At 32.0% G+C, this 135713-nt stretch overlaps 9 protein-coding genes and 1 long non-coding RNA gene across 14 annotated transcripts; 4 read left to right on the top strand and 6 right to left on the bottom strand.

The window, feature by feature from the left end:
• Positions 1–10185: 10185 nt before the first annotated feature.
• Positions 10186–11721, bottom strand: LOC145332221 (uncharacterized). The gene is made up of 2 exons (XM_080177176.1): positions 11558–11721; positions 10186–11276 (listed from the first exon to the last, which is right to left on the bottom strand). The coding sequence occupies exons 1-2, from the start codon at positions 11666–11668 to the stop codon at positions 10983–10985; spliced, it is 405 nt and encodes a 134-aa protein (XP_080033302.1). The 5' UTR covers positions 11669–11721; the 3' UTR covers positions 10186–10982.
• Positions 11722–36689: 24968 nt separating this feature from the next.
• LOC145331632 (uncharacterized) lies at positions 36690–41781 on the bottom strand. Of its 2 annotated transcripts, none has more exons than XM_080176407.1 (9): positions 41444–41781; positions 40969–41046; positions 40721–40780; positions 40051–40152; positions 39220–39264; positions 38787–38898; positions 38276–38331; positions 37162–37282; positions 36690–36949 (listed from the first exon to the last, which is right to left on the bottom strand). In XM_080176407.1, the coding sequence occupies exons 1-8, from the start codon at positions 41528–41530 to the stop codon at positions 37190–37192; spliced, it is 633 nt and encodes a 210-aa protein (XP_080032533.1). In that variant the 5' UTR covers positions 41531–41781; the 3' UTR covers positions 36690–36949; positions 37162–37189. The 2 variants fall into 2 exon arrangements, with proteins under 2 accessions (XP_080032533.1, XP_080032534.1); XM_080176408.1 differs by having other exon boundaries at positions 36690–36983; positions 41444–41602.
• A 188-nt stretch (positions 41782–41969) lies between these two features.
• On the bottom strand, positions 41970–113055 carry LOC145331630 (uncharacterized). 4 transcript variants are annotated; one of them, XM_080176403.1, is made up of 32 exons: positions 113027–113055; positions 112874–112914; positions 112002–112068; positions 111667–111782; positions 110531–110624; positions 109977–110096; positions 109340–109445; positions 108948–109025; positions 108276–108354; positions 107009–107069; positions 102819–102887; positions 99981–100071; positions 99458–99483; positions 98846–98944; positions 98248–98295; positions 97599–97636; positions 96470–96527; positions 95418–95465; positions 53295–53386; positions 51964–52023; positions 51118–51169; positions 49612–49681; positions 49026–49081; positions 48585–48637; positions 47181–47258; positions 46213–46324; positions 45236–45372; positions 44849–45002; positions 44401–44527; positions 43574–43634; positions 42888–42946; positions 41970–42698 (listed from the first exon to the last, which is right to left on the bottom strand). In XM_080176403.1, the coding sequence occupies exons 2-32, from the start codon at positions 112909–112911 to the stop codon at positions 42661–42663; spliced, it is 2385 nt and encodes a 794-aa protein (XP_080032529.1). In that variant the 5' UTR covers positions 112912–112914; positions 113027–113055; the 3' UTR covers positions 41970–42660. The 4 variants fall into 4 exon arrangements, with proteins under 4 accessions (XP_080032529.1, XP_080032527.1, XP_080032530.1 ...); XM_080176401.1 differs by having other exon boundaries at positions 113033–113055; XM_080176404.1 differs by having other exon boundaries at positions 112002–112051; positions 112874–113049.
• On the bottom strand, positions 54488–56487 carry LOC145331650 (retinoid isomerohydrolase-like). Its single transcript, XM_080176427.1, has one exon. It carries the CDS (start codon positions 56228–56230, stop codon positions 54662–54664), a length of 1569 nt encoding a protein of 522 aa, XP_080032553.1. The 5' UTR covers positions 56231–56487; the 3' UTR covers positions 54488–54661.
• LOC145332839 (uncharacterized) lies at positions 62351–73448 on the top strand. The gene is made up of 3 exons (XR_013884342.1): positions 62351–62408; positions 62966–63019; positions 73377–73448. It is a non-coding gene; the product is annotated as an uncharacterized LOC145332839 (long non-coding RNA).
• Positions 74269–82480, top strand: LOC145331631 (pickpocket protein 28-like). Its single transcript, XM_080176406.1, has 18 exons — positions 74269–74412; positions 74575–74647; positions 75334–75407; positions 75513–75567; positions 75870–76044; positions 76150–76255; positions 76403–76537; positions 76616–76722; positions 77585–77681; positions 77751–77832; positions 78351–78446; positions 78792–78852; positions 79079–79115; positions 79172–79207; positions 81248–81408; positions 81653–81704; positions 81777–81834; positions 82099–82480. Exons 1-18 carry the CDS (start codon positions 74404–74406, stop codon positions 82200–82202), a joined length of 1518 nt encoding a protein of 505 aa, XP_080032532.1. The 5' UTR covers positions 74269–74403; the 3' UTR covers positions 82203–82480.
• On the top strand, positions 85592–92865 carry LOC145331656 (pickpocket protein 28-like). Its single transcript, XM_080176436.1, has 24 exons — positions 85592–85686; positions 85838–85891; positions 85995–86090; positions 87657–87751; positions 87816–87849; positions 88033–88083; positions 88301–88414; positions 88474–88546; positions 88611–88684; positions 88774–88801; positions 88869–88992; positions 89083–89191; positions 89681–89815; positions 89894–90000; positions 90163–90274; positions 90349–90430; positions 90650–90745; positions 90921–90981; positions 91164–91200; positions 91584–91619; positions 91864–92024; positions 92138–92189; positions 92261–92318; positions 92689–92865. Exons 1-24 carry the CDS (start codon positions 85627–85629, stop codon positions 92790–92792), a joined length of 1953 nt encoding a protein of 650 aa, XP_080032562.1. The 5' UTR covers positions 85592–85626; the 3' UTR covers positions 92793–92865.
• LOC145331491 (retinoid isomerohydrolase-like) lies at positions 103759–105563 on the top strand. Its single transcript, XM_080176182.1, has one exon. The coding sequence runs from the start codon at positions 103816–103818 to the stop codon at positions 105388–105390; it is 1575 nt and encodes a 524-aa protein (XP_080032308.1). The 5' UTR covers positions 103759–103815; the 3' UTR covers positions 105391–105563.
• LOC145331635 (uncharacterized) lies at positions 113053–121270 on the bottom strand. The gene is made up of 6 exons (XM_080176411.1): positions 121127–121270; positions 120523–120565; positions 117086–117145; positions 116425–116495; positions 114200–114263; positions 113053–113707 (listed from the first exon to the last, which is right to left on the bottom strand). The coding sequence occupies exons 1-6, from the start codon at positions 121207–121209 to the stop codon at positions 113624–113626; spliced, it is 405 nt and encodes a 134-aa protein (XP_080032537.1). The 5' UTR covers positions 121210–121270; the 3' UTR covers positions 113053–113623.
• A 744-nt stretch (positions 121271–122014) lies between these two features.
• Positions 122015–135307, bottom strand: LOC145331636 (LYR motif-containing protein 1-like). The gene is made up of 7 exons (XM_080176412.1): positions 135231–135307; positions 132627–132745; positions 132074–132165; positions 131042–131113; positions 125904–125994; positions 122955–123019; positions 122015–122376 (listed from the first exon to the last, which is right to left on the bottom strand). Exons 2-7 carry the CDS (start codon positions 132651–132653, stop codon positions 122343–122345), a joined length of 381 nt encoding a protein of 126 aa, XP_080032538.1. The 5' UTR covers positions 132654–132745; positions 135231–135307; the 3' UTR covers positions 122015–122342.
• Between the last annotated feature and the right edge of the window lie 406 nt (positions 135308–135713).

Raw genomic sequence — 135713 nt, 5'->3', positions numbered from 1 at the left:
TAGGACTTATATTCTTAATGCAATTCTGATTTATATGCGGATGTATCAAAATAACTATCGCCTCTAAAATTTTGAGTTAAACAAAGTATTTCAAAGTCTCAAAGATATTCTCAACATCGATCGGTTGGAATGATATAAGTGTAGACAAATTGCTGTATGCAATCAGAGAAATAACTCCAGAGACTTCCTGAGACTCTGAGCAAAATATTCCACTTTTGGACTTAGCACCGTTTCTATTTCTTTTGTTACAGAGAGAATCTCGAATTTCTGGACTTATAGTAATTTTTATGAAATTGTGAACTTGGTTGGAAATTTACCAAAATTCGGACTTGTAATAATTACGATTTTTCCAACTAGATTAGCAAATTTCATTTTCCACACTTAAAAGAAAATTTTGTCTTAGAGTATTTTTGTCTTAGCCAAAATATTCCAATTATGGACTTAGAGAGATTCTATTTCTTTTGGTGAAGGATAATTCTAACACTCTAATACTTTATAATTTTAAAATCCTTAACTTAGCGAGATTTGCATTTAGTCAAAATATTCCAACAGTGGACTTAGAGTGATTCTATTTCTTTTGACTTATAGGCAATCTCTAAAGTAGCATTGTGAATGAACTGTTAGGAAATTTCATCTCGGACAAAATATTCCACGTCTGGACTTAGAGTAATTCTATTTCTTTTGTCTCAAGAAAAATTCACTATTTTTGTACTTAGCATAATTTCATTGAAAGGTTTTGGACTTAGTCAAAATTCACTAATCTTGTACTTAGCATAATTTCATTGAAAGGTTCTGGACTTAGTCAAAATTCACTAATTTTGTACTTAGCATAATTTCAATAAGAAAATTTTTTTGACTTAGTCAACATTTGCTAACTTTTAGTACTTAAGATAATTTTAGATTTTTTCTCCCTAAGCCAAAATTTATTGATTTTGTACTTAGAATAATTTCATTAGAAACTTTTTGGACTTAGTCAAAATTTTCCAACTTTGGACTTAGAGTGATTCTATTTTATTTTGACTTAGAAAGTTTTTAATTCAATCTTAACTTAGAAAATCTTTTTGTTTGTATGTTCCTTACAAACACATACATAAATACAATAAACAGTTCACTCAACAATAAGTAGGACATGAAAACTAAATTTTTACTTGCTTTGCTAATGCTAACATTTCTATTTCATGTACCACCAGGATTCAGCAGTGAAAGTGAAGACAAGTTAATTACTAGTGATAGTGACCATTAGTGATATAAAAGTATAGTCAACAATATAGGCCCTATATGTACTGAATAGCACACTTTAAGAGACAAAGTTCTATACACCAAACGCAGCAGGAGGTTGCAGCAGCCTACCTTGGGAGAGTAGGACGTCTCTAAAAGAAGTAGCAGAAGTACTACGGAAAAGTACCCTACTGTCTTTAAATATCCGGAATCATAAAATTTTATATCGAGAAACGTATGTTTACTTAGGCTTACTAGCACATAGACTATAACCAAGTAACATAAAAGTGTGTCTACATATAGCCCAGAATTTTTATAACCTAACAAATTACTTTTAGATAAGCTAAGAAAAAAAAGTGCACTTAAATCAGTCAGATTAGTTTTCAGAAAAAAAAAAAAGTATAAGTATTGCTTAATTCAAAGTTGATAGGCTCCTTTGAAGTTTGATTGACAACCTCCACATTATAGGTTGGCCACCTAGTGTAGGATCTCACACTTCCTCAGAGTAAACTTGCACTTGAATACTGTATTACTACTAATTATAATTAGATTACATCCGGTCAGATAATTTTGAAAACAATCTTTACATATATAAATATAGGTATATCTAAATTGTATATCCCACTATAGTTATAAGAATTGAAGTCATAAGTGAAGCCCCAATTTTGCGCAAATTACGTTATAGGATTGGAAGGAAACCCCTAATACAACTATAAGTAAGAGGTGGCGAGATCTTTGACATTCAGGCAAAATTGTTGCAATATTATTAGAATATAGACGATCCTTTGGGAGTGAACCTTAGTAAGTTATATTCATAATAGCCTTACAGGAATAAGTAGATCGTAGGCTATAAACACATATCCTTAGAGTGAAGTAAGAGTTCAACAAGGATTATAAATTGCTGTTTTCTTTTCTCGACAACCATAATTTGCTAGGAAAGTCGACTCCTGAGCAAACTAAAAGTTAATTTGTGATAGTATATAAGCATACCCAAATTAACTCCGCTGCAAACATTACTTAACTTAATAACCAATTTGAATAGCTAACTAGCTCAAATTGACTCCATAAATAAAACTATATAAAAGTTAAGTAGGAGTGTTTCTACAGTTGAGCCTAATTAAGGATAAGGGTGCATTAGCGCACATCTTTAGAATATCAATCAACAGCTCACACGTACGTATATACGACGTAGAAACAACTATAGGTGAAGCATACATCATACCCATCTATAGCTAAACACAATTTAAAGCAAAGAATTGTTAACTTAAACAGATTCTTGATTGTTTTAAACTATACCCATTATTTGTAATCCTCTCGAACTTCCGCTATTTTTATCATAAAAATAGTACAACATTCCACTGGCATCTAAAAGAACTTACAATTAGTTCTGAGACTTTACAACTATTATCATGTCATCTGCCCGCAAGCAAGGCCAGCAGGATGATGAAGCTGGTAAGGAAAACATTCCTTGTCGGGGACGCTCGACAACACCTGGTATAAACACCCCTTCAGCTAATACAGACATTAGAGACTCCGATGCTTATGAGGAAATACAAATATCCAATTTAGAAGAATCAGAACAAATTGACAAGAGGAATATGAGCCCTGAGGTGAATGCGATATCTCTGGCCTCACTATCAACACAAGCTAACTTATCAGACTCATGGAAAACTGTTTCCCACAGGCGGACAAAAGTAGCAGAACCAGCAGAAGAACTTCTACTCTCGCAGAAACTGAACACAATACAACTTGGTAGACCTAATACGAGTGGCTCACTTGAAGTTGGAAGGCATCTCTGCACAAACTGTACAACGAGTATAGAACACAAGAGAATCCACACCACCAACACTTCGAAATCTAAAGAGAGAAGAGCTAACTACAGAGACAGACAAATTGCCAAAATAGAGGCCATCTCAAATTATCATAGAAGAAAATCCACCGTTAAAGAAATGGCTACAAAGTCACCCAATCCCAAACCTCATCACAGGGATAACAGGGACAGGCATTTTCAGAGGAATACCAAACGGGACTATCAGGCTTCTTATAGGTTATCACCTGGACGCTACTGTGTAGCATGTGGACAATATTCTCACGACATATCTGATGGATGTAGATTATTATGTGATGATACAGGGCGATTATACCCAACTGTATTGACATCAGCTTTCTGTACAAACTGTTATAAGACATATGGTAAAGAGTTATACCATTCTCGACACTTATGTCCTGGAAGGCCAGCCATGATGGAATTATACCATAGTGGTAAGGTGAAACCTAGTGGTGTCTTCAGGCAAACATATGAAGACTGGGCTAAAGCCAATGCTGAGGAATCATCTAGAGATTGTAACCTCAGTGGAATCACAGCTGCCACAGCAGAAATAGTTCCCCATGAGCCTAAAGATCAAGTAGGAGATAACATTACACCAGCAAAAGAGGAAGAAAGAAAATTGTATCTTCATTGCTCTGGTTGTATGCCAGAAGAAATAGATTGTAAATATGACTATGATGTACGCATGACAGCTTTACTTGACTCAGCAACAGATAAAAACATCATATCAGCCAGGTACTATAGCAAGTTGTTCGGCATAGTAATGAACGATGATGCAAATCAGCTGGAAGAAAGTCATGATCTACCAGTTACACGCACAGATCACAAGATCCCCGAACCCAGAGAAGTAACTCTCATGATTCGCCCCACATCATTCTCAAGCCGTCATTACCCAATTCCCTTCTCAATTGTAGCTGAAAACCATGAGGATGTCGCACCTATGATAATTGGACTAAATGGTATTAGAGGCCTACAGCTAACATGGACGCCTGTCACAGACAAATACCGGTTAGCACCGTGTTTGTATTCTATTCTTCACCCTGAAGGACCGCTGAGCAGTATCTTCTGTTCTGAACTTGAGCTCCAGCTCTGTACAGGAGTAGTTAAAAAGATCAAAGCTAAAGAAACCCAAGTGATAGTAATGAATATCAACCACTTTTTCAACCTAGCACCTGGAACACAAGTAATCCTCAGCGACGATCATATTTCAAACGAAAATGCAGGCATCAAAATCTTACCTGGACAAACACAACTCATTATCAATGATGATGGACAACTCAGTGGCAGAGCTTTAATAATCAACAACTCCGATCACACTATCACCAACACAGTTATCACTGGTTACATAGAGTCCAGCGACCAATCTATTGTCAGAGAGGTAGTCGTTGATTTTGACTTCTCAGGATCATTCATATATGGACTACCTATGCTACCAGAAGTAGACGAATCTGATGACGAATTGGATCAACTTGCCATAGCACGAAACACGCCAGCTATTAATTAGATCACTCTAGTTACTAGTAGCCAACCCAATAATACTCTTATACCAATCTGAAACACAAAATCAATTACTACATTGATTAACCTATTAAGCTGATAGATACACTTTAATTCATACAGCTATCAAACAGGGCACTCACATATCATGAGTGATCTTAATCTGATTATCATCTTAATGCTAAATAAAAACTCCAGTCTCATCTACTCCTGAATACAGTAAATTCATTGAACATATAGATGATGATGTGGAAATTAGGTTAAGGTGTATGGTCAAGATTAAAAATTTCACACACTACTATTTCAAAAAAAAAAAAATGAGAGAGAAACTTGAATAGTAATATAGCTAATATTTTATGGCATAATTCTAAAATCTTCATACATTTACGTGTAGACAAAAGAAAAGGTCCTGAACAATCAACAGTGCCAAAATACCACTGGGACTTTGTCTAAAAGACTATCATTACTTGTGAAGCAAACTTTACACTAAGACTCACCCTAAGACAGACAAGACAAAATTGTAAAACAAAAATATATATTAAGGACATGACCTAGATAGTACACTCCACCCCAAGAGCCCAGTATACTTAGGGAGTATCATTAAATTGACTGAACTATCTAAAAAAAAAACGAAGTCAGAATTACTGAACATATATTTTGAATATTCTGAAGAAAGTTGTGGAGAATACGCACATAAAAAATTTAGTTTGAGAAAATTTCACTTACCTTGAAAAGTTGTAACTTTTCCTTGGTTCTAGATTTACATGTCTATTGCAGTATAAATTGAAAACAAGCATAGCAGTTTTCAAAAGATATATGGACTTACAGATTTTACAAAAAATTTTTTTATGCGCATATTCACAACAATAGGCATAAATGAACCAATAGCACATTCGATCTCACTTATACCTTCGGGTTGGATGAACTTTTGTCTCAATCCTAGCACAACGGTGAAACTTAGAGGACACTATGAAAATTTGGCAATTGGACCAATTTTGATAGAATTAACTAGCACATTGACATGTAAAATAACCCTGTCAAATAAAGCTAGTACCACCTCTAGCTTTTATGTAATAGTCTTATTATAAACTGCATTATTAGAACTCACAGACCACTTTTACCACCTGATCTAATCTTTATATAAGCATACAATACTATATCACTCCTGGTGATAAGATACCAAGCTTATCGTTGCATTTGCAAGCAAGGGAAAACAGTATTGAATCACTTGAATTTAAATTTTGATTATCTCGAAAACCCTATGAATTATAATTCCCAAGTAACCTTGCAGTTAACATTAAGTCTAAGAAACACATCTCGGATACTTAACCCATCAGCCTTTAATAATGCCTGAAACATGTACCCAAAACCATGCTGTGGCAAAAGTGCATCTAATTTGTATATAATTGGGATACAGACAAAAACTATCGATTAGGATCTGTACGAACAAAACTATATCTTTAATGCTCTTATTTAAGAACACAGCAACAGTATACATTGTGATATGCCACAATTTCACCCATCAATGATTTTATTTAAAAATCTAGTAATTAGGCAAAAACCATTGCCTACCCTCAAAGAAAATTTCAATCAAACAAGCTTAAGCTTTCTTTCTTGCATATTGTACTCAGACTTCTTTAAAACTTTAAACTTCAGAACTATAATATAACCCAAATACCAATGCATCTTGTCAACAAATGATTAACAAGTATGTTACAGTTCTAACCAAATTATATTTGAACTGCTACAACAACAACACAACTAATAATGATGCCATAAAATATTTAAGTTATAAACCATATGAACTAATTATAGCTCATACTATAAGAAGGGAACACTATTGCTCTTCTTTCCTTACGCAATATTATATGCTGTACGCAATTTTTGATGAAACAGGGATATTTAAAAGTTTAAATAATAAAACTCCCCTATATCTATTTTAAAAGATGCAAAACCTGTTTTAATTGCTAATTAAAGATAAGATTACAACTAAAAATCACATATAAAAAAAAATATAAAGGTAAACTTACAGAAAATTCATGGAATTAACTAAATACTTTCCACGTGAGACCAATCCTAATATCACACATACCCTCTCACAGTATTAATAAATTGCAAGTGTTCAAAATAAACATGGTTGAAAGGAGATCTGATATAAATACAGACAAGTTAAATACCCTTTCAAAATCAAAGAATTTCAAACCAATTGGCTAATATTTTGACACTTTCATAGAGAATACAAAAAGTAATTATAAAGTCTTACAATAAAGTCATGGACTAAAAGATAATTAACTAAACGAGACGCTTCCGCTTATAAGTTCGGCCAAAGCAAAATCTGCGACTAAAAATATGTGCACAGTCATCCCTTTATGCACAAAAAAAAAAAAAAAGCAACATAATGACTATCATTATAACAAAATACAAATTTAATTAATACAAAGCCTATAAATCTGCACACGTACAGAATTCATATCTATAAAACATTAAACATAAATTATAATATCAAATTTGGAGAGATGTAATTCAAATCCAATAACAATTACTTGCATTTCCGTTTACCCTGTAAACTCGGGAACAATATAATAGTATGTTATTCTAATCTGATAACAGAGATATCATAATTTATGTAGAATTTTCCCACTCAAAGTTATATATCCAGTGGTAAAATTTACGTCTTCTCTCTTGACAGGGGGAGACCAACCATATACAATACATGTCGACTAAATAAGTCGATCCCTTCAAAAATATTTATACACAAAAATATATAAAAGGAAAATTGTATATGTATAAGTTTTGAATCTGTATAATCTAAACAGAGTCAAACGAGTAATACAAACTGTACAAATATACGCATGTCACTGCGTAACCCAATATATACAAAATTGAGTTAAAAGTTAAAATATCTAATACTTCTATGTAAATCACGCAAGCATAAAAACATTATTAGACAACCTATATATAAATGCCTTGAATTGAGATGAACTTGATTAGTTATTAAAGCTTATAACCAATCTACATACAAAAAAAATATGTCAAAAACTTTAATTATAGTTAGAAACCGGAAACGCCCACTCAGGATCTAGCAGTAGCGAAAGTGGGATAATAAATAGATTTTGGAAAAATAAGTTAGTTTATCATAGAACTCCAAGCAGTGAAGACCTTAACTATTAGTGTAAGTGTACCAGTCAGAAAAGTAACTTTTGATTGTGGATATAAGCATCTATTAAATAAACTTAACTGTTTAACAATGTATTCTAAGATAATATTAATAATACTAAGTACGTACTACTATAGTACAACAGCAGACACAATGACAGACTTGATACCCACTCACTATCAAAGTGGAGAATATATAGGCTACACGGCTGTAGCAATTCGATCCATTCAAGTTGATATATCTGTAGACAATACAGCGCCTGAAATAGCAATCTATGATGGCCTGAAGACTCAATTAGACATTAGCTACGATGGACGCACATTCACTTCAGCACAAACTAAACTTATAGGCAAGTTATATACCAAAAAGATTAAGGACTTGCTTAATGAAGTAATAAAACTTATCCGCAACATCAAGGAAGCTATTGAAACAGTAACTCCTTTAATAAGTTCTAACCGCATTGAAGTGACTAATAACGTAAATAAACTTTCTTATAAGCTAGATCATGATAAGTTTGACTTTACACAGTTATTGCTTGCGGAGATAGTACCACAAATTGTAAGTGGTATAATCCTTCATGCCAAAGCAGCTAACTTTGTGCAAACAGCAGAATACTCGTATGTTGATAGCTTGAGCAACTTAGCCATCACGAACTTAGAAGATCTTAAAGCAGACTTGAACTTCAGACTTACTCTAATTCAAGATCTTGCAAAGACAGACATCACAGACTCTATTAAAACTTTTGTAAGGCAAGAACTTAACTTGGACTATACTCATAATCTTGGATTGGAAGTCCAAAGTCGTTTAAGTGGTGGTACCACATCATTCACCACTATCCTATCCATGGAATTAAGTTCTGAGCCAATAAAAATCTACAGATACGCACCAATTCCTTTTGATGAGTGCTATATCGATTCCATTTATTACTTGGATAAAACCAAAAGAGTTTACAGACAATCTTATTATAACGCTTATCTACCGGTTGAAGCTGACCAGTGCCTTAAGGGACTACTTAGCGTTAATGAAACATTGATAACCAAGCACTGCCCTTTGGCAAAACAGACTTATCCCTACGCTCATGTGCAAGATGGAATTGTCTTTACTAGCTTGAGCGAGAATACTAATCGCAGTTTAGAGAATGCATCAATAACTATTACATCCACTCCTTTTATTATAACAGGAGGATCATATAATCTCACATTGGGAGATACGATCGCACAGTTCGCATTAGGATATGACCGACAGACCATGGCACGAACTTTACCATTTGCGTCAGAAGCACTGTGCCCACCAAAACCTAAAGAACCATTGACCATTAGAACTATCTTCGCTCATATAGAAGAAATAGCTATATACGTGTCAATAACAATTATCATGGTTATAATATTAGATAGGATCACTACATTCCTAGTCAGACTCTTGAAAAGAATATTAAGAGTATTTCAGAGGAGCTTGCATATACGCGGTAGAACGCTTGTCCCTCAACGACCAGATGCACATCATCATAACCTAACGGTAATCTACGGCAGGAGAGGTCACCCCGCCGCGACTACCGCTAGTTATCGACCTAGAAACTCAAACAGAATAGTTAGATAAATATACAAGTTAACATGATTCCTATGACTTAACCTCTAATGCATCCAGATGGAAAGACTAACGGACATTCCCAATGATATAAAAGACCTTGCCAAACGGAAAATATAATACTCTCGTAGTTACCTATACAATATTGTACTTGTATTCTTGTACGTTTCTTATAAAAATCTCCACGTTATTATTATATGAGTTATCTAAAAGGGTAATGATAGAAACGGTAAGAAAATAAACCACATATATAGTAACTATGATACCAAAAGAACATAGTAGGTAATATTATTACTCATTTTAATTGTTATAAAATAAGCAAACTTTCAAACTAGGCTAAACGCTTCATAAAGGTAACAATTTAATTCAATTATTATCACTACTAACGTGACAAACAAACAAGTAACGCTTATAGAGTACGCTACGTAATTTTACACAACATATGTTAAACCAATAATTAACAAAGTATGTATGTTACTTAAAAATCTCTATATTTATTTTTTTTTACAAAAGTAGATAATCTTTAGAAAAGGTATAAAAATTTGACAAATATTTCTCTTTGGTGAAAATTATAAAGTTAAGACAATTTCGAAAACAGAATATAAACTTTCATTTAACAAAAATCGTTGGAAAACAAAATTGTGATAATAAGAAAGATTTCTGACAAGTTTTAACAAATTTAGTTAATAATTTTTTTTTGGACTTAAGCTGTATATTGGCACATAAGAAAAAAAATTCCGAGATCATTAAAAATAATTGAGCAATAAATGCAAAAACTTATATATATATATAGGCACACAGCCTATCAACAACTCTACTTGAATTAGGAAAATTCTATTTGATGGAAATAAAAATTTAGATTTAACTTTAATGACAGGCCTAAGAAAATTTTACCCCGAAACTTAAGTTTTACGGCTATTGTAGTAAGAATTAAAGGGATGTAAAGTTCCATAGTTTTGAAGAGGAATGATATATATTCTAAACCTTAATAAGTTAAATAATCTTCCTTAATAAAATTACCCGATCAATGAAACTACTTTAATCGCTCAAATATTAAAATTTACAAACAGTCTTTACATATCTCTCTTATAAGTACTTGAATAAGCATATTTGAATAGCTTTGTCTAATGTCAGTCCTTCAGTCTACTTAGATATTGGTTACAAAAAAAATATATGCTATTTACAGGTCCTCTATATATATCACAGCACAATTAAAATTCACGATTAATGCACAGGGATGGATATAAATGAAAAGATCAGAGAAAAGGTACTGAGGCGCAAGTTCGATTAAATATCTATATACATAACCCTTAAAGCTAACAAGAATGAATAAATTGTGATATAAGGCTGAAATTAAAATTGTAAGTATAATATTGAGGAAAGAAATTTAGTTCAACTATGACGAAGGTGATTGAGATTACACGAAGTTTTAAATTAGGGGAAAGAAAATACAACCTTATACCATTATTTCCTTACATACTAGGTTCCTTACAAGCTAACATGTAATGGTATAACAAAATAACAATGGTGTAAATTATTTGGTCTTGTACAGTATGAAAGTCATAACGTCTAATATTTTACTGAATAGTAATCACTATTTTGACTAGTTACATAGATTAAGAATTTTGTCACACGTGTCTGAGCAGTCTTTGTCTAATAAAATTTACAATGTCTATGACCAAGCTAACATTCGCCACTTCAACGCGTACGCTTAGGGCCGGCAGAACCCCGTCGCCGAGGGACACCTTCAGCATCGGACTCATCTCTGCTGTTATCCGACGAACGCGCAACTGAGGTCAGGCTAGCAGTCTCTGAGGCAGTCTCTGGTGGAAGAGATGGGGTGGGAGTCTCGACTGTAAGACGCAGCCGCTCTAAACCTCCAACCATTCTCTCTGGCAATGGGAACCGAATCTCACTACCCATGGAACCGAACTGGCTGGATGGTATATCGATCTCGAACACGTTCACCAGAGGAAGGGTATTTTCCGCTTCCTAAAATAGGGAAGTAAATATTAGTGAAAATAGAAAATCTTAACAAATAATCAGGGAGAAATATAATAATGCTTACCCATATAGATAATTGAGCAACCTTGATACTTTTAGAAAATTTTTATTAACTCCGCTAAAGTCATGATGCTAACCAATGGAACGGGAATAGCACCATGATTAAAATAACTTATTGTATATACGCATGGCTAAAATCACCAAATTCTTTACCTCAAGTCACGTAGTTTTTGGCGACTAATAATATTAAACGAATGTAGCAAACTTACCGCTGAAAGGTCCGCTGCAGATGGGGAATCAATTCGACTCAAGCATAGGGATGAACTATAGCTGGATCCTTCTGCAGACCCTCCAGAACTGGGTGGGCTAAACCTTAGCATGTTTGTATAGTGTTCCTCCAGATTGACTGAGTTGGTCGCCTAAAATATAATAAATCTTACTAGTTTAATCGCAATGCCAACAAAAGAATCTAGGAAAATCAGGAAATGAGAATGCCTAAAATCCTGTAAAGCTATATGATTAGGTAGCAATTCAACCCACTTTATACTAGAATTAAAATCTTAGATCGGTTCAAAAATGCTTATGCAACCATACATTTTAAGATTAGTATTCTACCAATAAAAGAATTTTAGTTGCAAATACCTCTAGATACGTGTACAAATATACAGCCTCTTTCTGAAAATTAATAGAAAACTAAAGCATGGATACTTACATGTAAACGCTCTGCTTGATCAACAATCAACGGACGGAAGCCAGGACTTCCCATCGAGGTTTCCAAGCCCGCAGGCACATTTCTTCCAGTAACCCGATCCTCAGTGGCAGACAAACAGTGTACGGCAAACAGGCCAATTCTGGACCTTACTTCTGCTGGAGTCGATGGACTAGCAGAGGGAGCCTAAAACAAAAGGAAAACATTAAAGTCTTGATCTAACATTTAAACCCCCAATGAGAAACGTACGGCACGAGCAAGCTCTTAACCTTCCCAGAGGGAAATAATATTAGGTTGCTACTTAAGATTTTAGTAAATGTTAACTGGTATCTCAACTTAATTGCGGTAACCGAGCGGATTTCTCTGGCGACATAAAACGACGACAAACGGTGAGCGATATATATGGAAGAGCCGAAAGTCAACGTTGAGGAAGTGAGAATAGGACAGAACAACCCTGCACCAACATGATGCTTTATTAGACAAAACGGGTGGCTAGAAAAAAATTATACAAAACAAAAAAAAAAAGAAATATACAACAGAAGAAAACTCACCTGTGTATCCGACAGAATATCATCAATCTCAGAGGACGCGGCTTCATACATGGTATCCGACGGCTCCACAGTTGGCGACGTAGCCCCAGCTCTAGTCCTGTTGGTCCTGTTACTGCAGTGGAGAAGCTCAATGGTCCTGACGCCTATGTTTCGGAGGCGCGTACATACATCTCTTATCCAGCGAGCCAGCGACCTGTCTGAGGTGTTGTCAATACGTGTAAGAGTCTCAAGCCCTACAGCGCCGAAGAAGACCACTATAAGAGCACATGAAAACAAGCCTAAACCCAACAACATGTTAATTAAGCCATCCATGTTGAAGGTGTCCAGACTCGTCTTCTGGTCTCTCCCCAACTCGGCAGACCCAGAATCACCTCCGGCAACATCGTCACCAATGTCACCGCAGGAGTTCTGCATCACCGAATTGAGGAGAGACCAGATGATTTGTATCGTTCTACTAAGCATCAGTGAGAGATGCTCGTTGCCGAACATCTCCCCTTGATCCCTTTCGGACTCTACAGTACTTGTACCCCCATAGTCATCGACATCAGCAAGGCTTGGCATCCCAGACTGGTCGCTGTACACTGAACTCGAGTCGTCTAAGGAGTTTTCAAGAAACGAGGAATTGGCAAGAGTGGCCGCAGCCGCCCTCATTGATTCCTCGAATCTTTCCTTAATATTCTGATGCGCGTCCAGGCTGTCAGGCACATACATTATGAGCGAATGTAAATTTAAAATAGAGGACTAGTGATTCTGAAAGGCAATATAGTAAAGTTGATTTTATGAAAAAGACTGTACACACGAATGTTTTTTTTTATTTTAAGCAACTATGGTTGAACCTCCTAACCATTAAACTTTGACTTATCATCTAAAAGTAAAATTCTTTAAGTTAAAGAATATGTAATTAATTTTACATGATTCAACGCTTGAAAATAGCTATCGTTAAGCTATTTCAAACATTAAACCTTTGTTTTATTAGATTCAATTAAGTTAAAGAATATGTAATTAATTTTACATGATTCAACGCTTAAAAATAGCTATCGCTGAGCTATCAAAAACATATTCATTATGATGTATCAAGCAATAAAAAAAAAAAACTTATGTACTAGCTAAATCTGAATATCTTCAATGATGTTTAAAAACACTCTCGATAAAGCTAGCTAAATATAATTTCTATAAGCGACCATTTTTTTTTTAAAAAAATATGGTTGAGTTACTCGTAACGTAAATAATCTATCAATTAGCGTCATTATAATTGAATTAAGTAAAAAGAAAATCTTATTTTAAAACCTATAGTAAAATTGTTTTAGAAGATTTGAATCAGGACTCAAATAAGTTTTGATTATAAAAAGGGAACGCTGTAATCAAAAGTTAAAACGAATAGAATGATGGAACATATCTGTGTCAATATAAGTTTTGTTTACGATGAACGAATTTAACTTTTGCAGACGGAAAACGTAAACAAAACAAGGTACGTCAATTTGCCTGCTGACTCAGATATGTCCTATCAAAACTACAAATATTATATAGAATAAAATTGTCATATATTGAAGATGTACCCATATTGCTTCTAACCCACTTTCGTTTAAAAATACAGTGATAAAGGTCTTATCGACGAAGAAAATAAGATTCTTGAGTCTTAAATAGTGGCTAACGAATGCAATAATGGGCATATCAACAATCTATAACATAAAAACATCCATATAAAACAGACGGGTTACTATATTTTATCACTTTTATATAAATTCTCTTGGAATTTAGCGGTAAAATTAAACACTCGAACGCAAGCTCCGCTCGCAAAGACAATTATTATATAAATGAGCATAATTACTGGGCCGCCAGCTTTTTATAACCTCGCTCAAATCCAACCCCTATCACTTTTGACCGCCCAAACATAAACAAAGGGTTGACAACTTATTGTTACGTAAAATTTAATTACGGACATCGAACGATATATTTTATAGATATTAAGTTTAAAAGGTACACTTGATAGCGACGTAATGTAAGATATTAGTCTTTAAAATGATTAAAATTTATTCATGTTAAAAATAACATAAATACAGCTAATACCAACAATGGTATAAACCATATGTACATATACAAAATATACAAACAAAGGGTTACCAACTATTGTTAGTAAAATCTTATATTTTTACATACATACGAGTAATGTAACCAAAGAAAATAATACGATATGTAAATACTAATTGTACTTATACATTTTTATATAAAATATTGTTTATATTCAGGAAACAGTTATATTTAACAGAAATAGAGATAACTAACCAATCCATTATAGGTCTATCTGTAACGAAAGAATTCCTAGAATATCCCAGGGATAAAAGGATTAATAAAAGATTATTAAAACTTCTTTTGTTTAGATTACCATAGCCAGGATACCCCAAGGAACCGGTTGGAGCACGCGCACTAACTCTTTTTAGGATCTACCATGGACCAGCCTGGAGATAACCTAGATGATCATGGAGTATTGGAGCCCTACCACCACCCTACCTTGGACGGATTGCGGTTGTGTTCCTGTCAACACCTTGACACTATAGACGAGAACAACAACATCATCACCACACCAGAGTACGATGGATTCTCAGAGAACCTATCCATCACCATCAGGAATTTCTTGTTAAATACAGCCCTGACTACCAGAGAAGATAGTAGAGTGGAGACCGATAGTGACACCAGCTCCAGCAGCACACTGTCCCTCTCTACCGATGACCTCAACCAACTCTACTATGACCTGGAAAATCACTCAATCACCTTGGACGAGAATGGAAACGAGGTAGCACAAGTGGACGCCCTTGGCTATATATCTACCTCACCCCCAACCTCAACCTACACTTCGAACGAGAGCACTTCACCCCCTAGTTCATCATCAGAAGAAGCTGAACTATCCAGAACAACCAACGCAAAAACATTTATTGATGTGACAATGTTAGATAAAACTAAACCCCTCAAGAAAAGAATGTATTCTATTTGGGAGGTTTATCATCTTGTATACCCAGCTATGAAAATACGCAAATCATACTTTCTTAATGGAAAGCGTATTTAACTTAGCTTGGAATACATTTATAGTTTATTATATATGCCTATATACTGGGACTACTAAACTTTTTCTTTTTCTCTTTTTTCTTTTTTAACAACTTACCCCCATTGGAGATGCGATCCTCATTTTTCAAATTCTTTGAACGTACATATGAGACTTTTACAGAAATGCTTCGCATCCACAACTATCTATCTATGCTTGATATAGAATCAACACTTTATAGATCATATTATGAACCTTTGATTGACACGTGCCCTGCAATTAACTAGTAGCACTCAGGGGCAAGACACAATTACTTTAGCTAGGCCCAAGGCATTATTTGTATCAATTTATGCATTCATAGGCCTGTCTCTACCTATATGACACCAAATACGGGTAACGACAGCCTATTCATGGTAATCTGTATGTGATTTGCTAATAGTATATGTTTATTAAAGATATTATGTTTATAGTTAATGTAATAGTATAAACAACCAGTACATATATGTATGCCTACAACCATGCCTGATTTACGTCACATATTAACACACAGATATTTAATTGCACAGACAAACACTAAAATCCTGGTCCAGAGCTAATGTTATAGCATGTACCTCTTGAATTTATTCAGTTATTTACTAACTCTCCTACCATCAACTTCTCTTTCTGGCTTTAAAAGGTAATGACTTAGTTGTTTGGCATGCATTGTAGTTTAAATTTAGGCCCCTTGGTACTTAGCATGAATTGAGCTCAGGCCTTATGTTAGAACTCTAACACTTAGCACAATTCACTGCTTGGGACTTAGGGCACATTTCTGTCCTACTCTACTTATAATTTTAACACTTATCCTGTAAATATTTCCATACTTAACTTATGCACTTGTGATATAAATACACTTTATAAAAACATTTTCCTTCCTTAATACTTGATATACTTATATGATTCTGATCGAATATCAAAACCAACCATTTATTCTTAGGTTAAAGCAACATAATACTTCGCGTGGGTCTTTTGTTGAGCTTCCACCAGCTCAACCAAATTCGTATTATACTTGTGGGAATAGAGGGTTAAGCATTCTAAACAAGCGAACCGACGATGAGAATGTCTATGTGTATTGCATTAAAATTAGGTTTTAGTAGTACTCATAGAAGAGCGGTCTCCATACCTAAATATGGACAAACGCCCCATTCGCACACACATTTTAGAAGGGAGAAAAAAGAACAAGGACGTCCAAGCTTTTTTTTTATCTCAATAGTCAGATAATTAAAGGGGGAACAGGTGGTTAATTTGTTTTATGGGGAAGTGAAAATTCTAATATATTTTAAACACCTCCCCCTTACCCCAAGCCACCCTTTCGATGTTTTATGAAGAGGTATCTAGGGGCGTAGCCGATAGTGTAGGATATAAAATGATGACGTTTAATATAGACAAGGTAATTTTATACTTAATTTTATACAAAGAGTAATAGAACAAAGCAGACAAATAATTTAAAATAGAATAAATAGTAAATAACCAACATTTTTTTTATTATAGATTCCCAAACTTTATTAATTAATAATATTCTTAGTTTGTTAGATAATGTTAGGTTGTTAAATTGTTGCTATGATTATCCTTTTAATCAACTAGAGGCTGCGCCTTTAACACCCATGTACTTAAAGAAGGAGAAAGGGTTGTAGAAGATATCAAAATAGCCTAAAACCATCCTGTGAATTTTTTGAAGCTTACCATAAAAGTAAAGAACTCCGTTTTAGTTTTTTATAAGATCTTAACGACCAAGCAAAAAACCTTACTACTTCATATAACAGGATAAATGTCAGTTCTAAAATAAACAACTCCTAGGTTTTCTTTTGAATCTTAAAATATAATTTCTCGATGAGTCATACTGCCCTTTTCTAGAGACTTGAAATTTTAGCAGATTAATTGCTCATTTTCTGTGGTACATGTTTATGCCGTTGTTTTAGCAACATAAGAAAAGTCTTAGAATTAATATTATAATAGTTATTTGGATTAAGCTTAACGCTGGCAATAATATAAGTAACAGGATGTCTTTCTGTTAACTGCTGAATCGATATGGTTCTCCTTTACAATGTAGCTTCTCATAAGTCTCAAGAATGTTTATAACTATTTTGGGGGAGGGTATCACCACCCTCAGATGATAAATCACTCCTATGACCCTCCCCACCCCAAAAAACAAACAATTACTTACTTTTTAATTTTTTAAACTAAAATTAAAGTTTCTAAATTATTGGGATGGTTTTATGCTATTATCTGTTCTCTCTCCCCCCCACCACTTACAAAGTCACAAATTGCTAGATGCGCAGTCACTTTAAATCCAAAATGCCATTTTTTAATACTTTTCTTCTCCCATTTGACCTAAAAAAGCCTATAATCAATCGGGCAACAAAATTTTTGGGTCAATGGTCTTGATACTTTAAAAATTGTAACCGTCTTTTCTAAACCAAAGGTTGTATTGTATATGTGAGTTTAACATTTAACAAGTATAATTAAACATACAGGAAGGGAGGGGTCATTGAATTGTAAATTATTATGGTACCCAATGTTTTAAAGTCATTCGATTGCTTAGAACACGTTACTTTTATTTACCATTGTCTTATCCATCAAATATTAAGAAGCGTAGCAACAACAAACCAATTAAAAATCTCTAAAAATTATCATACTTTTTAGTAAGACTAAAATTTTCAACAAATATAGAAGGCTTTGACAATTGTTTATGAGTAGTTTTTGGTATACGTACTTAAACCTACTACTTTATATAATAGTTGCTGTGCTACTAAAAAGCTGTAAACTACTAGAAAATGATGACCTATACCTAGTGGTCTGAGATTGTATACAAGTTTTAAAAGTACAAAGGGGAAATAGCCTAAAACATACTGCTTAATTAATATTTGGTTTGCTTGAAAAATCTCTATTTTGTATAGTTTAGAAAATCAAACTATCTAAGAATTTTTGTACAACTCAAGAAGACCCACGTACTGAATATACATTGTACAAAATAGGAATCTGATTTGTCTGTCATCCTGAAAAAGGTGTAAAATGTACCAAGAAAGAAAGGATAAAGGAAGTATTAGAAGAGGTTAAAGCCAGGGAAAAAAGGGAAAAGTCCCGTTTATTTTATCTTATTTATTCCCTTGATTTTTATAAGTTTATACAAACTACCAAAGTTAAAATTTTACTCATTAGATTGAGGGAGATTTTTATTGTCCATTGTCCAATCACTGAGTCCCTGGTTTTAAGTAGGACAAGGTAAGGGTTGAAATAAGATCTTAACTAAAGAAAGGTGGTAGAAAAGAAAAATGGTTGTACTTTGAAGGTTGGGGCTAATCAAGCAATGGATATAAAATTACTTGGATCTTGCACCATATTTTCATGTTCTCTTATATTGTAAAACTTGTAGCGTACTAAAATAACGAATCCCATCCCCTTCCCGCCTACAGGATGAAAAATGTGACCAATAAACGAGTTCCATGTCAGCAAGATAAACTGACGACAATTTTTCCCCTGTCATAATATCCACCTATATTTTACATCCATTAATTTAGCTCTTGAAGATTTTAGAAAAAGATCTTCATTGGTTATTTGTCTTTTTTCAGTTAAGTGTTATTATTTTTTTTAGTTATTAGTCGATTTTCAGATTAAGGTTGTTTTTTTTCTTTCGATAATTATTTCATTTGAATTTGCCTGTCAAAGCATTTTGTAGACCAACAATGTTAATGATGATATCGCGACCATAAAATTAAATAGTATGGCCAATAAATAATATTTTCTTTTTAAATTAACGTTGTCATTTCCAAATTAATATTTGCCTAAGCCTTTTCGGTTGTAAAAGATAAATATTAATGATTTAGAAATGATAATAGGTAAATTATTGGTTTGTGTTGAATAGTCGAGAATTTCTGCCGCCTATAGTAATCATTATTCAGGGAGTCAAAGGAAATACTTTTCAAATACTGAAATACCATGTATCGCATCATAATGTAGACAATTTTCAGCTAACATAGAGGTATTAGTTATTCATTTTAATATCCGCGGAAAGATTTCTATAATACTATGCGATAAATAACTATTAAACAAACTTTATATATCCAGATTTTTCTTAAGCTCAATAACTACTAAACCGATTAGTTCTCTATTCTTAGTAAGCATTACGTAATGTAAATTGATCATGTGATGGTTTTAGGCTTTTCTATAATCAGATTTAAATCTTGGGATGGAACACAGTAATAGTGTCTGACTGATTATGACTTAACAAAAAAAATTAGCCAATAAGAGGCCGTTATTGACCAATGGTAAAATTTATAGTGGCCTCTCATTGGCTAATTTTTTTTGTTACGCCATAATCAGTCAGACACTATTACTGTGTTCCTTGGGATGGTTTTAAGCTATTTTTCTGTACCCGCTAGCCAGATATTAAAGTAGAAAGAAATCTGTAGTACATCAAAACCACAAAAACTTCTTTTAAAAATCTATTTATAACATAATTATGTTTAAAAATAGGTAATACTGCACGAAACTTAAATCTATCAATTAATTTTATTTTGAATTTGTTTGATGCTATATCCCTAACTTGTTGCTGAGAAGTGGTATTAAAGAAATTGCATATCATTCGTGCATTCTATGTTGCTATACCTTAGCTTTATCATAGAGAAATATCAAAAAGAGGAATCATTCGTGCATTCTACGTTGCTACAGCTTATAAGCTGCTTTGTCATAGAGGAATATCATAAGGAGGAATCATTCGTGAATTCTTAGGGATATTATAAAAATTAACAAAAGATTATCTTTTAAAGAAAATTTTATTGAGTCTTCTGTTATTAATACAATAAACTTATAGTATAGATGAATAACCAGACAACCATTTGGATCCCCCTGGTAAGGACCTTTTTGGTCTGATAGCAGATTGCTTCTGCTCTTTTGTAGCGACTTGGCTTTGTTAAAAACGCTATTTGTTGATTTATAAAGACCCAATTGAGATTTTGTGCAGATTCCTTGGAAAGGGGACATACAGTTACTTAACCCCCTCCACTTATATTGTTTTTCTCTAGTATTGATAAAAATGTTTTTTTCTCAAAGCGTTTAATCTCTTGGGACAGTTGATAACAATTGTAGGCCGAGGCCTTGAAGAGTAGGCCACAGACACTATTAACCCCTCTTTTCTGGTTGCTCATGTATGTAAGCCAGAGAACAAGAAAACCAATTATACAATATTTATAGTGATACAAATTATCTACATTTACATTTAATACTGAGTTTAAAATATAATTTTTGGAATGACATTACGCATGGCTTCGAAACCGATTAATATCCGCTGGATTAGAACTGCCACACTGAAAATTTATGTATCGTATTGTATTATACAACGAAATTAGACAACAAAACTGAAATTAATCTTATGATTTTCAATTTTGCTATCGGCGGAAAGCTGTCTATATTACAATGTGATAAATATAAATTATTTATGATAATACATAATAAATAAAGGCTTATAATAAAGGAGCGGAAAAAGGTGTTACGCTGTCCTGCTAATTATCTATCAACTCAGGGATATTAAGGGATAAGACAAGGGATGATAAATTGATCTACACACCCAACGATTAACTGAATTACCACTTCTGTAGATATTAATTCTAGGTTGAAAATTTTAATCACAGATAGTTTGAATAATTCAATAAAAGTACCCAAAGTGTGAGAAATTATCTTTAAAAAACTTGGGTACCAGTATAATTTACAATGCCATAGCACATTCCTCCCTGAAGACAACTAGTTTCATTTATCATGACGGCTAAAAGTGTTATCTGGTAGATTTTTTGTCGTATCAGTAAATGAAAAGGATGTACGTTTCCGCAATTTTGCTAAAACTAAAGAATATAAAATTTTCTCCATTAATATCTTGATAATAACTAAAGTTTATTGAGATCTCTATTTTAGGAAAGTTTTATAAAGGTCTGGTTTTAGGCTATTTTGAAATGAAAGTCTATGCATGGTCTATTTTTTTCTGACTCTTCTTCCCACTTACACACGCACAACGGTAAGAATGATACACTGTTCTGTTTCTGCTTTTTAGAATTATGGTTTGGCGTATCTTTTTAGGTAATTTAGTAAAAATGAAAGGGGATGGGAGTGGGTCCCCCCAAAAACAATAAATTTAGGGGTTGGGGGAGTTGGGGGCAGAAGCCCTAAGAGAAAGAGAAAAGAACAAAATATAGCTCGGAACCAATTTTAATTAAGAGGAAATAAATGGAATTCCGAGCCGTACAGAAGATTAATTTTAGCTAATTTTATTTATTTCCTGTTTTTTAAAAACTCGTACAGGATGAAATTAAAAGGTTTACGGCTGACTAGACCAAAATTCTTCTGCTAGCTGTGGTTTAAACTTGAAAATAACATTTTTTGCCCGCCAATTTTATTCACTAGATTTGTTTAGAAAATTAAACCAGTTGTTTTCTGTTTGTTTTTTCATTAACCAAATGATCTTGCTTTTTTCCTATTGTTTTATATAAAGTAGTAAGGTTTTTTGTCTGAGGCTTAAGATCTCAATAACTACTATACTGATTGGGTTGTCTACTTTAGGTAGGCTTCATATAGGTCCTGTGATGATTTTTATGCTATTTTAATTATAGAATTAAGTCTTAGGATGGTTTTAAGATAGCCTCTCTGTCCTTTAGAGTCCCTAGATGCTACGGGCGTAGCTACTAGTTTTATTTTTGATCGCTAAGATCTCGCAAACCACTGCACCAATAAAGGGAAAAGTAGGTTGCGGGTAAAATCCGTAAAAGTGTGTGTTTTAAGGCTTAAAGATAGTAGTAGAACGATAATATTCACTAAATAAGTGTATTTCTTATTAAAAAGAACTATAGACAACAAATTTTTTTTTAGTTAACATAAATTTTTATCGTTCTACTACTGTTTTTAACTTAAAACACACAACCTTTACGGATTTTACCCGCAACCTACCTTTCCCTTTCTCCTTTTTAAGACAAATTTCACATAGGTCCTAGGATGGTTTTATGGGGCTAAGTCTCTATCCTTTAATACAAAGTTATTTTGAATGCCTGTATGCTTTTCTTTTAAGATTATGCCTTATCGTTACGAGAATTACTGTATAACTCTTGCAATAAACTATGGGTAGCCTTAAATTTGAATTTAAAAGATGAGTTTTAAGAAATAGCTATACACGTATACGTAACGAATATTAGAGTTACAGGAAATATGAATTGATAGATTTTTTTCTTTGAATTTATGTTTATCTTTAATATTTTTAATAATCATTGTTCAATTGATACATATAAAGCACAAGGTTGAGGCTTTGTTTTTATAGTTTAACATCTGAAGAAAAAAGTACAGTAACCTTTTTATGGGTCACTACATTTCCCTGACATATTCTATTTTTTGTTCAAAATATAAAGAACAAAGCAAAAGAAATGATTCCAAGCGTATTCTTAATTTAAGCCAAGCTATTTTTTGTTGGGGAACCGGGGGGGGGGGCGTTGTGATTCCCCCGCCTACCCCCCCCCCCCCCCCTCTGTTTTGAATTAACTCTGAAAAAACATCTATTGAAGTACAAAATTCCAGCTACTATGTTGGTTATACCGTATTCCTGAAAAAAAATCACATATTTTTATATTTTGAAAAAATTCAATTTATAAACACGTTGAAGCTAAATCTTATAATAATAACTCTAATGTGAATCTGACAGTTACAAGATGCTTCCCTGTTCATTAAAATCACAAAAGCCATTTAATTTCAAAATGTGTAAATCATTATTATAGCTTCTATAATAGATTTATTACTTTAGATGATTAATCAGACAGAACAATCCTTCTGACTTCCTATGCAAAGCTATTCTAATCTAACTTACTATGTAAATAAAAAGCTAAAAAAAACTGCCCTTTTTTTTACCAAATAAGTACAGTTTCTAAAATATAATGTGGTCTAATTGTTCCTTTACGTGTTTATGAATTATGTGATTGATTATCTAGACTATAGTGTATAAAAAATGACGTCACGCAATCCAAATGACCAAAGATAGGACAGTATACATTAATCAATGGTAAAATGTATACTGGCCTATCATTGGTCATTTGGGTTGTATGACGTCATTTTTATTAGGCACTATAATTAAATAATAAGGACAACATTGAGATTAGAAATATTGAGATTGTATTTTTCTAATATTTTTTTTATTCTATGCCCATTCGTCTTGTTGATTTGAGACGTGACTCTATAACAGGAGTATGTCCGTCCCTATGTTATACCGTAGACAAACTTTAGCTTAAAGGGTTTCGTTATTTTTTAGTATATTAATTTCAGTATTCTTATTTTAATAAATTTTCAAGCTTTTGTTTACCTCTAATACTGTGCACATAATTTTCCTTGTTTTAGCAAAAATAGATTCATTAGTTTATAGGTGTAATATTTGATGACTTCATAAAAGTTTAAGGAAATGCCTATCCTGTGAAACACAGAATAACAAGGATGACAACATCTATATAAAGGCGAAGCTTTACAAGTATATCAAACAGTAAGACAAACAAACATCATTAAAACAAGAATGACAACATCCATAAAAGCGAAGCACTGAAACAGTAGGACAAACGGACATTAACACTTATATAGTGTCAGAAATAAATAATCAGAATATAAATGTATATGTTGAAAAACTGCTTTATACAGGATTATGTTTATGGACGTACTTTTTTATGACTTGATTATAGAGTTGCTTCGCTAATAACATTATACTTTGTTGTCCCAGGAATCAATATACCAAAAATCAGATCAATCGGATGATTATATCACATAAAAATTTGTTGTTAAAAAAGTAAAAAAGATCAACATGTTTAAAATGGATGTACGGACATTTTGGTAATGATTATAGAGTTGCTACGCTTTCTAAATTGTACCCAATTACTAAAGGAATCACCATGCAAAATTTGAAATCGATAGGACATTTCTAACATGCCTAAATTAACGAAAAAAGCTATCCGTTACGGACGGACGGACGTACGGACGGACCGACCCTAATTATAGAAAAGCAACTACGCATTTTTAGTGCAGTACCGGAATATTATTAAATAGTCAGACCAGAAATTTTGTCAAACAATTGCTTTAAAACATGATAGTAATTAGCTGGTTGAAAATGGATGTTCCAATTTATTTAATCTGAGAAAGTGTGCTTTTTGTTTGTCTTAAAGAGAAAAGGGTTAATTCTATCAAAGTTAGAATGATATAATTGATGTAACACCTCGGATATTACAGAGATGCTACGCATTAAAAAAGAAACAAAGAAAATGCTATTTCCCCCAACGGCCTATATATTAATGTAACATGAAATTTTGTTTACTACTTAGGGAATAATGTATGATGTCGTAAGAGGACGCACAAGCTTTTCTAAGCCCTTATTTTTGTGATGGATTTTTAAAAATATATTTTTTTGCCAGGGTGGACAATTATCTTTTTGGGGAAAAATTACTCCTCATTTAATTGGTGTGATAGATGAAATATTTTTTAAAAAGTTAATAATGATCAGTCTGTAACGTAACATGATTAACAATGGTAATGCCTGGGATAATTGATATTACTGACTTATTAAAAAACAAGGATGACAAAATCCATAGAAGCAAAGCACTGAAACGGTAGGACAAACGGACATTAACACTTGTATAGTGTCAGAACTTAATAATCATAATATAAATGTATAAGAGTCAAAGTAAAATTGTAAGTAAATTTGTTGAAAAACTGCTTGATTCAGGATAATGTTTATGGACATACTTACATTTTAAGGACTTGATTATAGAGTTGCTTCGTTTATTACATTATACTTTGTTGTCCCAGGAATCAATATACCAAAAATCAGATCAATCGGATTATTAGATCACATAAAAATTTGTTGTTAAAAAAGTAAAAAAAATCAACATGTTTAAAATGGACGTAAGGACATTTTGGTGATGATTATAGAGTTGCTACGCTTTCTAAATCGTACCTAACTATTAAAGGAATCACCATGCAAAATTTGAAATCGATAGGACAATTCTAACATGCCTAAATTAACGAAAAAAGCTATCCGTTACGGACGTACCGACGGACCGACCCTAATTATAGAAAAGCTTCGCTTTTAAAAATTAAAAACATGAGGAAAGTTTCTAGAATATATTTGAAAATAACTTCCTTCATACAAATATTTCAATGCAAAAATGCGTATAAAATGCATTTTGTAAAATAAAAATAATGAAAAGAAAGATAAAATTCAGAAATAAATACATACACAAATATTATGCAGAGGGTTTTATTTATAGTGTAGATATTCTACTATTAGTATTAGTTAGTTAGCTAGTTTGTTGGACATTTAGCAATATATCTAATACACTAGCGGCTACGCTAGTGTATTAGAAAAATAATACTAAAAAATGATACTTTTTAAAAAATAAATAATACTATACCTTGCAATGTTTCGAAGGAGTCTCTATCAATATTCTACGATACTATGCATTGTTACGTAGGAGTCTCTATTCGAGAGAAAAAAATTTTGATTTATTGTGATTTCTCTTGGGAGGGTGGTGGTACCCTCCCCCAAAATAGCTAAAAACCTTCCCGGGAACTATGAGAAGGTACTCTGTTAAGGAGAACCCGATCGGTTCAGCAGTTAGCGAAATCCTTCGATACAAACACACAGACATCCTGTTACTTTAGTGTAAGGATACTCTGGAATTTGTCAATATTGAAGCTACTCTGCAATTTGAAACGATCGTCTGTCTTAAAAATTTTATCAGTTCCTATTTAGGATGGATGGCTGAAAAATTTTCGCAGATTTCCTATACCACTAAGCATCCAGTATATAATTTACTTGTTTGTCAGTCATACTACAAACACATAAATATATATAAATTTCTAACTGACACATGATCATAACTCATTTTGCCGTTTGTCCCTTCATGATTTTTGTGCCTTTTATTTTATACTTATGGATGTTGTCATCCTTGTTGATTGATATGATAACAGCACAAAAGTTTAATCCTTTTCATTCCTGATAACAATTCTAAGTGAGATATATGAAATTTGATCTGACAATGCATGAAAATATTTCACCTTTTTTTGTAGCGAAGCAACTCTGATCTACTGACTTGTAAGAGGTCCGTATCAACTTGACAAGGCATTAAATATCTTATTTCTTCAGAAAAGCTATTCCTCAATTGTAAATAAATTTAGGCTGCATGTTTATTGTTTGATGCTACTCTATAAATATTAATTTGTTACCAATTCTCAATTCTACACTTCTTAATTTACATGTTTGGTCTTTTAGAATCTTTCATAGGTTTTCTTTTAATGTTCTTTTCAAAAACACTAGCGGCTACACCCCCTAGAGGCCTCTAGGGGCACTAAAGGAGGGGGGAGTTGAATCCTAAAACCCATTTTTTAAAATTTAGTTTACATAAAAAAGTAAAAAAAAATTATTTTTTTGGAAAGGGGGGCCGATTTTATTCTAGGGGCGATTACTCTTGAGAGGGTGGTTGTAATCCTCCCCCAAAATAGTTATAAACCTTCCCGGGAACTATGAGAAGCTACCTAGTTGTAAGAACTGGAAGAACTTTACTCCAAACAGAGAGGGGGTGGTATATGACAGAGAAAAAAAATATAAAATCTAAATTCAATATATTCCTCATTTTTATAATTAATCATAAATAAGGTGGTTTAGTAGGTCCCTAATCCTACAGGGCCTATACCTATAGACAAACGTATTTTCATTATTTAACAGTTATAAATCTATTACAACCCCACAACATTTAAATTAGTAACTACTGCTGCTTCATAACGAAATATATTTATTAGAAAAAATCTTATTAATTTAATCTGTAATAGAAAATAACAACATAAATTAAACAAAGCAAAACAGTCATCTTATTGAAATATATATATTTTCAATTCAATTTATTTTAAAACTAAAAGTAAGGGGGGGGGGCGGTGTATCTTTGCTGAAATATGATGCGAAAATGACACTCTCTGGGTATGTGACAATATGCGGAAATGTAGGCACACCATGTATTAATGGCCTTTTTGATTAAAATAGGAAATAATCTTTTCCACTTGTCATTTTGTCCTACATGGGGCGGTTCGTAAAAATATTTTTATGATAAGAAGCACAGTTTCTCTATAATTAGGATATATCTGTACGTCCATTTAACGCATAAACATTGTTATATTAATTGACTTAACTTTAGGATAACTTTTTTTTATCTCCACCCTCCCTACAGAATTCGAACCTAGAAAAAATTACCTCAACCCCCAAAAAACTAAAAAAGAAAAATTGATCGACTCCACCCTTTAGAGGCCTCTAGAGGTATATCCGCAAGAACATAATTAAAATAATAAGGATGATAAAATCCAAAATTAGTGAAGCCAAAAGACTTTTCTTGGGATCAGTTAGAGGTAAATATAATAGAATAGGTAAAAGTAAGCTTCAGAGTATTTTTGCAGTCAGCAGAATTTTAAACAAAATTTTAACATCTTGGAAACAAGATAAATTTTCAGAGGAATCTAGTTATATAAAACTTGGGAACTAATTAATTTAATTTCTCGTATTCATTCGAATCCTGTGGATAGGAACCGGTTCTCATCCATACGAAAACTTATGTCTAGCATCATATTATATCCAGCTTTCTACGAATATAAAAATGTACAATCATAAGATTAAAACCAGTTTATTTAGCCCGTCCCTTCGGCACCTCGGGGCTAAAAAAACTGGTTTTAATCATATAATTGTACATTCTATATCCGCGGAAAGCTGTTTATAATACGATGCGAGAAATAACTATTAAAAACTAAGCCAGGCTAATTGTATTCTTGCTATATTTATGTTATCTATTTTATTTTTCTTTATGTCATTTCCTCGTTTCAATGTATAACTCGAGGATGGGGATATGCGTTTTAATAACAAGGATGATAACATCCATAAAAACCAATGTTTTAAAATAGGCGTGTCGAAACTTAATAAAGATGATATTGATTTATAAGTCTAATAAAAAAGGTACATAGTTTTGTTGCATATTAAATATAAGATAAATTATTTAATTTTGAAATAAATGCTATCACCCTTGTTTTTGATAATCCTTGTTCCTATTATACCTTTAACCTAAGTCGACCTTTGCTTCTATTTTTTATAGGATATTAAACAATTTTGTTATCTACATGATGCCGCTATTAATTCACGTCTTTATGATAGGTTTAAGCACCAGAGAAAAACGGGATCTTGGCAAGAAAACAAAGTAGCGGGTTTCGTCGTATTTTCACAGTAGCTTTTCTCCTATTTCTAGCCCCTGCAGGGCCAAATTACAAACCCTGTTGGGCAATCATTAACATTTACCTAACCTAACCTAACCTAAAATCACCTATAAAAAGCTACTGTGAAAATGCGACGAAACCCGCGACTTCGTTTTCTTCCCATGATCCGAAAAGCGTTATAAAACCTTCTCCTAATGATAAGGTCCAGTTGGATTAAAGATCTAAAAGACATAAAAAAAATAAACAAACTGAAGACTAAAAAAGGATGAATACGAAATTAATAGACAGACAAGACAAACAGACCAATAAACTAAATAACATACAGACGGACAAATAAATAGACAACCTTACTGACAAACAAAAAGCAATACAGACAAGGTGACATATAATCATGCAAACATAATTCTAATCTAACAAACAAGCTGATTGACAAACAAACAAACAAAAAATGTCAGACACGAACAAATCTTAATTTTGTTTTCAATTATAGACCTGCTTGTATTTGAGCATGTGAAAAAATATTAAACTCAAAGTAAAATTTAGTTCAGTGATAATTTTGCTTCTAGCTCACGTAATTTTATTTTGAGTCACAGGTTAATAATATAAACAAAAAAAAATTTTCTGCAAGAAATTCCTCTTTAAATTGGACGAATTATTGTGTCTTATTTACCATTTAGGAAAACATGTCTATTGATGAAATCTTCCTGTTACCAGAGAAAGATGGGACAATTGGCTGTTCATTACGCTAGTCCCCAAAGTTTTATAATAACGTTTCTTATTTGTTGCCTTAACAACTTTAGGGACTTGTACTACATTGTGATCTGTTGGTTTATTAAGTTGACTGTTCAAACGACTCAACCACTCATTTTACGCTACAGAAGGTGTAATTTTGTGTATCATCATTGGGGATGCATGTATATCAATTAATCGGCCATTTTCTTATCCCTTTAGATCCCTATTCTATTACAGAATTACAAAGGTCAAAATTAATTATGTTTTTGCTTCAGTCAGATCTCATTTAAATTATGAAGAACACATCTTCCCAAATAATTAAAGGATAAATTCATCAATAAAATCTATTCCTTATAAAGTACCAGGATCTCTGTCTGTCTATTTGTATGTGTACCGAAGGACCTCGCTAACTGATATGGTTCTCCTTTATAGAGTAGCCTCTCGTAGATCTTGGGAAGGTTTATAACTATTTTGGGGGATCGTACCAACACCCTCCCGAGAGAAATCGCCCCTAGAAAAACTATCCCCCAATTTTTTTAAAATGTTCAATGTCTTCCGAGTCCCTGAAAATTTCAGACCAATTAACTCTCTTTCATTCATTTATACAAAAAAATATCAGTAAGAAAGGATTTACAACCTTAGAGTTCACCTTATATTTCTTTTTTTGACATAATAAGCCAAATCCAATATAATTTCGTAGGCTAACCTCTGTATTAAGTCTTACATAGTTCTTTATATGTCCTAGGCCAGCATGTGAAACATGAAATGTTGTTCTAATGATTTGTCAATCATTTATTTATTAAAATACCATAAATAGGAGGGACATTAGGCTGTTTATTACACTAGCGCCAAAGTTTTATAACGTTTTATAGCTCAACAACTTTGAGGAAAATTATTGAATTTTGATGAGTTGATTCATTTATTGAGTGTCCAAACATTTCAACTACTAGTTGTAATCTACAGAAGGGGAAATTATCACTGGGGATGTACATCAATTTATCGGCCATTGTCTTATTCCTTTGTTAGTAAATTAGATAAGTAAATTTGAACAATGGCTTGTCGATAACGTTTCAGCAATTATCTCTTTTACATGCACATAATGCAAAATAATCGACTTGTACATATATCAACACAACAGACATAATGACAAAGCCAAGATTCAGCCATGTCTCTCAAAGTGCATAGTTGAACATAGGATAAATTGAAAATAGGGGAAATGGATAGTATTTTTTCATGTGACAATCCCTGGTCACTGATAAATACACATTAAATGGATATATAATACGTGGATATATTGACAGTGGAAAATCTGTCGTCAATTTTGGTTGATATTTCCCCTACCATTGATTGGTAAGTTATGTTCATCCAGTAGGACGGAAAGGGGATGGGGTAAAGGTGGTGAATTGGCGGTATCGTTATTTTAGCAAGCTGCAAGCATCAATTTATTAGAGTAAATGCAAATATGGTGCAACATCCAAGTAATGATACATCGACTACCCATTAAATCATGGAGGGAAAAGTTTTTCTTCATATCTTATGCAAAACATATTTTAATGTATGGGATTAATTGATATTGTATAAGGGTTAATTACAAAGGTTTCTTATGCTTTGAAATTTCATATTTTAGAAATATTTTAGCAATTAACTCTATCTCAATTCAAGTCGACGATATGGCATTATTAAAAGTGTTAAATAGCTATATAACAATCGATATATTATTACTTGGATGTTGCACCACATTTTCCTGTAATCTGATAAAGGGATGCTAAAATAACGATACCCAAATCGCCTCCCCTCATACTGGACGGGAAAACTGACCAATAAATGAGTTTCATATTAGCAATCAAAATTGACGACAAATTTTCCCATGTCATTAGATCCACGTATATTCTATATCCATTGATATAAAGTTAGCAAATAAAATTAATTTGATAAATACTACCTTTTTTGATAAATATAATAAAAACATAGGTTTCGTGACTTAATTACACTGCTTTAATTCTATTTTTTCATAATAATTTTACTTCTAAATCACTAGGTATTATAATGTAGCACATTTACTTTATCTGAAATCTAAATCCGTCACTGAAAATATAAAAAAATAAATATATATTCGCTTACAATAATATGTGATTTTTAAGTATCTTTATTTGTAGTCAATAGAAATAGATTTAAATTTTATTTTAAAAAATAACAGTTTACTGTTCTTAATATTAAGCTACTAATGCTTCTTTACACATGGACAAAATTATCTTTGAAGAAAAAAGAAGTTTAAACTCAAGAATAAGTTTTTGCTTTGTGTATTTGTTTATAGCGGAAATACTCTGTAATAAAAATGAACAACTGACCAACACCTAAAGAGCAAAATAACTATAAGCTGTGCCACTAGCACATGGGCTGTGTATTCTAATGGTGAGAGCAGAAATAGTTATTTCTCGCATCGTATTATAAACGGCTTTCCGCGGATATAGAATGTACAATTATAAGATTAAAACTAGTTTTTTTAGCCCCGTGGTGCCGAAGGCACCGGCTAAAAAAACTGGTTTTAATCTTATGATTGTACATTTCTATATTCGTAGAAAACTGGATATAATACGATGCTAGACATAGTTTTTTCGTATGGATGAGAACCGGTTCCTATCCACCGGATTCGAATGAATACGAGAAAATATCCTAAAATCATCCTGAGACTCTACCCTTGTGAAGCTTCATTACATGAAGAACTCAATCAGTTCCGTTTTTAGCGAGATCTTGATGGAAAAAAAAATTCTTACTACTTTATATAGTGCTAGCGGTTGCACCTCTAGCATCTAGGGACGCTGTATTAAAAGGGGTAAGTAAGAAAGAGTCAGATCAATAAAACCTAACACTGTCTTTAAATATCAAGGCACGGCAGCTGCAACTTTTATTTAAAAAGAGGGATTTTCCATTTTTTTTGGTCAGGATTAGGCTTATCGGTTGAAATTTGTAAAAGGTTGATTGCCTTGTGACTTACATTCTAACATTATCAGTTTACTATTTCTATTTTGGGACCTACATTAATGGATAAGACAAAGGCCAATAAATTGATGTACATTCCCAATCATGATACACAAAATTACCCCTTCTGAAGATTACAGTTCGTGGTTAAAACGTTTGGAACCTCACCTAAATGAACCAACCAATCAGAATTCAATAAAAGTCTTCAACGTTATTATAAAACTTTTGGGAGTAGTGTAATAAACAGCCCAATGTTCCCTGCCTTCTTTTGCATATTAATTACTTTTGCCTTGCATGTATCTGCGCTACTTATGAACATGAAGGTCCTTGTTGTATCTGTAGGCCTAGGAAACTTAGTCAAAACTTTGAACTGGTTTCAAAATGAAAGTGCAAATTTTCTCTTGCAAAAGAAGAAAATTGTTTCTGATTGGGAAGTAGCAAAAAGTAGCTCTTTTAAAAGAAGCAAAGGTTTTATACTTCAGTAATCAGGGACGATTGAATAGAAGAAAAAATGGTAATAGTCCCTTTTATGCCAACGCATTTGATATGCCTTTGATAGGTTATTTTAGGTTAGGTTATATTGGGTTAGGTGATTGCCCTACATTCTTATTTTTCATGATTCGGGGGGGGGGGGGGGCAACACTTCGTTTTTTCGTCTGCCAACAAGTATTATATTAGATTTAGTTCACTTGTTGGTTATACCTTATTCCTGTTATAGTATTAAAATAATTACAGGCTAGATTAATTCCATTTTCATTGGCTCAGAGGAACTACAGGCCCGAAAGGGGATCATTAAATATTTGTTGTATTGGTGGTATTATCAGTTCATTGTCTTATCCCCTAGGATCCCTGATAAAGGTGCAACTGTAAACTTTTATTTTCAATCAAGAATTTTAGGAAAAAGGTTTAGTATATTCTATAGATTTATAACATCCCTATAACGATTACGTACAATCTTTAAAGAGTAGCACCTTAATAGACAATGTCTGAAGACAATAAGTTGCCTTTGACTTTCGGATTCTCAAGCTATTTTTGGCAGCGATTATTATTTTAATTTTACTTTTGTAATGACAAATCCCAGAACTATTTAGGTGGTACAATGGTTCAAGCGCAGCATCTCTATAATCTTTCCTTTTCCCTGACAACTAACTAATTTTAAGTTTTCATCTTCATAGTTTACAAATCCAGCGCTAAGAGTTTTTCTCCCTCCATTTGCGCTTCAAAACTTCATTTAAATGTAAAGCTTCTCTAAAAGCATTCCAGTAAAAGGGCTATCCCATCACATTATATGAAGTAGAAAGCTGTTTTTGTCTGTTATGAATGATCTCACTAACAGCTGAACCGATATGGTTCTTCTTTACAGTGAAGCTTCTTATAGTTCCTGAGATGGTTTTAGGATATTTTATTTTTATAAATAAGTCTGGAAATTTTTTTCGGCTACTTTTCATCCCTTCCATTTCTCTTGGAATATATAGCCCCGAGATGCTAGAGGCGCATAGGCTATTACTTATTTAAGTTCATGACAGGATTGCTTAAAATTGGCCATAAATAATATGATGGTTTGTTATAATGGAAAATTTAAATTATGTTTAAGGATAATAGTAATACATTGGAAAAGTGATTGATATACAACCCCAATGAGGTTAACTTTAAGATGTTCTTCCTGTAGATTGAAACTATTAGTTAAAACGTTTAGACACTACTAATAACTAAAATTCAGTAAATAAATCCAAAGTTTTTATGTCATCGTCAACATGGTTTTAAGACTTTAGGTATCAGTAAAATTTACCGTCCAATGTCCCCTCCCTCCCTTGCATGACAACAATCAAACCAAAAACTGAAAGTTGACTATAGAGCAACACAATAAAAGTGGCCATAGCTGACATATCAACAATATAATACCACTCAATTCATTACAAAATTATAATGTGATAAATATTTTTGCCAACCCTGACTTTACTTAAAAGTAAAGTAATTTATATTTGGCAACTGTATTTAAATTGAAATACTGAAATTGGTGGCAGGAGAATTTATTTTCTCAGATTTTATGTTTCTGTTGGGATTTGAAATGTAGCTACGGCTTCATCTTAAGGATCTAAAGGGATAAGACAATGGCAGATAAATTGATGATACACAAAATTAACCCTTCTCTCAATTACAATCAATGTTTGAAATTGTTAGGACACTCAACTTAACAAAATTTAATAAAAGTCCCCAAAGTTTTAAGCTAAATAATTAGAAAACGTTATTATAATACTTTGAGGACAAGTGTAATGATATAGGGTGTCCCATAGAGTAGTGGTTAGCGCACTACGCTGTGGTTGGGAAAATCCGAGTTCAAGCCCCCTCATAGATATTGTACTTGGACGACAAATGCTGTTGCAATTTGTCAGTATATAATCACGCAACCTTCCCTGTGATGCCCTTAGGTTGTAAGAAGGGAGATTTGTAGGAAGTTAGGATCCTACCTATCAAGCAACTGTAATCGTGCTTTCCCTCGTCCATGCTCCTCATTCATATGAGAGTGCCATTAATTAGGGTGGCTTAATATGGAACACCTGCCAAAACTCTAGGCCAGGGTGATGTAATAATTGAGTAGCTTCCACGAGAATTGCGGGTCAGCTTGTAATGTAACATAGAATACACTCAGCTGTGCGCGAAGCTTACCAATCTATGATTGGTCAAAGGATTCTCACCTCCAATCTCCTCGTGCATCTGAATCCTAACTTCAGAGAATCAAGGCTACATACATACATACATGATCAGCCCAATGTCCCCTCCCGCCCTGTCTTTGAATACTAAAATTGAGGGATTAGACAACAGTTAGTAAATCAATCATCACTCAAACTGTTTTGTGTGTTTGGTGGGGGGATGTGGTTGTTACTATTGTAAATTGAAAAGGACATAATTAAATATTATCTGAAGGAAGATATAGGTTCTAAGGTTTTGTGGGATTATATGTATTTATTACATAATTTCAATATAGTAAAATGATAGATATATATAGGATTCTTCAAGTAATGCTACTTAGTATAATGAAATAATCTAACATACAAATTTTTTTTACTTTTTTTGCTGCTCTTCATATAATCTCTAAAAAATAGCTGCTCTTGATTTATTACATAGATGAGGTCTCAGGAGGGAACTGTATGGTTTTTGGGTTGGAAATAGACCCACAACTTGGGTTTCTTGAAGAAAAATCTTTGTTTTATTGGAGTGCTTTTTGCAGGGGCAATTGCTCTTGGGAGGCTGGAGTTACCCGTCTAAACCAGTAAAGAAAATATCACACTTTATCTGGAAATTGTGGCATCTTAAAACTGCTGGATGCTGCCAAATTAATAGTGGTTTCTAAAGATAATTTCCTACAGGCATGCACCGGACCATTTATTCTATTATATAAAGTTGTGAGCATTTTTGTTTGTCCATTAAGATCTCGCTAACCATTTAACCGTATGAGATCTCCATTTCAGAAAAATCTCGCATATTTTTCAAGTTGGTTTTAGGATATTTTATTTTAAGACTTATGTCTATGTGATATTTTCTACTCTTTTCACCTCTTTCAACTACAGGGCTAAAAGATCATCTGCTAGGAAGACAAGATTTACTCAGCTGCTGTAAGAGGTAAGTTTCTGAAACTTCTTGGCAAAATTATACTTACAATTATAGTATCTATTCTATACCGGATTCATTCGCCAGTCGTGCTTCTCTTGTGTAATCTTTTGTTAGAAAGATAAAGTAATCAGAGAGAAAGGTGACAATGGGATATTATTTACACAAGTCTCCAAAGTTTTATTAGAAAGTTTTCTTATTCGTTGGCTTAACAACTTTGGGGACTTTGGTTGGTTTATTGAAATGAGTGTCCAAACGTTTCAACCACAAATTGTAATCGTAATCTACAGAAGGGGTAATTCATTAAGATTGGAGGTGTACATTAATTTATCGGCCTTTGTCTAGTCCCTTTAGATCCCTATAAAATAATAGTAATTTTAAAGAAACTTCTTGTCCTTGGAAACAGCCCTAAAGATTAATGGAGTCTGGGCATAAAAATTGAAAATAAGTCTAAATGTTTTATCAAGAAAATAAAGGATAAAAAAACCTAGGTAATATTCTTTATAAACAATTTATTATAAAATCTAAAAGAATACAAACATTCAATATAAATGAATTAATACATAAAATAATGGATTAAAGGAGTCAAGATTTGTTTTGTATAAAACATCATAGGTATATTCATTTAATGAAAATAGACAAATAAATAGAAAAGAAGATTAAAAATTCTTAAATAATGACAGATATATACCAAAGCAAATAATATAAGATACTTGGACTTCAAAGCAAGGGCGTCCAAAAGACAATTTAGACAACACTTTTATTGGGTATAGTCCCATTCATGGCAACGGCTTTAAATGGGCGTTTTGTCGTGTTTTCACAGAAGCGTTTCCCCAATTTCTAGCCAATGCTAGGGGGATCTACCCCTGCGGGGCAATCACCTAACCTAACCTAAAATAACGTATAAAACCTAATGTGAAAATACGACAAAACGCCCCTTAAGAGACGTTGCCACTAAAGGGACTATACCCATTTATAATAACTGAATATAAAAAAGCTAGGGAAAGGTAGAGTAATAATCACAAGTATCACAAGATGCTAAGATACAGTTGGTCTCAATCAAACTAAAGCACAGGCAATGATCACAATCCTAAATTAAACAAGATTAGTTTTCATGAAAACTTATGCCTTTTCAAAAATAAACATAAAACATCCATAAAAGCCAACTCTAAAATAAAAAGGAAGGACAAACGAATATCAATACTGTCAGAACTTGAATAAGCAGAATATAAATGTTTAAGTATAAACAAAATTGTAAGTAGATTTGTTACAAAATTACTCAAATACTGTATACTGTTAAGGACATACTTACTTTATAGTACTCGATTATAGAGATACTTCGCTTATAACATTGTACTTTGTTGTCCTAGGAATCAGTATTCCAAAAATCAGATGAATAGGTTAATTACATCACATTAAAATGTTGTCAAAAAAGTAAAACATTAACATATTCTAAATGAAATCAAAGTTTGAAAACAATAGGACAATTTTAACCTGTCCAAATTAACGAAAAGAGCAAACCATTCCGGACGGTTGGACCGACCATAATTATAGAAAAGCCTCGCTTTAAAAAAAGATACTCTCACTTTGTTTACAGACTCATATTTACACTAGGAGATATTATGCATAAATTTAATTAAGACAGACAAACATACATCCTTCTACGGTTACCGTTAGACAGCTCATACCAATAACGAAATTAATTCGGAAGAAAATCACGAAACCTATACGTGTTTTTCAGCTGTCGTTGGGGGGCAACACATCGTAAAATTGACGACCTCTCCATTTGCCCCCCAAATATTATTTTAGATTTATTTTGCATGTTGGTTATACCTTATTCCTGACCGTTAGATATCCAATCCTGTATCTGGTATATAAAGCAGTTAGGTTTTTTGTTACCATAACTACTGAACTGATTAATAGTGGCTTCATCCCAAGACTCTAGTTGAGGGCGAGGAAGGTCAGAAAAATAGACTGAAATCACCTCAAGATTATTACAACGCTTCCCTGAATAGTAAACCACTTCGAACCAGCAATTTCCGTGATCTTAAGCTTCAAACAAAAAAAAAACAAGTAAATGTACCTTGGCGTGCTGGTCACATTGGGTCTCAATGGCTTTGGATAGATCAGTCATGCCTCCTGTAACATTTAAAATATTTTTTTCTTCAGGAAAATAGTCCCTTACATATGTCAAGTGGAATTAAAAGGAAATGTTTAAAAAAATTTAGTCTTAAATTTGGCGAATGATAACAAAATGTGTACATATTCTGACCAATAATACAACCGGATTGTTTTCGCTTGTCGTTGAGGTGATAGATTTAAATCTTGGCTTAACACATCTTGACTACTGCTGCTATATCAGGTACGCGACATAAATAGTTAGAGTAGGGGGAATGCCTTGACCAAAATTAGATGCAACTTTTTACAATGCACAGTTAGGACTTCTAAGACAAAGGTCGTGCAATTAAAGGGTTGGTTGTCTATGGCGCAAATGGACACTTTACGCCGCAATTAAAGTGTTTCAGGGTTCGTGGAGAGTTCTAGAATCCGAAGCGACACCAAGCCCTCTAGAGGTCATTTACTATGTATATTACCTTGCATCACCATGAGTGTTCCACATTCCTTAGAACATGATATTGTAGTAATTCCAACAGAGGATTTTATTGAGTTTAGTGGATTTTTCATACAAAGAGGACAAACTTCATTCTAAATCAAATATTAAAGATGATCCAAAGAGTATAACAATTAAACAAACTACACCCTTTCATAAAAGTTACAGGATGTCCGCATGTCTCTGTTTGTAGCGCATAGTCTCCTACCGCTGACCCGATATTCTTTACAGTGATGCTTATTGCAGAAGAAGTGAAGAGAAATAACCCTGAATTTAAAGAGACGTAGCTCTAGTTCTAGATAAAGCAATAAGATTATCACAATTACAAAAATAAAAATTTATCCATAAAACAGTCGAAATAAATACATATAGCTCTTTTAAATATTCAAGTAAAAATGTGTGAATAAAATTCTTACCAAGTCGTCCTCAGAAAGGATTTCAGCTATTTGAAGCAACTCAACCTAAGAATAAAAAAAAACAATGATATGGTAAGATTATGTAGCAATTTTTTTTTTTTGGGGGGGGGGATGTCCAGCCAGACCTAACCAGGTAAACGGTTGCAGATACTCACAAATTTTAATATGTCATGTACACATGTAAACATGTAAAAAATGTCGGTGTCTAAAATTTTGAAGACTCCCACTTAAAATCGGCTAATTTTGTTTTGTACTATTAGAGGATTGCTTTATTTAAGCAACAAAATGTTCCAGGATAACATAACATAACATTTATTTAACTTTAGCATAGTTAAATAAAAATATAAATTATTAATTGTAATACAAAAATAAGGAATCACATAGTCAACTAGGACCGTACAAATGCGTAATCCCTAATTTGTTTATAAGATTTTGTTAATACTTGGAGATGTAGATATTTGTTGGTAAAGGTTTTTAGATAATATTTTCTTTACAAAAATTAAAAAACAAATAAAAATAAAAAAATTATTAGATAAGGGATTTTTTTTGATTAGTTATTAATGAAATTAAAGAGAAAAAGAATATAGTAGTGGGTCTAACTTAATTGTTTAACCCTAGAAGATTTAAGGGGTGTAAATATTTCATTGGATGACCCTGTTAGGTTTTGTCCTAAAGAAAGTTTTACATTTGAATGAAAAGTCACTTGTAAAAATAAGAGGGCTTAGTCAAACTTTTCTTTTGTTAATCAAAATGTTAATGGGCATTTATCAAAGAGTTATTCAATAGTCATCAAGTGTATAAAGCAAAATTGCTACCATGAATAGTTTATACCTCAATATCTTGAATATCCTGCAGAGCCTGATCAACCTCCTCGTTTGTAAATCCAAATGTCAGTGTTCGTCTACCCCTTCCTCGGATAGAAGCCAGTTCTTCCTAAAACAGAAATTATACCTGTCAATTACCTTGTAAAGGAAGGCTGCTTTCCATGACAGTTTAACGTAATGTCGAACAACCAAGGATAACACACAATATATAACCAAATCTTTTATTGCACGACCCTTGTAAGAAAGTCCTAACTGTGCATGTTAATGAGTTGTGTCTGTTTTATGCATTCCCCCAAACAAAAAATACATCTGACATAGAGTGATGATTATATTACTTCATATAGTATTCTTAACCATTCCGAATTTTATTTACATGATTTTAAAAAACTTTCAACAAAATTCATTTTGATTTTGTTACTTTTGTATAGAAGTGGTTAAAAACAATTTTTCTGTTCATTAAATTGTGTATATTTATTAGAATCCTATTTTAACAAATAAAAAAATTGTTACATCACTGCTGTTGGTGTGCTTAACATCTATAGCTCTCGATTGTGTAAAGCCTCCTTGAAAGGGAATCCAGGAATAACAAATAAATAAGTATAATAAAGTAGATAAAAAAAAAATATAGATATCTTTAATCTTTATAATGATCATAAATTTGTTCAAACATAGCCTACCTTGATCATAGATTGAATACCATGCTCAATAAACTCAGACCCTCTAAAACCAGCAACAACCTAAACAATATTATCTTTCGGTGCTTTCCCGCAAAACTAGTATTAATTTCATGATTTTTATTTCATAATCGTGAAAAATTGTTTATGATACGAGACGGAACATGATTTTTTAAAGTATGGCTCAGGACGGGTGTTAATCCAGTGGTACATAATCTATTTTTAAGTCATAGTTGAAAATATATAGATACCTTGTCCCTATTATTCTTCATTCTATCAGCACATCTCTTCTTTAGAACATCTCTCAGTGGTGATCTTACGGGAGATTTCTAAATCAATTAATTAAATTTTTCTAGCGGCTGCACCCCTAGAATCTAGGGGCTATATTTTCTAAAGGGTAAGGAGGGACAGAAAAATATCATAAAACAACCCCGAGACTTAAATCTAAAGATAAAATAGCCTAACACCATCCCGGGACCTATGTGCAGCATCCTTAGAATGGAGAACTCAATCTGTTCTTAAGTTAGGAATATCTTAAGTTGCAATCAAAAAAAAACCTTGCTACTTTATGCAATAGATATAGTAATGTCTTGAAAAGTCTTAAAAATAAAAATCTTCAAAAAAATAATAAAAGCACAATGTTATTTTTCTTTTCCCAACATTAGCGGAGGGGACTCAAACCCGCTACTTAACCTAACCTAATCTAAAATAAGTATAACAATTTACCTTTGCAACTTCTTGCCTGATCTTGGCCATCTTGGGTGACATGGGCAGAGGTTTGGCCAGAGGGGATGGAGGGGGTGCAGTCGACATTGTTAAGGCAGCCTCAGGGAGGGGATAGTCAATGGGATAGAATAAATATGATCCGAAGGGTGCTCATTCGAGTTTACTACAAAACAAACTATCTTTTCCCATTATATAAAGTAGTAAAGTAGCGAAGGATCTCGCTAAGCGCTGAAACGATATGGTTCTCCTTTAAACTAAAGCTTCTTATAGGTAAAGAGAAGGTTTTAAAATATTTTCTGGGAGGGTGTCTCCACCCTCCCGAAAAAAAATTACTAACTCTCCCAAAAGATATTTTTTCTTTTTCTTTATAAATCTTAAATTAAAAATGGTGGGTTGATGATCAACTTATCCCCCTCCCCTAAGTGACTCTAGAATCTTTTAGGGGCGTAACCACTAGTTAAATCTTTAAATTGCTAAACAAACACCCAAACTCGTATTTTATCTTTCCCATTGGCTTATCCATCCCTTTTTATTCTGAAATAAAATCACAAATATACATTTATTTATTATTTTTTATAAAATCATAATTACATATGAGGTAGATTTTTTTTGTAGGAATTTATCTTTATATAAATAATTTTATAACTAAATCACAATTAAACATGAATACCTAGTAAGCAATGTTTTAAATAAATTATATAGGTAGAGGAAAAGTTCTTTTAAAATCACAGAAATTGTTTTCCCATTTTTTAACTAGAGGGGACTATCTATGAACGTGAAATGCACAATTTTTTTAGCAACATAATAATAGATAAAATATAGTTTAACTAAAAAAGGAAAATAAAGTATTGAATCAAACGCTTTGTTGAAATCAAGGTAGCATTATTACCTCAAAACATTTTTTAATTCGAAGTGTAAATAGCAATTTTAACATTTATAATATATTTGATTTTTATATACATACATAAAGCGACATTTAAGTATTATTTTTACATGCCTTTAGGTATATCTTTTTATTTACCAAAATCAAAATAAAACCTATTTAATATGAAGCAATGCATTTATTTGGTAAAATAAAGAAATAAAAAATAAAAACCCTTAAAAATTTACTGCTGAACATTGCCTTCATTAGTACTTCTCTATTAATAATTAAATTATAAATTATCTTAATTATGATTGTGATAGGCATTTTAAATAAAAGGTAAATAGTACAAACTTTAAATAGTCTCACAATTATCAGAGGACATTTCACTTCCTAAAATTAAATAATAAAATCATTGATTCTGTTTTAAACATGATTTTGAAAATTTGTTGATTTTTGTTTAAACTTGTTCACATTAAAATAAAGCTTTAAGTCAATTAAGGAAAAATTAATCCTTCATAAATAAAATTTTGTAAAATACAAAATTCTGAATTTGTAAGAGCTGAAGAAAAATTACTCTACCTGAAAATGTAAACTCTGAAGCACTCAGAATAGATTTGACATCAACTGGTTGGCTTGATCTAAATGAATAATAAAATCAAAACGAATAATTTGAACCTAGTAATAGTGTCTAACTTTTTATCTTTGTGACGTAACAAAAATCCATCTCTTTTTTAGGGGTTTCCTTTCCTACCTCCCCTCTCATCCTTCGATTTTTGTTACGTCACAAAGATAAAAAGTTAGACGCTATTACTAGGTTCAATAATTTCTATATTTTAGGTGGGTCACTTCATCAGTAACGGATAGCTTTGAACGTACTTTTTTATTACAATTGTTTATATATGAGTTTATATAGATATTAAACTTTGTACAAAGGTTTCTGGAAGTCTGCTTTTATAATAAAATTATCAACTTTAATTAAAATAATGATGAAACATCTCTAGGTATATTTACATCTCGGGGGGGGGGGGGTGCAACCCCCCTCCCCAAATAGCTTAAACCCTAATTGAGCTAATAAAAACATCCATGGGAATTGTGGGATGATTTTTTCTAATGTTTCCTAGATCTTAAAGGACATACATACTTACTATAAAAATAGAGAAACAGACATCATGTTACTTAAAACTACATGTCTCTCATACCAAGCTCCAATTTGTGGAGGGTCCTCCTTGTTTGTAAAACTACTTTAAAATGTTTTACCATCATACCTGTAATCAATATTATTGCTCATGCTACTTGTTTTCAGAAGATTTCTCTCAGCAGATCCTGATTCAGGATTCCTTTCATTTATTATAACATTTAGGTAATCTAATAATTAGATCAACCCATGGCCTAGAGGGGTTGGATTTGGGGTTGACTGCAAATTAGGGTAGCTGAAAAAAATATTTACTGCTTTTGAGATTGGCTGAAATTTTAATTGTATCTTATTTGAATCTTTATAGTTTGGATTTCGTTTTTTTCAGATTTATTATTATTTAATCAGTCTTTAATTTCTTTTCTCGTATTCATTCGAATCCGGTGGATAGGAACCGGTTCTCATCAATACGAAAAAACTATGTCTAGCATTGTATTATATCCAGTTTTCTACGAATATAGAAATGTACAATCATAAGATTAAAACCAGTTTTTTTAGCCCGTGCCTTCGGCATCTCGGGGCTAAAAAAAGAGTTTTAATCTTATAATTGTACATTCTATATCCGCGGAAAGCCGTTTATAATACGATGAAAGAAATAACTATTACAAACTTTTTTTCCAATGTATTAACTCCCAGCTTTTGTTTGCTAGAGGCAAAGCTATTGTATCCCTATTTTTACCTGATGGTTATGGGATCATTACTATGGGCCTAACCCGAAAAAAATCGAGATTGAAAACAAAAAATCCACGGCTAAAGTTAATGATAGAATATAACTTCCTATTTAGTTAGATCCTGACAATGTCCATGGATGGAGTATATTTTTCCAACCCCTTATGTACAGATGGAATTACTAAAGTTGCCCAATTGTCCTACTATTAATAAATGGAAAGTACAATCCTGGATTTCTTTTCTTAAGCGTTGATTTAATATCAACAATGGATTTACTTTCAATAGCAGTTTCATAAACAGATTTAGTAGTAGCTTGACTAGCTGTAGATGTACAATCCTCGTCTTTTGTCTCAATTTCCTAAACAGTAAAAGTTATTTTTCAGTGTAGCTGAGAACCGGTTCTATTTCAGCGGCTAATTATCAGTTTTGAAGCCATTCTGATAAGTATTGTAATAAAGGATTGTCTTTTCTACCAACAGTATTTTGTTAATTTTCTTGCTATGTTTGACATGCAAAGTGTGTTATATAAAGCTTATGATCTTTTAAACTGTCTATCTGTCTGTTAAATCTATTAGGAATTATACTTTAATGCTATTAGAGTGCTCTTAGAGTCAAAGCTACATGTCAAATAACCCCTTTTCATTATCTTAATTGTAAAAGTTTTCAATATTCTACAAACCTGTTTTCTATAAGAGGACACGCTTTCACCAGCTAGCTTGAAAACCGGTTCCTTAACAGCTGATCTGACCACAAATGATTGCTGTACATCAGCTGATATTTTGGCAGTTGCTGGCACAAATTTGACAACTGTTGTTGGTTCTTCAGTAGATTCTATTTAGAATTAATCAAAATCAAGAAATAAGACATTTGGGACTATTTGGTACAACCAATAAAAAAACAAATTGTAATACAGTAAGATACAACCGACGGACATTTTCATAAAGTATTTACTTGAATACTTTAATGAATGAAAAGATAAAATAAAATAACAAGCTGCTTAGGTATTTAGGTAATTAAATATTTTTGTACTGTTAAACTTTTTTTCTATGCTATTAATTCCATTCCTCTAATTAACTCTATTTCTTTAGTGTCGTCGAATGCTTGTTTTTGTGTAGATTGGAAAAGAGGATTTTTGATGGCTGTTCTTCTGTCAAAAGCTTCTATCAGTTCACTAGCAAAATCACTACCCTCAGATTTCAGCCTAGTGAAGGTTTATGTATTGATAGAAAGAATTTTATTGTATGTGTGGTATGGCGGCATCATACGGACAAGCCTTTCATAGAGTTGCTATGCTTCGGCTTATCAAATCACAACCCAGCGCTAATTCTAGTTTATCACCATTTCACCCGGCCCCTTTGGGGCCTTGCCGACACCTCACAAGCAGCGGTCAAATTGGACATCTCTGATAGTGGGAGGGGCGCGGCCCCTCTACAACCCCAAGCCCCAGTCACCTGCCTTGCCGGGAGACGTCTACCTCCCCCTTGCCGCAGCCGGACCTTCCCCTTTCTCTGCCATCACCTGCCTACCCCAAGGAGGCAGCCTTCCCTCCTACCTTTGCGCCTGTGGACACAGCCCCCAGCTCAAAGGAACCCATCACCAGCTACCCCTCATAATCTATTATTATACTTCTATTTGCTATATAAACCTGTATATCTTTTGTAATGGATCAGTTCAAAATATATCCTTTAATCAGTAACTCCTTGTAGTTATTTATAGGTAGAATCTTTAAGGCTAGGGGCTCGTTTGAATCGAACTCGCTCAGTAGGGTTGAACTGCTTCACCTTACCACAGTATGAAATGCACAGGGAGGAAAGGAAAACTTGGAATGTAAATTATTTTAGTGCCCAAAGTTTTGTAAACACATTATAAGCAAGATTAGGTTAGGTTATCCCTACAGGATTAGGAAAACCTACAGAGGTTATACATAGAAACCTGCCCCCTCCCTCCTATTTTCAATTCATTTAAAAGATAAGAAGTGTGGTTCTCAGTGCTCAACCAGCACTTTGTGTTAAAGCGCCTGTATCCTAAATTCTTTCTATTCCTTGGAGGTTTTTCAATAGAGTTACAGCTCTCAATTCTGGTCCTTAGCTTGGTTAAAGTTGTGTGGGACAGCTTGGGTTTCACAGGTGGCGTTGGCTTAGCTGGGTCATCATTCCTGAAATATACTAGTTAAGTGTTCGTTTCATAGTAATTTTGCATTGAACATGGGCCTTTTCTAGATTAACATAAACTGTAAGATAAATCATATAAATAAAATACATGTTTAATATGATATAGCTGGAAGAAGTATTCTTATGGTGTAAACCATTGGTGATAGCTTAAATTTGATAAATTCTTTAATATGAAAGAATTTGCATTTAAACTTGAAGTTGAATTTAGTGAACCGCCTATTTTTTCCTGTCCAATGGTTTAAACTACATCTATAAGGCATAGGTATTATATATTTGAAAGAATTTCAATTTTCTACCACGTAGTTTTAAAAATACCAAGAAAGGAAAATCATATTCTTGTGATATATGCAAATTATACAGCTGACTTATTTTCACCAAAAAAAAGCATGACGACTATTTTAGTGGTGCCTAATTGTTTGGAATTTATTGTACTTAGTATTGTAGGAAAATTTAAGGTTCACTACTCCAAGTACCCAAACTCGTTAGATGAACTCTGTGCAACTCTCCCTTTGTAAGTTCCTTACTGACAAACAGCTGGCTTTACAGCCTAGATTTCCACATAATTAAACCTGACAAAATATTGCCTGTAGGTCTAGTAGCAAGCAAGCAGCCTTTAAAGCAACAATTAAAAATAATAATACCTTCCTTTGTTTACCCGACTTAATCCTTTACAAGAGCCATTAATTTGACTCAACTTAGAGGCTTATAATGGTAGTTGGAAAAAAGAGAAATTAGATAATGGTTTTTAAAATTTTACATGAATCAAGACTAAAATATTTGAAGAAGGGAAAGATATCACATACCAAAACTATCCCATGATATAATTAAAAAAACAATTACTTATTATCATCTTGACTGAAGATTCTAAATCTTCCCTCAACTACATGGGTTTCATCCATAGGATTATTGTTGTTCAAACTAAAAATATAAAATTAATTGGGGTGTTCCCCAGGGGTCAATTTTGTAGACCACCGAAATTCAAACCCGGCCCCTCTCGTCACAACCTCTTTTATAAAAGCGAAGCTTTTCTATAATTAGGGTCCGTCAGTCTGTAACGGTTAGGTCCTATTTTTCCAAACTTTGCATGGTGATTCCTATAGTAGTTAGGTAGTTTTTAGAAAGCATAGCAACTCTAAAACAGTTACCAGAATGTCCGTACGTTCATTTTGAACATGTTGAATTTAAACTTATTTAAAACAACAAATTTTTATGTAACATAAATATTCGATTGGTCTGATTTTTGGCATACTAATTCTTAGGACAAAAAAGTACAATGTTATAAGCGGAGCATCCATAATAATCAAATCAAGTCCTAATATGTAAGTATGTCCTTAAACATAAAACTGTAGGTACTTATGCAGTTTTTCAACTTCATTAAAATTTTGTTTCGACTTTTATTCATTTATATTCTTACGAGCGGCTTCGCTCCAAGAGGTAATTTAAAAAAAAAAAAAAATAAATAAATAATTGGAGCTGCCCTCACTAATTTTTCGGAATCAAAATTGAGAGGGATTTTTTTTTGTTTTTGGAAGGTTGGGGATGTCCCACCCCCCAAGAAAATAGCCTAAAACCACCACAGGACCAGTAGGTATATTCCCTGAAGAGTAGAATCCGATCGGTTCAGTAGTTACCGAGATCTTAAAAGACAGACGGACGGACAGACAGACATCGTTCTACTTTTAATTATAGATTATTCTGTCTTACACTCTACAAGTGTTAATGTTTGTTTGTTCTACCGTTTCAGAGCTTTACTTTTATAGATGTTGTCATCCATGTTTTATTAATTTTATATATTTTGATAGGTGTGGTTTATTAAGAGTTTTTATTCACGTTTCCTATAACAAATTCAACGAAACCTTAGTTGGATGTGTTACAACTAGTTTCACTGCTGCAAATCCGAGATATTGAAGTACAAACAAAAGATAAAAAAAGTTTCAAAAATAAAAGAGGAAGAGAGAATATTTTTTTCTTAATGTAAGAAATGGGTGGAAGAATTAAGGGAAAAGTAGGTTGCGGGTAAAATCCGTAAAGGTTGTGTATTTTAAGTTAAAAACAGTAGTAGTATGATAAAAATTATGTATTAATTAGTTTAGTTCTTTTCAATAAGAAATACACATATTTAGTGAATATTATCGTTCTACTGCTATTTTTAAGCCTTAAAACACACACCCTTACGGATTTTACCCGCAACCTACTTTTCCCTTTATCAACGAATGTCTTATCCTTGTTTCAATGTAAACTTACTCAGGAACAGATCTTGGTGACTGGATGACCACAGCTGGATTAGGAACATCAACCTAGAGAGAATGCTGTATGAATAAGATCATTCAATATTTGAGGGAAGAGTACTATTTAGAGATATCCAATAAAACAGAGTGACATTTAGAAACATCATAAAAAGCTAAAAATCACGAAACCTAATACGTTATTTTCAGCTGTCGTTGGGGGGCAATACATAATAGAATTGTCGACCTTTTTTTATCTGCCCTCCCATAATTATTTTAGATTTATTTCGCTTGTTGGCTATACCTTATTCCTGTTAAAAATGAAATTAAAGTCTTCACTACCTAAATAAGAAACACAAATACTTTTTCTTGTCAAAGGGCCCCCCAAGGCAAATTTCTGTGCACTCTATTTCATGTGATGATACAAATTGATAAAAAGAAAGTATTGCTAAAAAAATACCTTTTGGCTTGGTCTAAAGCTTTCAAAATGTGTAGAGTTCCTTTTTTCTCTGTTGACTACAAAATAAAATTTTAGTGAATATTTGACATGAGCCTATGGATCATAAACGAACACAATGACTGAGTATGGACATTCTGGTGACGAATCGTCATAAAAGTTTAAAATTTATAGGATATTTCTAACAATTTTAAATTAATGAAAAGAGCTAATAACCGTTACGGACGGACGGATGGACCGACCACAATTATAAAAAAGCTTCGCTTCTAAAAAATGCTTCATAAAAGTAATTAATAAATGTATAAGTATATATGTATAATCCAGATAACTATCTGGCCCAAGTGTTGGAGACCCTTTCCGTCTGCTAACAAAATAGGTTTTGTTCTTTTGTAGGGACTCGGCTATATTTATATATCAGACGCTATTATTTTAATCTTAGGATTGTACATTTTTATATTCGTGGAAAAGTGGATATAATACGATGCTAGACATATTTTTTCGCATGGATGAGATCCGGTTCTAATCCACCGGATTTTAAACGGTTTCGAATGAATAGGAGAGAAGCTTTACTCCTAAAAATAAATCTTACCATGTTTTGTAAAGATAAACGGTGAAGCTTTGTTTGCCTGAAGCATAGCTGGTGTCATAAAGGTGGAAAACTAAAATATTAAATAAATTAACAAGGATGACAACATCCATAAAAGCAAAGCTCTGAAACGATATGACAGACGAACATTAACTTTTGTTGAGTGTCAGAACTGAATATACAAAATATGAAAATATAAGGTTTGAAAAAATTATATGTAAATTTGTTGCAAAACTTCTTAGATACAGAATTCTGTTTAAGGACAAACTGACATTTTTAATACTTAAATTATAGAGATGCTTCGCTCATAATATTGTACCTTCGCCTTTAAAAATAAATTAATCTTAGGAAAGCTAGTGTGGCTAAGCAGTAAGTAGATAAATAAACTTTGCTTTAATAGGTTAATTGTCAAAAAAAAACTCGAATTGAGTTAATTTGTCTTTTTTTACCAATAGTTGATATTAACCACACAAACTACAAAAGATATATTTTCCAGCATAGCTTCAAAACCGATTATTATCCGATAGATTAGAAACAGTTCTAAGCAATACTGAAAAATCATGTATAGCATCGTATTAAAGGCAATTTTCAACAAAATAAATAAAAATCATAAAATAAATACCAAGACTTTTGGCTCTCGTAATTTTTCATTTTGCTATCTGCGGAAAGCTGTCTATAATACGATGCTATAATAACTATTACAGAAAACTTATTAATGATTAGCTTTGCTGTTATTTTCAAGTAAAATTTGTAAACAACGTGTAACATAACGTGAAAATAGTTAGATGATAAACTTCTTAGAAAATTATTGAACGATAGGTCCAGCCGTTTACTAGTTCTTAGCGGATATAAATACACACAAGCATACGGTTTTAGGACAAACGCAGTAGTCCCAAACGTCGGAGTGGAAACTTAACCTAACATTAAACTATCTTGTAGGTTTTTAAATGCCTAACCCCTGCGGGGGGCTTATTTGTATATTCATATTTTAACCTAACCTAATCTGCATAGAAATACTTAATCAAATTAATATTTTCACACTCCTGCGTTTGTCCACTCCGACGTTTGGGACTCCTACGTTTGTCCTGGAAACAAGCATACACATACACACACAAGCACACACACACACATACACACACACACAACTTATTAACTTAATAGTACAAGATGCATTAAAACGCAATAGTTAATCAAAATAAAGTTAAAGAAAATAAAATTCAAGTTAAAAACAATGAGTTATACTTTAGATAAGACAAGGATGACAACATCTATAAAAGCGAAGCTTTTAAAAGGTAAGACAAACGAACATTAACACTTGTAGAGTGTCAGAACTAAATAATCAGAATATAAATCATGTATAAAAGTCGAAAAGCATCTCTATAACCAAGCTCTAGTCCGTTAACAGTATACTGTATTTGACATTTTTTCAACAAATTTACATGTGTTAATGTTCGTTTGTCCTACCGTTTCAGAGCTTCGATTTTATGGATCCTCGTTTTATTTCTTTACCTTGGTTTCAGTGCCTACATTTACAGTGCTCTCTGAGTTTCCTTTTCTTAGTCTGAAGCGGTTTATATAACTACTAGCAGTTGCGCCCCTAGAGGCCTCTGGGGGGCATGTAAAATATTTTCCTTTCAATCTATGTTAAGATAAGCTGTTTACAAAAAAATATTTTTTCGCTGCTAAATGGGGATAGTTTTTTTGTTTTGTTTACTTTTTGCGATTTCTCTTGGGAGGTTAGTGGTTATACCCTCACCCAAAATAACTATAAACCTTCCCAGGTCCTATGAGGAGCTACACTGTAAAGGAGAACCATGTCGGTTTGGCAGTTAGCGAGATCCTTCAATACAGACATACATTTAAACAACCCGTCACTTTATTGTAAGAATACTGGCAGTTGTGCCCCTAGCATCTATATGGGAAGGTTTAAGGCCATAAAAATAACCCAGAACCATCCCAAGATTGATTCAAGCCTGCCTAAATGGGAGAACTCAAACGGTTAAGTAATTTGCGATATATTAATGGACCAACAAAACTTACTACTTTATTAAAGAGGATCATAAAAACACCGTACAAATATGGAGAGGGGCAAATCTAGGTACAGTTCAATGTTAAAAAAAGAACAAAAAATATAATTGATACTGGATAATCATTTCATTGGCTTTGCGTATACCAGAACAAAAAAGTAAGTTTTATAGGTACAAGGTTTCGTGAATTTTTTTGTATCTTTATTTGCAGTCTGTCTGATTCTACTATGCTTTTAGTAACATAGCTACTCTATAACATACTATGTCCGTTTGTAGGCTAAGTAGAAACGTATTTTCCTCTTTTTTACATATTTTTAGTTATATATGCCTGTCTGTGAAATTAATTGGAGATGGAGCCTTCAGTTTTGTATTCCCAACAGTCAGCTGACTAAAATATATCATTGTTTTATCAGTTCTTAATATGCCTTGCTCTGCTCTTAAATACTTTTATACCATTAAAAAAAATATTGGTTCTTTTGGTGCTTTCCCACAAAGTTTAATAAGCACTGAACTCCTCCTCTCTTATCTTTAGTTAATAAATCAAAAATATGCTTGGTCCCTGATGGGACCCTAACACTGCAGAGCTAACCAATGCCCAAAGACTAATTTTCCCCATATTTTAAATTTATTTCAAAAATAAAGAAGGGGGGGGGGGGAGGAAGGATGTTAGTGCTCAAATTTTAGAGTTACACAGTTCCCCTTGTATTAAATAAGGGGGAGGGGGTTTAATGCAACCATCTCGTAATCAATGATTTAATGGCACTTAGAATCCGAATTTTGTTATGAAACTTGGCATGAGTAATCCTTGATAGGTCTATTTTCCCTAAATTGAACAAAAAGGTATGAAAAGTAACGGCTAACGGCTGGCGGCTCAGCCGTTTAGCCATTTTTTAGCTATTTTCAAGGAACATCCGTGACAAAACCAATCTCCACATAATACTTCTTGTCGCTCCAAAACGTTTTCAAACGGTTCTAGCTGGTACCAGAAATTAAAAAAAATAGTTTTTGGTATCATTCTACATGATTTAAAGCAAAAATATGTTTCAAAAAGTTAAAACGGCTAAACGGCTGAGCTGTTAGCCTTTACTTTTTCAACTTTTTGTTCAATTTAAGAAAAATAGACCTACCAAGGATTACTCATGCCATGTTTCATAAAGAAATTCGGATTCTAAGTGCCATTTAATCAATGATTAACGAGATGATTTTTTTAGTTGACGAAAAATTATTATTTAATCAATTAAAGTATCACCTTTCCCAAAAGAAATATGTGTTTGCAACATCTATAAAGTTATATAAAGAATTTTTAGGTTGCAAAAAAAACCATGTCAAATATTTTCATAAAAAAGTTGAGAAATTTCTAAAGAAATTTGTACTTATGTAAGTATAGGTAAGAGTGCTTTCATCATTTTTTTTCACACAATAACGTGCATCTAATAGACAGGAGACCTTGATTAGTATTACGGCAAACACTTAAAACTTATGCTAATAATTATAGATAAATAGACTCAAAAATAAAATTTAAGTAAAATTAAGAATTACTAACAACAGTCTTTTTCAATTAATCCGAAAAAGACACAGAATTAACAATAAAATAAAAAAATGTTTAACATATGGGTATAAACAGACACACACCATATTATTTTATTTTAAAGGTCTTACCTTACACTAAAGTCTGGAGAACCTATATCCTTCTTTGTAACAAGGGGAGTGGAGAATGTATTGTTGTCCTTATCTGGTGGAGAATATCTCACCTAGAAATAAATATTTAGGTCAATTAAGTAGTGGGGGAGGGTTAATGCAACCATCTCGTAATCAGTGCGCAAATAGCACTTAGAATCCCAATTTTGTTACAAAACTTGACATGAGTAAAACTTGGTAGGTCTATTTTTCCTAATTTGTTTTTAACATGAAACACTGTGTATTGGACTTATCAAATAAAAATAACATGTTTAATTAAACTGTGTTGATCACTCTATGTAAATTGAAAAAAAGTAGAAAAGTAACGGCAAACATCTGGCGGCTCAGCAGTTTTTCGGGTTTCAGGGCAAATACATCATTAATTCCATAGTAACCCACTTCTTGCAAAAATGTTTAACTTTAACTTTAACCAATAACCATTTTAAAAATTTCTTATACTAGCTGCTTACCAGCTACAAACGGATGAAAACAACGGTGAGCGGCCAAGAGTATGATGTGTAGGTAGATGGGGCTTGTTACGTGTCTAGGGGTAAGCTTTCATGGGTGCTGAGCTCAAAAATACTACCAAACAAAGTGGGGGCCCATTTATATGGCAGCCAGCTGGGTAACAGCCGCAGCTAAGCTGTTAGCTATTTTTTGGAGCAGCAAGGAGTATTATGTGGAGATTGGTTTTGTAATGGATTTGCCTTGAAAATAGCCAAAAAATTGCTAAATGGCCGTTAGCTGTTACTTTACCTACTTTTTGTTCAATTTAGGGAAAATAGACCTATTAAGGATTACTCATGCCGAGTTTCATAACAAAATTCAGATTATAAGTGCCATTTAATCATTGATTACGAGATGGTTGCATTACCCCCCCCCCCTTTATTAAAATTGGGACACCTGCCATTTTAGAAATGATTATATTATTATATCTATGAAAACAACTAGGTAGTTAAACTTATATAGTGCATTAAGTAAATGTATTTTTAATGAAAAAGCAACTCTATGATAACAAATGTTTGTATAACTTTTTTAGGAAGGGATACCTATTTCATCTTCCAATCATAAAACTATGAGATAGATACTTTATATTTCTTATGTAAATGAGTGATACTACCAATGGATGTTGTCAACCTTGTCTATGCAATAAATACTAAAAGAGAAAAATAAGATTTTTTCTTATTATAACATTTATTTCTGAATGAATTTAATATGGTGATACAATATTTCAACTTTTAAATATAAATATAAATAGTACTTTACAAGAGATTCATAATAAATAATATTTACGAGCAAAAGAGTGGTTGAATTTTCACGTGTGTACAATTTCTAGTAGCACAATTAGCTTAAAATTGTGCCTCATAGAAATGGTAACCATGAGCAGACCATGGGATATTGTAAGGCAGATAAGAGGTGGCAATGGTCTCCAGAGTGAGAGCATCAATAATCATCATGTAGCTCTGCTTTCTCTCTCCATCAAAAGCCAGAGTCATGAGGACACCATTATCTTCAACTGTGGAATTTGGAGATTGGTGAAACCAAATTTCAGAGAGATAATGGTTTTCCTTGTACCAGATTTTGTCCTCACCACTTTTGCAAACATTTTTCTTAACAATTGCAGTTCTGGTATAGTCTACTAGTGATATACCATAGACATAGCAGTATTCCTTACCACGATAATTCTCATTAATCATGGGGAAGTCAATCATGTTGGCAAAGATGCTGTCAGTCTCATTTCTGAAGGATTGTTTGGTCACCTTGCCAGTGTTAAGGTTGATTCTCCATCTGGCAAACTCATTCTCCTCAATGAATTTCCACTCGGTGGTTGCTGGAGGTTGCAGGAGATTATCAACTCTAAGATATTCAGAGAGACCAGTGTGTCCATGCTCACACAGATCAACAACAATCTCCTCCTCATCAACTTGATAAGCATTGGCATGGTGCAGAGAGTAGACAGGGTCAGCATTCAAGTGAAGGACATCTCCATCATTCAGGTTGATGATATAAACATCTGTGTCTTCTGTTTCATCCCACTCCATGGCCTCAAACAGGTGGAAGTTGGAGGTAAAGATTTTCATGATGTCAACATCCAGGGGATACATGAAGATGATGGCATAATCTTCAGTAAGAGAGAAGCTGTGAACAATGGAGGTCTTCTCAGGTGTGAAAGTTGTAATGATCTGTGGCTCACTGAAAGAATCCTCAGGTCTGTATCTCTGGACTTCAATGTAGGGAGTGCCTGTCATTGACAGTTTAGTCATAAAATTAATGGTGTTGTCGGTTCCAGGTTCTCTCAGTGGATGGGCACATCCAGTGGTTGAAGGGGGATATCTAGCAGGCATCTGGACACCCATAGTTGAAAGATCAGAAATGTTGAATCTAAGAGCAGCAGGAGCATCAGTTACTGCCATGAAGACACCATTATCCAGGTTAGCCTCTCCAAATCTCCAGACCATGGGGTTAAAGTTATCAAAAGCTGTACCATCCAACATCTTGTAGAAGATCTTCATTTTCTCAAAGATGTTCCAATCATCTTCAGGATTAACAAACTGGTTCAGGGTAAACTGAGGAACTAACTCTCCAGCTGCAACAGAATCCAGATAATTCTGGGATTCTAGCATCTTTCCACTAAACAGAACTTTGTCCCCATTGAACTTGAAGCTATGGAGCTTGGCAAAGCCATCCAACCAGTTGCTCATCTTTCTCTTTTCAGATCCAAACTCATGTTGGCCAGGTCCATTTCGAACATAAGTGCCGGACAGCCAGCTTGGAACATTGGATCCTGATTCCCAGGTCAAAGGTAAATCATGGAATTCTTCGTTGTTGTCTTGAAGATATTCCTGCCATCCTTTATTTTCACAAGCAACTTTACAAATGCAGTACAACAGAAAAGTCAAAACTGTTAGTTTATTCATATTAAATTAGTAAAATGTTTTTAAATTGTTATTCTGTATTAATGTTCAATACAAAACTGAATGATTATTACTTGAAATCCTTTGCTTTTATAGGCCTAGGAAGATAAGAAAATTGCAGTTAATAAAAAAAGGTACAAGCATGCATATTGAATTTTGTACCTTTAAATAACAAACTGAGTCTTTTCCTTATCATAATCACGCCACCAAAGCTGATCTTGTATAATTTATTTTATTAAAATTATATTTATGTAGCTAAAAAAAATATTCTTTTGATTAAAAATTTTGTGGTTTAAATTTATTGCTTTCGTCTCCCATATTTGTATTTGATTTACTAATATTCTCTAATATAATTGTCATTTGAATTTGTTCTGGCTAGTTTTATGGTTTTGGGTAAACCCCCTGAATTTATATAAAATAAAAAATACTTAATATGAATAAAAAAGGCGGGAAGCGGACACAAGATTTTTTTTCGTAAAGGTCTGAAGCAATATTTTCCAAAAACTTTTCTTGTTAGTTCTTACTAAAAGTTTATGTTTGCAAATTAGCTAAGTTTGCCAATTAATCATAACACTTAAGCAAACAATTCAAATATCAGACCATAATACGAGGAAAATTTATTTACAGAAAATAACAAGAAGGTTTACCTTAAAGTGCCCAGCAAACACAGAAACCTACCCCACAATCATATTTTTTTTTTTAAATTTTAATTAATAAAGGTCGTTATAGGCTTTTTTATGTTCATAATTAAGTCATATTTATTATGTAAGATTCTCTTACAATATCTAAGTATTCTATATCCATTCTTAGTGACTAAAACAAATGAACCAGAAAATGTATTTTTGATTTATTCATTTTCAATATCAGACATATGTCAAGGACGTCCGAGGGGGGGTAAAGGGATAATTACCCCTTCCCCCCTATAAAACCTAACCCTACCTTGAGGGTGTCATATGCAGCCCCAACAATTTAGGAGGGGGTATTTATCCCTCCCCAAATAATTTGGGGGGGTTAATAAATAATAATCCTTCAAACAAACTGTATATACAGAACTTATTAGAAAAGTATACTGCTATAAAATCCATAAAGCAGAACAATTCAGAATTTTGTAAAGCTTGTGATTTTTGCATCTTAAAAATTAACAAAAATCTTAATAAACAAGGATGACAATTCCATAATTAGCGAAAATCATCAACATCAGCTGAGAAAAAAACAAAACTCCTTCATAGTAATTTGACATCACTCAAAGCACTGTAGACAGCCTGAGAGACCAAGTTATTTGTAGAATATAATCCCATCATAAGCAGAATCTTAAAAACAAATTCAATCCTCTATCTATAAAAGTAGTTATGAAAAACGAGTCCCTTTTAACAGGAACAGTTTCTCTTTAGTCAAAAGACTCTTATAAACAAGGATGACAACATCCATAAGTAGCAAAGAACAAAACTTTTAAAGAGAGATATCTCGAAAGAAACACAAAGAGAAGCTTTTATTAATTTGGAAATTCAATTTTAATACCATTACAAAGCGTTGTGGAGCTGGAGCCGCACCAAAATCAAACCGCTCCGCAACGCTGCTATTACCAACAAAAATTGAAAAAATCAGACCACAAACACCAAAGAAATAGGAAAAATTAAATAAATAAAGCTACTTTTCTATTTTTTTTTCTTATACAAAAATCCTTTGAACGACGATAAACTCAATTATGATATCAGTTTAAAAGACAAAAGCAGCCCAACAGCAATGGATGTGTTATATTTCAATATGCTTCTTATTAATGCGAATGCGGAAATTCTTTGTAGCAAAGGAGCCGAGAAAATGACCTCTCAATTATAGAGTAGTTTTGCTATTGAAAATGAGTTGTGTAACAAGCAACTAAGTCTAAGACCTCTCTCCCTAGGTCAGACACAGAAACGGACAAAATACGTTATAATAGCATCATTATCTTCATAAGGAAAATAACAAAATTCTGTATCTTAATTTACCTGTTCAATCTTTAATATTTGTTTGCTCAAGAATCGCACCACTTTTTATAATCTCAATAATATAGAAAGATATCCAAAGTTCAAATTAGTTTGACATCATATTACAAACAGTTGTTAGTAAACATGTTTCTATTGTTTGTTCTTTAAATATTGGAAAAACCTTTACAGTTGCTATATCCTTATATTTATTTTGTTTACTTATTTAAATTCAATTATGAAAAAGCAACCCATATGGAACATGAAATAGTTTCTTTCAAATTGTTTCAATTAAAAGTCTAGGTATAGAATGACAAAATAGGTTTTGAATTGGTGAAAAATGTAAATGCATAAAAAGTTCAATTAAGGATTTATGTTTTTCCAATATAAGTTACTTACATATAATTTTTTGCCTTTATAAAATACCAAGGATGAGAAGCAGCGAATCAACCGCTACATGCTTAAAACCAAGTTTCACAGAGTGACTGGAATATCAATTATAGTTGTATAGGCGGCTAATTACTACCTTAAGCTGTTTGATTTCTTACTTTTATAAAAAAAAAACTTCTCATTCTTAGGAGAAATTTAAAAAATGTTTAGCAAAGCATATTCAACTTTCTAAAGGTATTTAGTGTTTTTAATAATAATCTTGTTAATAAAAATGGCGGCTGCACCTCCAGATGTCCCCCAAATTTTATTAGGAGTAAAAGCTTCAATAAAAGGAGGCCATACACGAATGAGATAAGATTTTCTAGGAAAATTACAGCATTAATATTTAAAATTTAAATGCTATTATTCTCTAAGGTTCTGTTCAATATGGTTAAATAAACAAGAATAAGCACACAATAAGTTGAAAAGTTACTGATGAAAAAAGGAAGAAAAACAGCCAAACAGATACAAGGAAAATGTAAGCTTAATTGACCGACAAACAGATGAAATTAGTATTAAAACAAAACGTTAGCATGATATCATAAATAAAAACTGTGAAGACAACATATTTTCATTCAATGTTTTGTTAAGTTTAACTTGAACAGAATCCTGACTTTTTTTGCAAACTCGAGTTCAAAATTTTATTTGTATAAATTTCCTTATAAAATATCACACCACTTTTTCAAATGACGTAAAATATTTAATGCATTTAATCAACCTAACAACACTGTAAATAATAGGATTAAAGATAACGCTTAGGATATAATGTACAAAATTGTGGAAACGTTTGGCTTGCTACATTTTTCAGTTACAATATCTAAATCATTATGAAAGAATAATTTCACCTAATCATTTTAGAAAATATTTGAAAAGAATAGTTATTTCTCGCATCGTATTATAAACGGCTTTCTGCGGATATAGAATGTATACTAGTTTTTTTAGCCCCGAGGTCCCGAAGGCACCGGCTAAAAAACTGGTTTTAATCTTATGATTGTACATTTCTATATTCGTAGAAAGCTGGATATAATACGATGCTAGACATAGTTTTTTCGTATGGATGAGAACCGGTTCCTATCCACCGTATTCAAATGAATACGAGAAAATAGATCTTAAATAATGATGACAATTGGTATTTTTTAACAATTTCATTGTAATTGCACTAAAATGGGATTACAACAAAAACTGATATACGCCCAAGGGCCGGGGCTAACTCTGTCAGAACAAATTAAAATTGGTTAAATCTATATCTTGATCACAAAACCGCCTTCCACTCCACCACCCTTGTCTTTAATGTCTAGCAACTACCAGGTTCTCTAATCTCTAATCCTGAGCTGGATCTTTAAATCATTTTAGTGGTGAGCCAGATCGGGGTGATCCAATTTTCCACCAATGAGAGCACAGTATTTTATGAAATGCCGCGCTGTGATTGGCTGAAATTCGGCGCACCCCAATCTGGCTCACCACTAAAATGATTTAAAGATCCAGCTCTGATTGGTTATTTCCCAACTTGGTCACTATAACTGAGCACTTTTCTTTTTTTAGTAGCGAAGCTACTCTATAATTCACTTTGTCCGTCCGTCAGTCCGTCCGTCAGTCCGTCAGTCCGTCAGTCCGTCCGTCAGTCCGTAACGCTATGGGGGAAATGGGATTTACTCAGCTCCTATAAAAGATAGAATGCTGAAATTTTTTGACAACATTCCCATCATAAAGGAGTACAATTAAGTATAAAACATCGCTAGCAGTAGGACCGCTTTTTTAGCAGGTTTTAGGCTATTTTTGTATTTTTCACATTTTTATCCATATCTTCAGTGTGTATGGTGCGATTTTCAAATTTTTTTCAGTTATAGATATCTAAATTAAATTTCCAGTCGTTTAAAGAAAACAACTATGACGGTCAGACTGCCTTTAAGCAGGTTTTAGGCTATTTTTGTATTTTTTACATTTTTCTCCATATTTTTGGTGTTTATGGTCCGATTTTCAAAATATTTTTAGTAATAGATATCAAAATTAAATTTCCTGTCCTTTAAAGAAAACAACTATGACGGTCAGACTGCCTGTCAGCAGGTTTTAGGCTATTTTTGTATTTTTGTATTTTCACATTTTTCTCCATATCTTTGGTGTTTATCGTACGATTTCCAAAATTTTTTCAGTTATACATATCAAAATTGAATTTCCCCTTGTTTAAAGAAAACAACCTTGACGTTCAGACTTCCTTTTTGCAGGTTTTTGGCTATTTTTATATTTTTTACATTTCCCCCCATATCTTTGGTGTTTTTGGTCCAATATTAAAACTTTTTGGGATATCATTATCAAAATAATTTTTCCCATTGTTATGAGCATCTTTTATGTAATTTATTTTGACCGTCATCATTATACAAAATATTTTCTCAAATATATCAATTAATAAATACACTTTAAATTTACTTCTACGTATTAACATCCATGATTTTTTTTGTGCTTCGCTACTTATGGATGTTGTCATCCTTGTTAACTTCTAATTTAACTAAGCTAAGAAGCAAATATTTTTCTCTCTCTAAAACTTTGTTGTGGTGTAGTCTAATTGGGTTATTAGGATAATGAGTTCTATTTTTCGGGAAATATTACTCCTAGTCATACCATGAATTCAAATTTTTGTGTATTTTAAGAACTCCCCTTTCTAGTCACTCCCATGAAACAATAAGTTATTAAAATAACAATACTAATTTTCATTAACCCCTCTCATATGATAAAGACTAGGGGGAAAGCAACTAGTTAAGAATAGTAAATATTAATAGAGTTAAGAAATTATATTTGCAATTATGGCCTTATGCTTTATCTAGATCCGGCTGACTTTGTAATCATAGTCATATTAAACAATCGTTCCATATTTTGGATTAAGGATCAATTATAATTACAAAGTCTAAATAAAATAATGAAAATTTATGGACAGTGTTATGATTTTCAAACTAAATTTTAGTGTTTCTTTAGACTTTGATTTTATGAATGTAGCCATTATAGCTACACTAACTTTTAGGGAACTCAGGAATTAAATATCCTACTAATGGAAACAAAAGTGTTATTGAATTGCTCTTGTAATTAATAAACAAACAAAATTATTAATTGTAGGTTACAGAGATCATTAGAAAAAGCTAAAGCAGGAATACATTAAAGAGGGTTCCATGGAGTTGATAATTCCTTATTCATTAGAGGGGTGTGGACAATGGACATACACCTTCCCTTATCCCAAAACCACCAACATTCCATGATTTTCATTAAATAAAATTTGTTTGTTTAAGAAAATTAATTAAGTTCATAACCAAATATTTGAAAATCACGATTAATGGCCTTTAATGGCCTGGTCATTAACTATAATTTCTTACCATTCTTTAAAAAAATTAATGTTCAAACGTACTAGTACTAATGATCTACAAATAACAGTTAATGGATTTAATATTTGAATTATTATTTCAATATTTGATAACTGTTCAATGATTCAGAGCCAGTTAACCATTGAGCTCAGTGGAAACAGTACGAACCCTTCAGAAATATGACATTTTTTCAATTTAGGATAAATTCTCAATATTTGTTGGGGAATTTAATTAAACTTTAGCCAAAAAGTTATAAATGTTATTTTTTTTATAAATCCCAATAAGATTCTTCACATTAATCCTTTCTCCTTTCATATTTCAAGATGATTAACAACAAAAAAAAAGTGGACTTCATTTATAAATTTGAATTCTAAATACAACTTTTCAGAGACATAAAAAGTTGTGGCTATGTTTACAAGAAAGAAAAAACATGCCTCTGAAAGGGTAAATTGAATGCACTCTACTTGTTTTAAATTATAAAACTACTCTATATAAAGGGTCTGTACATCTGTCTGAGTAACTTAACACAATTTAGGATGAACTGAATTTAGTTTCCGAAAGTGTGCGTATCTTCCGCGTCCTATCTCATTATTTGCTACTAGCTAAAAAAGCTTCAAACTTTAAAAAAATTAAAATTTGAAAAATTTAAATTTTTGAATGTATAATGTATAAATCGTTTATACATTAAATCGCTTTTCCATTTGACCGGAGTCGCTGAAAATAGGGTCTGCAATAATTGGGTTATCTGCTGTACACTTTAGGAAACTAGGGCTCGAATAGAAAATTTATTTCAGCTGATCCAATTTAGCTTTTCTGAGCTTTTATAAAAAAAAACATAGAAAGTAATTTTAATATGTACATTTTTTAATCAATACCACATATATACCACATAGGCATATATATCTTTGGTACTCATTGCTCCTTGACTTACGTTAACCGCTTTAACTGTGTAATTCGCTATTTGTCATCTTTTATGATTGTTAAACACCTTGTTTATTTAGATTAAAGAATTCTTTGGTGAAACGTCACTTCATGGACTGAAATATATCACAGAGGTAAGAGGGAGGGGGGGGGGGTAGATATACCACACTTTTCTGGGATCTTGCTGCGTCAAGTATCAACTGTTGGGAATATCAAAGGATGACTCCATGCAAAATTTGAGCCGGATCCGGCCAAAACCGGCCGTGAATTTTATAAAAAAAACGGTTTTTTCCGGTTTTTAGGGGGTATCTGTAAATCGATTCAGCTGGAGCAAAACCGGTTGGAGGTACAAAAAATTTTACTTCACATGAAATTTAGCCAATGCAATTGCCTACAAAAATGTACTTCATCATCAACTTGATTGGACAACTCTTTCCCCTCCTAAATGTCCATTAAAACCTCGGAAACGGCAAAAATCGCCAAAAATCACGCCTTTGGCGGCGAATAATGGCTAAACGGTCAGTCGGAGGCGAATGAAACATAAATAAAGAAATGTCCGCCTCAAAAAGTTGTTCAATATCAAAGAGATGCTTGAAGTCTCTAAAACGACTCCTTCCCCTCCTTTAAGGGGAAAAACTGAAGAAACGTCATTTTCAAAAGTATGCCCACTTCGTGGGTGTGGGGGGCACTGAACCCGTCACCCCTGGGTCACCAAATATAAAGTCTAGGCGGCTCACATTGCTGAAATTTCACCAAGTGAAAGTCTTGTGTCATTATCTCTTATGAGAAAAAAGTTATTAATGAATTAAAATTTCAAATTGTGATTTTTTGATGGATTTCTTTGATGAAATGACAGGCCGGTAAATTTTTAGGCCATTTTTTGCGGTTTTTGGGCTGTCACGCCCAAACGGTTTGAGATAATCTCACGGGACCTTTTGCCCAACCTAAGTCTGGTTATTTGTGAGGTCTAGGAAAAAAATCAGACTTACGCAAAAGATTATAATTATAATCTTTACACAGAAAAATGGCACGAGGTGAGGGTTTGAGGGGGCAAAATGAGCCGACCAGCGATTTTTGACGGCGCGCTGCGACGTCGTGCTTCATCCAATCCGGGATTTTTTTTTCTTAGACCTCACAAATAACCAGACTTAGGTCGGGCAAAAGGTCCCGTGAGATTATCTCAAACCGTTTGGGAGTGACGGCCCAAAAACCGCAAAAAATGGCCTAAAAATTGACCGGCCTGTCATTTCATCAAAGAAATCCATCAAAAAATCACAATTTGAAATTTTAATTCATTAATAACTTTTTTCTCATAAGAGATAATGACACAAGACTTTCACTTGGTGAAATTTCAGCAATGTGAGCCGCCTAGACTTTATATTTGGTGACCCAGGGGTGACGGGTTCAGTGCCCCCCACACCCACGAAGTGGGCATACTTTTGAAAATGACGTTTCTTCAGTTTTTCCCCTTAAAGGAGGGGAAGGAGTCGTTTTAGAGACTTCAAACATCACTTTGATGTTGAACAACTTTTTGAGGCGGACATTTCTTTATTTATGTTTCATTCGCCTCCGACTGACCGTTTAGCCGTTATTCGCCGCCGAAGGCGTGATTTTTGGCGATTTTTGCCGTTTCCGAGGTTTTAATGGACATTTAGGAGGGGAAAGAGTTGTCCAATCAAGTTGATGATGAAGTACATTTTTGTAGGCAATTGCATTGGCTAAATTTCATGTGAAGTAAAATTTTTTGTACCTCCAACCGGTTTTGCTCCAGCTGAATCGATTTACTGATACCCCCTAAAAACCGGAAAAAACCGGTTTCTTATAAAATTCACGGCCGGTTTTGGCCGGATCCGGCTCAAATTTTGCATGGAGTCATCCTTTGATATTCCCAACAGTTGATACTTGACGCAGCAAGATCCCAGAAAAGTGTGGTATATCTAGGGGGGGGGGCGTAATGACATTTAAACCTAACCAGTGAGCAAAATGGTCTAAAAGTTTAGCTAGATTGTTGAAACTTGGTACATAAGTCTAGTCCTATAGCTACTACATCTAAATGGAAAAAAATTCTAAATTTTCTATTTATAGGTTAGGTTAGGTACAAAAAAAACTGCGGAAATGGAGTTTTTAGGCATTTTTTGGTATATTTTGATGTAGAAACTTAATTTTAATTATTTTTCCTTGGATACACTGTGTCCATTCACAAGGACATTATTTAAAATGATTTAGCAAGTCAGGGTCCGACCCCAGCAGGCTGGGTGGGTGGCTTGCATGGGTGCATTTTTTGTGTTTTCATATATAAAATTATAGTTTTTTTTAGTTTCGGTCCCCAACTTATTGAATCATCTTAAATAATGTCCTTATGAATATATAATGGGAAAAAAACTTTAAAAAAAAACAGAAAAAGAAGTTTTTACATCAAAATAGACCAAAAATGGCCTAAAAATTCCTTTTACCGCAGGGTTTTCTTACCTAACCTAAAAATGAAAATTTTTGAATTTTTATTTCATTTAGATGTAGTGCCTAGGCTAGGACTAGGCTCATGTATCAAGTTAAAAGAATCTAGTTCACTGTTTAAGTTTTGATGTCAATACGCCACCCACCTCTAAATTTTTTTATATTATTTTTATCAAAAAAAAATCAAGAATTTCTTTTAGATCTCATGTCCTTTAAACAAAACTAAAAATCTGCCCTTTTTATGTTTACATACAGATTTCATAGAATGACCAAAAAATTCAACTCTTCAAAGATGTATAATTCGATTAAACTAATAGATGGACAACTTAACTCTTAAATGAGTTATTTAAGCAAACAAAATTTAGCATAAATGGATATTTAAATCCCAAGGTATTAAATGATTTAATACCGAGGGATTAAATGATTTAATACCGAGGGATTTAAATATCCATTTATGCTAAATTTTGTTTGCTTAAATAACATTCTATTGCAACAAAAAGGTGATGTTAGCGAATAATTTATTGAATAAAATGACTAGGTAAACGTTTTTTCATTTAATTTTCATTTTTTTCACTGTTGTGTTTTTATTGAACATAAAAATAAAAAATAAAAAAAAAATTTCCAAATTAAATAGAAAAATCTTTGAATTATTGGTCAATTTAAGTTCAAAGATTTTTTTTCATAGTAAAAATTTAATTTTTAAATAAAAATTTAGAAAAAAAATCTTCTAACAAAAAAAATTATTAAAATCCAAGATGGCGTCAATACATGTAAAATAATATTTTCAAAACAAAAAATTCAAACTTGAATATCTTTTTTCACAGATTGAATTTCAAAAATCGGTCTGACAGCTTTTCCAAAGCACTTTTAACAGTTATAAATCTATCTCAACCATAACATTTATAAATTAGTAACTACTGCTGCTTCATAACGAAATATATTTCAAAGAAAAAAATCTTCATTATCAATCGCATCTGTAATAGAAAACAACAACATAAATAAATGAAAAAAAAGCATTAAGAATTATACAAAAATAGTCAAAATGTTAAAATATATCATAAAAATAAAATTTTAAATTCACAGCTACTGTTTAGATCTTTACTAACACAATCAAACAACAAATAAAGGAGAAGCGGTCAAACTGGCTATGAAATAAGAGAGAGAAAGGGAAGGGTATAATATTTTGAAAAAAATATTTTTTTAAAAACAATTGCAACTGCATTTTGAATCAAGTTCTACGATTTAACAATGCACATAGGGGCAACAAGGGGCATCAATTCACCACCCCCAAATCAAGTTTCAATCATTCTATGAGTATTATCATACCCAATGTACATCAGATTTCAAAGGAATCGTAAAAATACGCTTTTTAAGTAAGCTTTCTAAAGTCTGAAAGTCAAGATATGCAAAAATTTTCTTACAGAAAAAGGCATATATTTTGTGTTTCACCAACAATTTTAAAAGTATTATAAAATCTCTTAGAATTAACGTAATTAGACAAAATAACTTCAGGTGAGTCATGCACTACATGTATTTTGACAATATAAAAGAAAAAAACACAAATTAAAGAAATAAGTCCTAAATAATTCTAGTTGAAGTTAAGATTTAAGTTTATTTTTGTTTGTTTTATAATCAACATTTGAGTAGACAGTAAGAGGAAATATGTTTCCACTGGTTGCCACCGGCTAAAAATACGATATTTGATTACCCAAAGACATATTATAATCGCCTGTACTGGTCTCACTTACCCCCCCGCGCCCCCGTAGGGGTTTTTAGCGCGTTTTCTGAGGCTGGGTGCACGAAAAGTTTGTTAGGAAAATCTTTTAAACGCGCTTTTAAAGTCAATATGTGAGATGTAATACATATAAATAAAAGACGCAAAAACATAGTTATGAGAAATATTTATTTGATCAGACTTTGAATTAAAGTTGATAATGAATATTTTCAAGTTCTATTGCACTAAATGATTGAGAGGGGAGGGAGGGGGGGCTAAACCTAAATCTAAACCTCTTTATGTTTTAATGTAACTGAATAATCTTTTCTATGGATTATTACAAATATCAGGGATCTAAAGGGATAAGACAAAGGTCAATAAATTGATGTACATCCCCAATGATAATTATCAAAATTACCCCTTGTGTAGATTAAAGTTAGTAGTTAAAACGTTTGAACACACAACTGTAAAACTTTGGGGACTAGTTTTATAAACAATATTCAAATAACGAAGTGTTCTTATAATCATTCTAATTTGGAATTAGCAAGTAGTCTATCTGTCTGTCTATTGGTAATGCTTTGTTTTTAAATTATGTAGGTACATGGTCTTCATGTTTAGCGTTAGCAGTTTTATTTAGAAAGGGAGAGGACATTACACTAGTCCCCAAACTTCAAAGTTTTATAATAACGTTTTTATATTCGTTGACATAACAACTTTAGGAAATTTGATTGATTTTTTATTGGTTGGTTCATTAAGATGAGTATCAAAACTTTTCAACCACTAATTGTCATCTACAGACAATCGATTTTGTAATATGATTTATTATTTAATGTATCAATATTGGAGATGTACATACATTAATCGGTTATTGTTTTGTTCCTTAGATCCCTGGGCGTTAATCTATAATAAAAAGTAGCTTGATGTCTGTTTGTCTGTCCGTCCGTCCCTTAAGATCTCGGTAACCACTAAACCGATTAGATTCTACTCTTCAGAGAATATATCTACTGGTCCTGTGGTGGTTTAAAGCTATTTTACAAAAAAAATCCTCTAAATTTTTTCATATTTCTATAATTAGGATCGGTCCGTCTGTACGTCTGTTACAGTTAGCTCTTTTAGTTAATTTAAACAGGCTAGAATTGTCCTATCGATTTCAAACTTTTCATGCCGTTTTCTATAACAGTTAGGTACGACTTAGAAAGCACAGCAACTCTATAATCGTTACCAGAAAGTCCGTACATCCATTTATAACAAGCTAATTTTTTTAATTTTATGACAACAAATAATGGTTTTGAATGTTAAAAATATTCTATTCATCTGATTTTTGAATACTGATTCCTAGTACTATAAGGTATAGTGTTATAAGCGAAGCATCTCTATAAAAGACCTAAAAACGTCAGTATGTCCTTAAACAGTAACATGTATTTAATCAGTTTTAATTACAATTTATATTTAGTTCTGACACTTCACAAGTGTTAGTGTTCGTTTGTCCTTCCATTTCAGAGCTTTGCTTCTATGGATGTTGTCATCCTTGTTTAATTACCTCTTGGAGCAAAACCCATAGAGGCTAGGGGCGAAACTGCTAGTATACATATAAACAGTAAACAAGAATCATAATATCATTATAAATATAGATATTAGCCAATAAAAATTTATGTCAATCATGCTCACATTTATAATGGATTTATTATTAAGTGAAACTTGTAGCTTGCTAAAATGAGAATCCCCATCCACCCCTTTACACCATCCTCTCCCCTTCTACTGAAATGAATTAAATGACCCCAAATTTGACATTTTGAATATTTTGATGGATAGATAGATGGATAGGTAGATGAATAGATATATGGATAGATAGATGGATGAGTAAATGGATAGACAGATGGATAGACAGATGAATAGAGGGATGGATAGATGGATGGATAGATAGATAGATGGATAGATAGACTGATAGATAGATGGATAAGTAAATGGATAGACAGATGGATAGACAGATGGATAGACGGATAGATAGATGGATGGATGGATAGATAGATAGATGGATAGATAGATTGGTAGACAGATGGATAGATAGATGAATGAGTAAATGGATAGACAGATGGATAGACGGATAGATAGATGGATGGATGAGTAAATGGATAGAAAGATGGATAGACAGATTGGTAGACAGATGGATAGAGGGATGGATAGATGGATGGATAGATAGATGGATAGATAGATGGATGAGTAAATGGATAGACAGATGGATAGACAGATGGATAGACGGAAAGATAGATGGATGGATGGATAGATAGATAGATGGATAGATAGATAGATGGATAGATAGATAGATGGATAGATAGATGGATAGATAGATGGATAGATAGATGGATAGATAGATGGATAGATAGATGGATAAATTGATGGATAGATAGATGGATAGATAGTTGGATAGATAGATGGATAGATAGATGGATAGATAGATGGATAGATGGATAGATAGATGGATAGATAGATGGATAGATAGATGGATAGATAGATGGATAGATAGACGGATGGATAGATAGATTAATAGATAGATGGGTAGGGTAAGGGGGCGCTATTTTTGGGGAGGGGTTAATCTGGTAATTTTCCATCTACCTTCATTAAATGACCTTTATCTCCATGTTCCTTTCAAATGACAGAAAAAAACATAAAAGCAAATTTGTTCGTTGTTAAATTGCCTACAAAAAAGTATAAAATGAAATTTTTGTGGGATGAATTTTAAGGGTACTAAATAATTAAATCCCCTTTTTGATTGATTTGCCCCAATGTGCAATGGTTCAAATTTTCTAATATAAAATTTTTCTCGGGCTAATCTTATCCAAGGATTATTACTTTTAAGTACCTCAAAAGGAACAAATTGTAAATGGCAAGGGTTGTGGCCATTTTGTGAAAAATGTTGTCCTACAGTTTTACAGAATTTGGTTCAATTGAATTTTTGTGTTCTCTGAATCTATCTGCTTTACGTCCTGTTTGTCCAATATATTGTGGATGAGATTTACAAGTTCCATTATCTTTAGTACAAGTTATACAATATATAATATTTTCCGAATTACAAGTCAAATTAGATAAAATGGGAATAGTTTCTTTTGTTACAGAAGATACAATGTTGTTAACAAATTTAGGTGAAAATTTACATAACATACAATCATTACCACAATGTTTAAAACCTATCTTATTTCTGGAAGGTCTTTTAGGAACTAAACTTTTTGGCAACTTTGCTCTTATGATAAATTCTCTCAAATTTTTTGGTTTTGTCCAGCACACCATCGGTGGCTCTGGAAAAATCTTTTTTAATAAAGGATTTTGTGTCATGACCTTCCAGAATTTAAACAAAATATTTGAAATATGTGGCAACCATGGATCATATTGTAAACTAAGAATTGGGCGGTTTACAATTTTTTTCTCTACTTTTTTCAAAGCAGTTGACCTATCAATTACAGAAACACGTTCAAAAGCTTTTAAAATGTAATTTGGTTTGTATCCATGGGTCAAAAGTAATTCTTTTAAAGTATCTAATTGTTTTACAAAATCTAAATTATCACTGCAAATGCGTTTTAATCTCAAAGCTAATGAATAAGGAATATTTTCAGTTATATGACTAGGGTGACAAGAAGATGTAAGCAAATAAGAACATTTTTTGCCAGGTTTAACAAATAAATCAGTTTTAATATAACCATTTTTATCAATTGATATCACAGTGTCTAAAAATTCTACAGATTTGGTCTCGAAATTGTAAGAAGCTTTAAATTTGAGATAAGGATGAAAATTGTTCAAATGTTCAATAAACTTTAAAAGTTGTTGCTCAGTGCCAGTCCAAAAGAAAAAAATATCATCAATATATCGTTTGTAAAGGTGTGGTTTGATGCCTTTCCATGATGTTAGCATCAAACATTCTATGGCACCCATGAATAAACAGGCAAAAGTGGGTGCAACACGTGTGCCCATGGCTGTCCCAATACGTTGTAAATAATACTTATTATTAAAAACAAGAACATTACATGTTAGCACTAGGGTTAAAAGAGTAATTAAGAAAGTGGTTGGGACACTTTTATCACTTCTTGTTTCTAAAAATTTACCAAATATATTGATTCCCTCGTCTAAGGGAATATTCGTGTACAGACTTGACACATCCAAAGTCACAGGAATAGAACCTGGAGGCTGCGGCCTTTTAAGATTCTCCTGCTCAAAGTTCCTTAGCATATCTGGTGTATCCTCCCAGATGGTTAGAATGAATATCCACGAAATGGCTTGCATTCTCGAAAGTAGTACCACTTGCTGACTCTACTGGCCTGAGGGGAGGTACAGTGGTACCTGGCGGCCATTTCTCAGGAGCCACATGATCTTTAATCAAGCCATACAATCTACCTGGCTTTGGCTCCTCTGTTACAAGCCATGAAGCTATATTGTTGTCTATCCAGCCCACCTTTTTAGCTTTATTTACTTCCGATTTAAGCTTCTCATGGTCATTAAACTGGATTTGATCCGCCAGATATGCATCCAGCTTTTGAAAATACGGGTGCTCTTGACCATCAGCATCTAAGTGTTTAGCCTTAAGTAAAATCTCCATAGAATCAATATAATCCGAAGTGTTAAGAACGGAGCAGCCACCTGTCTTATCGATCGGTTTATTTGTGATTTGGCGGGATTTTTGAAGTTGAATCAAGTCATTCATAGCACGCCTCTCTGATTCAGGCAAATTTGTATGAATTTTGTTTAAATCCGTACCTAGGACGCAAGCCAATGAACCATTTAAAAATGTGTTTAGATCTGCAGAAGGAGCGCTTTTTGGAAAACTAGTCTTAACCTTATGCCACGGCTTTTTACCTTGTGTAGGTTCTATCAAGGTTTTTTCCATGTCATCCTCCTTGTGAAGATTTTCACGCAATCTCATAGATCTGCCTAGCTTCTGAAAACCAGCGTGAATATCTGTAGTGTTAACAGATTTCGGTGTCACTGCAAAATTTAGGCCACGGTTTAAAAGGTCAGACATTTCTTTAGTTAATTCTATATCACTGTAATTAGTAACCAAAGAGTTTAAGCTTTTATTCTGACGTTTTATCTTTCGTCTATATTTTGTTCTTTTCACAAATTTTCGACACTTTTTAACTGTAGAATTATTTGTTTGACTGAAACTCACAAGGAATAGGCTTATTATTTTTCTGCAACAAGAAACACAACTTATTTTTATGGTCATTGAAAAATTGTTTCTTTAATTTTAACTTATCACTGTTGACTTTTTCCTCCAAAAATAAATGTAAATTTGGTTCCGAAATTAATCCATGCAGAGAAATTTTTAGGCTGCGCAGATGTTTTTTACATGAATCCAAATGTTTATTTTCCTCGACAATGCCTATCTTTAAATTATCAAAGCTCACATTTTGTAAATTTGTTTGAAAGTTTTGAGAAGCCTCGTTAGAAAATCTAACATTATGGTTGGCTTTTATCACAGAAGTTGGAGGCAAAACATTAAATCTTACACAGTTTTTTAAGAACCAAATGCGAGACGCGCATTTTTCTTGCTTTATCAAAGCTTTGTGTAAGTTAAAGTATGACTTTTTGTAACTAGCATTCTCAAAAAAAGTTTTGTCATCATTTAAACTGCTGCTAACAGTAGGTACCTGGCCAGATGGTAGGGCCGTAGTAATCTGAGAACCTGGAGGGCTGGAAGCAGGGTGGGATAAGGCGGCATCAGCCCCATGGCCGGGGCCCGCCTCCTGCTCAACACTGTTCTGCACTGGAGACATACTATTTGTAGTGTATGATAACAATAAGTTAGAGTCTGTCTCAAAGATCACTGGAAAAATTACTATGGGATACAGTAATGTATTCACAAGCTTTTCCAAAGTCGGGAAGATCTATTGAATGGAAAAGGTTTGAAACCGATAGAACATTTCTTTATACTAAAACATATTTATTCTCCTGTTTTTTCCCACAGTTCCAAAAAATGAAATTCAATGAAAATTAAATGGTTCTCAAATTCCAAAAACTTTCCCACGGGTCCAAAAATGAATTTAAATGAAAGTCATATGTACCATTTAAATCAAATTAAATGGTTCCCACATTCGAAAAATTTTCCCACGCTTGACATTCTTGAAAATGCCAAATAAATGAATATTTTAACAAACCCAATATCGCGTTTTTTGCAATGGAATGCTTAAATAAATTAATAGACTGACGAAAAAATATTTTCTTTGACTATTAGCCAAAATATTGAGTCATTTTGAAAATTTATACATAATGATTTGTATTTAAAGTATTAGCATGATCTGATAAGAAAGTGGGAAGTATCATTATTTTTTTTACAGGACAGGGTTAGCTGGGTTCAGAGAATTCTTTGGATATGCCTGTGTTTCTGTTCAGCAAGACAATGCCTAAATGTAAGGAAAATTTTGAAGTTTAGTAACATCAATAATAAATCTATTTAATTAATCAAAAGATTCTCTCTAATCTTTATTGAATCTAAAATATAATAATTATTTAATATTATGTAGTTTTCTCAAATTATAATTTTTTTTAGTATGTAACAACAGCAACAATTACAACAGTAGAGACAAGCAACTACAAAATCAGTAATATTGATTTTCCTGCTGTAACTATCTGCTCTAATATCAGGTCATTAAAATTATCAATATATGCAGCAGAAAAATATTTTTTTATTTATGTAAAAGGAATATATCATTAATATTGATTAATCATTTAAAGAGTATCCAAGAAGAACTTTGAAAAGGCTATCAAGGAATTCAATTCAAGTTTAAAGTTGATTAGATAATAAACAATGGATATTAAGGAGGTCTTTAGAAAAAAAAATTTGTCCCACTATCAATAACTTCAGAATAAAATTTTAAAAAATATTTAGTTTAAATTTCAATAACAAACTTTTTTGTCTTTTTTGTCATTGTAAGGCGGAAAAACTTAACAATTTTATAAAAAAAAAAAAAAATTTCTTGTAAAACTAAGTCTTCTTAAAATAAAACATTATTGAATGACATTAGAAAGAACCATGGAAAACAATCCACAGCAAAAACGAAAAGACCTTACCACAGGAATTAATATGTTCCTTTACAAGTCTAGGCATGCTAATAAAACCCTGTAATGTATATACTAACTCATGAACAAGAATTAAAATATAAAAGACAATGCAGTTGTAATTTATACTACATTAAGCCCTAGAGGATTTTGATTATCTGGGGGTATTCATTGAGGTTGCTAAATCATATTGTACATATAAATAACTCTCAGGTAATCTCAAATGCAATCAATCCAGATCTTCTATATGAACCTGAAGGATACAGCAACATCACCCCAGCCATTCTTAAACAATTTGCTAAGTTCATGTCTGAAGTAAGTATATAAATAATCTTAGTCAACATGACATAACAGGACTTAGAATCTACCAACTGTTCCATCAGAGCTTTAACTAGAGATATAATATTACCTTTAAAATTATATAAAATTTACTGATTTTAATCATATTACTTTTCTTATAAAAGTATCTAAATTCAGATTGCACCAAGCTGTGAGAAAATGTTTCTCTTTTGTAAATGGAAAGGCCAAAGGATAAACTGTGCCAGATATGGTGAGTAAAGTTTTAAGTATAAACATGCATAATAAGAGATATAAGTTTTCCGGAATTTTAATGTAGGGAGTAGATTTGAAATCTGCATCAAATTTTAAGGATTTTTTATAAAATTCGTTTTTTGTAAAATTCTTTATCTAAAAGCGAAAATACATTTTAAGTTAATTAATTTTGACCAATAGGATAGGTGGATTTTAAACTACCTGCGCTCTAATTGGTTGAATGATGTACGACATCCAATCAGAGTGCAGATTTTTTAAATCCACCAATCACAGATGCCAAAATTAATCAACTTAATTTGTATTTCCGCTTTTAGATAAAGAATTATACAAAAAACGAATTTTATAACAAATCCTTAAAATTTGATGCAGATTTCAAATCTACTCCCTACATTACAATTCCGGAAAACTTATATATCTTAATGCATAAGTCAGTTTACAGTGGTAGACTTGTTTAACTGCAGGGAGAACTTGACTGGAGTCAAAGAATACTTTATTTTCCATAAGGATTAAAATGACTTTCCATTATAAATTAAATAAAGAAGAAAGCATTAAAGGACTTTATAAAAGAGTTAAAGAATTAAAGGCTGAATAAATAATACCAGAGATACTACCCATAAACTTAACTGGAAATAACACTATCTATATAGTTATAAGAAAATATACACACTAATTTATATAATGTAGTAAAGCAAATCAAGACAGATGGTGGTTTTTGTTGTTCATTTAACTGTGCAGATTTAGAAAAATCTTTTGTTCAGGTAAACAAAAACTTTTAAAGTTATAAAGGAAATTTAAACAATTTAAAAAGCTAGGTATTGGTTTAAGTTTTAAAAAAGAATTCAAAAAAATCGTTTAAATTACAGGAAAAAACTGAAGATACAGATGAAGATGAAGATACAGATGAAGATACAGATACAAGTAAACAAGGACAAATAATATCATAAGTAGGACATACCATGTTTAAAATTTTTGAAAAAAGTAAATCTGAATATAGAAAAACATCTACATATATTTAGATTATACCTAAAATATACAAAGGTCATATTTGAGATTTTGAATTGACTCATAAACACAGTGAATAACTTGCAGAGTGCTATGCCAACAGATTTACCCTAATTATAGAGAAGCTTTAATAATATAAATACATTATGTTTGATAAAATATCTAAAGTTTAAAAAGATAAGAATCAACTATAAATCATCTACATACTACTCTCATAGAGTATACAGAAGATGAAACAACTACTACAGAAGCTGAAACAACTACTACAGAAGCAGAGTCAACTACTACATATGCATCAAATGAATCTGAACTAAGCAACAATGATAGTTCAGCTCAACAATTAGATAGTGTAAATACTACATCAAAGATAAACTATCCAGACCTGATTAAAGGGTACCATTGTTCATTATGACAAAAATAGTTTGGAATTTCAATCTCAAAAAAACTTACTTATCCTAAAGAATATTTATAAATTAATAAATCTTTTATGATTATCAGATTTAAGGGAGCATCATTCAATCTGTGTGAAAAGGAGGCAGCACCCATCATAAAACTTGATGGATCAAAAGTCTTATCAAAGAGGAAAAATAAATTGATTAAGAAGGTTAATGATGAGTCATATAGAATTGCAAACTTGCAGTAATAGTAAAAAAAAAATTACTTTAAAAATTGCAAAGAAAGTTTTGCTTTTTGCTTGTATTCCTTTTATTAAAATTCGTGTTAAATTGAAATAATTTGTCCATAAATTCAGGAACAGAATATATTAAGAACAAATATCCCTGGTAAAACATTTGGTTTCACTTTTCTTCTTGATGCTATGAAGGAAGATATGTATATAAATCCGTGGGATGAAACTTTAACTCAGAATAGTCACCATGGGTTTCAGGTCAAATTTCATGGTTAAATTTGTTTATTTTAAAAAAATATAAATAAATGAAAAATATCAAGAAAAATAATCATACAGGTTTTGATGCACTCTCCATATGAGTTTCCAGAGATAACTAAGATGGGAACAAGCGTAGGTCTTGGAACTGAAACATACATTGCTCTATCTGCACTAGTAACTGAATCGTAAGTTGCACATTAGATCAATAATATATATGACATAGTTGATTTGAAACTCAAAAGATGTTTTTATTTTACAAATAATTTCATCAATTTAGAAGAAACTAAAAAAAGCAATAATAGATATTTCTCGCATCATATTATAAACAGTTTTCCACTTAGCCTTGAGATACCAAAGGCATGGGCTAAAGATATGATTTTTATTTTATGAATGTACGTTTTATGTTCATAGAAAACAGGATATAATACGCTGCTAGTAATATTTTATTGTATGGCTGAGAACCTGTTATAATCCACTGGAAATTAATCAGTTTGAAATGAATACAAGAATAGTTATTTTTCGCATCGTATTATAAACGGCTTTCCGCGGATATAGAATGTACAATTATGAGATTAAAACTAGTTTTTTTAGCCCCGAGGTGCCGAAGGCACCGGCTAAAAAAACTGGTTTTAATCTTATGATTGTACATTTTTATATTCGTAGAAAGCTGGATATAATACAATGCTAGACATAGTTTTTTCGTATGGATGAGAACCGGTTCCTATCCACCGGATTCGAATGAATACGAGAAAATATATTATTTAATCTAAATTGTATTCATCTTATCTCATCTGCATTAGTCATTAAAATGTTAGTTTATAACAGAAGCTCAATGTGATTTCTTTTATATGATAAAAAGATAATTTATTGCTTAAACATTTAATAATCTTAGAATAAACTTAAGTTTCAGTGATGAAGATTTAAGGAGTGGTAAACTAGAAATAATAGAAGTACATACAATTTAATATATCATATTATATGCACTAATCTTTATTGTAATTAAATGTATAAAAAAAAACAATGTGGATAACTACAAATTATCAATAGTACGGATGCAGTGTTAGAGATGGATCCTGGAAGAAGAAATTGTTCATTTGGTGCAGATAAACATATACCACTACAAGCATTTAAGACATATTCTAAGGTACGATAAAATTGTATAGTAAGGATTTTCTTTTGGATAAAAACTTTCAATTAACAAATATAATTTCAGCAAAACTGTCTGCTTGAATGTCGAGCTAAACATATGTTACGTCTTTGTGGCTGTCTTGTATATTCAATGCCTGTTTTTCCAGGTACATCTTTTTTATTAGATAAGTAGGCAAGGAAAAGTGAAGTATTCAAAGGGGGGAGGCGGATGTGCCACTTTTTGAAACCAAAACTAAAAGTCAACAAAGGAACTCCACTAAAAAAAGAGTTACAGGTCTGAGATTTTGCATGGCAGTTGCTTTATAGGGGTACAATATGGAACTGTGAAGAAACGGCGGCGCAACCGCCGAAAACCGCCGTTTCCCGCCGAAATTTTTTTTGCAATTTCTCGTCGGTTTTCGGCGGTTGCGCCGCCGTTTCTTCACTGTTCCATATTGTAACCCTATAAAGCAACTGCCATGCAAAATCTCAGACCTGTAACCCTTTTTTTAGTTGAGTTCCTTTGACTTTTAGTTTTGGTTTCAAAAAGTGGCACATCCGCCTCCCCCCTTTCTTTTTTATAAACGTAGCATTTTCAGTAGGCAAGATTCATTACTATGAATTTAATTATTTAATATTTCAAAATTTAAACCAATCTATCATCATTATCTTTCTTGTAATTTAGAATCTTTCACAACTGGAATGGTCACTGAAAATGGAACAATAATAAACAACACTTTCTGTACACTAACACAACTACTATGCATTGCAGACAGTCAAAGTATACCTTAAAAGTTCATTATAGTAATGTTTTATAAATTCCATTCTAAAAATAAACATTTCAAGATAAAAATAGGGGTTGGGGTTTAATTAATCATATACTGTTTTACCCTACTATAACCCATTAATAAATAATTAAAAGAGAATTTTCTAAAACTCATAAAATTGTGCTTTGAAAGAAATTAATATGTGAGGTCAGTATTTAAATCCTCAACTAGACTTTGAACATCAAAATATTACATCAAACATAGATATATTTTTCAAATAATATATACTTACATATAAAGTGAGGGAAACCAAGACTTATGAGTCATCCTTGCATGTTGACAAAATAAAATAATTTCAGCAATTATAAATTCAATTTCTGACAATGAAGATATTGATTTTGAAGAAGGAATATATTGCAAGTAAGATAAAATCTCTTTCAAACCCAATTTTTCATCTTCAATCAAAAAAATTCTGAAAAAGAGGAAAGTTAATCATTTACTATCCTGTAAAACAAAGTGTTACATTAAAAACATCCTAGAAAGTTAAAAACTAGACATAAATCTTTAGCTAAGAAATTTCTTATACGAAATGTACTTCCTAAGTAAAGATAACTTCATGATCTTTTATCAAATGTAATATTTTTAGTTGCCCTGATGATTGTGACGATGTAAATTACACTCAGGTAGTTAAAAAATGCAATTGTTTATATCCTAATAAACAAAAGACATTTTACTTTAGGAAATCTCAAGCCAAAAACTTGTTGATCACAATAAGGTAAACACAGAAGAAAAGTAATTAAAGTGGTTTTTTTTTGAAAATCTATTAATAATTCAACATATCTTTTAAAAATAAGTGTTTATAAAGGGGGGAGGCGAATGTGCCACTTTTTGAAACCAAAAGTAAAAAGTGCATGATCTCAGCCCATAAAAGAGTTATAACTCTAAAATTCGGCACAGCAGTTGCTTTTGTGGAGAACAATATAGAACTGTGAAGAAACAGCGGCGGAACCGCCTCTCCCGCCGAAAACCGCCATTTCCTGCTGAATTTTTTTTTTGCCTTTTTTCGCCAAATTAGACAGTTCTCAATCATCTGAGACATAAGGAAAAAGGATAAGAGCATGAATACTTACCCCTTTTTCATTGTAACAATAATATTAAAATAAACCGTCTGCTACGAAGTGAAACAGCTAGCACTTTTTGCATTTTAATCATAACCTATACTATATATGTAAAAAAAAATATAATATATTATATAATTATTCTATAGTTTATTAGTTTAAAAAAAAACATATAAGGAAAATAATTAAAATACAGATTGATTTAGAATATTAAAAAGCAAAAAGCCATTTGTGGTGCTGGTTTGGCAGAAAAGTATGTTATGCCTAGTTTAAAAATGGGAGGATTATAATTTTATGATTGAAATTTTTTTTTTCAAATTAGCCTAAATGTAATATCTAAATCTAATTAACATAAAATAGTTATTTCTCGCATCGTATTATAAACGGCTTTCCGCGGATATAGAATGTACAATTATAAGATTAAAACTAGTTTTTTTAGCCCCGAGTTTTTTCGTATGGATGAGAACCGGTTCCTATCCACCGGATTCGAATGAATACAAGAAAAACTTTTAAATGTTTACTAAATAAAAATTAATAGTTCAGCTCTAAGCCACCAGTTTCGCTAGTTGTCTACTTCAAAGACATACTTGAAAACTAAGGCTAAATATTAAATAAAAAATTTCAAAACTGAATAATCTAAATTAGTGAATAATCTGTAATGCTATCTTCGTTTTTTCTAATACAATATTTTTAACATTTTCAAGTGCTGTTATTTAGCCCTCAGGGTTTGGCCCTTTAGTGACAAAAATCCAAAACAAGAAAAATACAGACAAAATAAAAATAGATGAATGCTTTGATATTCTAGTTCTATATCCAAAGCTAGATGGCACTGAAAAACTGATTATTATGATTTACAATCAAATGTTTATATTAATTAAGAAATAAAAGTTAGATAGACTGCAATATAAATTCTATAAACTAATAATGTGTGTCATGATTAAAGTCAGTAGCAAAGTTAAGAGAAATTTATAATAATTATTTTATATTCTTTCATTATGTTTCATCAGAATGGATAATAATTCAAAATATTTCTATATCATCCTATAAAAAAACAGATGTATGCTTCAAACAACAACTATAATTGTCTTGAAATTACATCTAATTTTAAATTATTCCCATTTTGAAAAGTGGTGGAATAACAATAAAAATTCAGCGCAGCAATTGCTCAATATAGGCCTTTAGGCCCACTGCCTATTTAAGTCCTCCAAATACCTCGATTTCTCTCTTTTATTATTTTCTCTATGTCTGAGATAAACTTTTTTTCTCATAAAAATTCCCCTTATATTTTCACTTTCAAACATGTCAATATTAAAAAAGAGATTGCAAGTGTAAAATCTTACAAGTGTCAAGTGAAAATATAAGTGAAAAATTTATCTCAGATGATTGAAAATTGTTTATCATGGCGAGAAAAGGCAAAAAAAAATTCGGCGGGAAACGGCGGTTTTCGGCGGGAGCAGCGGTTCCGCCGCCGTTTCTTCTCAGTTGTGCAGAATTTTAGAGCTGTAACTCTTTTATGGGCTGAGATCATGCACGTTTTACTTTTGGTTTCAAAAAGTGGCACATCCGCCTCCCCCCTTTCATTTTTTGGATAAGCACGAACTTTAAAACCTTAAATAGTCCATTGGTTAATACAATCAGTGGTTAATCAATTTAAAATAAAATTAACATTAAATTTATCACATTTAAAAATGATCAAGAAACTGGAGAGAGAGACATTATGTAAGGTGGAGTATGGTGTAAATCCACACATTGTAGAAAAGAATGAAGATCTTAATAAACCTTACTGTAATATTGATTTTATTAATCAATTTGAATTGTTCAAAGCTGTCCATGGTCCTGGTAATATTTGTACTGATCGGTAAGTGCTCCATAACTTAAATAAATATTGCAAAAATTGAATACTTGCTTTAACATCTCTGTCATGTCTGAATTAATATAATGATATTGTTTTCTAAAATTGACAATAGGTGATATCTGCAAATGACATAAAATAAGTGAAGCTTCCAACGATCTCATGTTGAAATTCTCCCTTTCTTGAAAACAACTAAAAATATACTACCTAAATAAACTTACTTAAAACCTTAAGTGTTTTTTCTTTTTAGGAGCCTAACATCAAAAATATCTGAATCTTCATTGGTGCATGTTTACTTCAAGGTATTTAATTTGTTATTATTATCATGTTATGGTCTTAAATTCTTAATCACATATTTAAATTTTAATTAATAGGATATAGGAGTAACTAAGCTGAGTCGAGATCAACTTTATTCCTGGAGCGATATTGTAGGTAACTTTTAGATTCATAAGTAATTTTTTATGCCAATATTATTCTATGCAAAGGGGGTGTACAATTTTGTTGTTTTAAAGGAGAGGGAAAAGGACTAGTAGATTACTTTAGACTTAAGCTTTCTTTAGACCTAAGATTTAATAGTTCTAAAGTTCTCCCGAATAATACCACTAACTTTTAACAACTGATTGTAATTTGTGGGGTTTAACTTCATACTTCTTAAAACTACCAAATTTTAAATCCTACTGTTATTTATTTTTATAGCCCAATTTGGAGGCACAGTTGGTCTCTGCATGGGATTCAGTTTGCTCAGTGGATGTGAGATAATCTACTTCTGCTTGTTTAGACCATTATTTAAAAAGTATTGACCTTATTCATTGTGACAAACATTGAATTGTTGTGTCCAGCTATAACAGAAAATAAAAAAAAAAACGTATGTTTAGCATTAAAGCTACTCTTTAATTCCATCTGTCTAGTCCACCAGACTAAGGTTTAAACACTCCTGTAAAATATGCAACTTTTCAAGGACGTACAAGGTGGGAGAGGGTAAAAAAGGATTAACATCCCCCAACCCCCTAATAAAAAACTTTTTGGAACTTAGCGCAATAGTTCAAAGACATGTTATTGCAGATCAGTTAAATCTCAATATTTTACCCCCCCCCCCCTCTCCCACCAAATAAATTTTGGTGGGGGATTTAAAATCTTTACTGATTAGCGTAACAGTATACCCATCCCCAAACCCCCTCAATACAAAATAGTTTTAGAATTGGTCAAAGAAAAGTATCCTTTGCTGTCTTTAATACTTTTGTAACTAATGCGATTTGTAAATATTTATCATAGTAACAACATTGTATTACTTTTAATATTAAAGGAACAAAATTTAAAGGCATATTTGTAACAATGCCACATTTGTAACATACCAAATTTTCCTGGGAATCAACATGTATAATAAGCATCCTAACAACTTGGTTCATCTATAAATTGGAATTCTTGGAGACCAAGAACATACCTACATTAATACTTGTAGAACAGCATTGCTACTAAAAAGAGGTTAAGGTAGAATTAGAAATGATAAAATATAAATGCATACAAAACAAAAGTTTTTGTGAAACTTATTATTAATTTAAACATTTAGTCTCTGCTAACTCAATAAAGATGTTCACACAAATAATAAAATAATGCGTAAAAGCACCAAAAAAAAAGGATTGATACAAGGACGTCCAATCTTTTTTGGTTGTGGAGGGGAAAGAAATTAAAAGTTAAAAATTTGGGAGGGGGTTATCTTTACATCATATAGGCAAGGACGTCAAAGCTTTTTTTTATTTGGGGGAGGGGGAGATAATCACCCCTTTACCTTACCTTACCCCACCCCTCCCCCTTGGACGTCCCTGGATTGGCAAATGGACAAAGTTAATGAAGGAGCAAATGTTCGGCTGTCATATAAAAATAGAAGTTAACAGAAATGTAGAAAATCATGAAACCTTCATAAAGAATATTTGTATGTCTTCTGATGCATGACCAACACACAAAGTAAATTGTATGCTCTTACTCTTATTTAACATTTTAGCCAATAGCGTTTATCCTACTTTGATTTTAGTTTTGTGTTGGCTCAGTTTGAGTTTTATAGGTTTTTATGTTTTGTAAACACACTAAAGGACGTCCAACCTTTTTATTTTGGTGGGTCTCATTGCACCCCCAACTAATTACCTAGAGAATTAAAATTTTTATTGATGGGGTAAAATAAAATATATTTCCAAATGTTTAGTGTATTTATTGGGGGGGGGGGGGGTAATCACCTTTCTTCCTTCTACGTCCTTGCACAATTTACTATGTAAACATGGTCAAATTGTCTAAAATGGTCCCATACTAGGATTAAGGTACAAGTATAAGTACAAAGTCTAATTAAATATTAAATTAAATAAGGAAAAAATAAATTAAATAGGGTGATAACTGTCAGACCTTGTGTTATTAAAATATATTTTTCAAATGAACAATTTTCATTATTTAAAATCGTGTTATTAATTATCTAGGACATTTACATCCATAAGTAAATTAACTATATTTTCATGCGCGTGAGCGTCCTTTAAATGGTTTCCTATGTTCTGGTGCTCTCCCTCAACGTGCCCAGCGAGCACAATCTCCACTTCCTATTTTATAAATCAGTTGAAAATAAGTGGAGAACAGTTTTTTCTTTGTTTAAACCTGACTCCTGTGGGAGCCTATACCTGCAGTTCCCTAACCCTGCAGGGCTACTCTCTACCATATATATTCTAATCTAATTGACCCATTGAAAAACACGAGAAATACTGACCCCCCCCCCCTTCCCTATTTATATTTTTTTCTAATAAGAGCGTGATTGGGCTCGACTAAACATTTACCAGGAAACCATCTTTTTGAGAGGCATCTTGTTATAACACTTAAACAAAAAAAAGTAATTATTATTTATGAAAAACATAGATAGAACGACAGACAAACATATTAACGATTAAGTTTTATAAAAAAAAGTTTTTAATTATGAGTTCACATAAATTGTATATTAACAGAAATAAAATTGACTAAATTATAAATGATTTTTGTTTTGTTTAAAAGAACACTCTTCAATTTATTCTTAGATATTTATAAATGAAGGGTTTATATTATCATTTTAATACAAATAATAATCCTTGTCAATTTGACCAATGTTCAATGAGATAGAATAATAGAGGAGGGGGGAAAAAGGAAATTTTGAAAAAAATAAAATAATAACTATCCTTCTAAAGTTTAATGATTTAGCTTATAAATATAAATTAAAAACTCAATTATTAATGATATACAAATAAAGTTACACAGAATCATTATTTATTACTAGCATAAACCAGTTAAATTTCAGCCATGTTAAACATAACTCTTCGTTGTAAAAATACAATACAATAAATTTTAACAGCTAAACACCAAGAACACAGTTAGTTCTGTTAACCTTATACGTGGGGGGGGGGGGGAGGAGGGGGGGGGGGCGTTTAATGACTTCCCTAAGTTTATTCCCCTCTCATTTTAATTGTGTGAAAGATAAAGTTAAAAAATTTTCTTACTTTTCAAATGGCACTAATCATAAGTCCAGATAGTATTAAAGCCAGGTGCATAAATAGAAACTACTAATCATATTCATTTTGCCTTTTTTGCTCCAAACTTGAAGTAACATTGATTATAAGCAAACTAAAGCCTCTTTGGACAATGACATAGAAAGAACGTTTACAGATACAACTGGCACCAACAGTACCTAAAGTGTATAAATTGCCATAACCTTTTGAACAACGTTGCTTTGAAGTGTGTCTTAAAGTTAAATATTCCTAATAATTTGCAAGATGTGAGGGTTGGGGAAGAGTTTAACGCCCCCAACCCTGAAATAGTACTTATTTAGACGCCTCTAGGAATAGCGCTAACAGATTTTTTTCTTCTAAATAATAGATACCCCTTTCACTAAAGATGGCTTTGAAAGTAAAACAGTGGTGGTTTACCAAATCCATTACCCCCCCTTTCCAACAAATTGGCTAAAACCTGACAAGGAGCAAAATACAGCGTAAGTGCCTGTTGAGCACTGATAGTCCTCCACTCCCCCACCTTATATTTTAATAACTTCCTATGCGTAACACCAATAAAACATACCCAATCCTTTACCCTCAACACAAAATCTAGTTGAGTTTAGGATTTTATACATGAAGAAAAATATTTTTTTTTAAAGTTGTGTTATGATTTTGTCAGAGAATAAAATTTCAGATGATATCCTTAAAATATTATAAGGATAATATCTTTAAGATGAAAGAAAAGACAATGTTGTTTATGTTTTCAAAAAAGAAACAACCAATTTCAGAGAGGGTACCTAAAAGAGTTTGATTTGATAATAATAAAATTTTAAAGAAACACATATAAAGAATACTTAATTCCTAATTGGATTTGTTTATTTAAATAATTTGATTTTTATTCAAAACAATATAAATAACAAAATTGGTAATTAATTTTTTTACAGATTAGAGAATTTTTTGCTGAAACATCTCTACATGGGCTGAAATATATTACAGAGGTCATCATTTTAATAGTTCCTTTAGTAAGCTTTTATTTTTGGCCTAGACAATTGAGCTATAATACTAAATATACAGAAGTATTGTAATCTAGATTACTTATAGGATGGCTTCAGTTGGATTCAAAGGGTTATGTGGATTTGCCTTTGTTTCTGTTCTCTCATATTTTTCTATTATCTCTTTTCACCCATTTATGAAAAGGTATGGATATAATAAACAAAATGATGCAATAAAAGGCGGGGGGGGGGGGTTTTAATGCAACCATCTTGTAATCAATGTATAAATGGCACTTAGAATTAGATTTTCAATCTGAAATTTTGCATGAGTAATCCTTGGTAGGCGTATTTTCCCTAAATCGAACAAAAGAGGACTATCCACGAACAAGAGCAAGTGATTCTAAGCATCTTCCAGCATTGACCCATAGTATTTTTTTAGTAAATACACTAGGTTTATGTTTAATATTTGCTTTATTGACTAAAAAATTAGGTTTCACCATGGTTTTATATGAAAAAACTTTGAAATGTTAAGCATTGTTTGGTGCAATATCATCGACTGTTTTGATGAGTTCAAACTGTTGTTTAAAAGCTTTGACACAAAAGTATATTATTGTGATTAAAAATGTATATTTAGAAAAAGGGTTGGTAACTTGTAAACAGTTTAATTAATGTACTTTTGCAATTTACAACATTTGATGCTTTTCTGCAGTGTTATTTTTATTTTGTTCTTTGAACTCAACAAAGCATTTGATGATATTGCTTTAAAAATTTATTTACATTTCAAAGTTTTTTTTCATATAAAACCATGGTGAAACCTAACTTTTTAGTCGATAAAGCAAATATTAAACATAAACCTAGTATATTCACTAAAAAAAATACTAGGGGTCAATGCTGGCAGATGCTTAGAATCACTTGCTCTGGTTCGTGGATAGTCCTCTTTGAAAAACTAACGGCTCTGGTTCGTGGATAGTCCTCTTTGAAAAACTAACGGCTCAGCCGTTTAGCCGTTTTTTAGGCTATTTTTAGGGCAAATCTGTCATAAATTATGTAGGAATTAACTTTTGAAACATATTTGCTTTAAATCATGTGAAATGATACAAAAAAATAATTTTTTAGATTTCTAGTACCAGCAACTACCAGCTATGACCGTTTGAAAACGTTTTAGGGCCGGAAAGAGTATTATGTGAAGATAGGTTTTGTGATGGATTTGCCTTCAAAATAGCTTAAAAATGGCTAAACGGCTGAGCCGCCAGCCATTAGCCGTTACTTTTCCAACTTTTTGTTCGATTTAGGAAAAATAGACCTACCAAGGATTACTCATGCAATATTTTAGATTGAAATTCGAATTCTAAGTGCCATTTATACATTGATTACAAGATGGTTGCATTAACCCCCCCCCCCTTTTATAAATAAGAAATAATTGTTGTTTAATAGTTCATTTAATAGATTGATTATTAATGACATTCCTAGACTTGCAAAAAAATCGATGAATTTAATGAATTGTGAGCAAGTGCATAAATTTTATTTGATATGTGAAAATGAATTTTGCAAATATATTCTAACCAAACATAATAATTTTTAATGATTAAAAAGTATAAATAAATAATATAACCATCAAAGATTGGCAAGGGTGCAGTTAATTAAAAGGACTTTTTTCTCTAGAATATAAAAAAAATTATAGGGGTTTTTCTTTCATTGAAGAACCAAAAATTTACCAAAAAAACATACTCAAAAGCGAGGGAAACTTTTGTAATAATATACTCTTATTAAGTATAATACCACAGCCACCATTACAACAGTAGATACTAGCAACTACAAAATCAGTAATATTGATTTCCCAGCAGTTACTGTCTGTCCAAACATCAGGTAAAAGATACAATGTTTATATTTATTTTCTTTAGGCTTTTTAATTCATTCTTATACATTTTAGAGTTTCAAAGAAAAATTTTGAAAATGCTGTCAAGGAATTTATTAAGTTTGTTATGATCAAATTCACTTACAGTGAAAAAATCACAATTTATTTACAATTCAATTCTGAAATTAAGCTTATATCATTTCCAGGATAATACTGGTTATACAGTTTACTTTGTTAGAATGATTGTAAAAAATTATATCTTGAATAATGAACAACTAATAAATGAAAATAGAAAGAACCATGGAAAACAATTCACAAATTGAATGCAGACACCTTACCACAGGAAATATTTTGTGCAATTCAAATCTAAGATTTGTAAATATTAAACATAACTTATCTGGATCCAAGACTGTTTCCTTAAATTTCTATTTGGTGCCATAAATAGCAAAAACATAATATATCTGAGAAATCTAATATACTTAAATTTTTACATATGTAACATAATCCATAAAAACAAATAGTCAACAAATTACTGTATTGCATATTGGCCATGATCAAAGATGATCTCAAATGCTATCAAGTACCACTCTCACCCTGCACTTGTGTATGAACCATCTGGTCATGAAAATCTGGCTCCAGAAATTCTCAAACAGTTTGCTGGGTTTATGTCCAAAGTAAGTATAATCATAATAATAATGTAACACAATAAGAAAATAAATTAATTAATATTCAGATTGCACCAAGTTGTGAGAAAATGTTTCTACTTTGTAAGTGGAAGGGTATAAGAGTAAACTGTGCTAGATTTGGTACGTTTTTATGTAACAATTTTTTTGACATTGAAAAAATCCAATACAAATTTATTTAAAATAGTAAAACAAATCAAGACAGATGATGGTTTTTGTTGTTCCTTTAACAGTGCTGATTTAGAAAAATCTTTTGTAAAGGTAATCTGTTATATGTAATGTGGAAGTGAAGATAATACAAATGATCATTTCATTGTGCTAAAGAATTAACAAAATCTTTCACTTCTTAGGAAGAAGAATCCACAGAATCACACACAGGTAGATAAATAATAGTATTAAGAAAATTCTTATAATAAACATGAACATATATTAATTGGATATTCAGAACCCCAGACAACTACTGAAGGAACTGTAGATGAATCTGAAAATGGCTCCTCTGACAATGCAACTGAAGAATTAAGTAGTATTGAAACTACAACCAATATTAACTATCCACACCCAATTAAAGGGTAACATTTTTACAAGACAATTTGAGAAAAAAGTTCATTACTCAATTTTTTTAGAAGCAAAGCAAATCTGAAAATCTTTCAACCTTTTAGATTCAAAGATGCATCCTTTAATCTATGTCAGAATGAAGATGACATACCATTCAACAAAAGTGCTATTCCACAATCTTTAGTGAAGGAGCAAAAGGAATTGTTAGAGGATGTAAGTGGTATATTTATTAACAAAAAATTTTGGGCATCTCACTATTACATTTTACTGTCCTACGACAAACGCAGGAGTTCCAAAGGTCGGAGTGGACACTTAACCTAACCTAACCTATTTTAGACCATCTTATAGGTTTTTAAATGCCTAACCTCTGCGGGGGGCTTATTTGTTCATTCATATCTCAATTTACCCTAATCTGTATAGAAATACTTAATAAAATTAATATTTTAACACTCATGTGTTTGTCCACTCTGACGTTTGAGACTCCTGCGCTTGTCCTGGAACCCATTTTACTAAGTTAAAATTATTGAGTTATCAAAGAGGACAAAGAAAAAATGCATTCATTTCAAGATCTATAATGTAACCATACATCAATTTATATTTTGTATTGCAAAAAGGTTTTTACTAATGCTGTTAAATTCAACATTTCCTTTTTCTTCACTGCATATTGGAACAAGTATCTAAGTTTATAATAGTTAAATTAAGGAGGAGGATATAATGAATACAAATATTCCTGGTAAAACATTTGGCTTTTCATTTCTTCTTGATGCAATGAAAGAAGATGAGTATGAAAATCCATGGGAAGAAACTTTGACTCAGAATAGCCACCATGGATTTCAGGTCAATATAGATTAACTTCATTTTGTTTTACTTCCATAACAAACAAGTCATAAAAAAGTTAGAATAATTTCTTTACAGGTTTTGATACATTCACCATATCAGTTTCCTGAGATAACTAAGGCGGGAACAAGTGTGGGCGTTGGTTCTGAAACATATATTGCTTTATCTGCACTAGTAACTAAATCGTAAGTTTCACATTAAATCATTAGTTAATTTAGTTGCATTGAGACTCAAAAAAAGTTAAATGAAAGAAAAATTTATGAAAACACCAAAAAATACAATAAAAGAAAATATTTAATCTAAATTGTAATTGTTTCACCTAATAAAAATAGCGAGATCATTTACAGAACAGATAAAGTGTTTGAGATGAATCCTGACAGAAGAAAATGTTTGTTTCCTAAAGATGCTAAAGTTCCTTCAATGGACATAGAATTAATTGCATTTGCTGAATATTCAAAGGTATTCTACATTTTAAAATCAATAACTTTAAAGTAAAAGCATAAGCAAATAAGAATAAGAACATTTGTATTTAGAAAAATTGCTTGCTTGAGTGTAGGGCTGCATCTATGCTGTATCTCTGTGGTTGTCTTGTTTATTCATTGCCTTTGTTTCCAGGTAAAGCTTTTAAAGCCTTTAGGTTTTAGTTTTTGTTGAATCATTTGCCAGTTAGGATTTCTAAAGAGCAAAGGAGTATATTGATGCATTTTAAAATACTCAAATTTCTATATTTAAATCTAATGTTTTATCAACACCTATGGTTATGACTTACCTCTTCAAAGCTATTTATCCCACATCTTCTATTTTTATAGGTTTAACAATTTATTATTGTTTCAGATTCATTCTCAGCTGGAATGACAACTGAAAATGGAACAATGATAAACAGCACCTTCTGCACATTTCATGAACTTCTATGCATTGCAAACAGTCAAAGTGAGTGTTTTTCAATAACACTTACCTAATTCACTTTACATTTAAAATACCTAAGGTTTATGATGAAAACATACTTTAGTTTAACAATTTTACAAAGGCTAGGGTTAATGTAGGTATTTTTATTACAAATGGTTGCTGCTGTAACTGAAATAACTAATAATATATCTACTTTCAGCAATTTTAAACTCAATAACATTTGATATGAAAAATATGAATGAGGAAGGAATATATTGCAAGTAAGACAATATAAAATTTTACCTTAAGAGTTTACATTATCAATCTGGATAGTTATTACAATTATGGATTATATATTCTTTTCAATTATGTTTAGTAAATCTATTCATTTGCTAGGTTTGAAAACATTATAATTTTTTTCAAACACTACCTACCAACAATGCAAACATATTTTATATTGTAGTTGTCCAGATGATTGTGATGATGTGAATTACACTCAGGTAAATAGTGAAAATTAGGTTGAGATATCTAGATACATACCCAGTAAAATCAGCCAATAGGAAAACAGTTGCACATTCCTGCCATATTATTGGTTATATTTTGTACAGATTTTCAAACAAAAGGAAAGTTATCTTATTATTCAATTCACATAATGAGTTAGCTACAATTAGTCATTATAATGTTGGAAAGTTTTGTCACTCGTAGTATTGTAATGTGATGTATCATAACTAAAATAAACAAATATGTTTATCTATTAAAATCCCCTTTTAAGTTTGATGGATTAGTGTGTCTGATTGGCAAGGGCTATAAATATGTTATAATTTAATAAACATCCTGTAACACTTCATGTTTTTACACATTGATCAATACTAATATTATTTAGGAAATCTCAAGTCAAAAACTTGTTGATCACAATAAGGTAAACAATGTAAAAACTTGGTTTTAAAGCATAGGTACAATTAAATAATAAAAACATTTTACCAAAACTATTTCCTTAATTTTCTATCAAGTTAATTTGACCTAAGCCAGGTAGGTAAATTCTTATTATTGTATGCTTTAATTATAAAAGTAGCAACAAGTAAATATGTATCTTATGTAATTCTGAAATTATATAATAATGTAGAATTGGACAACTCCCTATAACAAAAGATAAATTGTAATAGAAATTGGAACAAGAATCAACATGTACAGTACCCTATGGTAACAACCCACATGAAGTAACAGAAAATAATGAAGTCCTGAAGAAACCCTACTGTAACATTGATTTCATAAATCAGTTTGAATGGTTTAAAGCTGTTCATGATTCTCCTGACTGTGCTGATAAGTAAGTCTCTTGATTTTCTATGCATAAAGAAATTGTAAGTAATTTCTTAATAAAAACAAGAATTTGATCATGACATACCTAATAATGGTAAAACAAAAAGTATTTATTCATAGGAGCCTAACTGCAAAAATATCTGAATCTTCTCTGGTGCATGTTTACTTTAAGGTTTTAACATTTATAAATATAAACATTAAATCAAGCAATTTTCTTTTATGTTCATCATATTTAATTATTAGGAAATGGGAGTAACTAAGCTTAGCAGGGATCAACTCTACTCATGGGGTGATATTGTAGGTAAATAATATCTAGAATTTCTTACTAGCTTTTTCTTTTATAACTTATTAACATTTCTGAGTAAAACTGAATTTGTCTCTTTCAGTTATTTTCAATTAAAATTTAAATTCTTTGTCTAGAAATGCCAATTTATCCTCTCGACCGCGACATAAAGACTAATTTTAAATTCCTTAAAATGTGTTTTCTCACCTGCAAAGTGTTAACAAAATTATCTATAAAATTTCCTAAGACCAATGAGCATCTACTTTTCAACTCACTTAATCTTTCAACCTGTTAGCCATTCCTTTTAGTTTTCATTAATTGTACTTCTTAGCTTTACTTATTTTGGATAATGATATAGTCACCCTTACAAATCTTTCTCTACTCTCAGCTCAGTTTGGAGGTACAGTAGGCTTGTGCATGGGATTCAGTCTTCTCAGTGGTTGTGAGATCATATATTTCTGTTTGTGTAGACCATTCTTAAGGAAATATTGATCTGGATAATTGTATAATGACAATCTTCATTTTATGGAGTATAACTATAACAGAAATAAAATTAAATTAATCATTTGTTATTAATTTCATTGATGTTTTTTTATCAAAAATAAGTAAAGGATATAAAGAATGTAAAGAATATAAAAATGTACTTCAAAGAAAAATAAGTAAATTAGGTTTAAGTTGGATGCTTTCTAATGTGTAGTAAGCAACCATGACTTTCATTCTGTCATTAGAGATTTAATTGACCTTCTTAATAGATTCTCATAGTCAGTCATCAACTTTAAACCTGCATGATTATAGGTCACGTTTTAATGTCAACAATTTTAAATGCAAATACAAATCAAGCCATACAATTTAGGAAAAAGTTCAAAGTCCAGATTTAGAAGAAGGAAAAATGAACCTTATCTTTTTATTAAAGTATTAGGTCAAAGGAGTAAAAAGATACAAAATTCAATGCAATTTCATATCCTTAATATTCTTGTGATTATGTATGCTAAATGACATTCAAAAGCTCTTATAGAACATTTACAGCTCTTTACTAATATTTTTAAAGACTAAAGTAGCTAAAAAAATAGATACATATCTAATTCTGCTTGACAAGCTAAAAGGTCTTTATTTATTAGTAAAAGGGAAAGGTTTGTATAAAGTATTATATGTCATTATTGTCTAACTTTTGACTGCAGTAAATTTTAGGTATTCAGCATTGCTAAAAAAACAGGATATACACAGGATTTTTTATATCACAATCGTGACATATTTTAACCTGAGAGTTACAATTTACTACAGTATTTTCTGAGGAAATAAACTGAGGTGTTTTTGAGATTTTTTAATGAAAGTCACGTTACTATAACAAACAATCCATGCTAAAGTGGAGCCATTTTGAATTAAATGTAGAGTCTAAAGTTCAGAAATGACATATTGACATGAAAATATTGACATGAAAAACTGACCATATACAACAGTTGTGTGCGTCAAATAACAGAACAAACAAACTGTAATTTGCAAAATAACTAAACTAATGGATATATTGTTACTTGGATGTTGCACCAAATTATCATGTACTCTGTTAATTATAATGTGAAGCTCACAACTGGCTAAAATAAAAATCCCCCCATTACCCCTCCCCTTCTATTGGACAAACGAATTTTCATTTAAATGACGTACATACTAGCAACCTAAATAAACCACATTTTTTCTCCTGTCATGATATCCATGTATATTCTATATCCATTTTTTAGCTGATAATATTACTCGGATCACGTGATTATAAAACCTTATTTGCAAAGCAAACATTGATGCAAATAAAGTACGTTTATCATATTTTCCTTATATTAATAAAAAGCTAAGTGTACACTGTACATTTTTTTAAATAACAGGAAAATGCTTTAATTTATTTTTTTATAGTTATTTTTTAATTTCCTTAGGTATTAGTGTTAGTATATAAACAATGTGTAGTCCTTTCCCATTAAATAATCATTTATTTATAATAATCGGGATTTTCCTTGTTCTAAACTAACAGAAGAATAGTTATTAATTGCATTGTATTATAAAACAGCTTTCCGCAGATAATGAAATTAAAAAGTTTAAGATGAAAGCAAATATTTTTAGCCCCTAAGGGCCGAATGCCCGGGCGTTCAAAACTGGTATTGATTTTAAGATTTTATATTTTAATATTCATAGAAAATGGCCTGTAATACGATGCCTTACATTATATTTCAGTAAGGCTGAAAACCGGTTCTAGTCCAGCGAATATTAATTGGTTTCGAAGCCATATTAAAACATATTTTCTTACCTACCTTTTTTCTTTGAAATTTCTTTTTTAAAAACAGAAACATTTATTTTATTATACTAGAAATGTTTGCCAGCTATTCTGTAATTTCAAAAATCGTATGTCAGAAGATTTTGAGGGATGCATGATTTCCTCTACTGCTAATAAAAATGAATGTATGAATGGGTGACATCATATCAAGCAAAATCTTGAAGGAGGAATTAAATAGACAGACAGACATACACAATTTCTGATTTCTATTTTGAACATTATAACAGAAAAAAAACAATAACGCAATAAAACAGGAAAAATTCAACATAATAAAAGTTTGATTAATTATATTGTATTATTATAAATGGTTTTATTGTGAAAAAAAAATTTCCAAGTAAAAATTAATGATAATATGTTTTGTTATTGATACAACACAATAAATAATATTTTTAAGGTGGCAGGTGTCACAAGTTAAAAATAACATATCATATGATCCTTTTAAATTTTTGAGCGAAGCTACTCTATTATTCACTTTGTCTATCTGTCATTAGTCAGTCCGTTCGTCCGTCCGTAACTCACTAAAGGGAAAATTTTATTTTATCGGCTGCTATTTAAGATACACAGCTGATATTACTGGTGAAGATGCCCTTTATCAATGAGAAGTATTTACTTGGTCCGTGGGTTTGTCGGTCATGATTAAAAAAACATAAACACCTATCTTTTATGAAGGTTACTTGATTTTCTATTCAAACTTTTTCCTTTTTCTTCTTATGACAAATATTTGCTCGGATATCTGAATTTATCCGTTTGCCCATCTATCGTTTGTTCGCTACTTTTTTTAAAAATAAACAAAGATTTCTTACCATTTTGTGAAGGGTTAAAAGTTGAGTTGGAGCCATCGAAAACTCTACCTGAAGAATTATTCAAGCATTTTAAAAGCTTATGTATTTTACAAAAACAATTGAAATTTAAGAATTATACAGAAGTAGAATTAGAGTGTATAGAAGATTTGGAAAAAATTATTGATTTGTGAGTTACACTTTAGGAGATACTATCATCATTATCCTGGTTCATAAAGTAAATAATATCCATAAGTAGCGAAGCACAAAAAATCATGGATGTGCAAAGTAAGTAGTTATATAGAATTTACATTAATAATAATTAGTAAAAATAAGGGGAAAAAATAAGGGTAAGCTACTCTATGATAATGCACTTGCCTGTCTGTTAGTTCCTCCGTCATTATGTGGTAAATGTGATTTTCTCATCTGCTATTTAGGATAGTCTACTTTTTTAAAGATACTCTGTACCAAAAAGAATCCAGTTTACAACTTTCATGGTCCGCCGGTCTGACGGTCATGCTACAAAAGACATTTTTTCATTTTATATATTACATATTTGGGGAAAGTCCCTTTCGTAACATCGCCCCATAAGGGGCGATTCGTCATATTTTTAAAATAGATTTTTATAGGTTATATTCGGTTAGGTTATATTGGGTTAGGTAAATGGCCCCGCAGGGACTAGAAATAGGAGAAAAGCTACCGTGAAAAATACGAAGACTCGCCCCATAAGGTGCGATGTTACGAAAGGGACTATACCCAAATATGTAATATATAAAATGAAAAAATGTCTTTTGTAGCATGACCGTCAGACCGGCGGACCATGAAAGTTGTAAACTGGATTCTTTTTGGTACAGAGTATCTTTAAAAAAGTAGACTATCCTAAATAGCAGATGAGAAAATCACATTTACCACATAATGACGGAGGAACTAACAGACAGGCAAGTGCATTATCATAGAGTAGCTTACTTACTAAAAACCAAACACGTACCTACAGACAAGGTATTAAAATGCCTACATCACAACCATAGTTACAAATAAACTTCATTGAAATAAAAGTAAAAATATATTAATTATACCTTTGATGGTTTAGTTATTTGAACATTATTTCCTTTCCATATCTGGTTGCTTCCTCGTCTAAAAATGCACCAAAATTAGACGTTCCTATTAATCTGGTCTCCAAAGTTTTATTAAAACCGTTACCTCATTGAAAAGATTAAGGGTTATTTTAGGTCAAGTTGGGTAAATGTTAATGATTGCCACGCAGAGGTAGGCAATAGGCCCTTACAGGCCCCGCAATCTACTGTGAAAAAACGACGAAACCCACTACTTCGTTTTCTTTCCATGATCCAAAACTTTGTATATTTTATTTATCAAATCTATAATTTTTTTTGTTAAACTAGCAATACAAACTTTTCAACAAATAACTTAAATCTATAAATATGGTATTTTGTTTATAATCTTTTGGGATGTACCTCAATTTGCCGTCCATTGTCTTATACCCTTAGCTCCCTGGTTAGTTATACAATATATATTTTATAATGAAAATATCTTATTTCTTTCCTTTTAATTGATACTGTCAAAATATAATCCTAGATATTAAATGGATGTATTATTATTTACAGGTTTTAGACAGAGAGGATAGGACAATGATGGCAAACTTAATGTACACCCAACATCTTTCTGCCCCTAATATTTACCAGAGCTGGATCTTTAAATCATTTTAGTGGTGAGCCAACTTTTCTCTAATGAGAGCACAGCATTTAATGAAATGCCGCGCTGTGATTGGCTGAAATTCGGCTCACCCCGATCTGGCTCACCACTAAAATGATTTAAAGATCCAGCTCAGCTATGCAATGCATTGCATAATATTACATATTAGTGGAAATTAATCTATCTCAGTTGTCTATTCCTTGTTTCTTTGGATTTTAGAACAGCCAGAATTGAATTTAAGAAACTTTAATTCGTCAATTTATTCAAAAATAAAATAAATGATATATTGTGAATAGGTAGCTGAAGGGCATTGCATCTGGGAAGCATTTATGTATTAGTGCTAATCTGTAAGAGCAATGTTCTTTGTAAACAATGGGAAAGGGGGAGGATTAAATTCTTACCTGACTCCCCCGCTTCTATGTTGGGGAAGGATTAATTTCTTACATGACCTCCCCCCCCCCCCATTCTAAATGGGGGGAAGGATTAAATTCTTACCTGGGTCCCCCATTCTTAATTGACATGAACATTTCCTCCTGAAACGGTTTAAACTTAATTACCATGCATTATGTTCATACAAATTGGTTTTAATATCTGCAAAAAAATGAAGATAATATTTTAAGTATTATACAGACAAGAAAAGGAAGTTTTTAATAATCTACAAAGTTTTATCTAAAATCAGTATACTTATGAAATGACAATAAATGCTCTTTTATACCAAAATATGTACACTATAAAGCAGACTTATCTATCTAGTAGCTGTTTTCCTGAAAATGTTACTGGCTGTATTGTATAAAATTATCTATTTCTGTATGTTAATTAGCTCATTTACATATAACTCAACATCCATCATCCAACTTAAACATTTTAATTTTAATTATTCTGAATTAGAAACTATTCCAGGACAATTTGTTTTCTAAATATTAGAATTATGATAATGCTACTTTAATTTTTTTACTTTTTCTTTTAAAATCTAAAATAAGAAATTTAATTTTTAAATTCGACTCTCTCCTCAAGTGCCCCTAGAGGCCTCTAGGGGCGTAGCCGCTAGTGTTTTAATAGTAGAGTCAAAATTGTTATAATCATCAAACTTCACGAGTAAAGAAACAAAAAAAACAAATTGTCACTTTTTTTACATAAAAATTACCTCTTTTTCTTGTCCATATGGTCCCAATCTTTCTTCAACTGGAGGCGCCTAAAAAATTTGCAGATTTATTATTAAAATGTAATTTTGTAAAGTAGAAGTGTTTTTTACTCTCTTAAAACTAGTTTTTTCATACTTTTTGCATTGTTGGATGTTACTCAACGTTACAACAAAAATAAAAAAAATAAGGATACAACATGCATAAAATCGGAGCTCTGAAACGGTTGGACAAACGACCATAACCACTTGCAGAATGTCAGAACTGAATACCTAATCAGAATATAAATGTATAAAAGTCGAAACAAAATTAAATGTATATTGCTGAAAAACTGCTTAAATACAGGATACTGTTTATGGACATACTTACATTTTTAGGACTTGATTATAGAGATGCTTTGCTTATAACATTGTACTTTGTTATCTTGGGAATCAGCATTCAATCATAAATAAGATAAATCGGATAATTATATCACATAAAACAAAGAGTTAAAAATCAAAATCTTTAAAATGGACATGCGGACATGTGAAGTTTGAAATCGATAGGATAATTCTAACATGCCTAAATAAACAAAAAGAGCTAACCGTTACGTGCAGATCTTACCACTAGAGTAGCACAAAGATTTTCATAGTACTTGACAGGATCAAAAGTTTTTCTTTCAATATCGTTGATCATCGTATCCAGATGTAACCAAGTAGCATTCTTAAAAACAAGATAATAATTTAGTACACAAAAATCCTAATTTTAGTCAATTAAAATATCAGTTTTAATCAAATCGTTTTCTGCGGATAATAACATGAAAAATTACTAGATTAATTTCAGTTTTTGCTGGCCCCAGTCCAAAAATCGGGGATAGATAGATAGATATTTATTAATTCCACTAATTATATACAAGTACATTTCATTAAGCACATACATTTACAAATAATAATACCTATATAATTAAAGGAAGTCATGGCACTACACTGTATTTTGAATACTATTGTAGATTTACCCATGACTTATTTTAGTTTTCAGGTTGCGGATTATGAGAAGGCGGCGGAGGACAAGGCAGGTTGAAGGCTGATAGCTTGTGTATATTCACAATTGTTTTCTTTATGTACATGTACATGGGCTATTGTATAGGTTTAGTATTGATTATTTTTTTATATATTATCATACGACACATAATTTTTTATTTTGGTCCAGAAAAAATAAATAACTCTTAATCTTTACCTTAAATGAAGGGGCTTCAACTTTCTACAAACATTTTTAGTTTTATTTTAATACACAATACAATCTCTGCGGAGTCTCTCTTTTCGCTTTAAAATGCATTACTTGAATAAAAATTACATACACTGAATAAGTCATAAGACTGTATTCAAATTTACTGTTCTTTTCAACTTAAAACTACTTAAAACATAATAGAGCATGATAGAGTTTTTGTCAAATGATTTTATGTCAAATATTACCAAGCCGTTATATAGTAGAACTAGTTAGCTTTTTTTGTTTGTAGCAAAGGATCTTATCAATTGAAGGTTTATAACTATTTGGGTGGAGGGTATTTCCACTGCACTCTTCGAAGAGAAATCGCCTCTAAAAAATTTCCCAAAAATAAATTTTTTACTTTTACTTTTTTTATCATATATTCAAAATACCTGGGGGGGCGAGTCGTTTAACCCCCCACCCTTCCCCAAGCATAGTGCATCTGGAAGCTTCTAGGGGCGTAGCCGCTATTTTTAAAATCTAAACTATTCCTGAGTGGGTGGATGAAACATAGCTATAAACATGTTCATAACTATCATTGGGATTTTTAGTGTCGCCAGGATTGGTAGGAAAATTCGCATTATCTAAAAATAGTGACAACTTTAATTCTTTTATTAAAACTAATACCTAAAATTTTTTTTTATCTCATAAAAAGCAACATTACCTAAAACTTTTTATCAGACTGACATGTTTTAATCATAGAGAAAAAATATAAAAGAGAGGAATCGAAGCAACTAGAAGACGAAAATAGGCAGAGGGCCCATAGGCCTAATCAGCGCTGTTGCCGCGCTAAATTTTATTGCTATTCCACCACTTTTCAAATGGGAGGGTAACAAATTAACGTTAATGAGTCACTGACACAGTATAATTCTAAAACAACAAAAAAATAGCAAATTAGTAAAACTGCATGTTTTTGGTTGACAGTTGACAACTAGCGCTATTTTACTATGTGTGGTGTACTGATGAACTAACAATCATATGATTGGATATTGTCGTTTTAATTAAAAATTACACAGAATTTATTTTTACTTAAAAACATTTGTGCATGAAAGATGAATCCTTCCATTTCTAAAAAGGGGGAAATTTTTTTCATAATAAACATTCAGCTGATTCTGACCGCCCACGGCTGTTTGCTAAATATCGCTTTTCTTTTATTTACATTATTATTTATGATTTACATACAAAAAGCCCTGTGCGGCTTTTGATTTTCGTCTGCTAAATTTTCTTTAAAAATTTAGGGATGGGGAAGTAGTATTTTACCATGAAAAGGGGGTGAGTATTCATCCTCTTATCCTTTTTCCTTATGGTTTTAATTAACAAAAAATAATAATTAGACTAAAGAATATTACAGAAAGGTATTATTGAGGAAGAAATATTAATCAATTCAAGTGTGTACTGTGTATACATCTACTAACCCAATAAACAATAGTTGTACTTTCCTTGTCATAATAACTACCACGAAAAAGATTCAGCTATTATAAAATAGAAAAGATTTAAACATTTATATTTCAAAATACATATTTGACTTCTAGATACTTTAATTAGAAGAGTAAATTAATCTAGTATTTAAAATTCAAAACAAAGATGACAATATCCATAAGAAACGATGCAATTGTAAATAATTATGTAGAACAGCTAACAGATTTATAAACTAGGAGCTATATAAAATCTCCAATCCTCTACCCCCAATAGTATAATGTTAATCTCCACATTAATGAAAAGTTGCTTATTAATCAAGAATCTTTAAGGCATCTATCTTAAGAAGTAGCCGAAAACATCACATTTTAGCACTGTTTTAATCTTCACCACAGCTTAAAAAGCGAGTGGAAGGACAATCATGAAATATTTAGACATCTATTTTGAACAGCAAAAGAGAAAATCAAGTTTATCTTTACCGTTAATGACAGACTGAACATATAAGAAATAAAAGTAGATTTGCCACTGAAAAGAAAAAGTATGGGACTAAGTATACATAGTACTATGATGAATATAAACTAAAATAAACTCAGATATTGAAAAGTATGCCACTCATTTTAGCAAAGGTAAAGAATTTAGTTTTTAACTCTTTCCAGTGTGCCAAGACATATGTCTTTAAGGACGTGGGTAAGATTATGCAGACCAAATTAAAGTAAATTGTACATTACCAATGATGTTCAACAAAATTACACCTTCTTTAGAATAAAGTTTTTTGTAAAATATTCCCAAAGTTTTTAGGCCAACAAATGAGAGAGTATGTTTATAAAACATTGGCTGGCAGTATAATTTGCAGATCAATGTCCCCTTCCTCCATGATAAACAACCACTAGATTTCCAGGATAATTTTGCGGCATTGCAATCACATTCTTTTGGAAAGTTTATGCATTTAATCAATTCAGTTTGTAGATTAATTCCAAACAAATGCAAATATCAACAAAACTTGATGCTAAAAAATGAAAAAAATGTTTGAAAAACTAAGAAAATTTCTCATTTAAATAATTTATACACAAAACTTAAATAAGTTCAAGTTTTTTTTGGCTTAAATAAAGGATTTAAGGAACAAGGGTAATTTTCCTTAATAATCATTAGAAAATAACTTATTTGTCAAATCTTATGTTTAAACTGACTTTATGAGAGATAGGATTTAAGTAACCTATAATTTAAGTATCTAATATATTTAGAAATATCCTTTAAATATTCACATTATTTCTGTCTACCTTAGTTGTAATTCTGTTATATAGAACAAAGAGGGGGTTTTATTGCGACCATCTCGTAATCAGTGCACATATGGCACTTAGAATCCGAATTTTGTTATGAAACTTGGTATCCTAAATCGAAAAAAAAGTTTGAAAAGTAACAGCTTATGGCTGACTGCTTAGTCATTTAGTTATTGTTTGGCTATTTTCATGGCAAATCCGTTACAAGTCCTATCTAATTCTACACATCTACACTCTAGGCCGCCCCCAGCCGTTTTCAGCTAGTTCTAGCCGTTAATCAGTGGGTACTAGAAATCCATAAAAAAAAATTTGTTGGTATCGTATAACATGAACTCAAGCAATAATGTGTTTTAAAAAATTGTTTTCAACTTAATTAATGATAGATTTTCCCTGAAAATAGCCAAAAACGGCTGAGCGGTTAGTCGTTACTTTTTCGACTTTTTGCTTTATTTACTCATGCCAAGTTTTATATTGAATTCTAAAGTGCCACTTGGGCACTGAATATGAGATGGTTGCAATACCCCCCCCCCCCCGTTTTATTTTTAAAATCATTAGGTTAAAATCTTAAAATAAATATTAGGTAAAAATAATTTCAAATACGGTCTAGCACAGAGCCAAGTATAAAAAAATGGTATTACCTTGAACCAAGTTATAAATATTGTATATTCAGTGCACAGAGGGTCTGAAACTGCTTCTCCAGATAATCTCTAAACAATAATTCATTCTTTGTGCAATATTGCCATATTCACTAAACATGTGTATAAATAATAATTCTGTAAAAGCATCACTAACACTAAGCTATGTGAAACATATTTTTGAGCCAGAACAACAGCATTTATTATTTCAAATCCAGAATCTTGGGTAAGGTAACATCCACCCATGAGGCCAAGAGAAGTATGAGGAACAAACAATATCTTAACAATCTTGATAGCTGAAAGACAGGAACAACCTGATGATTTAATTTAACTCAATTTATAAGCCCTGTAGAAATTTTTCTTAAATTTATTTTACATAAAGACTTTGCTACTGTTGACTAAAACCGCCCTTATTATTAAGCTTTACTACTCTGTTTAATTGGTAGTCAATGTACACTTCACTATTATTGAATTATAACAGGAAAAAAATACAATTTACCTTGTAATATGGTGTGATTAATTACTTAATTACATAGTGTCATTAATTTGCAATTAATGTTCATACACTTGAGTAAACAAACAAGTTTAAGGGAAAAAAATATCTTTTTTTTCTATTTAATTTGAAAAAGTTTTTATTTCAATAGAAAAGCAAGCTTTAAAATCCCTTGAAAGATAGTTCTTAATGTGACCATCTTTTTACAAGCAGAAAACCTGTAGATATGTAGATTAGAACAAATAAAGTGACCTTTGCCCCAAATGTGACCATATCTCAGAAAACTTTTGGTGGCGTGATTAGAACAAGGAAAATACTTAAATTATTTGTTTATAGTGTTTATGTTAAAATACATATTTTAAGTTTGTACCTAATTATATTAATTTCTCAGCTAACTTCTTATCTCTAGAGGCATATAAAAGCAAAGGATTTATAGTAATAATCATTCAGTTTTGAATTAACCATTACAAAACAATATTAAATCAACAGTAAAACCAACTATTAACAATGAACAAAATTACAGTTATAATAAGTACAATTCTCTTGTTCTGTGTTTGCAAAGTGGCAAGTGAGAACAAGGGTTGGCAGGAATACCTGCAAGATAATTCAGAGGAATTTCATGATATCCCTCTAACCTGGGAATCTGGATCCAATGTTCCAAGCTGGCTGTCTGGCACATATGTTCGAAATGGACCTGGCCAACATGAGTTTGGATCTGATAAGAGAAAGTTGAGCAACTGGTTGGATGGCTTTGCAAAGCTCCACAGCTTCAAGTTCAATGGGGACAGAGTTTTGTTTAGTGGAAAGATGCTGGAATCCCAGAATTATCTGGATTCTGTTGCAGCTGGAGAGTTGGTTCCTCAGTTTACCCTGAACCAGTTTGTTAATCCTGAAGATGATTGGAACATCTTTGAGAAAATGAAGATCTTCTACAAGATGATGGATGGTACAGCTTTTGATAACTTTAACCCCATGGTCTGGAGATTTGGAGAGGCTAACCTGGATAATGGTGTCTTCATGGCAGTAACTGATGCTCCTGCTGCTCTCAGATTCAACATTTCTGATCTTTCAACTATGGGTGTCCAGATGCCTGCTAGATATCCCCCTTCAACCACTGGATGTGCCCACCCACTGAGAGAACCTGGAACCGACAACACCATTAACTTTATGACTAAACTGTCAATGACAGGCACTCCCTACATTGAAGTCCAGAGATACAGACCTGAGGATTCTTTCAGTGAGCCACAGATCATTACAACCTTCACACCTGAGAAGACCTCCATTGTTCACAGCTTCTCTCTGACTGAAGATTACGCCATCATCTTCATGTATCCCCTGGATGTTGACATCATGAAAATCTTTACCTCCAACTTCCATCTGTTTGAAGCCATGGAATGGGATGAAACAGAAGACACAGATGTTTACATCATCAACCTTAATGATGGAGATGTCCTTCACTTGAATGCAGACCCTGTCTACTCTCTGCACCATGCCAATGCTTATCAAGTTGATGAAGAAGAGATTGTTGTTGATCTGTGTGAGCATGGACACACTGGTCTCTCTGAATATCTTAGAGTTGATAATCTTCTGCAGCCTCCAGAAACCACTGAGTGGAAATTCATTGAGGAGAATGAGTTTGCCAGATGGAGAATCAACCTTAACACTGGCAAGGTGACCAAACAATCCTTCAGAAATGAGACTGATAGCATCTTTGCTAACATGATTGACTTCCCCATGATAAATGAGAATTATCGTGGTAAGGAATACTGCTATGTCTATGGTGTATCACTAGTAGACTATACCAGAACTGCAATTGTTAAGAAAAATGTTTGCAGAAGTGGTGAGGACAAAATCTGGTACAAGGAAAACCATTATCTCTCTGAAATTTGGTTTCACCAATCTCCAAATTCCACAGTTGAAGATGATGGTGTCCTCATGACTCTGGCTTTTGATGGAGAGAGAAAGCAGAGCTACATGATGATTATTGATGCTCTCACTCTGGAGACCATTGCCACCTCTTATCTGCCTCACAATATCCCATGGTCTGCTCATGGTTACCATTTCTATGAGGCACAATTTTAAACAAATTGTGCTGTTTGAAGTTAAACACACATGAAAATTCATCTGACATCATTACTATGAATATTGTAAATATTATATGCTTAGAATCTCTTATAATGTACCTATAATTTATTGTATTATTAAAAAATATTAAAATTATTCATTCAGAAATAAATACCCAATTAATCAAAAAATCAATCATTTTTTTTATTAATACAAACAAAATTTTTGAGTAAATTAGAGAAAGATTTTACTAAGGTTATAAACTGATAATGAAAAATAAAAAGACTATTTTAGAATTCGTCCGAACTGTTCTATAAAAAGATTTATGTAAATAGTTTAAGGTTAGATCAACCTAAAATTTAATTTATGACCTGATATTGATCTTAAATATTTTTCAAACAAATATTGTAAAATATGTTGAACATTAGACTAAATAAGTTTGAAGGAATTTTAATTAATATAATAGATTTGAAATCTGCATAAAATTTTAAGGTTTTTTTTTATAAAATTCGTTTTTTATATAATTCTTTATTTAAAGGCGCAAATACGATTTAAGTTAATTAATTTTGACATCTGTGATTGGTGGATTGAAAACTATCTGCGCTCTGATTGGAGAAGCTTAAGTGTCGTACATCATTCAACCAATTAGAGCGCGGGTAGGTTTCAATCTAGCTTTCCTATTGGTCAAAATAAATTAACTTAAATCGTATTTGCGCCGTTAAATAAAGAATTAAATAAAAAACGAATTTAATAAAAACAAGGATGACAACATCCATAAAAGCGAAGCACTGAAACGGTAGGACAATCGGACATTAACACTTGTATAGTATCTGAACTGAAAAATCGGAACATAAATGTATAAATGTCGAATCAAAATTGTAGGTAAATTTATTGAAAAACTGCTTAAAAACAGGATAATGTTTATGGACATACTTACATTTTTGGACTTGATTATAGAGTTGCTTCGCTTATAATATTGTTCTTTGTTGTCCCAGGAATCAATATAACAAAAATCAGATCAAACGGATAATTAAAACACTTGAAAATTTGTTGTTAAAAAAGTAGAAAAATCAACATGTTTAAAATGAACGTACGGACATTCTGGTAATGATTATAGAGTTGCTACGCTTTCTAAATCGTACCCAACTACTACAGGAATTATCATGCAAAGTTTGAAATCGATAGGACAATTCTAACATGCCTAAATTAACGAATAAAAGCTATCTATCTCGGACGGACGGACGGACGGACGGACGTACGGACGGACGGACGGACCGACCCTAATTATAGAAAAGCTTCGCTTTTAAAAACCTTAAAATTTTATGCAGATTTCAAATCTATTATATTAATTAAAATTCCTTCAAACTTATATAGTCTATTGAACATACCTACATTATGAGGAGTTAAAAAAGATAAGATTAAAATGTTTTCAAGAAAACAAGTTTTTGTTAATTATCAACAAGATTTAATCTTACCCATGAAGTTTTTTTTAACTGAGCACATAGATACCTATAAGTGTTTTTAAAATACTGACGGAGTAAACCTGCCACACAAGGATAAAATATGATTTCATTTTGGAAAAATCAGAGTTACAGACCTTTTTATAGAGTTTTTTAGAACAGGTTCCATTTTATACCTGACATTGAAGGGTAAAGGTGGAGGTGTATTCGTGTTTGATTTCTTCTGGTTCATAAACACTAAAATATATTATATTGTTTCAAGATCTTCAGAAACTTTTAAATGTCAGTGACCTCTGACCTCGGATTTGATCTCTGCAATTTTTAAAAGGGCTTGAGAAAATAAGAGATACAAGTTTATTTACAAGATTAGGTAACATTAAACCCTGAAAACGCTGAGAAAGTAAGTACCAGGGGTATATTTTTTAACAATAAATTCTACAAAAAATCACGAAACCGTTTAAAGTGTTTCATTTAACTGAGGAGGGGTGGGTAAGAAGGGGAGGAAAAGGGGAAGGGGGTTGTGGGAATTTTTCCACTAGAATTGTTTGTCAGAATATCATTCCCTTTTCCCTGAGTAATTACAGACTTTTTTTGTACATACAAAGTAGATTTGCTACACAAAATGACAGAAGTAAACAATATCAAAAATATCTTACAATTCTTTCATGTCTTATAGATCCTGAGTGTTAAATTCATAATAAACATATAGTCCTTAATTATAAACTGCTTCACCTACTTTTCAAAATAGATTTAATATATAGAGTATCTTATTGATGCCTTATTCATATGTTTCGAAAAAGAAATCAAGCATCTTTAATTACTGTGTACACAAAATATTTTGAGAGTTTATAGGTATTCAGTTCCCTGAACCAAAAAATACAATACACACATAATACTGTATCTTTTTAATACACAAGAGAAGATGTCAGAATATCGAATTCCAATGCAATGATAGACATAGAAAATAGTCAAGATGGGAATGTGTAATGTACATAGTAAATATAAAACAACAGAGGCTGGGAGGATTTTATATGAAACTTTGTACTTTAAGTTTTTAAAAGCAAATCTACAGTTTTATCAAAGAAAGAAAAATAGAAAGAAATAAACTTTAAAAATATAGGCTATTCTCATTTACAGGAACTCTTAATGGTCAGGTGTAAAGACAAAGTAAGATACTGAGTATAATCCAATAAAGCCCCGTGGTGCCGAAGGCACCGGCTAAAAAAACTAGTTTTAATCTTATGATTGTACATTTCTAAATTCGTAGAAAACTGGATATAGTACGATGCTAGACATAGTTTTTTCGTATGGATGAGAACCGGTTCCTATCCACCGGATTCGAATGAATACGAGAAAAAAAAACCGTAATTATTTATTACAGATAGATCTATGTACTAAACCCTAGAGTAGCTTTGCTCCAAATCCTAAAAAAATATCACTAACCTTAAACAATAAAGTAGACTACCAGATTCAGCTTGAAATGGACAATCATTCCTCAACATGTGAACAAAATTCGTATGTTCTAAACAAATTGAGACAAAAAGTCAGGGATCTTAATGGAAAAGAAAATAAACGGCAAATTGATGTAAACTTTAGATTTTGATAAACAAAATCACCCATTTCTAAATTAAAATTATTGGTAAGAAAGACGATAGTACTAGTCTGTATTAACCAACAATGAATTAATAAAAATCCTCAACGTTTTAAGCCAACAAATGTTTCTAAAACTTTGGGTAACAGTACATTGCACAATCTACGTTAAATAGCTTTAAAGTACTTTCTCATATAAAATTCTTCTTTAATAAAAGTAACTGGATCTGTGTATGTATGTTTGTGTACTGAAGGATTTTGCTAACCGCCGAACCGATATGGTTCTCTTTTACAGTGTAGATTCAGTAGGTCTAGGGAAGGTTTTAAACTATTTTGGGAAAGGGTACCACCAACCTTCCAAGAAAAATCGATCCCCAGAATTGAAATTAACCCTCTTAAATTTGTTTTTCACTTTTTCTTTTTAAAACTAAAATTGAAAGTGTGGGGTAGGTATACTAAGTACCCTCCCCCCCAACCACCAGTGCCCCTAGAAGTGTACCACTAGTACATTAAAAAGCCTCCTACCAAAAGAAGTGGAGCAGAAACAATTATCTTGAACCACAAATCTATCACATACAACTGTATAAGTATACCAAAATACACCTAAACACAAAACTTTTAAGATTTCTTTCCATATTAACTGATATTTTGAAAGGACCAGGGCCAGATAAAAAAAGGTGTTACGCACACTCGAAGAAACAAAGAGAAGTTTTTTGGAGACCACTATTTTGAAGGTCCCAAGGAACGAGTAATCATTAAAAAATATTTTGTTGAAGAAGTGACTTTGTGAACCAAGACTTAACAGTATTTTTTTCTTATTTGGAAAAAATTATCCCTGGAAAAAATCAAATCATGCCTTTTATATATAGATTTAAAAAAGAAACAGTTTCATAGAGTAAATATTTTAAATTTTTCACCTGTAGCACAAATTTCAGCAAGGAAAGCAAAGAGTAAACAAAATAGAATAACAAATCTTAGTTTCATCATGGATCTTCGAATTTGTACCAGCTGTCGAGTTTTCTCCTAAAAAAACATTTGGGTATAGTCCAATTCGTGAAAACGCCTCTTAAGGGGCCTTTTTTCTTATTTTCACATCAGATTTTCTCCTAGTTCTAGCCTCTGAGGAGTGCTCTAATCCTGCGGGGCCAATAGCCTAACACTGCGGTGCAATCACCTAACCTAACCTAAAATATTTGTTTGTTTAAAAACTGGGTAATTTTATTGAATTTCCTTTGGTACAAAAAGGTAAATCTGTAATCATCATTGGGAATGTACGTCAAAATTTATTGTCCCTTTAGATCCCGGTTTAAAATCTAATTGTAAACGCAGTTGGATGTCTGTATGCTTGAATCTCGTATAGATTTAAATATATTTTTTTCAGGAAAGCTTTCTTAATAATCCGAAGCCATTGATCACGTTATATTTTGAATTAGTAAGATCATTAGGAATAAAATTTGCTTCAACATTTAAATCAATTAAATTTAACTTATTTTTTTTTTAAATAAACTGTATCTTTTATTTTATTTTCAATATTGTCAATCAATATATTTCTACCTGGGCCCATAAAATATTCTTAGGAATCCTATTTTCTGGCGGCTGTGCCTTTTGATCTGTTTTATTTACAGCAATTTGATAGGTTGTATTTTGTGCTGCTTGATATGTTCGATTCTCATCCTAAATATTCTGTTTTTTTTAATGGCTATAGTATATACATGGATATATTTACAGGAGAATTTTTTTTCGTCAGTCCGTTCATCCTGGGTTGAGGTTAAGGGAGTTAATGAGGGTATCATTATTTTAGCCAGCTGCGAACATTACTTTATCAGAGTATATTTAAACCTGATGCAACATCCAAGTAATAACATATCGATTGTTATTTGTAGAAGGGCAGATATTGTATTATGAGAGTCCAGGACGACCAAGTTTTATATTAATGGTGATGGGGATTGTTATGTAAGAAATCTAGATACGAAGGTTACTATGGGAAGGTACTTTTTTTGTCCTCCCTTCTATACAGCAGACAATTTTTTTCTTGGGGGGGGGGAGTGATATTACCCCCCCCTCCTACCTTCCCCTCAAATAAAACTAACCTTATACAAGCAACTCACCTGATTGTAGTGATCAGTGTTTTTATTATCATTATTGTTGTTATTGCTGTCAGTTTGTTTGGGTGCTTCTGAGGATCCTTCATTTAACAATTTTCTATAAACAATCAAACTTTAGTGAAAGTTACATATTATTTTAAATAGGTGACAAATTTATCTGGAGTTTTTAAAGACAAATACCTATAAGTTAAACCAATTTCTAACTGTTATTTGGCCTATGTTCTTTAAAAACTTGGAAACGTTAATTACTATCAACAATCTAATACTTACATAGTGTATAAGTTTTAAATTCCCTGAAAAGACAGACGGACATACATTCTTCTTCTTTGTGATATAGATGAAAACTCCATAGGGCATAAATGAATAATATTACCAGTGTTTCGGATCCGCATATTTTTGAGTCTAAGGATCCGGATCCGGATCCTCGGACTAAAAAAAATGCGGAAAAAATGGAAAAATCTACCTAAAGGGGTAGTTTCACGAAATGCATTTGAACTTAATTTAGTGAACCGCATATTTTTTCCTAGTTTTGGGTTAAACTACATTTATATAGCATATATTTGAAATAAATTAAATTTTCTACCATGTAGTTTTTAAAATATCAAGACTTGAAAATTGTCTATTTGTGATATATGCAATTTAAAAAGACGATTTTCAAGTCTTGGTTTTTTAAAAACTACGTGGTAGAAAATTGAAATTCTTTCAAATATATGCCATGTAAATGTAGTTTAACCATTTAAACAGAATAAAATATGCGGTTCACTAAATTAAGTTCAAATGCATTTCGTGAAACTACCCCTTTATATAAAATCTCAGACATTCTCTTGATGAGAGCCAATCTTTAAGGTTTAGGTTCAGACTTGAAAATTAAAAGTATTTTTTGACTCGAATTAAAGAATAAAATGAAAAATTTGGTGATTTTATTTTTATTGTCAAGGATCCGGAACCGGATCCAGTAGGATCCGGATCCGCACTGACCAAATTTTGAGGATCCGGATCCGCATACAATCAATGCGGATCCGAAACCCTGAATATTACTAAAGGATACTAAGAGTCCATATAACTACAAGGATACAAAGAGTCCATATTACAATAAAGATACAAAATATTACAATTACAAAGATTCCTAATCAATTTACCTGAATTTTATCTCATGAGATCTAAATATAAGTGTGCAAATAGTCCAAATGACAACAAGGATGAACATCAATATCCCTGCAAAGGAGCTGAACAAACTGCACACTCCAGTAAATTCCTAAAAATGTATGATTGAGGGTAGGTAGAGTTTAGAAATTAATTTTGAGGATTTTATGAGCGTTCAGATAAAAAATAAATTCAAAATCTAAATTCTATACGGCTGTGACATGAGAAAATTATAAAGTAAATATAAGAAAAATAGGGTAATTTATTTTTCATACAAAGTCAATAAAACAATAAAACACACTGTAGTGAAGCGGAGCTGCTTTAAACTTACTTCATATTGTTGAACAGTCATAGATCCATGGGCCATAAACATCCCAGACCCTCCAAAAGAAAGGAAACTTAAAAAGAACACAATCATAAGAAAATTTAAAAGTTGTCGAAAATCTTTTAAGTTAAAGAGCAAATCTCCAGTTGAAGCTACCATTAGGTCCTGAACCCAGAGTGGCCATGATTTTCAATAAAGAAATTAGGGTTGGCAATCCGAATCTAGAATCCGTCCAATTTTTGGTCAATATTGGAATCCAGAATCCGAATCCATTATTTTAATAGCGGATTCGGATTCTTAATTGTTAGGCTAAAATTAGCGTCTTGAGTTTTTTTTGGTCCAAATATTTCTCAGTAGCTGTTCATGCTTATTTTAGGTTAGGATAAATCCGTTTTATTGGCGGATTTTTGTAAGAATCCGAAACCGGTCCAAAAATTGGACGGATTGCCAACCATAAAAGAAATAGACATAACTTAAAAGCACAAATATTACGGCTTTAGTTTTTAAAAAGCAAGAAAACAGACTTTGGTTGTTTAGAAATCTGATACAGTCGGAAATACAAAGGAAGGTTTTTCTGGTAACTTTTTTTAAGCTGACTACTGTAAAACAGCTGGTCTTAAGCCTTGGTTCAAACATCAAAAGAACTGGCAAAGTAATAATCGTTAAACGGCTGTCTGCAAAGTCTAAAACTAGTCTAAAATAATTTGAATTAGAGCGCGCAGACATGCTAATAAGTCTGGTTTTGGGCTAGTTTTTCCAAGTTTCAATGATTTTCACATATAAGATGTGCTGCTAGCTGTCTAAGCATACTTAAAAGTTGCCCAAAAAACCTTCATTCAAATCAGAATTCAATTGACAAAACGTCTGTATATTTTAACCTTATAAAAAGTAGATAAGCCCATGTCCATCCACTCATTCTTTCAAGAGACAGGACGTTGGAAGAAAAATTAATCTTTTATCCAATTGTTTGGTAGCATGTAAGTATTGAAAGGGAGGACAAAAGTGAAGATTAATTTGACTGCCAATGTCCTCTCCCTCACAGCATTCTAAAATTTCATCTGAAATATTACAAAAAAGTTAAAATCAATTTACATAGAAAAAAAACACACAAAAAAAATTATATTAGGTAGATAATACCTATAACTTTCTGATAATGAAAATATGATTTTCAAAGGGAAAGAAAGATTGCGGGTAAAATCCAGAAAAGTGTGTGTTTTAAGGCTTAAAAATAGTATTAGAACGATAATATTCACTAAATATGTGTATTTCTTATTGAAAAGAACTATAGACAACAAATCTTTATTAAAAAGTTAACATAAATTTTTATCGTTCTACTACTGTTTTTACCTTGAAACACACAACCTTTACGGATTTTTCCCGCAACCTACCTTTCCCTTTATTTAACAACATAATGATTAAAGTTTAAGTTCCAAAGTTGGCAAAATTCGAATGCTTTTTCATGGAACTTCCTCTTTTGTTTATTACCACCTATCTTTTAATATTAAAGCTTTATAATGCATTTAGAATTTCTTTGATATATACAATACAATATACATAGGTACACAAACACCATAAGAATTTACAAAATTACTTTTAAAATACATAGGTTATTAGGAATAGATAAAAATCTACTTGTCTTGAATTTTGTGTTTTTTCTTATGATAAAACAGTTTTGATAGTTCCATCTTAACTTCACAAATTGGACATTTACCCTAAAAATAAAAGGATAATTAAAACTTTCCTTCAAGTTTTAAGAATCCATCAGAGGCTTCATTTTAATGTTATGGCTGCTATCAGTATTACAGCTGTGGTTGCAACAAGAAGCAGCTGAAAATTTGAAGAAAAATCCGCATAGAAGACGTCACATTGTTAAACAAGATATGTACTGCTTTGTTAAACAAGATATGTACTGCTTGAATATTTTCAACATTCATGCCTTTTTATATTAACAAGGATGGCAATATCCGTAAGTAGCGAAGCAAAAAATAATAAAATCGAAAAACGGACTAGGTTAGTTGTAGAGCAGAAGTTTAGTTGCCATAACAAACAATGCTTAGACTAGACACGCATGTCACGGGAATCTTTACTATAAATTTCATCTGCCTATCTTCATTAGAAGTCGAGAAAATCACATTTCCCCAATTGCTTTACAGACTAACTGACTGACGGCCAGACATAGTAAATTTTATGGAAATAAAAATCACCTGTTTTCTGAAATGAGTTTTTCTTACGTGGTCTTTCATTTCTGCTTTAGTCTCAAATGTCTTTCTAAGATCAAAATAAAAGACATAAGGTATCATTTCCAATAAAAAGGCAACTTTATGTCTTTTATGTATGATATAATTTTTTTCATGTTTTATAAAAAAATAAAAATGTGACTTTGCACAAACGAAAGTAATTAATCGTAGTATTTAACAGTAGTTATGTCAAGCTTTTTTGTGCGTTGATATACTAGGCTTCTTTTAGAAACAGGTAAATCAACAAAAAATTCAGCTCTTATGCAATATTATGAAAATAAAACTATAAAATGTGCCACTATTGATCATCCTATTTCTATATTATAAATGTATCCAAAGTAATGATAATGCTTTTTTAAGAGGGGGGGGGGGGGGGGTAATGCAACCATCTCGTAGTCAGTGGGCAAATGGTACTTAGAATTGGAATTTCCATCTGAAATTTTGCATGAGTAATCCTTGGTAGGTCTATTTTCCCTAAATCGAACAAAAAGTTGGAACAGTAACGGCTCAGCCGTTTTGCCATTTTTTCGCTATCTATAGTGCAAATTAGTCACGAAACCTATCTCCACATAATACTCTTTACCACTCCAAAACGCTATCAAACGGTTCTAGACGGTAGCTGTTGGTACTAGAAGTTTTAATAGTTATTTCTCGCATCGTATTATAAACGGCTTTCCGCGGATATAGAATGTACAATTATGAGATTAAAACTAGTTTTTTTAAGCCCCGAGGTGACGAAGTCACCGGCTAAAAAAACTAGTTTTAATCTTATGATTGTACATTTCTATATTCGTAGAAAGCTGGATATAATACGATGCTAGACATAGTTTTTTCGTATGGATGAGAACCGGTTTCTATCCACCGGATTCGAATGAATACGAGAAAAATGGTTATTGCTATCATTTAACATGAATTAAACCAAAAATATGTTTTAAAAAGTTGATTCCTACGTAAAGGGGGGGGGGGGAGTTTTGACACATTTGCGTAAACAGTGAGTATAGGCTTACCAGCAGGTAAAAATTAAAAAAAAATTTTTTTTTTGAAGAGTAAGAAGTCAACCTATGAAACAAAATATGCATATTTTTGAATGTTATTCACATATTTGAAGAAAAAAATGCATATTTTGTTCCATAAGTTGACTTCTAACTCTTCAAAAAAAAATTTTTTTTTAATTTTTACCTGTACAAAGAGGACCTGGAGGCCTGCAGCTCCTGAACTTGGAGGCCTATCCAAAAAATCTTAAAACTTGGGAAAATCCATTATATAAGAATGATTTTATCCCTAATAACCTATCCTCTCAGTCCAAAGATAAAGCCTATACTCACTGTTTACGCAAATGTGTCAAATCCCCCCCCCCCCCCCCTTGATGATGGATTTTACCTTGAAAATAGGCAAAAAACGGCTAAACGTCTGAGCCACCAGCCATTACTTTTCCAACTTTTTGTTCGATTTAGGGAAAATAGACCTAATCATTACTCATGAAGGATTACTCATGCAAAAGTTCAGATCGAAATTCGAATTCTAAGTGCCAATTGCTCACTGATTACGAGATGGTTGCATAACTCCACCCCCTTTTAACACTTGTTTAAATAAACTTTTGCCTTTTTTCATTAAATGATATAGATATATTTAATAGTAACCTGGCATATATTTACAAAATACTGCTTGACATCACTAAGGGAAGGAGCTTGGAATCGCTTGCTCTTATTTGTGCATAGTCCCTTATTGCCAGATTTCATTTATTTATTTGACTCCTGTTCATCATGATTATTAGGTTTGGCAATCCGTCTAATTTTTGGTCTGGATTCGGGTTCGAAGAATCCGTCCAAAAATAAAACGGATTCTACGCGGATTCCAGATTCTTATTTTTTTGACGGATTCTGGATTCCAGCAATATTCTAAAAGGCATTTAAAAAAATAAATTAAGGGTTTAAATTTTAACGGGTTCTAGGAAGAATCTAAAGCTGCGTTTTTTCATATTTTCTGATCTCTTCACTTGGCGGTTAGGTGGGGAGAGATGGGGGGGGGGGGGGGGAGGGAGGTTGAAAGCAAAACACTCAAGACGCTAATTTTAGCCTCGAAATTAAGAATCTGAATCCGCTACAAAAAAATGGATTCCGGATTCGGATTGCCAACCCTAATGATTATTACTACTATCTAATCATAATAATTTATAAATGTCAGTCTCTTACCTGCATACAATACAAATAGGAGTTACAATATTCTTTGGTGCATCTAGGTTATAATTATTCTCAGTACGTCTATTTACATTGTCATAATATTAATTGGTCATTCTAGCATTTAAAGTAGTAAGATCTCAATAACTACTAAACCGATAAGGTTATCTAATTTAGGTAAGCTTCATAGTCCCTATGATAGTTTTAGACTATTTTTCTAGACCCTCCCTGTTCCTTCGAATACCAAAACCCCTAGATTCTAGGGCTTAGCCACTAGTAATAATGTTTCTTTGCCTGTAGCTTAAGATTGCTATAAATACTGAACCGTGTAAGTTGTCCATTTTGGGGAAGCTTCACAAGGTCCAATATGGCTTAAGGCCATTTAATTTTGGATTTAGCACTTTCCTTTCCCCTTCGATGTAGAACCCCTAGACGCTATTTAAGTATTTAAGATAGTGGCACATCCACCCTATTCCCCTGTTATTAAACATTGATCCCTTTTTTATAAGGGGGAGGGGGGTAGATATTAATTTCTTATCGAATCAATTAACCCTATTTGATATAATTACACTTAAAATCAGGACAAAATTGCATTTTTATCATATACCTAGTAAAAGATAAAAATCATAAATAGAAGATATAAAAGCGTTACATATTGATCAAATGTTATATCCCTTGTATTCAGTTTGGTCGATTCTTTCAAAATTCTCAAAATCTTCTTTGACTTCTCTGCACTCTAGAAAAATGTTTTTTTTTTATTTGTTTTAGAAGATTTTTTTATACCTAAAGAGATTATAAAGTGCGTTAAAAAATCGCTCACAGTATCAACCTTTGTACTTGAAATATTTTTTTCCTTCTCTTTTTTTACTAGGGACTGAAAGGGATAAGATAATGGCCGATGCATTAATATACATCACCAATTATGATATTTAAAATGACTCCTTCTGTAGATTTAAATTAGTGGTTAAAACGTTTGAACACTCAACTTTATAAACCAACAAATCGAGATTCACTTAAGACCCCAAAGTCGTTAAGCCAATGAATAAGAATACGCTACTATAAAACTTTGGGGACTAATGTAATAAACAGCCCATAGCCTCCTCTCTCTCTGATATAGACCCCATAATGTATGTTTAATATTTAATGGAAGTGGTCTAGTTAAGATTTGAAATTCTAAACTTAAATTTTACAGTAATTAACTGTGGTATGGGAAAAATGTAGTTAATTAAAATATAAAAAAATTATGGAGGGGATTGAAATTATTTTTTGATTGATTAAGAATAATGAAATGATCACGAAATATTCTTGAGTTGAGAAGAAAAAAGCAACATGAAATGAATGCTTATTTGCTTTCTACTTGGCATAGTTTTTATAATGTCAAGGCTAAGATGTTGTTCTTCTTTTCTATCCCTCTACATTAATATATGCTAAATATGTCAAGAGTCTTTTACAGGAATTTCATGGATATTGCCTTGCTTTTCATAATGCATATATATTAAAATCGACGTAAGGACTTGTGTTGGGGTAAACGGCTGAATGTAATCTTTACTAGAAATAGCATACAAATTTTTTTTAAACACTTTGATTTTTTTTTCTCCATATTTCATATTTTATCGTCCTATACCTAGTAGATTTTTAAAGAAAAATCAATTCTAAAACAACTTATCTTTTTATAAAAATCTAGTCCTAAAATGTAAAAATACATTTGCCACCTAATTAAACAAACTTAAAATAACAGAAATTAGCAAATTTCCATCCACCCAAAAAATGCATTTATCATAAACATTTATTCAGCAATCAAATCAGCCAAAAAAAATATTTACGACAGTTTTTAAACAAATGAACAAATTAGGGTAAATTAGTCCTAAAAGTCAACTTTTGTCAATGGCCATACCAATACCTTTATAATTTATGATAATATTGTCTGGCAGACAAACAATACAAATCTGTATAATCATTTTAAATACTTCTTGAGATAAATGTTAAATAGATTGATTTATACAAGGTTTCCTAATAAATTATACCGGGAGTTTTACGGAAAAGTATTGTTTGTCATACTCAAGATATTAAAACGAAACCAATTTCTGTAGTAATGCAAATTGTTGCGAGCAAAGTTTGCCCAAAGAAATGGTTTATCTGCAAAAAATGAACGAAATTGGTTGAAAGTATCCTTGGAATTCAAATAATCCCCGTAGTCATAACCAACATTTACATTACTTTGTAACCTATCAAAGAGCTACTGTGTTTCTTTTTTCAAATGCTATAATAGAAACCGGATTAGACTAAAATTAGGGAGGGAGGGGACATTGTACTGTAAATCATTTTCATTTTCTCATCCGTTAATTTACAGGTGTTTGGAAAGCTCAAAATAGCATTGTACCAGATTTTCAATCTGTGATTGCAATCAATTAAATGGGTAGGTAATTTTGTTTAGCATCATTAGGGATGTACAATAATTTTTCGTTTATTGTCTTATCCCTTACAACCTGGGCTAGAGAAAGTTTCTGTGACAAAGTCAATAGTCACATAAGTGTGGCTTAACAATAACTAGAAATATTTTACAGTTATAACTAGGGATGGCAATCCGTCAAATTTTTGGACCGGATTCGGATTCTTACAAGAATCCGTCCAAAAAAAGGCGGATTCCCGCGAATTTCGGATTCTTATTTTTAGCGGATTCCAGATTCTAGCAATATTTTTAAAGACTTTTTTTTAAATTTCAAAAATTTAAGTGCTACATAATGTCCTAAAAATTAATGTTCTTGGTGTTCTCTATAATTCACTTCTTAGAATCGAACCAGATTTTAAAAGATTTTAAATATAATCTTTGCCTCCAAAAGCGGGAGTTGAAAGAAAAAACTCAAGACGCTAATTTTAGCCTACCAATTATGAATCCGAATCCGCTATTAAAAAACGGATTCCGGATCCCGGATTCGGATACAGATTGCCAACCCTATTATTTAGACGTCTAAACAAAAAATCCCTATATACCTATGTAATCCAAACTATCTTAAATATATGATGCATAATATGGACATATGATTAAATAATGGGAATTATTTAATAGTTACTACGATTAATTTTCCTTTTATCAATTTTGGATGATTCTTAAATGAATAGGTATAGTTACGGTATAAAAAAGTGTATTTAGATAAAAATAAATCTCCTTGCAAAAACTTAAGGTGATAAGGTTTTTGTCTGAAGCTTAAGATCTCAATAACTATTAGACCGAGAAGGTTCTCTATTTCAGATAAGCTTAAAATAGGTCCTGTGATAGTTTTAGGCTACTTTATTTTCAGATTTAAGACTTTATAGCTTTAGGCCTCCTTTCTGCCCCTTAAAATACAAGGCCCCAAGATGCTAAGGGTGTACCGCCAGTTTAAATGATATATTTTTACAGTGTCACTCTGTCTCCTAGTGAAAACACTCAATATTGGTTTATAAGTGTGTCTAGTCTACTACTATGTGCCAATTATATGTCATTACAAAACAACGACAGATGAACGATGTTCCCTTTTAAAACGAAAGGTAAATCTTGTAAATTCTTGAAAATCTTATCGTTAAACTTTGACAACAAAAAAAGATGCTGCCGCTGATAACCGCTATTTCCCGGTAATAATTAACAAGCAAAAATTATGGCGCTAAAGGAAGTTTTCAGAAATACAACCTCCCTTTCCTAACAGTTTAATATTGTAATACAATAAAGCAACTGCCAAGCAAAGTCCCTTTGTTTTTATGCACTTACCATTTCACCTATTTTATTTTTGTTTGGCTGTTTATTCCAAAAATGTTTTGACTACATTGAAAAAACAGCTGTCAATATACCATATTGGCTATCCATCTTAAGCCAAGATTAATGAAATAATACTGTTTTCACTTTCCCCTTTTAGAGGAAATATAAATTATATTTTTTGTGAAAAATAATATTTCGTTAGTCTGTCTATAACTATAGAAATCTAATAATAGGAAAGTGTTTTAGAGGACCTGGGAAAAGTTTATTACATTTTCTTGGGTATAGGAAAGATAGCTCAACCAACCCTCCCAAGAAAAATCATCGATTAAATATATAAAGCTGAATAACCAAAATACCTTTTAATAAAGCATTAAAAATACCTTTAACATATTTGTGTCTTCATTTAGAATTGTTGTATTAGGTCTGAAAGTAAAGACAATGAATTTATTAGTTTTAAAAGTGTCATATCTTCTCTCCCCCCCTACCCCATTTGGATTTTGGTCTAGAGAGCACCTTTAGTTTGATCGATCATTGAAGTTAATACTTACAATCAAACGAAATGTTTGATAATTATAAAAGTCCAAAACATTTTGTTTTACGGGATTCTCTAAGTCAACACCCTTCCTTTCTAACAGTCAGTTTTAGGCTAATTTGACAGAAAAAAAAAACTAGATGTCTTATCAAACGCTGTTATTAAGTCAAGGTGTCATAAATTAACATAAATGGAAAAGATCATTTTAGGTGTTTCAATATCAAAGTTTTAAGGCAATTATTTGATAAAACTAACAATCATAGCTCATACTTTAAAACTTATTGAACGGTTGATTTCCAATCAGCGACATCCCAGCTTTTAATTTTGTAAGGGAGGCCGGGGTTTGGTGGTAAAATGAGGGTTTACAAAGTTTTGAAGTTTTTCAATAAGTGGAAGAACCAAACATTAGATGCCTTTCTTTTCAAATAGGCATAATAATTAAGAGACAATACCTGTCATTTCCAGAGATATTTTCGTCAGAAAATAGGAAGCTATCCAGGTCAAAATTATCATTATTAATATTTTCTAAATCCATCTTAAATTTGTTGTTGTATTAGTCTGAAAATATACTGTTCCCCACATATTTACTTAGGGCTTTCAAACCAGGGACTTCCATGCTTTTAATTTTGAGAGGGTTCATGTATTGTATTTTTTTTCAAATTCAGACGAAGGGGGGGGGGATTAGAGGTTTTAAAGTTAACGTGGGGTAAACATATCTTTACCTCACCCTGGGATATCTGTCTATGTTTAAAGTTCACTAAACTAGAATTAAAACAAAAGTATAATAGCCTAGGAAATAGGACAATGAATTTCAAAAGTCATGGGTATCATAAATTGGTAGCTAGTAAAGTCTTGGAAGGGAAATTACCTAAATTAACAATAACAATAATAATCCTATACTCTCTGAAAACTCTAAAGACCTGTACAAAGCTTCATTGAATGGTTTAAATTCGTAAGTTTGGACACTGGCCATTAAGACACAACATTAAGACATTACTATTATGACGAAGTTTTTTAAATCTTGAGCAATTGAATGGTAAAAAGTTATTTTAGCAGTAGTTTCTGTTTAACCGTGTCCTTCATTTTCTTAAAATTAGTTAAACGGGTTTAAGTACAAGTTTCAACAACATCACCTTACTAAACCCCCTCCCCCTCTAATGAAACGAAGGAGAGGGGGTGGGGGTTACCCCAACCTTACCCTCAAAAGGCTTTTGTACGAAGAAAGTAGTTGTATTAAAGAATCAAAGCTCTGTAAAACACATTCTGCAGTAAAAAATAAATAACAAAAATAAACACAAGTAACGAGACATTGCAATTTAACAAAATCAAATAAATAAACATGAATAAAATTAATTTATTTGAAGTAATACATTATTTAATAACAATCTAAAATCGACTATAAAATAATGAAAAACTAAATGAATTTAAAAAAAAAATATTCATTTAATTTTAAATAAATAGAATATTAACTGATAAACAATCACAGCAGTTATCAGAGAAATAATAAAAATCTCTGAATCATTTGTTGGAAAATCTTCTAATTTTGTAAAGAATCAGTCTTTAGAAAAATCCACCATCTATTTAACTTCGCGTCATCTTATCATAAATTTGTTGGGTTGACAGAAAATTTATGGTAGTATTTCTTCTTAATTGATGGAATAGTCCAAGTTAGCTTGATCTTCCCACCGCGTCATCCGTTGATCTAAATAATTAAAGAAAATAAAATGGGTTAAGAAGTTGCATAGATCTTATGACTTATTTATTACTTTTACATTTACATTGAACTAGTCTTTTTCCTTTTCTTTATATATATTAATAGCGATTGCGCTCCTAGCGTCTGTGGGCTAAATATTCAAAGGTGTAGGAAGAGCATAAAAAAGCATCAAACCATCCTAATATACTAAATATCCAAAGGTGGAAATGCCAAAAACCACCCCGGAAACTATTTAAAGTTTTTCTAAATTGTAGAACTCAAGTATTTATAAAAATCTTAAGCTACAGACAAAAAACCTTACTATAAGGATAATAGATAAAATATTGACCATAAATCGAGAAAGACTGTAATATTTAATTGCATAAGACAATAAAAGTCTCATAAAGTACTAGAAAAAGATAGATAAATAAGATACTTAAAATGTACAGAATTATAGAAAAAGAAAATTTATTTGTATATAGATAGATAGAGAAATGAATGGATGAATAGATTGATAAAATTGGAAATATTTATTGTATAGCTATACAAATTGAAAAACCCCAATAGATTGATAAAAATCTAAATACCTGATATAAATTGGACGACTTTGTTCGTTGAACTTCTGAATTGCCTTTCCAATCTTCTTTCCTTCCTACAATAAAAATATAAATAATTATAGAGTTGCTACACTTTTGAAAGTGTTACAGGAATCATAGTAGATTAAAACAATAGAGGGGGAGGGGTTAAATAACTGTATATCCCCTTTCCAAGGACCATGTGCCGACTTTCAATTGGATCTTTAAAAATCAACCAATAACGTCGGGAATATTAACGCAGCCAAGTCGCTACAAAATACAGAAAGCATTTGCTAACAGACGAAAAAATTCCTTAACAGGGGGATTCAGGTAGTTGTCTGGTTATACATCTATACTATAAATTTATTGGAATCATCATATCAATTTTGAAGTCTATACGCCTCCCCCCCCCCCCCCGTAAATTTTAACCATTTAAAAACATCAAACGCTCTGCAAAGTAAAAATGGACGCGTAGACAAATTTTTGGACAAAAAACCCAGAGAAAAAGTTTTTCATGTCCTTACACCTTATTGTTTTTAGATTCATTTTTAATGTCTTTCTACTAACAAGAAAGTCCACTTTTTTACTATACGTTCCTTTCATCGAGCAGACTTATAAAAAGAGGAGCTACGCTTTAAGATATATAAAATACTAAAATGAATTGTTGTATTAAATTGTAACCACAGAAATAAAGAATAGAATTGGCAATGAAATATGAAAAGATTCTTTCCATATATAGCAATTCTCCATTCAAAACTACAAAATTTGGAAATAAGCAAAATAAATGTCAGACATCTTTAAAACAGAGTAAGGGTTAAAATTAAAAAAGGATGACAACATATAAGTGATTTAAAGGGCAGATAATCAGAACAAATCAAGAATTAACTAAAGGGAAAAATCCCCGTAAACTCTTTCTATTATTTAAATATTTTTGTAGCCTGAATGACAGTCCAACGGACCAAATAAATTATATTCTGGGTGCACATTGGTGTTGGATATCATCACAAAAATATATAATGTCTTTCTGAAATGGCAGCCGAGAAAATCACATTTCTTCCACAGCGCTTTGGATACGGACAGACATAATGAATTATAGAGTAGCTTCACTAATAAAAAGAACTTTTTTCATGCAATTTTAGAAAAAAACTATAAATTTTCTTTTTTATTATCTGTCTTTCTATGATTTGTTGTGAATTTTGAATCTGTCTTTTAATTTATACACCCTCGACTTGGGGTTAGTACATCCGCTCGTAGTCGGGTAGGTAATGGGTTCGAATCTCTGCCCAACACAGTGTCTTAAATAAAGTCACGAAAAATGGTTCCTTGTGCTGATATGCCACTTACGCTGCATAAGAAGTTACAAAAAGAGGAAATGCCTTGGCCCAAAAAAGGCGCTACTTATTACAATGCACTGATAGGATTTCCAGAAAAAGGTCCTACAATCAAAGATTTGGTAATCTGTGACATGTTTATCCGCGTAACCATACACTTTATTAGCAAGATTTGGTTCAAAGATGCACCAAAATTAAGACCTATTGGTATATCCCATTCCCATTAATCTATCTGTTTTTTTGACATATCAATTTGTGTTATTAGAAAAACAACTTTCTACAATACACCCTCATAAACATAAATTTTATTTCTAGACGATCAGTTTTTAAAAAATGCTTTAAAGTTTTCTTATTTGTTTGCTTAACAACTTTAGGGACTTTTATTGAATTTAGATGGGTTGGGTTATTATGTTGAGAGTCCAAACGTTTCGACCAATAATTTAAATTGTAATCTACGAAAGGTTAATTTTGTGTATCATCATTAGGGATATACATCAATTTATCGGCCCATTGTCTTATCCCATTAAAACCCTGGTTAAAAAGAGAAAGAAAAATATATAAAACTTAACCATAGAAAAGTTAGATTTATACATACAGAACAATGTTTCAATACGTTTGTTCTAAAAGAAACAAATTAAAAGAGTAGAACAATTTACACTAAAATTTCAAAACAAACACCAAAAAAAATTTTGGGATTTAATTTTTAGGTACAATCTATTTGTTTTGATCTTTAAAATCCATCACTAAGCAAGTAAGATTTGATTTTTTTACAGTCCTCTTTTGAATTACTCAAAGATATGAATCTCCCCTCCTTCGTTTAAATTTATCATATTACATATACATATATTTTACATATAAATATGACTGATTTTCAGCATAAAACTTTTCAATCAGCGACAAGGACATTACAAAATATAAAGTAGGAGGAAATGCATTGGCTTATAAAAAGGTTCAAGAAATCAAAGTTAAATAAAGACTTAGGTCGTCCAATCTAAAGGTTCAAAAGTATATAAAAGTTACAGAATTTCTGTAAATTTATGTGTCTGACTCTAGCTTAAGATCTCACTATTTTGAGGGTGTGTTCCTCAATCCATACAAGAGAAATCTTCACCACTCCCCCCCCCCCCCTACCTCTAAATCTTTTTTTTACAATGAACAGTGGAGGGTCGACTCTCCTCCTTTCTCCTAGGGGTCTTTAGGGGCATAACTGCTAATAACGTAGATAAAGCATCAAACTGGACACGACTATAATATGATTACAATTTTTTGAATATTTGTCCCTGCTATTTCAATCTATCAAAACATTCAAAACAATTTTACATCCGTTTGATTTAAAAGATTTGTTCAAGCGTTAGAAAGTCAGATTGAGGGTAGGGGAAAGAGAATCATAGACAAGATTATTTTTTAAAGGTAAAGCAATGATTTAACCTATTCGTTATATTGAAGTAAAAGATTATATACTATTGAGCATTTATTTACAAACTCTTATTGGAATATGCTTATGAATTGTTTAAGTATAGATGTATAATCCAGACTACTTACCCATTTAGTGAAGACCATTTTCGTCTGCTAGCAAATTGCTTTATGTTCCTTTTTAAGAACTCAGCTAAAAAAGAAAGTTAGTATTTACCTTTTTGGAGAAGGAACGCTTAGGAAGGTTGACAGGTCTTGGATAAGGATTTCTGTAATGTTCTGCCATTGTCATTCGGGCTTCTGCTTCCCTAAAAAAATAAAGATTCTCATAAATTTTTGAAGACCATTATTTTTGAGGTCAGTTGTTTTGTAAAGGTGAAAAAGGTAAAAAATGTATGCCTTTTATGGCATAATAAAAGACAACATTTTTCGGTTTATTGGAAATTATATTTCTCCATTTCTTTGTTAAAAAATATACAATACTTACTTACTATAGAAACATAAACTTGTCGTAAAACTTTTTCAATAAAACACGATTACCAAAAAACAAAAGGTATCTTTCAGGAATGGTATCTCTTTGTTTTCCTATTTAAGTTTTTTTTTAATGCGACCATTTCTTTAATGGATTTATTATTACTTGGATCATATACTAGATTATCATGTATTCTAATAAATTGAAACTTGTAGCTGGCTAAAATAACGTTCCTCCCAACTACCCCCCTTTAACTTTCCCCTCCCATTAGAGATCGAAATGACCATGTTAGCAACATAATTTGACAACAAGGGGGGGGGGGGAGTTCTGACACATTTGCGTAAACCTGGTGTATAGGCTTTATCTTTGAGCTGAGAGGATAGGTTATTAGGGATAAAATCATTCTTGTATGATGAATTTCCCCCAGATTTAAGATTTTTTGGATAAGCCTCCGGGTTCCGGAGCTCCAGGCCTCCAGGTGGTCTCTCTACAGGTAAAAATTAAAAATAAGATTTTTTTTTTGAAGAGTTAGAGGTTAACTTATAAAACAAAATATGCTTCTTTTTGATTGTTATTCACATAATTGAAGAAAAAACATACATATTTTGTCTCATAAGCTGACATCTAACTCTTTAAAAAAATTTTTTTTTCATTTTTACCTGTAGAGAGACTACCTGGAGGCCTGGAGCTCCGGAACCTGGAGGCCTATCCAAAAAATCTTAAATCTGGGGGAAATTCATCATATAAGAATGATTTTATCCCTAATAACCTATCCTTTTAGTCCAAAAATAAAGCCTATACACCAGGTTTACGCAAATGTGTCAGAACTCCCCCCCCCCCCCTTTTTCTCCTTCACATTTATTATTTGTTTACATCTAGTGTGAAATTCACTTGAACTGTTGGTTTTCAAATTATGCTACAAAAGGGTGTATATCAGCCATATACATATTAAGAGATATAAGTTTTCTGGAATTGTAATGTAGGGAGTAGATTTGAAATCTGCATCAAATTTTAAGGATTTTTTATAAAATTCGTTTTTTGTATAATTCTTTATCTAAAAGCGGAAATACAAATTAAGTTAATTAATTTTGGCATCTGTGATTGGTGGATTTAAAAAATCTGCGCTCTGATTGGATGTCGTACATCATTCAACCAATTAGAGCGCAGGTAGTTTAAAATCCACCTATCCTATTGGTCAAAATTAATTAACTTAAAATGTATTTCCGCTTTTAGATAAAGAATTTTACAAAAAACGAATTTTATAAAAAATCCTTAAAATTTGATGCAGATTTCAAATCTACTCCCTACATTACAATTCCGGAAAACTTATATCTCTTAATACATACATCAAAACACTACAGCTAACATAAATATATTTTTCTAAAATTTTGAATGCAAACCTAATCTAAATCCCTGACCCGGAATTTACATGAAACAATATGTAAAAGTTTGAAAACACAAACAAAAAGATAAATATAAGATGGAAAATTGAAACCGTGTCTTCAAGGATAGTGCTTAGATAAAAAAAATATTTTTAAACCAAAGATTTTCTACAATTTTGGTGAGTCGGTACATAATGACGGGTAAATCCTACTCAAAAGGTAAGTATGTCGTACAAAACATCTGTCTGAATGTTCAAGTAAATTCTGAAATATTACAATCAAATTTAGGATACTTTGTGAAAATTGTAGCACCTTTTTTATAGAAGATGTATAATGCAGAGTTTGAAGAAATATTCCTGTATTTCTACAAAAAGTTATGGTTAATATGAAAAAAAAATTAACAAATTAATTTTTTCAAATAAAGATAAAAAAAAGGAGGAAAAAGTCCCCAAAGATGTTAAGCCAACGATTAATAAAAAGTTATTATAAAAACTTTGGGGGACTACAGTTTATAATTAACAGCCCATTGTCCCCTCTCTCTCTCTCTCTGAGGAAAATGACAATTTAACCTTTCTTTCAAAAATTATAGAAAAATTGTCATTATTTCATTTTATCTTTTAATCTAAGCAACATAAAACTCCATTGTTTGAATTGTTTTTCCCAAAAAAATTGTAATAAATGAACATGCTTCTGGGTTTATTGTAATATTTTTTGATAGTTTGTTGAAACTCTTGCAAAGAGAACAAATTAGTTTAATGGATGATCAGTTTAGTGGGTCAAACAATGCAACAATGGGGATGTTCATTCACTTCAGCAATAGATGTAGAAAATACGTGGATATTATGACATCGGAAAATTTCCCCTGTAATTTATTGGCCAGTTCGTTTAGGGATATGGGGAGATCGTTTTAGCCTGCTACGGGGGGAATTGGGAGGAAATAAGATAATGGGGGGGGGGGGGGGGTGTCGTTATTTTAGACCGCTACAAAATCCACTTTTTTTTAGAGTAAATGATAAACTGGTGCAATATCCAAGTAATAATAAATCCATTTTAAGCATAAATAAATCATAAGAACCGCATTTTATTATTAACTAACCTTCTTCTTTTTAAGATTAAAACTTTAAATGCTAACTGCGAAAGTCTTTTTCGTTCATGTCAGAAAGGGAGGAGACATTAGACTCTAAATTGCAATGGTACTCAAAGATTTTTTACAAGGTTATCTCCAAAAACTTTATTTCTTTTATTGAATTTTTATTGGTTGGTTCCAAACTAGTAATGTCCAAATCTTTTAACCAATAATTTTGATCTACAGAAGGGGTAACTTTGTTAATCATCATTAGGGATGTGCATTTTCCATTGTCTTATCCCTCAAAAATCTACACTATATTAATACCCAATAATATTTCTTAATGATTTTTTTCTTGCCAATTTTTTTTATTTTTTTTGTACTTTAAATCAACATTTTCTGAAACACAGAAACAAGTAATTTTACTATATTACATGAACATGTTAATTTAACACTTAAAATGCATCCGTAAATTTTATTTATTTACAAGAACTTTCTCTGAATAATTGCATAAAGAGAATTTGTTAAATTTTCTATGCACATTTTACATGTTTAATGAAATAACAAGGACAACTATATGCACTGTGGGCGAATAAATATATTGTTGGGGTTAAAACTTTTGTGAAAATTTTGTAAATATTTACCCCTATCCTCCATTTTTTAAAATGGTTCTCCTAAAAACAACTATAAAATACCCTCTCGTTGTCTAGTAGGAGCTATGTTTAAAATGTCTTGACTCAAAACAGGCAAAACTCATTATATTGCAGAGTTAAGACTTCTAGACATAAGATGTGCAATAAATGGGTTGGTTGTCTGTTGGATGTTTGACCGCGTAATCATGATTGATTTGCAAGTTTTGATTCAGAGATACACCAAAATAAGACCTAATGGTGTATTCTGTGCTCTAAAGGTTATCCAGGTTATAAATTGTAATGTCGTAAAGTTTTCAATGTAGCTTGCATACATATCATTATACTAACTCGTTAATATATACAAACTAGATTCAGAATGAAGCCTATAATATCATTTTGATATTAAAGACAGTTATCAGAAATCTTCAGGGATAAGACAATGGCGATAGAATGATGTACAGTACAACCCAAATAATCATAAAGAATTATACTTTTTTTTAGTTAAAACATTGATACTTTTTACCAACCAATCAAGATTCGATAAACCATCTAAAATTCTTAAGCCAACGAACGCGTTGATACTCGCCATACTCGGCGAGGGTGACGTAATAAAGAGTAGGTCCCTTGAGACAGCGGGTCAAGTACTTGTACTTTAGCATGGACCTTGAGCTGGCCCTGGTGCTAGCATACAAAAGTGTCTCGTCCTACTCCATGACTACTTAGGTCCAAACACTAAGAAACTATGGCTACACACACACAACGCGTTGATAAAACGTTGGGTACTATTATCATATAATGTGAAATTTGCCCTTTTCTTCCTAAACACTTAAGCTAAGCCTTGGTATGGTAGGTGTAGAAATTCCCGTAAAATTCCCCCTAACCAATCAATATATCCTCTATTGTATTAGTATGACTTTCATAGGCTTTACTTCACCACATACAATGCGTACATACAAGTTTGATTAAGTGAAAACTACCAAGGATCTAAAGGGATAAGACAATGGCATATAAATTGATGTACATCCCCAGAGTGATGATACACAAAACTATACCCTTCTGTAGATTACAATAAATAATTGAAACGTTAGTGCAATCAACTTATCAAAATTTATTTTAATGTCCCCAAAGTTGTTTAACATTGTACAATTATGGGCACTGGTGAATAAACATCCCAATGTCCCCTTCCTTTCCTGGAAAACTATCCACACAGGTCCTAGCTAACAAAGTGTAAACTACCCCCACATACATAGTTCCTAACTAACAAAGTTTAGCTGACATTGAATTATTCCAAATACACACAGGGATATTTCTGTCCATATCTACAAAATTTTGAATAAAAAAGTATCATGTATGTTATCTAATTCTGTCGATGTTAAGTGGGTTAAATAAAGGAATACATTTGTCCTATTAAAACAAACCAGTGTAACTAAGAATTTCTTTCACACAAACTTTTTCTTGACCATAGAACTCCCCCTCCCCCTTTATTTTAGTAAAGGATAGGGAAAAGGTGCATTGGTTGGTTTCTGTAGTTACGACAATCTTAAGTTAAACAAAGTACAACTTAAACGGAGCAAAGTTATGAAGAATTACGTAAATTTTTTAATTTTCTTTCAATAAAAAAAAAATTTTTCTTACGTTCTAACCCCTGCAGGATATAAACGAGCAGTACCTAAACCTTGCGGGGCTCTTCTTTGTATCCAATATAACCTAACCTAACCTTATTTTATTAGTACAAACTAAATCACCAAACCCAAAAAGGCGCCATATAGTTTTTTCTAAGTCCTAAATAAAATCGAGACTTACTTTAGGCATTCTTTAATGATGAAAGGTTCCGAGTGGTGTTTGTTCTTTCTGAATAACTCCATAGTTTCCTCTCTAAAAAAAAAGAATAATGTTAATAGGTACCTACCTAGTTTATCACATTATATCAATAAAAAGAAATTATATCACACTAACCGCTGGACCGTTTGGCTACGGCTATGCATTTCAGGTGATATGCCTACTGGTCATTACATGGGTTTAAGCTATTTTCCTGTTAATGTATTCACAAATAATACCCCTTCCCACAAATTAATTAAATCATTATATACTCCCTATTAGTGGAAAATTACAAATATGGAGGGTCATTAAAGGTTAAGCAATTAAGTCATGAAAATAACAGTATTGGCAATCAAACACTTTACTTATGTCTAACCTACACAAATTGACTCTCTCAATAATAGACTGGAGCTGGGTTCTCAGAGGTATTCTTTGTTGAGGATATAAGGACAGATCCCACAGCAGAGGTTGACAAAGCTGTTGCCTCCCTCAATGACTCATCACCCTCCAGAAAAAGTAGAGCAGATCTTCCTACAAATAATCGCCAACTGAGATCTAAGGGCCCAGTTAGAGGCAATGGAGGGCCTTGGAGCCAATCATCTGGACATGGTGGACGTAGTGGAGTGCCAGCTGGACGTGGAGGTGTTTCTGGTGGACGTGGAGGTGTTCCTGGAGGACGTGGTAGAGGGCGTGGTGGACAGTTTTCTGGTTAGACTACTCCCCAAAGTTTTATAATAACGTTTTCTTTGAGGACTTTTATTGAATTTTGATTGGTTCATTAGGTTGAGTGTCCAAACGCTTCAGTCATTAATTGTAATCTATCATTGGGATTATTTTGTGTATAATCATTGGAGATGTACATTGTACATAAAGTTATTGGCAATTGTCTTATCCTGATTTGTGACATATTTGATTTTATAAAATTAAAAGCTGTACACCTCTTTAATTGATATTGTTTGCTAGTGATCGCTATTATAGATGTTACCATCCTTGTTTAACAAAACATAATTTTCTTACTTGATATATTGTCTTTCTACTATCGTTTCTGCAGGATTTGTTGCATTCCAATTTCTGGACATTCGTAATAGGCGAGAATATAAACTCAATACCTGAAAACAACAAATAAGTTTATTATTAATATAAATTCTATCATATAAAGTAGGATGGATTATTGACTGAAGCTTTAATAACTACTCAACTGATTAAGTTCTCCTTTTAGGAAAGCTTTACATAGGTCATTGGATGGTTTGAGCAACCATTTTTTTATTGTTTTAGGCTATTTTGAGCAAGATCCCAACCCTTTGTAAAAAGAACACATAGATGCTAGGGACGTTTCGGCTAGTATTTATTAATATGCGGCTAAAATATTTTAATCATTTTGCATCTTTTTCTTCTTTTATTGCCTAAATTTTTAAAATAATACAATGCATGACAGTTAAACATAAACGAGTACGTCCAACAGTAGCTGTTTTATGAGGTTAAAATTTGAATATTTTTTTTTAATTTGGCTGAAATTTAAACATATTACCTAACTCGCCCAAATACCAAAAAATGTATAAAACATTGTTACCTGACCACGTAAATTATTTGCAGCCATAATTTTTGGTGTTTGGTGATTGATATACAGTGAATTAAGTTTGTAAATATTTTCTATTTCTTTGAGTACTTCTTCAGAATCCAATCAGCGTCCTGCAAAATAATAGGTTTAAATAGGAAGAATTAAATTATAGATTTATATGTCCACTTGAAGTATTCTTGTAAAAGCTTTAAAGAAAAATAATAGAGTGGGTACGAGCTATTTGTAACTCTACCCACAGAGTTAGGACCCTATATAAAGATTGAAAGTTAAAAATGAAAATTTAATTTTAAGGTTTTATCTAATATGTGACCTAGAGAAGCCTTGGGTTTTAGACATGATTAACAGATTTTCAGTGTTAATACAATTATTTTAAAAATCAAAATTTTCTGTCAGCCTTTCTATAAGAGATCGGATAACAAGACAGTAAATTGATCTTCTATTAATGCTTGAATATATAAAATTCAGCTTTTGATAGAGTTGGTACATATTTTAGTACAAAAATGGTTGTAGATTAAACTTACAATCGAGTTTCTAATAATAATACATAAAATCTAATGGCTCTCCTTTACAGTGAATCTTTTTATAGGTCTTGGAAAAGAATTATAACTACTTTATGGAAGGTATCTCCACTCTTTCAAGAGAAATAACAATCAAAAAAACTTTTATTGAAAATTGGCGGAGTCACCACCCTCACCCCTCAACCTTAAGTGCCTCTAGAGGCTTCTAGGGGGGGGGGGGGGGGGGCATAGTCGCTAGTAGATTTATAACTGACTAATAATGCTGTTTTGTTAGAACAATCACATTTGAAACTAAAATTGGATCTGTAAAGCTTTGGTGAAATGTGTAAAAGTTTTGGCCCTAAGGCTAGGATCTAGCTCTATTCATATCAGAGCTTCTTAGAACGCTAGCACCCTAATTCTAATATATCCACTATCACTGAAATAATGGAGTTATCCATTTTATTGAGACTTTTTTGGGTTTTTTTGGTGGTTTTAGGCTATCTTTTATTAAAATTTTGGGCTATTATTCTAACCTTCTGCCGTCGAAAGCTTCTAAAAGCTTGAAGAACAGCCGAAAGTTTTATTTTAGGTTACAGAACAATTTACAATTTTCAGTTAATGCCGATTATTAAATAAATTATCTACCCTTTTTATAAGATTTTAAGATAATGATTCCTAGGAAAACAAGGCCATTTTAAACATACTGTCTGATTATTGAGCTTTGCCTTAATGTATATTTCTTTTTGAATCTAGTTATATGAAGGATCTATTCTCTACTCACTCTGTGGATTTATTTAATCCTATTGGAAAGTTTCGCAAGTTCATGCCACTTTCCTTCTTGGGGCGAATGCCTTGTCCCTCCCCAATAAAAATAGCATAAAACATACCCAAAACAAAGCTGCACATATTATTCATACATTGATAAAAGAAGAAAAGTAGGGTGGTAGGTGGGTTGCTACCCAAAACTTTTTAGTGGATTTTTCGAATTCTCACTATCATTTCTCTACTTGACGTTTAAGCAATGTATCTAAAAATACTTTAAAAACACCGCCAAAAACTTTAACTAGCAGCTGTCCCTAGGGTGCCTCTAGGGGCCCCGGAGAAGAAGTGTGAAGTCAAACCCGCCTCCCCCCACTCTAAGTTGTAGCTTTAAAAGGAAAAAGTTTCGGAACCCTTGGACGAAGAGAAGTCCAGCAAAAGTAGGACATACAGTGGCACCACCTAGCGATATTTTAAAATATATTTTGGTGTTTCTTTTCTAGGGTTGATTTCTCTTAGGAGGGTGGTGGTATCCTCCCCCAAAATAGCTATAAACCTTCCCAGGACCTATGAGAAGCTATTGTAAAGGAGAACCATATAGGTTCAAGGGATAGAGATCCAGGGTACAGACAGACAAACACACAGACCCTGTTACATTTATTTAAGGATATTTAACATAAAAATACAATAGCTGTTTTGTTAATGCATCTATCTATTTTAAATATTCCAATGTATATTTTGTATATATTAGGAAGGTCACTTTCACACACTTTGGATTAGACTAGGCGCAGACAAAGAAAGGATTTTAAGTTAATATTGCCTTTATCTATTTTAATATGATTCAGAAAAAAAGTCTTTCCTGTTTGTCTTACTATCAATGGGAAGAAAAATACAAAAGTTTGTCACATAGAGTAACAATATTAATTGCCTCCTGGCTTTCAATGTACATTGAAGAAATCTTTTTGAAAAATTCCGTAATTCTAGTAACCTCTATGGGTATTAAATGCCTGTAGTCTAATAATTATTCCAATATTTTTTTAATGCATCTAATTCATTACTAACCCATCTGTTTATATCTAATACTAGCGGATAAACCCTTAGAGGCCGCTAGGGGCATTGAGGTGGGAGGGGAGAATTTGGCTCAACTCCACTTTAATTTTTATTGGAGGGGGGGGGGGCGGGGGTGATATCTCTAGGGGCAATTGGAGGGAGTATGGTGGAAACTTCCACCATAATAGTTCCAAGGGCCTATGATAGGTTTAGCGGTTAGCAAATCCTTCAGTACAAACAAACTTTATTACATAAAGGATTTTTTTATATCCTGCTTAATCCTCACCTTTAGTGATCTTTCAATGATTTGTTGAATTCTTTCTGAATCTAATTCATCTCTATGTTGGTCAAACTCTTTACGAACTAAAATAAAAAATAATAATAAATTAATGAGACTGATATTCCTTTTAACCAATATTAATTAGGTAATGTATTTTTACTATTTTAAGAACAAATTAAAAAGGGAAGGAAGGTAAAATATGTAATAAAACATGAATAATCAGAATAATTCAGAATGAGACACTAACTTTGTGCAAACCAAAAATTATGATAAATAAAGTACCCCTTCTGTAGATTAAAATTATTTGTTAAAAGTTGGATACTGTAGAATTGTACTAACCAGTCAAGATCTAAGGGGGGGGGGGGGAGAAGTTCTGACACATTTGCGTAAACCTGGTGTATAGGCTTTATCTGTGAACTGAGAGGTTAGGTTATTAGGGCTAAAATCATTCTTATATGATGAATTTCCCCCAGATTTAAGATTTTTTGG

This window comes from Acartia tonsa, chromosome 11 (assembly GCF_053477335.1).
Source record: "Acartia tonsa isolate MP-2025a chromosome 11, ASM5347733v1, whole genome shotgun sequence".
In the NCBI taxonomy this organism is placed as follows: Eukaryota; Metazoa; Arthropoda; class Copepoda; order Calanoida; family Acartiidae; genus Acartia; species Acartia tonsa.
This window is presented reverse-complemented; position numbering and strand designations above follow the sequence as displayed.

Coding starts and splice junctions, on each gene's coding strand:
- LOC145331632 (XM_080176407.1), bottom strand. CDS start 41,530: ATGTCGACTGCACCCCCTCCATCCCCTCTGGCCAAACCTCTGCCCATG. Junction 40,153..40,720: donor GTATTCAATCTATGATCAAG/GTAGGCTATGTT, acceptor TTTCTGTTTTAG/GAAGAACTGGCTTCTATCCG. Junction 38,332..38,786: donor AACACTCATGGTGATGCAAG/GTAATATACATA, acceptor TAAATGTTACAG/GAGGCATGACTGATCTATCC.
- LOC145331631 (XM_080176406.1), top strand. Junction 76,538..76,615: donor ATAGTCACCATGGGTTTCAG/GTCAAATTTCAT, acceptor ATAATCATACAG/GTTTTGATGCACTCTCCATA. Junction 79,116..79,171: donor ACGATGTAAATTACACTCAG/GTAGTTAAAAAA, acceptor ATTTTACTTTAG/GAAATCTCAAGCCAAAAACT.
- LOC145331650 (XM_080176427.1), bottom strand. CDS start 56,230: ATGAATAAACTAACAGTTTTGACTTTTCTGTTGTACTGCATTTGTAAA.
- LOC145331636 (XM_080176412.1), bottom strand. CDS start 132,653: ATGGCTGCAAATAATTTACGTGGTCAG. Junction 123,020..125,903: donor AGCGTTCCTTCTCCAAAAAG/GTAAATACTAAC, acceptor TTTTTATTGTAG/GAAGGAAAGAAGATTGGAAA. Junction 122,377..122,954: donor AGTCGTCCAATTTATATCAG/GTATTTAGATTT, acceptor TTAATTATTTAG/ATCAACGGATGACGCGGTGG.
- LOC145332221 (XM_080177176.1), bottom strand. CDS start 11,668: ATGCTAAGGTTTAGCCCACCCAGTTCTGGAGGGTCTGCAGAAGGATCC. Junction 11,277..11,557: donor CTGCAGCGGACCTTTCAGCG/GTAAGTTTGCTA, acceptor TCCCTATTTTAG/GAAGCGGAAAATACCCTTCC.
- LOC145331635 (XM_080176411.1), bottom strand. CDS start 121,209: ATGGATTTAGAAAATATTAATAATGATAATTTTGACCTGGATAGCTTC. Junction 114,264..116,424: donor CCTATTTGTATTGTATGCAG/GTAAGAGACTGA, acceptor TTTTGATCTTAG/AAAGACATTTGAGACTAAAG. Junction 113,708..114,199: donor AAACTCATTTCAGAAAACAG/GTGATTTTTATT, acceptor TTTTATTTTTAG/GGTAAATGTCCAATTTGTGA.
- LOC145331630 (XM_080176403.1), bottom strand. CDS start 112,911: ATGAGTGGATGGACATGGGCTTATCTACTTTTTATAAG. Junction 111,783..112,001: donor TGACTGTTCAACAATATGAA/GTAAGTTTAAAG, acceptor ATACATTTTTAG/GAATTTACTGGAGTGTGCAG. Junction 95,466..96,469: donor AAATAACTAAACCATCAAAG/GTATAATTAATA, acceptor ATAATTCTTCAG/GTAGAGTTTTCGATGGCTCC.
- LOC145331491 (XM_080176182.1), top strand. CDS start 103,816: ATGAACAAAATTACAGTTATAATAAGTACAATTCTCTTGTTCTGTGTT.
- LOC145331656 (XM_080176436.1), top strand. CDS start 85,627: ATGAAAGAAAAGACAATGTTGTTTATGTTTTCAAAAAAGAAACAACCA. Junction 85,687..85,837: donor AACAACCAATTTCAGAGAGG/GTACCTAAAAGA, acceptor ATTTTTTTACAG/ATTAGAGAATTTTTTGCTGA. Junction 88,993..89,082: donor TATCCACACCCAATTAAAGG/GTAACATTTTTA, acceptor TCAACCTTTTAG/ATTCAAAGATGCATCCTTTA.